The sequence below is a fragment of the Scardinius erythrophthalmus genome, assembly GCF_964197995.2.
Source record: "Scardinius erythrophthalmus genome assembly, chromosome: 22".
NCBI classification, from domain to species: domain Eukaryota; kingdom Metazoa; phylum Chordata; class Actinopteri; order Cypriniformes; family Leuciscidae; genus Scardinius; species Scardinius erythrophthalmus.
Genome location: NC_138242.1, coordinates 1,077,610 through 1,221,788, shown reverse-complemented (window position 1 = coordinate 1,221,788; position 144,179 = coordinate 1,077,610). Strand labels below are relative to the sequence as shown.

The 144,179-nt window shown below is 41.9% G+C and overlaps 3 protein-coding genes across 4 annotated transcripts; 2 read left to right on the top strand and 1 right to left on the bottom strand.

Annotated features, from left to right (window-relative positions):
- Positions 1 to 37,197: 37,197 nt before the first annotated feature.
- Positions 37,198 to 62,759, top strand: vopp1b (VOPP1 WW domain binding protein b; the record flags this gene model as incomplete). Its single annotated transcript, XM_081352117.1, has 4 exons — positions 37,198 to 37,295; positions 49,929 to 50,006; positions 50,586 to 50,719; positions 62,317 to 62,759. The coding sequence occupies 4 exons, from the start codon at positions 37,198 to 37,200 to the stop codon at positions 62,523 to 62,525; spliced, it is 519 nt and encodes a 172-aa protein (XP_081208243.1). The 3' UTR covers positions 62,526 to 62,759.
- A 4,082-nt stretch (positions 62,760 to 66,841) lies between these two features.
- Positions 66,842 to 131,759, bottom strand: lancl2 (LanC lantibiotic synthetase component C-like 2 (bacterial)). The gene is made up of 9 exons (XM_081352747.1): positions 131,520 to 131,759; positions 121,473 to 121,590; positions 120,472 to 120,679; positions 117,262 to 117,409; positions 114,072 to 114,218; positions 96,046 to 96,228; positions 87,824 to 88,000; positions 87,001 to 87,073; positions 66,842 to 67,490 (listed from the first exon to the last, which is right to left on the bottom strand). Exons 1-9 carry the CDS (start codon positions 131,688 to 131,690, stop codon positions 67,414 to 67,416), a joined length of 1,302 nt encoding a protein of 433 aa, XP_081208873.1. The 5' UTR covers positions 131,691 to 131,759; the 3' UTR covers positions 66,842 to 67,413.
- On the top strand, positions 76,038 to 86,046 carry LOC308682339 (uncharacterized protein). 2 transcript variants are annotated; one of them, XM_081352007.1, is made up of 7 exons: positions 76,038 to 76,212; positions 76,963 to 76,996; positions 78,839 to 78,891; positions 81,314 to 81,457; positions 82,057 to 82,101; positions 82,366 to 82,425; positions 84,959 to 85,826. In XM_081352007.1, exons 1-7 carry the CDS (start codon positions 76,177 to 76,179, stop codon positions 85,022 to 85,024), a joined length of 438 nt encoding a protein of 145 aa, XP_081208133.1. In that variant the 5' UTR covers positions 76,038 to 76,176; the 3' UTR covers positions 85,025 to 85,826. The 2 variants fall into 2 exon arrangements, with proteins under 2 accessions (XP_081208133.1, XP_081208134.1); XM_081352008.1 differs by lacking the exon at positions 81,314 to 81,457 and having other exon boundaries at positions 84,959 to 86,046.
- Positions 131,760 to 144,179: the final 12,420 nt, after the last annotated feature.

Sequence of the window (144,179 nt, the reverse complement as noted above, 5' to 3'; positions counted from 1 at the left end):
ATCTCCTCCTTGATGATTTCCTCTCCATCCCAGCATCGTCCATCACAATCTGTTGCCAGGCAGAGACATTATCACTGTCATTTATTTCAAAGCGGGTAAAATGTTCATTTAAGTTGTTGGCCAGAGCAAAGGATGCTGTGTCATCCATAAAGTCAATTGTTTTCCCTGTCTTAAAGGGAGCGTTGGCCATCAACTTTATACCAGTCCACGCAGCCCTTGAATTCCCCGCAGTCAGGGTACTCTGTACCTTGTCCTTGTACTGGCACCTGGCCTTATCGATCTCCTTATTGACCTTCCTTTGCATATTATTTTCTGTTCTTTAAGCTTCCTGAAGCAAAGACTTTCTTTATCTCATTTAGTATGTCCTTTAGTTCTTTCGTCACCCACGGTTTATTGTTTGGGTACACCTTGATGGTCTTAGTTGGAATGACAGCACTCACACAAAAGTCTATGTAGCGCGAGATAGCCTCTGTCTGTTCATGCAAGTCAGCTGAAGAGTCATCCTTTCAACGTCTCTACACTGTCCTCATCCCACACCTGGATCTGCTTTTCCACAGGCTTAACCCTTTTCAAAACCTGTTATAAGTGGGTCTTAGAAGGACTGTGTTGTGATCTGAGCCACCTTGGGGGGCCCTGGCACTGGATGAGTATGCCTTGGGGATGGAGCCGTAGCATAAGTTGATGATTTTATGTTTTCGTGTTGGACAGGTGACATACTGCGAATAGGTAGACAGTTTTTTTGAGGGTACAGTTATTAAAGTCCCCCATTATAAACTTGGGTGCATCTGGTGAAATTTCATCCAATTCTTGGGTGATCTTAAAAATAATGTCTGCTGCCTTGTTTATGTCTGCTCTTGGATGTATACAGACAACAGTCAGAAATATTTGTGGGGCGCATAGAAACTGATAAAAGTTCAATATCAGAAGTGCAGATCTTTTTACTTACCACAGTTGTTTTGCACCATCTGACGCACACGCCCCCTCCGTGTTCCTTGCCTGTAGCCTTGCTGCATCGGTCCAAGCGTACTATACTAAATACGTCAGGACAAACTTCGAAGTCTGGCACGGTATCATTAAGCCAAGTTTCAGAGAAGGCTAAAACACAGACTTCCCTATATTCATGCAGATAACGAGTGTTTGTTCGCAACTCGTCTTTTCTTTTTGTTTACATGTATGTTTACATCGGTATGATTCCAATCGCCCGCGTTTGCGCTCAGTTGTAAGAGAAAGTCTCTGTTGTTGCGTACACATGACTCCGCGTTGCTGGCCGGTTCACTTGCCATGCTGGTAACAAGCAGTATCGACCCGAAAAAAATTAAAGCCAGCTCACATACGCGACTCATAGTGACTTACGGTAACGGTCTGTAAGACAGTGCATCTAATAATGCTTTGTACCGAAATTGATCGCAACAAACGACTAAGCAAACAAACAAAAGGACGAGACAGACAGCCTGTACTGCTGGTCGCCACTGTGCAGCGCCCGGCAGCTGCTTTACGCCAGCTTTATGCCAGCTTTACACCAGCTTTACACCAGCTTTACACCAGCTTTACGCCAGCTTTACACCAGCTTTACGCCAGCTTTACACCAGCTTTACACCAGCTTTACGCCAGCTTTACACCAGCTTTATGCCAGCTTTACACCAGCTTTACACCAGCTTTACACCAGCTTTATGCCAGCTTTATGCCAGGTTTACACCAGCTTTACACCAGCTTTACGCCATTTACACCAGCTTTATGCCAGGTTTACACCCGCTTTACACCAGCTTTACGCCATTTACACCAGCTTTGCGCAAGTTTTGCGCCAACTTTACGCCATTTACACCAGCTTTACGACAGCTTTACATCAGCTTTACACCAGTATTACACCAGTATTACACCAGCTTTACACCAGCTTTAAACCATTTACACCAGCTTTACACCATTAACACCAGCTTTATGCCAGCTTTACGCCAGCTTTACACCAGCTTTACACCATTTACACCAGCTTTACACCATTAACACCAGCTTTATGCCAGCTTTACGCCAGCTTTACACCAGCTTTATACCAGCTTTACGCCATTTACACCAGCTTTACGCTATCTTTACGCCAGCCATAAGCCATCTTTACACCGATCTTTACACCATTTACACCATCTTTACGCCATTTACACCAGTATTACACCAGCTTTACACCAGCTTTACACCATTAACACCAGCTTTATGCCAGCTTTACGCCAGCTTTACGCCAGCTTTACGCCAGCTTTACGCCATTTACAACAGCTTTACGCCAGTTTTACGCCAGCTTTATGCCAGCTTTACACCAGCTTTATGCCAGTATTACACCAGTATTACACCAGCTTTACACCAGCTTTACACCAGCTTTATGCCAGTATTACACCAGTATTACACCAGCTTTACACCAGCTTTACACCATTTACACCAGCTTTACACCATTAACACCAGCTTTATGCCAGCTTTACGCCAGCTTTACACCAGCTTTATACCAGCTTTAGGCCATTTACACCAGCTTTACGCCAGCTTTATGCCAGCTTTACGCCAGCTTTACACCAGCTTTACGCCAGCTTTGTGCCAGCTTTACGCCAGCTTTACACCAGCTTTACGCCATTTATACCAGCTTTACACCAGCTTTACACCCACTGCAAAAGGACAATGGTGTTTAAGAGTTTCAGGCTAGAGAGGAGACTGACAAATGATGCAAAACTGACAGACGGACGGACGGACGGACGGACGGACGGACGGACGGACGGACGGACGGACGGACGGACGGACAGACAGATAGATAGATAGATGGATGTACTGCTGACTGTACTCCAGCAGGGGGCGTCAGTTCTCTTCTCTTCTATTATCTTCTCTCTCTTCTCTTCTAATATCTTCTCTTCTCTCTCTTTTCTCCTCTCTCTTTTCTTTTATTTTCTTCTCTTCTCTTCTGTTCTCTTCTCTCTCTTCTCTTTTTTCTCTTTTTAGCTGATGTTCTTTGACTTTTGTAGCTCAATTCCATATAGTATCATTTCATTCATACACTCGTATCAGTTCTGTGACACGAATGCTCTGTTTTATACAGAGCATAAAAGTGTTATTTTTTTAAATTTCATGAACACAATATTGGTTGATTTGCCATAATCAAATCATTGGCATGAAGAGGTGAATTGGCATGAAAGTGCACAGTAATGTTTTAGTTAACATGAAATGAACAATTAGATTTTTTACTAACATTAAAAATAATTAATGAATGCATATATTAGTAAAAGATCCTGTATTTACACGTTGTGGTGTTTTTCTAAGGGGTGAATGCTCGTACTCTTGACACAGTGGGCATTATAACATGAACATCCTCCTCATGTAAAGCCGGTAAAGTGAAGAGTTCAGGCTTTCATTCAAAACCCTCTGAAAACCCTGCGTTAGATCTCCATCATGCTGTGAAATTGACGGAGCCAAATTCATCTAATCCTAATGAATGTTTTAACAAGAAAATCTAATTATGGAATGCATCCTGAATCTCCTCATTCAATTGCCATGACAACCGGAACAACAGCATGACGGTAATACCTAGTGAAGGCTTTGTGTGTGTGTGTGTGTGTGTGTGTGTGTGTGTGTGTGTGTGTGTGTGTGTGTGTGTGTGTGTGTGTGTGTTACTGTTGAAGCAGAGATCTGGAGGAATCTGCCTTTCACATCACAAACACTGCTTTTGCATCAGTTTATCTCTCTATGCTTGAAATGTTCAGTCTAACCCCGCAATATTTATAATTAATAATACTAAAATTCTGTAAAAGTTTTTTTCTTAAAGGCCCCCTGTAGTCAATAATTGTATCCTTTAAAACTCATTTTTGATCACCAAAATGACATATTTAACTGTTTTTCATTGAAAAAATGTTCTTCATGCCTTAAAATATCTTGAATGTAACTCGACACCCTCGCCTCATTTAGTATGCGCGGTTCTATGAATATGCGAATGAGCCCCGCCTCCACTCACTCACTCAGCTCAGAGATCCACTGGTTGACGATCACACGTTGATCTGATTGGTTACAAGGCAGTTTGTGACGTCAGAAACACCAGCGATTTCAAAGCGTGTGTTTGAGACTGTCTTTGGTTCACTGCAGTTTTAAGGAGGAAATACTCAGCAATGCTGTCGACTTATGAATTTACACATGGTTTGTCTGAAAGCGTATTAAAAACACCACATAGACACATAAACAACATTAAAAGCTGGAGTTACACCACAGGGGAAATAATAATTTCATAATCAATTGAAATTTAAACATGGCTTGTCTTAAAGCACATTAAAAACACCCAAAAAAAGAACAAAGAAAGAAATACCTTCTCACTTTCAACTGCTCTTTCCCCCAGCAGATTTCATAACATATCTAAATATTTGTATGAACATAAAAAGACTCAACAACTGAGACAAAACTGGTACAAATTTGACATTTGATGAACAGAAAAGGAATAATGAGTCTCTGAAGAGCATCAGTGTTTCCAGCGGCTTTAGTTCACCGGTTAGGGTTAAAGCTTTTGTAACATTATGATTTTTATCATTGCATCATCCATTTCTCTGTAAGTATTAAAGATTTGCAGAACGTCTGTGAGGATCTCCAGGTTAAACTCTATTAGCATGCACTGGACCCTGATCTCTATTACATGATGAGCGGCGCAATCATTTAATGTGAATGTCAGTGGTGTGTTAAACGTGCTACACACACACACACACACACACACACACACAGGGCTGTCACTTCATTCATCGGCTGAAAAGTCATTTATAATGAAGGTGCACATTAGTTCTCGCTGTGACGCATTTCATGCATTATGAAATATGAAACATGTATAAATGAAGTGCATAATGTGGTGTGTTGTTGTTTAAAATCAAGTACTGAACAATTTCCTGTACATTTTGACAAAGAATGACATTTTTAATGTGTTGTCTGAATTAGAAACAGAGTAAAGTGCCTATAGTTTCTGCATCAGTTGCACTGTGTTTGACTACAGTAAACAACACCATTACGATCATCACAGGACATGATTCATCACGAGTCAGACTATATAACGCCTGGCGCTCACAGTGTTGGCAATGAAAGAAAATATAGACAGATTACTTGCAGTGGAAGCGGGGGAAATGGTTTAAAAGGGAGATTTAGAGTCATTTCAAAATGCTTTTGCTTCAAAGTGTAGAGTCAGCCTTTTCTGTGCGTATGGAAATAGGCCTTTCCATTCTACATGACAAGTCGAATGCCTAAGCTGTCAGATTATACAGAAATGATTGCTGAATCCAGTTGTTGTTTAAGCCACTGAAAACAGCCTTTCAGGAATCTGAAATCTTGCATGATCAGTGAACGTTCTTCCAGATCTGAGCATTATATTGTTTGGGATTTTACTTTGACTCACTGTCACTCAGCGTTCTGCAGTCAGAAATGTTTGTTTTATGGTATTATGAATATATGCTACATATAAATGTTTTCTGTAAGCACTTTAAATGGTTCTAAAAAAATATGACAGATGATATGGGATAATGAAGCCAACCAAATATCAAATAACCAACATTCAGTTCTCCCTGGATGGCATATTTAATTCAATTTAATTTAATTTGTTTTATTTAATTCATTATTTACAAAACAGCAAATGTTTAAAGTGATCTCTGAATGTATACTGCCAGTGAAACATTTTTTCCGCTTTAGGCCTACTGTATTTTAATATATAAATATATTATTTTTAATTATAAAAATTTAATAATAAAGTCATAAAAAATATTTAATTACACAAATGTAAGAATAGGAGTATTTTAGTGACGAAGAAATTGACAATTTTGTATCTATATACATAAGAGTAATTTATGCACAAAACTAATTTCAAGCATTTAAGCATAAACTTTTAGATTTTTTTTAAAGGAAACATTAATTTAAGTGTGTCCGAACGTTTGATTGATATTTCTATAAAAAAATCGAACAACGAGTGTTTGAATCATACTTTCATTACCGAACGAGTCATGAAAGGCGTGAATGTGCGGCTGGTTCCAGTGTTTTGAGCACATCTTCCCCGTGAGGAACACGAGCACCCACAGCTTACAGGACAGCTGGTTCTCTCCCAGCGGACGGGGATTGGAAATAGATTTCTGTTTCCACTAATGACTTTTTAGTTGTGGCAGGAGTGTGTGCGTCAGCTTCTCTGAGGAGCCTGAGTCAGCAAACATCGGGAAAAAGCTTCCGAGAGTGTCCGGCTCATTCCCTGTCCACAACAGAAGCGTGTGTGCGATTATACTGGCGGATATCAGAACAGTTTCTGGTGCTCGGCTTGTGTACTGTCCGACGGCACAAACACATTACTTACATATTATTAGATAATTCACTGAAGAGTAACACTAGATCATCTTGTGGATTGGGAATTAGTAGATTCATTGTATTATGTGCTTGTGAAGACATTAATAATGCTGTCATATTAAGTTAATGGTCATTTATTATGATAAATCAGCAGTAATGACATTCTCATGACCATTATTTGTATTCCCAGACCTCTCTGTTGGACTGTGTTTCCTCTCGTAAGGGATGAACTGGTCAATAACCGGTGTGTTAATGGTTCAAACATTGTGTTTCGTTGTGCTTCATTAGATTGGGCTTCTTTCATTGATGATTTTCACCCATTATGCACCTGTGCTTCTGGGCTAATGTCGTTCTGTTGTGTAATCATATGGCATCAGTTTTGGAGTGGTGTTATCATAATACGTTGCTGTATTGCAGTGCCGGGATGCAGAAATACCCATTTAGCCACTGCAGAGAACAGCTAATTTACTTGAACGTTAATAACATTACTAATTCAGCAAACATTAATCAGATTGTCTTTACAACCATTCAAGTTGAGGCTGTACTGTTGCTCTTTTCAGAGTGCGACTCCTTTTAAGGTTTACAGTGAATATATTCCTGTCCCATTTCTCAGTTGTTATGTTGTGAAGTGAATGATGTTTGACATTTAAAAGGATTTACTATTGACCAAAATAACGAGTGCTACAACTTATAGTAACTGACTCATTCTAAGGAGACACACATGACATACACTAAAATTGCTCAGGAAAGTACATACTTTCTCGTTGGGTCTAGGTCTGCTTTATCTAAAACTCAATCCTTTACCCTGCTTACTGAAAACTGTCTGGTTAATATTTCCACTCAGGTCAAAGGTCTTGGTGTTATATCATTCACACCAATACTCCACATTAACAGTACAGTATGTCATATGGGTTCACTGAGGCTGGTTGGTGTATTCATACGGCACAATTACATGTAAACCATAGAGTAATTATAAAGACTATAACTTTAATGTTTGCTCCTCACAGAAAGGTTGTCAACGACATCAGCCTGATGGCACTTCAGTGGCACCAGGTATGTATAGGTGCATTCACGCCATGTTGTAATTACCATAATTATGAGATTCCAGCTTGTAAAAAAACGCTCCCGTTCTCGTAGAACTCGTAAGTGCATCCTGTAAACTGGGAATTTTCTGAGAGCTCCTACTTGTACCACATGACCAGTGTACCACCCTTCTGCTGCTGATTCATAGTGTTGCCTTTAAAATGCATAATTCCCAGTTAAAGAACATGAACGGCTCCGCGTACAACGTCACATTTATTCATCTCAGAATTACAGTAATACGACACGGTGTGAATGCAGCATAAGACTGAGAGTATTTGACAACAGAATCATCTGACGTGATAATGTATTTGTCCATCTTTTTCTTCCTCTGTCAGACAAGGACTCATACAGACAGACTCCAGTGAGAATCCTCTGCGGTGATCAAGGAAGTCCTCAGCTAAACCCATCTAGAGTCAGGATCGATTCGAAAGGATGTTTGGTGATGGATGAACTGACCAACCTCAGGCCTTCTGTGTGCTTCTCTCGGACTGATTCACGCCCTGCCCTGGACTACCCTAACTGTATGGAAAACTATTGAAATTGAGCTGTTATTGTTTCACAAGAGTTGTTCCCCAGCGTTCCTCATCACAAGTGCGATTGTAACGCTGAATGCTCCCAGAGATGAGTGAAGGCAGGATCCATGTGCAGGAGAACTTTATTAAAATAATAACAATAACCAAAAATATAAAAAGTAAACTAAAACAAACATGAGAAAACCAGGGAGCAGAACTGAGAACACCAATGAAACATCCAACAAAGGACAACACCAGACAAAGAACATGAGAAACACCGAGGAGTAAATATCTCTTCTCTTCTCTGATGACGAGGGCGGGGCTATAACCTGTCACTCACATGAGATCAGCCAATAGCAAACCACAACCATCCAGCCATCTCCCCTCAGACACAATCAAGCCCTTTTTTATTCTTCCGTGGAACATAAAAGAAGATATTTTGAGGAATGCCTGAACTGTTTTCTTACATACAATGAAAGTCAATGGGGTCCAAAACAATACTGGATGCGGGTCCCTCTGGACTGAAAACACTGCAATCCGAGAAACACCGGTCTGTGTTGGGAATGCCTCATTTATCACCCTCTCGGATCAGTGTTGGGTTTAGGCCAGTCTTTGCTTGTCTATCTGGATCACTGCCTCAGTCCCGCTGTTTCCCAATGCTAGAACTTCCCAATGTCAAACACCTCTGTTTTTTTTCTAGAGTTTGTGAGAAATATCCTTACAGCTTGATATATACAGGCTGAATATTTCATGATTAAACCATATCACATGAAGAATTTGAGTATTTTGAAATTGAGTAGTGTTTTTTTTTTTTGGTAACACTTTACTATAAGGTCTTATTTATGAACATTAATTATTGCATTAACTAACATGAACTAGCAATGAGCAATATATTTGTTGCTGTATTTCTTAATCTTTGTTAATTTTAGTTAATAAAAATACAGCTGTTTATTGTGTGTTCATGTTAGTTCACAGTGCATGAAATTGACATCCACTAAGATTAATAAATGCTGTAGAAGTACTATTAATTTTAACATTAGTTAACTAAATTAGTTAACTAATGTTAACAAATGAAACCTTATTGTAAAATATTGCCTTTTTCTCTACAAATGACAAATCCATGTAATGTTCTAAAAACATTTTGATAAAATTCCCATTAAGTTATAAAAACACTATTTCTGAGTTTAAAAAAAAAACGTTTCTTGGTTCATTCTTGGTAACGTGAACGTTAAGGGAACATTTTATAATTTTGCAAACATTATAAAAACTCAACTTTTGAATATTCTCAAAAAAAAAAAAAAACGTTCCAGTGAAACATTGCGGAGAAAAAACAACATAGAAAAATGTTTTATTAACGTTACTGAACGTCGAGAGAGCCTTGCCAGAATGTGAGCTAATGTTATTACATAATTAGCTCTAATATTTGGGATAGAGACATTTTTGAATTTGTATTAATGTAAATAGATAATTAAAATCAAACACATGTAAATCAAATATAATTGTCACGGTCACATTCTTCAGCCTTCATCTGTGTGTGCACTTCATTCCCCAGAATCCTCCATGGCGCACACCTGCACTCACTCACCCAATCACCAATCATCATCACCTGCACTCCCTCATTAACCACCCTTTATATTCAGTACTCTCCCTTCACTCCTTGTCTGGTCTCGTCGATGTTCACCTTAACATGACCCACAGACTTCCGAACACTTACCTGGATTCCTACCTGTCATTTCATCCTCTCCAATCCGTCCTGCCTGCCATCCTGTTCTGCCTTCAGCCCGACATCATCTGCAAAGAGAAAGAAAGACAAGGACATTACCAACCAGCTAAGCATCCACTGTTATTCTGTGTTTCTGTTACTCACCATCTGTCTGCATCTCCACACTCCCTGAAAATAAACTATTAACCTTACCATCTTGTCTGCATCCTCTGTAAAACCCTGACAGAAGACCAGACCACACGAAGCATGGAAGTTGCTCACTTCACCCTAACCCCAGCTGATCATCTGATTCATTGTTTTCAAGATGGGTGCTCAATCGAGGAATATGTCGCCGGCTTTCTGGAGCTTTCTGTTGGGGTAAGCTGGACAGATGATGTCCTAAAAACAGTATTTTGGGGCGGACTGGATAACCATCTGTACCAGCAAGCTCCAGCGGAGGCAATCCCAGGCTCATTTGCCCAGTATCTAGATCATGTGTTGTGGTTGAGTGGCTCAAGGTTCACCGTAGGTGAGGTTGAGGACATCGCCACTCAACCACCATCTCCAGCCATCATCATCCGGAATTCAGTCACCAGCACTAGCGGGCCCGCACTTCACGCCAGTCCAGCCGAGCCCGCACTTCACGCCAGAGCTGCCGAGACCAAGGCAGTAGGCGTCGTGCCCGCCGCCCCTGAGTCTATGAGCGTCATGCCCGCCGCGCCTGTGACTGACAGCGTCGCCTGCCCGCCAGAGCCAGAGCCAGTCGCCTGCCCGCCAGAGCCAGAGCCAGTCGCCTGCCCGCCAGAGCCAGTCGCCTGCCCGCCAGAGCCAGAGCCAGTCGCCTGCCCGCCAGAGCCAGAGCCAGTCGCCTGCCCGCCAGAGCCAGTCGCCTGCCCGCCAGAGCCAGTCGCCTGCCCGCCAGAGCCAGAGCCAGTCGCCTGCCCGCCAGAGCCAGAGCCAGTCGCCTGCCCGCCAGAGCCAGAGCCAGTCGCCTGCCCGCCAGAGCCAGAGCCAGTCGCCTGCCCGCCAGAGCCAGAGCCAGTCGCCTGCCCGCCAGAGCCAGAGCCAGTCGCCTGCCCGCCAGAGCCAGAGCCAGTCGCCTGCCCGCCAGAGCCAGAGCCAGTCGCCTGCCCGCCAGAGCCAGAGCCAGTCGCCTGCCCGCCAGAGCCAGTCGCCTGCCGGCCAGAGCCAGTCGCCTGCCCGCCAGAGCCAGAGCCAGGGCCAGTCGCCTGCCCGCCAGGGCCAGTCGCCTGCCCGCCAGGGCCAGTCGCCTGCCCGCCAGGGCCAGTCGCCTGCCCGCCAGAGCCTGTGAGCGTCATTCTCCCCGAGCCAGAGCCAGAGTTTTCAAAGCCCTCATCGCTGGTTCCGTCCAGCTCAAATCCCTCTTCATCGCTGGTCCCGTCCAGCTCAAAGCCCTCATCGCTGGTCCCGTCCAGCTCAAAGCCCTCATCGCTGGTCCCGTCCAGCTCAAAGCCCTCATCGCTGGTCCCGTCCAGCTCAAAGCCCTCATCGCTGGTCCCGTCCAGCTCAAAGCCCTCATCGCTGGTCCCGTCCAGCTCAAAGCCCTCATCGCTGGTCCCGTCCAGCTCAAAGCCCTCATCGCTGGTCCCGTCCAGCTCAAAGCCCTCATCGCTGGTCCCGTCCAGCACAAAGCCCTCATCGCTGGTTCCGTCCAGCTCAAATCCCTCTTCATCGCTGGTCCCGTCCAGCTCAAAGCCCTCATCGCTGGTCCCGTCCAGCTCAAAGCCCTCATCGCTGGTCCCGTCCAGCTCAAAGCCCTCATCGCTGGTCCCGTCCAGCTCAAATCCCTCTTCATCGCTGGTCCCGTCCAGCTCAAATCCCTCTTCATCGCTGGTCCCGTCCAGCTCAAATCCCTCTTCATCGCTGGTCCCGTCCAGCTCAAAGCCCTCATCGCTGGTCCCGTCCAGCTCAAAGCCCTCATCGCTGGTCCCGTCCAGCTCAAAGCCCTCATCGCTGGTCCCGTCCAGCTCAAAGCCCTCATCGCTGGTCCCGTCCAGCTCAAAGCCCTCATCGCTGGTCCCGTCCAGCTCAAAGCCCTCATCGCTGCCCAGCACAGAGCCCTCATCGCTGCCCAGCACAGAGCCCTCATCGCTGCCCAGCACAGAGCCCTCATCGCTGCCCAGCACAGAGCCCTCATCGCTGCCCAGCACAGAGCCCTCATCGCTGCCCAGCACACAGCCCTCATCGCTGCCCAGCTCACAGCCCTCTTCGCCGCTGGTTCCGCCCAGCTCACAGCCCTCTTCGCCGCTGGTTCCGCCCAGCTCACAGCCCTCTTCGCCGCTGGTTCCGCCCAGCTCAGAGCCCTCTTCGCCGATGGTCCCGTACAGCTCCAAGCCCTCTTCGCCGCTGGTCCTGTCCAGTCCAGAGCCGCCTTCATCACTGGTCCAGTCCAGCCCAGAGCCGCTTTCGCCCCCTGCCTCTTCCAGTCCAGTGTTAAAGCCTGATATTTCCCCAAAGGAATTTTGGGGGGGGGGCTATCAGTCTTCTCCGCCATGGCCACCCGAAGGGTCTTCTCCACCATGGCCACCTGAAGGGTCCTCACCGCCGTGGCCACCCGAAGGGTCTTCTCCGCCATGGCCACCCGAAGGGTCTTCTCCGCCATGGCCACCCGAAGGGTCCTCACCGCCGTGGCCACCTGAAGGGTCCTCACCGCCGTGGCCACCCGAAGAGTCCTCTCCGCCATGGCCACCCGAAGGGTCCTCACCGCCGTGGCCACCTGAAGGGTCCTCACCGCCGTGGCCACCCGAAGGGTCCTCTCCGCCATGGCCACCCGAAGGGTCCTCTCCGCCATGGCCACCCGAAGGGTCCGCACCGCCATGGCCACCCGAAAGGTCCGCACCGCCATGGTCCCCTGCTCAGCCTGTATCACCATGGTCCCCTGATCAGTCTGCTTCACCTTGGTTCCCTGCTCAGCCTGCACCGTCCTGATCACCTCCTCTGTCTGTCCTGCCACCATCCTGGAGTCCGTACTCCTGAACCTGCTCCACCTTCCCGTCACGGACTCCAGGATGCCCACCCTCCCTCCCGTATGCTGCCTTCTTCGGCGCGGGACGCGCCTTACGGGAGGGGGGAGTAATGTCACGGTCACATTCTTCAGCCTTCATCTGTGTGTGCACTTCATTCCCCAGAATCCTCCATGGCGCACACCTGCACTCACTCACCCAATCACCAATCATCATCACCTGCACTCCCTCATTAACCACCCTTTATATTCAGTACTCTCCCTTCACTCCTTGTCTGGTCTCGTCGATGTTCACCTTAACATGACCCACAGACTTCCGAACACTTACCTGGATTCCTACCTGTCATTTCATCCTCTCCAATCCGTCCTGCCTGCCATCCTGTTCTGCCTTCAGCCCGACATCATCTGCAAAGAGAAAGAAAGACAAGGACATTACCAACCAGCTAAGCATCCACTGTTATTCTGTGTTTCTGTTACTCACCATCTGTCTGCATCTCCACACTCCCTGAAAATAAACTATTAACCTTACCATCTTGTCTGCATCCTCTGTAAAAGCCTGACAATAATAGCATTTAATTGCAGTTTTTAATCATATTTTCGACAGTTCAGGGCTCTCCTGGGCCTTTTCTGAAAGATAGAATTGCACAAACCCATCCATGGTGTTCCATCATCCCCTGTTCAGAGAACAACAGCAGGGAACTGAGATGGTGCTTCATGACACACTATGACAGACAGTGAGGACATTCATTCACACACAACTAATTGGATTCTCTCAGCTTCTCTTCAAAACTCATGGCAACAGAACAAGACAGTAGAGGTGGACTTCAGTTCATCAACTGATCTCAACTCATTAGAGTCTTATAGTCATTAGCCCAGCTCCCCAATTAGGAGAAAGAACAACACACCCACACACTCACACACACTCTCTTGCTCTCAGTCCTTATTGTTTTGATAAGATCGGTTGCCGTGGTAACGGACACAGGTAAACACACTGGGGAGGCGAGAGCCTTCATTCATGATCACTGTCACACATGACGAAAATAATAGCATGAAAACTGCAAAAGGTTGAATTGTGGCTAGAAACCAAAGCGGCAAAGTAGCGTAAGGCGCTGTAGGGATACAAAAGATATTAATAAAAACATAATATCTGTTATGCATACAATAAGATAAGACATAATCCAAAACACAATGCAATGTGTAGCACAGTACACTGCTTTTACAGACTGCTGTTGAATACTGTGTGTGTGTGTGTGTGTGTGTGTGTGTGTGTGTGTGTGTGTGTGTGTGTGTGTGTGTGTGTGAATTGCATTCTATTGCATAAAATTGTGCTAGATCTTAACTTTTCTAAAACCTTTTTTGTTGTTGTTGCATTGACTTCTAACCAACTGGTTCCCAGGTGATTTTTAGTGAATGTATGTCAGTTCCACTCAAGTTCACACATATGTCATTTATCAATAAGTTTAACTTTCGACAACTTTTAAAAATATATTCAGTAGGCTTTAATTACATCACAGTTTAATTACATACTTGTATAGTCAGATGCTGGTGGCATTACAGGTCATTCTCATCCTAGAATTTGATTGGACAGAAATCTGTGTAGTGTAGGATGAGTCATCAATACTTTTGTTCCCGAGAGAAAGGCTGTGAAAGCATTTAAGTGAATTTAGCCAGTATTTATGAGAACATTAGCATATCCTGAATGCATATAATCCCAAAGTTAAAATAGAAAATGCCTGAAGGAGGGAACGTTCGACATAACGTCAACGTGACAACGTAATTGGGATCACTTCAGGGTGTCTACAGAACGAGCCAATGACCGTTTGTGTGCGTGAATCGCGTCACGCGCGTTGTACGTGGCCCCCCAGCCGGTGGCAGAGGCGTCCGTGGTGACCACAGAATGCCTGGACACTTGTTCTAGGGGAACACCTGCCCGCAGGAACGAAGGGTCCGACCACAAGCTGAGAGTTTGGCGACAGTGCGGGGTCACTTGGACCCGGCACGTGCCGCTCTGCCACACCCATCTCGGGACTCGATCGTGGAGCCAGTGTTGGAGCGGCCTCATATGAAGCAATCTGAGCGGCGTTACAGCGGCTGCAGATGCCATATGCCCCAGGAGCTGTTCTGCGTCTGAGCGAGCTCACGCAGTTCAACACTGACTGGACACGGGCCTTTGGAGAGGCGTGCTGTCATGTTGATCGAGTCCAACTCCATACCGAGAAATAGAGTCCTGCACGGGTTTGGGTACCCGCAAGTTTTGCTCAAACGGGTGAAAAATATCCAACTGTGTCGGATACGGGTGCGGGTCGGGTCGGACAAGGGGGAAACACGGGTCTAAACACGGGTTTAAAATAATCACATGCAAACGTAAAAATATATGCATATTTTTAGGAACACAAAAATATTCCTGTATTTCAAGTTGATAAAATAATTTAAAATCCACATCAGTTTATTTGTGCCCACGCGCCACGCCCTCCCAGGATCTATAACGTTACCTAGGTTACTTTTTAAAAATTCCTCATAACCGATCTGCTTACAGTCGTCGAGATGGATGCTGAGGAGTTGAAGAAAAGAATAGCTAGTGGAGATTGTAAAGTTGTCGACAATACGTCATCAAAAATCAAGTCCAGTGTGTGGGAGAAATTTGGAGTTATCTGAAGAAAACAATATTGTGAAAGGCTTTGCTGCATGCATTTTCATGTTGGATAGCCGCAAATGTGGAACTTCATCGCCGAGGAAGCACACAGATAATTGGTAACAAACCAAGCAGTTCTGTCGAACAGTATTTTTCAAATTTAACACTGTTCAGTAACTTATGTGTGGTGTGCAGGGTGTGTTTGAACCATAGACTGTAAAAAATAGGTTTGAACCCAAAATTGTCAGATGTAGGCTAGACGAAATTGCGTGGCAGATATAGTGTTGTAGCCACGTCTGTTACTCAGCCATGTAACGTTAGCCATGTTCTTCATGTACCGGCCTTTTGACAGCTTCGGCTGAAGTTGTCCTTGTGTTAATTGTCATTTTAACTTCTGTATGACCTGGCAATAAACATTTTTGTAATTGTGTCTATAATGTGATTGGCTAAACTGATTTTATTTCGGGTGCGGGTGGGGTCGGGTGCGGATTTTAATTAGTGCTGATGACGGATAACTGGTCGGATGCGGTTTGAAGCACTGCGGGTACGGGCGGGTGCGTATTTACAAAATCGGACCCATGCACGGGTGAACTGAATGCCCCTGAAGGCTGGGGGACGGCGGGCGAACTGATTCGCATAGCCGAGTCTGATAGTACGGAGGAGTCAGTGAGATGGGCTGGGAAGCGCTAGCCCGGCTCCCAGACACTGTGCCTAGCGGGACCAACGGCACCACAGACGTACCCGGGCAGCACGGTGGAATTCAGGGACCCGACTCGGACGGCATAGCGGCCCGGAGTGGGGTCTGAGTGTATGGTGCAACACGTACCTGCTTCCGTCGAAGGGCAGAGTGAGTGTGCGGGGGCGTCAGGGACACAGCCACTGCTGCTTGCTGGCGATGAAAGAGGGGCCTGAGGGTGAACAAAAACAAAAGGAAATAAAAGATTCTCCGCCCGGCCCTCTATCGGGGGAAGGAGCGGCGCATTCACCATCTCCTGAAGAGCAGTCTGATCCACCTCTGGGTCGCCAGTCTTAGGGTCGTTTGCACCTTCGCTTGCCTCCTGGTTTGGCAGCGGCCTGGACAGGCGGGGTCGACTTCCTGCAGCTTGCTCCACACTGAGACCTAGGTGGTTGCTGCTGCTGAGGTTTCGCGGGGGCGGAGGATGCCGCAGAAGGTCGACCTCGGTAACGAGCAGACGGAGGGTCTGTGATCCACATACCCCTTTGCTGCTCCGCCGTCGAGGTTGGTGAGGAGGGAGGAGCCCATAGGCCGTAGTCTGGTACTATACGGTGCCGACCATGACCTAGTGAACTCCTGCACCTCCAGGAAGAAAGGCACGGAGAAACCAATCATCCAACCGAGAAGTTTCGGGACGTGGTGGAGGGTTCCACACAAGCCCGACCTTCTCAGCGACCCAGTAAAGCATAGACGCCCATTCTGGATCGGACTCGGTCAATGCTACACTCCCCGAAAGGGGTAACGCAGCCGAATCCTCATCTCCAGAGGACTGAAGCTCCCCCTCCGATGCTGCGACTGACATCTGATCGTCAGGAGGAGCCCCAAAAGACACGACTGGTCATTCATGAGAAGGACCAGCACTTTCTTTTGGAAGCTCCAGTGGTGGCCGCGTTTGTGAGGCGTGAGGGGCCCACGGAGATTGCCTCGGCGGGGAAGCCCTCACGGTAATTCTCAGATCACCCTGGCTAAGCGCCGAAGTAGGCCTATTCTGCGGTGCAGAATAGACACTAGATCAGGGCATAGGCGAGGGGACTGTCCCTCCCTTGAGGTGCACCGCCCACCGAACCGACACAAGCTCTCGCTGTAAAAACAGCAGTTGTTGAACAAAGAAATGTTCGCAGCCACTCGCTGCACGCGCCGTCACACCAACGCCGTTTAGAGTCTTTAACACACAGTAGCAGTCTGTAGAGTTCGGAGATGAACAGGAAGCTTGGCTCCGAAGTGAAAGACAATGTGTGCGTGCGCCCACTTCCTGTTTACGCTCTGTGGGGCGGGGCGCATGACGCGATTCACGCACGCCAACAGTCATTGGCTCATTCTGTAGACACTTGAAGATGATAGGGCTCCCTGAAGTGATCCCAATTACGTTGTCACGTCGACGTTATGTTGAACGTGAGCAACTGAAAGGGAACTTTTATTTTGATTGCAGAGAGTCAGTATAAATGGATTTATTATTTACGAAACAAGTGAGCTTCATGTATATTCTTGATAAGCTGCTTAAAATTAAAGCCATGTGGTTTTCACATGTTGTTATGGTGCAGTGACATTCAAACGTCCTTTTACTTTCTTTGCATCTTCCAGGTAACATTATCCTACTTTGTAAATCAATATATATTTTTTTTTTCAGTTAAAGTAAGCAGAGTGGACTATAGTATAATAAGGGATTCTCCCAATGAAGAGCTGTGTTAGTTTGAGGAGTATGAGGCAGAAGCCTGCAGTGCTAATATCGCGCGCGCGTGTGTGTGTGTGTTCAGCAGCGGACTCGGTTGCTTGTCGCTCGAGCCGCAGCGGTGATACTGGCGCTGTTCTCTCTCTCTCCTCCGCGACACACACACACACACACACACACACGGAGCGCGAGCGCGCATCATCACGCTCGTGCTTCTGCTGTGAACATCCACGGTTTACTGCTATGAATCCTCCGTCCTGACGGCATTAACACACACACACACACTCTCCGAAATGCAGGAGCGGGTGAAGAGCCTCGGAGCGGCCGCGCTTCTGACACTGTGCGCGATCCTCGAGGTGAGTCCAACACACACACACACACACACACACACAACACACACTGCTGATACTATGCGCGAACCTCGAGGTGAGTCGCGTCGCGTCCGACGCACAACACGCACAACAAACGCTTCGCCATTTCAAATCGTTCTATACGGATACACTTCATTATTTCTCTATTAGCCGTTGGCTGTTGCGTTGTTTACGGTGTTTTAACCCTTGTGCATCAATTTAAAAAAGTTACTCATAGGTCCAAAGAGGACAAAAATGTCCATGTCAAAAAACGGTCATAAAAAGTTGAAGCTTGGGAGCACAGACTTAACTTTGGTATCATTTTAAAGAATACCCTTGGCAGATTATTGCTGAAGTTAAATTTTTTTTATAAGTAAATCCAAAAAAAAGTTATATAGGTTTAAGTTTATGAAAATTATTTATGAATATTATTTTATATAAAATATATATTTTATGAAACAAGTTGAACTCTAAAACGGCTAGAAAATCAAAGCCATAAATCTAAATAAGTTGTGTTCCAAATTTGAGGTTGATATCTCAAAAAATGAGCTTTCAGTAAGATTTTGTTTGGGCGCAGTACCAAACTTTCCCCATTGGATCCCAGCAAAACTCCTCTGGTCACACAGTGATTGGCTTTGTTATTTGCAGTTGAGTTTTTCTCTATCAATACTACAAACACACAAACACATTTTTTTTTATATAACACACATACCAACCACACTCTGACATCCATACCAACACACCCACACAATTATCATTGCATAATTTATCCAGTTGGCTCTATAATAGCTCAAAATTCATGCAGTTAACAGTAACAAAAAACAAAAACTTAATCATAGGTCCAAAAGGGACAAAAATGTCCATGTCAAAAAACTCTCATAAAAATGTTATGCTTGGGAGCAAAAACTTAAGTTTGGTCTCATTTTAAAGAAGACCCTTTGCAGATTGTTGTTGAAGTGAAAAAAGTGAAAAACGTGCAACCATTTTTTTTTATAGAAGTTTAAGTTTATGAAAAATATTTATAAACATTAAAATTAATATTTTATATAAAATATATACAAGTATTTTGTATAACTGGTGCAACATTTTTTTTTTCAAATGAAATGGGGGTGAAATAGTACAATTACAATAAAAATAGACACCTGTGCCAAAATTTAATGCAGTTAACATAAAAAAAAAAAAAAACTTTCACATAGGTCCAAAAGGGACAAAAATGTCCAAGTCAAAAAACTCTCATAAAAATGTTATGCTTGGGAGCAAATACTTAAGTTTGGTCTCATTTTAAAGATGACCCTTGGCGGATTGTTGTTGAAGTGAAAAAATTGAAAAAAGTGCAACCAAAAAAATGTTATAGAAGTTTAAGTTTATGAAAAATATTTATGAACATTATAATCAATATTTTATATAAAAAATATATTTTATAAAACATTTGGAACTCTAAAACTGATATAAATTCAAAGCCATAAATCTAAACAGGTTGTGTTCCGAATTTGAGGATGATATCTCAAAAAATGAGCTTTCAGTAAGATTTTGTTTGGGCGCAGTACCAGACTTTCCCCATTGGATGCCAGCAAAACTCCACTGGTGAACACAGTGATTGGATTTTCGATTTGCAATTGAGTTTTTCTCTCTCAAATATTACAAGCACACAAACACACTTTTTATTTTATTACACACATACAAACCACACTTAGACATCCATACCAACAAACCCACACAATTATCGTAACATAATTTATCCAGTTGGCTCTATAATATGCCGAAGCAGAAAACAGGAATAAAGCGAGTATTTGCTTTATAGGCCTAACCTGAAAAAATGGCACCATCTGATAAAAAATGGTAAAAATGTCAATTTTGAAGCCTTGCCAACAGAATGAAAGCCTATTAAAAAAGATTGCATCATTTTATAGTTAAACGGCACAGGGATTAAAAAATGCAGTTTTAATGGGATTCAATGGGGACATTTTTGTCCAAAAGGCGCTGAGAGGAAGTTTTTTGTGTAACTAGTGCAAAATAGATTTTTTAAAGGAAATGGTGATGAAATAGTAAAATTCCAATAAAAATACACACCTGTGCCAAATTTTATGCAGTTAGCATTAACACAGGCAAAGTGATCAAAAAAACAAAACTGAAAAGGACAAAAATGTCCTCAAGGATGCACAAGGGTTAAACACACCAGTAACGTTGAGCCTTTGTCTGTGTCCGCTCCTCCTACAGTAACACACAGTGTGTGTGTGTGTGTGTGTGTGTCATCATCATCATCATTCACAGATGCAGGAAATACTGTAAACATCATTGAGTTTGATCAGTTCACAGTCAATGCAGATATCTGTGCTTTATACAACAACCCTGCAGTGTGTTAGAACTATTTTTGGGATTGTTTTAGTCTATGGCTTAGTTTTTTCAGAGGCTAGATGAAATTAAGAGTGTGTGTTATAATTGTATTCAGTTGATTACTATATTTGCGTTGGCCTCATATTCATTTTCACTGTTGGATCATCACATGCCTTTTACATAATACATTTGAGGGAAGTTATGGGTGGATGAGATGTATTTTTTTATGTTTTGTACTTTTTAAGACAGTTCAAACGTCCCAATGCAAGTTTATTATTATGTGTATGTATACAGTATACTGTATGTGTGTGTGTGTGGGTACCATTTTGCTATAGGTTGGGTGTTTTTTTCTTCAGATAACTTCCCCAACCTCTGATATGTACAGCATTTGCATTTCAAAGACTTGCGTAGCTGAGGCATTAAGCATCATCAGTCCTTCTTACTGTACAGCCGTACATGGCGTTTGCAGTTACAGTAATGGCATTTCACTTAATCTTTATACTGGCCTGTCAGAGAAGAGAGAGATACTTTGTCATTAGCACTTAGACGGGGATTAATCAATATGCCAGCTTATTCACTCATAAATTGTGTAACATCAGTTAAATGCAGAGAGGTTGATCATAAAGCTCTGATTCTTCATACTCATGCATGTAGTTTCTCAGTGCAATGATGTGTCTTTACAGCAGTATTGAGGGAACGACTCCAGAGATGAACACAACTTGAATATGCTGGTTTAATAGAGAGTTATGACACATCTGCACCTGCATCTGTTATGACTCATGTCCACTTGTGCCACAGATATATAATCAGTGGAAGGCATTATGGGTAGTGCTATTGAAGCATTTGTTGTTGTTTTAAAGGCGTATAATTGCAAAGTGAATTTTTTTTCACAAGATGTAATATAAATCTCTGGTGTCTCCAGAATGTGTCTGAATTTTCAGCTCAAAATACCAGATCATTTATTTGAGCTTGTCAAATTTGCCCCTTTTTGGGTGTGAGCAAAAACACACCATTTTTGTGTGTGTCCCTTTAAATGCGAATGAGCTTTAGCTCCGCCTCCGTTCAGAAGAGGGCGGAGTCTTTACACGAGCTTCAGAAACTCCGGCAATAACAGAACAGGCCAATCTCCCTCATCCAGAATCCCAGAATAACCAGTAGCGAGTGCAGCCTTACGGAGAGACTCAGGAAGAGCTTCTGAATGTTAGTGGAGACATTTCTGTAGTTGTTGTGGAGTTACACTGATCATCTCATCATCATGTTGAACTTCTCCACAAGTGTCCACAGTTCCTGAGGTGTTTATAAGACAGCGGTGACATGTTCTGGTCAATAGTGTTCAGTGCTCGTCTGTGCTCAACCACAGAACAGCTTCAGGCTCTGCTGGATCTTCATCATTGCGTTAGAACTGGTCTCTCTGTTGGCGCTAGTGGAACCAAATGTCGGCTGGTGTGTGTAAACGTGCAGATTAAGGGCTGGTAATATTATAATAAGATCCTCTAAAGATTTTCATGATATGAAAATGAGAACCAAGAAACCAAAGACAGTCTCAAAAACACGCTTTGAATCGCTGGTGTTTCTGACGTCACAAACTACCTTGTAACCAATCAGATCAACGTGTGATCGTCAGCCAGTGGATCTCTGAGCTGAGTGAGTGAGTGGAGGCGGGGCTCATTTGCATATTCATAGAACCGTGCATACTAAATGAGGCAAGGGTGTCGAGTTACATTCAAGATATTTTAAAGCATGAACATTTTTTTTCAAGGAAAAATGCTTAAATAGCCTATGTCATTTTGGTGATCAAAGATGAGTTTTAAGGGATAAAATGATTGACTACAGGGGGACTTTAACTTAGTTCATGTTGATTTCAACATAATACATATTTAAAATGATTTCATCAACTTGTATAGTTGAACTTTCGGTCAAAGATTTCAACCATCTGATAAAAGCATTGTTTTATACTGTAGTCACTGTCGTTTCGCTCAAGTATCCGCGTGCGGTTGTGGTTCCGGCTCTGTTGAGGTACATCGATTCCCAGACGCTTCCTGTGAGATTGAGGAAAGGCTTTTAGGTTGTGGGATCAGTCAAGAGTGGACGGACAGCAGGAGTTTGATTCAGGCTTGTTGCATTGAATCTATATTTACCAGAGACAGGTTTCAGCCTATAATGCTGGGGTTAAAGCTCAGTCCACACACATCTCCTCCCCCTCACTGAGGGTTCACTGAAGACTGTGTGTCTGAGAAGCTCTGCGGGAGTAAACAACTCCGTAAACAACCATTAACATTCAACCTGGAAAACTCTAGGATTTTCTGCTTACGTCTCTATAATTTTAGGTTTGTTTTTGAAAGCGATGACGTTACTGAAGGATGATGTTTGCATACAAACATAAACAGTTTCTTGAAAAGGTGTGGAATTTACAGTATAGTTTATCTGAATGTTTTTTACTATACAATAATACCCATTAGTTATCATCAGTTAATGCATTGGCTATGACTTACAATACATTTTTTAAGCATTTATTAATTTGTGTAAATATAAGTACAAATAGAATTGGTCATTTTTTGTTAATGTTAATTAACCAATGTTTACAAATGAAGAGTTCCAATGCAAAAACCTCTAAGTCCATCGACAGGTTTTCTTTTAAATGAGCATTTTCTATCAGGCTCCTTCGTTTAGGTTCAGTAATTTCACTTTAATGTCCATGAAAAGGTTATTATTCAGTTATTGAAATGCCTTATTTTCAAAAAATTGAATTTAAATCATTTATTGATTTTTGTTAATAGATTTGTTAATTTTTTGTTCATGTTAATTAATTAATGAATTAATTGTTTGCAAAAACAACTTTTGATTTTAAAAATGTATTAGTAAATGTTGAAATTAACATTGACATATTAAGGAATGCTGTTAATGTTAACCAATGAGACCTTATTTTGTAAAATGTTAGTGTTTTGTTTATTATCTTCTCTGTGCTTCATATCTAGGATGTAAAAACACGGTATTGTTTCCAGTTGGACTTACATGAGGGTCAATGACACTGTGTCCGCGATAAGAAAAGAAAACATTCATATTAGTTTCATGTGGCTTTGAACAATTTGAGAAAAGTTGAAATGTAATGCCCCTAGGACCGTCATGTGGTGTAACCATCAAGTAAAACGCAGTAAAATATTTTAATATACATCTAGAACACATGTGAACGTCCACAACTGAAACATTATTTTCAAAAGAAAAAGTTTAAAATATATTTTCCAGGGTAAAATGTGTTTTATTCAAATATCATGAATTATTAATGCATAAATATCATTATGACATTTTACAGCCTGAATTATCCTTGCCATATGAAAAGGTCAAATTATCCGATTATTACCTTATGTGACTTTGTTTGGTCGCACCACATGACCTCCTGTACACACACGCGCATATACAGCGAAATATACTCTCAGCTTGATTATTTATATCGTTGCAATCCCGGCTTTGAGATATTATAAAAAGTTAACATGATTTTCTGTCAAGCTGCTTTGAAACAATGTGAGTTGCAAGAAGTGCCATACAAATGTGTATTCGTAATTGATATTCAGTAATGTTATTAATTTGACTGACAGCATCGAATGAGAACAAAACTTGAGATGATGATGCGGCTTTAATTGAACCTGATTCACAACTGATGAACTCTACACAGTTATTGAACTGAACCAAATCAACACTGAATTGATATGAACTGAATAATGAGCAGAAATGTTTAATTTGTCTCTTATTTTATGAAGTTTGTATCATATCATTTTATTTTCCTGTAAATTTTTAAGAACCAGCTTTGAAACAATCTGTTGGCCAAAAGCGCTATAGACTTGACTTGACAAAAATGCCCAAATTAATTTTAATTCGGAATTTTAACGACGATAATCGTAGAAGAGCTGCATTCAAGTTATTGTGTGTATGAAATGTATGCATTTTTAATGATACATTAAATATATGGGAGCAAAAATGTGAGTTTTGCCATTGGCCAAAAAGTCAGCCAATCAGTGAACAGCTTGATTTCTCAGTAGAATATGCATGAGCCGCCGGTGAACAGACGTCCCTGTTCTGTGAGGAATTCCCAACCTCCACTTTAACTGGAACCATTACTAATGCTTTAATACAGCAGAGAGGAGTCGGCATTATGAGGTGCAGTGGGACTGGGACATAACCACCATTATCTCCTAAACCAGTAACCAAGATCCCATGGGATCCGCATCCCTGCTGGCCTCGCTCATGAATCTGCTGTTTCCCTCGCCAAGAGCAATTAGAGCATTTGCAATTCCTTGCATGTATTGTGTTTATTCCGCAGCAGTGAATGAGAAGCCTGGCATGAGTCCCTTTGACATTGTTTCTCTGAACAAAATACACGACTCCAGCTCTGAACACACACACTCGCTCGGGGAACACACACACTCGCTCGGGAAACACACCGAGACAATCATTCTGCTCTCCCGCCAGATTTCCCTGGTGAGACGGACTTGAGCTGTGATTGGATTTAGCCTTAAAGCTAGCATCATTATGTGGTCGTGCTAAAGGACATATCGCTTGATGGCGCCCTAAATAGTGAACTTTCAGATCTTGAACAGAAATTTCTCTGAATTACGGACAGTTGAGATCAGCCTTTTTTCATTCAGTTGAATAATGTGTAGCATTATTTTATTTTATTTTATTTTCTCTGAGAGAATCAGACGGTATACCAATACATACATACATATTTAAATACTGAAAGTAGCAATGGTACCAACTTAACCTTTATTCAGTAGCATTCCAGTATCTCAGATGCACTCCAACCAAATCAATCAAAACTCACAGCCAATCAGAAGAGAGTGTGGGCGGAGTCTCTCTGCAAGAGCACTCACAACCAAATCAATCAAAACTCACAGCCAATCAGAAGAGAGTGTGGGCGGAGTCTCTCTGCAAGAGCACTCACAACCAAATCAATCAAAACTCACAGCCAATCAGAAGAGAGTGTGGGCGGAGTCTCTCTGCAAGCGCACTACACTCAGATAAGCATATAGTCAAATTCATAAATATTACAACTGAAATAATATTTGTCATAGAATACACTTGTTTGTTGACAGTTTGAATGTTCTTCTTTCCTTTGTTTATTTTCTAAATCTGAGGTGATTATCCACTGTCGCTTTCAGTACAGCTATAAATGATAATCAAAACTGCATTAAATTATTTTAACATTAAATACAGCAGATAATCAGGACCTGAGGTTCTCATTGCCACAGTTTGTGTGTTGTGTTTCCAGCCACGACGTCACAGAAATAGAAACCGTCTGTATAATAGATCTGGTCAGGACGTAAACTCTGATTAGCATGCTAACGAAACCGTGTGGTGGCGTCGGGTTAAATCTGTCCTGCTGTATCAGTGTTATACTCCGTTTTTAAAATGTATTTCTAAGGTGTATGCAACATTTCACATCCATTATTCATCATTACGTAAGTTCCCAGTAAAGCGATGTTGTTGCTGAAGTGAAAGGTCTCGTCTGACCCTGGGTTAATTACCCGTCTGTGACCTTTCTCTCTCGCTTCACTAATGCAGAGACACACACACACACACACACACACACACACACACACACACACACACACACACGCATTGATCCCTCGGGCAAATCAAGCCATTACTCTGATTGGTAAATCTTTTGTCTTCCCTGAAACCGAAAGCAATCTTACGGTTGTATAAAACATCTGATCTATCAGCATGAAGTCTGGTCCACTGTGCAGTTCCTCTGGCCAGATCTGCTCTCGGAGACCTGAGGAGACATCCGGCCGCTCATATATTACGCCAGTGTGAAGCTAATGTCATCAACTGAGTGCTTATCAGGACAGAAACACCACAAATCAGTGGAGCGCAGCAATGCGGGGTTCAGGACTCGTATTTATTACGCTACTGTTGCAAACAGCCTGTTCTCAGAAGTGCATGAGCATTGATCCTGGGTCAGAGTGTAGAGGTCGTCATTAGCTGAGCTCCTTCTGAAGAGCGTAGGACTGAAGTAAAGCGTATGTTGATCGCGTCTCCAGGCTTCAGATATGGCATTCGTCACCGTTTGCTTGTCTAATGCATATTCATTAGGCACACACTCAGATCTGCACTGTAAACCGTCTGTAAACTTTGACTCCGCTACTCTCCACAGTGTTAGTCACTGCATAACTAATGCGAAAGTGTTCACGCCCACGAGGGAAACTCTTCCTGGTGTTCGTTTACGGGCACTGTCCACAGATAGAGTAAAACAGGCCTGGACTCTCTGCATCACTAGCGGAACAGGGCGTTTCCAGCGGCTGGCCCAACCAAAGATACCAGATGAGCTGCTTTATTTATTTTTATACACTCACCTAAAGGATTATTAGGAACACCATCCTAATACTGTGTTTGACCCCCTTTCGCCTTCAGAACTGCCTTAATTCTACGTGGCATTGATTCAACAAGGTGCTGAAAGCATTCTTTAGAAATGTTGGCCCATATTGATAGGAAAGCATCTTGCAGTTGATGGAGATTTGTGGGATGCACATCCAGGGCACAAAGCTCCCGTTCCACCACATCCCAAAGATGCTCTATTGGGTTGAGATCTGGTGACTGTGGGGGCCATTTTAGTACAGTGAACTCATTGTCATGTTCAAGAAACCAATTTGAAATGATTCGAGCTTTGTGACATGGTGCATTATCCTGCTGGAAGTAGCCATCAGAGGATGGGTACATGGTGGTCATAAAGGGATGGACATGGTCAGAAACAATGCTCAGGTAGGCCGTGGCATTTAAACGATGCCCAATTGGCACTAAGGGGCCTAAAGTGTGCCAAGAAAACATCCCCCACACCATTACACCACCACCACCAGCCTGCACAGTGGTAACAAGGCATGATGGATCCATGTTCTCGTTCTGTTTACGCCAAATTCTGACTCTACCATCTGAATGTCTCAACAGAAATCGAGACACATCAAACCAGGCAACATTTTTCCAGTCTTCAACTTGTAACACCTGATTTTAAAATAATGTTTTTGATGCTACATAATTAAGGGACCAGAGACTTTCTCATTTCAATGAGCCACGTGTATTACACCACAAATCAACACACAGTCAGTAACTTACAATGTACATATAGTTACACAGTTGCATGGGAAAAATCAAACAGTTCAGTTCAGACTTTTGTAGCAGTGTCTTTGATTACTCAAGGTTCAGTCTTAAGTGACATAGAAGCAAGATGAAATAGTACTTAAGTGCCTTGTTGATGAGGCCCCATCTGCCTGCATCCGAGCTTCCCAATAACTGTCAGTAATGTGAACTGTAGTTTATAAAATGAACCATAGATGGCAAAAAGATGTTGTGGACAAAACAAAGACAGTTAATCCCATTTTTTGATCAAGGTCCTATGAATAGTCCAGCTGCCAGCTCAGGCCTGCATGTTGAACCCTCTGCATCAAATAAACAGATAAACTTAGTGCCACCAGTAACACATTTACTCATCCCATATTTACATAAACATTACCCAACATCATATATACAAATAAAGTACTAACAAGATCACTTACATTTGAGTTAAAGAACCTCAGGTTCCTCAAACGAGGAAAAAAAGCAAGACCGCATTGGTGAGCAAGCCTCTCCATGTGGTTAACACATACTTCCTACTCCATACTTCTTCTCTTACCGTTTTATGCTACTAGGCATCTCACTGGCTAGAGCGCCCCTAGTGGCAGGATTAAATAACACACTCCCTGAAAGCTAATGGGACAAAATGTAACCGTAAAACTGTTACACACCCCTTCCCCCCCCCAAAAAAAAAAAAAATCAATTAGTCCCAAAAAATCTCTTTAGCTTTTCAACATGGTAAGTATCAATTTGGTTCGGGTTGTCAAGCATTACAACCTTGTAATTGACATTATTAACCCTTTTCACAATTTTTGCAGGACCTTGCCATTTTGGAGCTAACTTGGCCATAAAATAGTCAGCAGCACGAGACAGAGGGTGAGTAAGGATCCAAACTAGATCTCCTTCTTCGAAGGATTCGACCTTTCTACGTTTATTGTAGTATTTGCCTTGCCTCTCCTGGGCTTGACTAGTCTTCTCCCTCACTTGGTCAATAAGAGCTTTCTGTCTCTCAACAGTGCTATAGGCTACATGATCGGGATTAGGCGGCATACGGATTAACAGCTCAAGTGGACCTTTTAACTTGCGTCCTAGTGCAATCTCTGCCGGAGTGAGAGACGTGCTCTCTTGCCATGCTGAATTAATGGCATACCGGAATTCTGGTATCCACTTGTCCCAGTCACGGTGATTGTCATGGACGTAAGATGCTATCATCGTTTTCAAGGTCCTGTTGACCCTCTCAGTTAAGTTGGTCTGGGGATGATAAGCTGTAGTGAGTTTTTGAACTACACCCCATCGTTTGCAAGTATTGTTGAGTAGCTGGGCAGTGAACTGAGGCCCACGATCAGAAACTAAGTATGCCGGAGCTCCCCATCGTGTGAACATCTCTTTTGTCAGAATGTTGGTTATCAGGTGAGTTTTCGAAGACCGTAGAGCAAAGAGTTCTACCCACTTGCTGCAATAATCCACAAAGACTAATAAGAATTCATTGGATCGTGGGCTTCTTGGGAAAGGACCCATCAAAATCTACTCCAAGCATATAGCCAGGCTCTACCACAGGGGTTGACTGCAACAATCCAGATAGCTTAGAGATTCTTGGTTTGTAGGCTTGACACGTCTTACATTGGGTACAAAAACTCCAAACGTCTTTACGAATCTCAGGCCAATAAACATTGTCAAGTAGCCTCCGTAAGGTTTTCATTCTTCCCAAGTGTCTGCTCAATGGATTTGAATGAGCAAATTGCAAAAACGCTTCCCTCAGTGATGCAGGTATAATTAATTGACTAGTGCTCTCTTGTTGCTTGCCAGGTACCCTGCGAAACAAGTAGTCATTCTGTACAATGTAAGCAATACGGTTTGGATCTGTATTGGGTTGCTTGGCTGACTCCCATAAAGACTGTAAAGAAGAATCAAGCTTTTAAGCCTTCCCAATCTCATCCCAACTGACTGGTAAATTAGGATCTGGTTTTGTGGGTTGACATAGGGCAATGTGGCCTACCACTTCTTGCACAGGTATTCCTCTGGATAGGGCATCAGGTACAACGTTACATGATCCCTTACGGTACTTAACCGTAAAGTTAAAACTTTGTAGCCTTAAAGCCCACCTGGTCAAACGGGAGGATGGTTTAATCCTCTCTCAGAACGAAATACTCTCTCAGAACGTTGTTCATTAGTCTTTGAAAGGTTACAGCAGCGTTTTTGAGTCCGAAAGGAAGACGAACAAATTCAAACTGATTGTTTTTGGTGACAAAAGCAGTTTTTTGTATACTGTCTTCGTCCATTCCTACCTGCCAGTAACCAGACTTAAGGTCCAATGTGCTGAATACAGTCGCTCCATACAAGGACTCCAGGATATCTTGAATCTGTGGCATTGGGAATCCATCAAGAGGAGTCTTGGAATTTAATGCTCGGTAGTCAACACAGAAGCGGGTGCTACCATCCTTCTTTGGCACTAAGACTACTGGTGCTGCCCAAGGGGATACAGAAGGCCTTATAATGCCTTTGTTAAGCATATTTACTACTTCGTCTATGAACTTTTGCTTGGAGTCGGAAACAGAGTAAGCTTTCTTACGCACAGGTACCTCATCGAGGGTATGGATCCGGTGACGAATTAAAGTAGTCTGTCCCAAATTATCCATGCATACTGTTGGCCAATCAAGCATTAGACCTTCTAATTGACGTCTTTGCGCTTTAGAAGCATCAGCTCGATCTACTAACTCCTTTATGGTGGCAAGCGTAGGGGAAGTCATTGGCACTAAAGGTAATGCAAGGTGCAGACTAACTGTCGGCGAAGGTGAAGAAGTATTGAAGGTGTGGGTTGTATCGCATTCTTCAGGTAGTGTATATGTAGAGTTTTTAAAATCAAGGAGGATTCCTGAGGTCATCAGAAACTCAAGCCCCAATACAACTGAGAAAGTCAAGTCACAGTCTCTCATCGGCTCTTAGAGGATAGTTATGACCATGGATTGTACTTTGCCAAGATATCTTTCCTAAGGCTGACTGTACATAACCATTAGCAAGGGAAAACGACTGTCCTCTACTGGATTGCATGACTTCATGTTTCGATGTCAATTGTTGCCAGCATGACTCTTGTACTAATGAATAAGTGCTTCCAGTATCCAGTATTGCTTGATATTGGTGGCCTTTGATAGTTATGGGCAATGTTAAGGTTGTTATCGACTTTCCATAGTTCTCTGAAAAGACAGCAATATGTGGATTAGATTGTCGTCCTCTTGGGAATTTATTGGTTTCAGCAGGCTTAGAGGTGTTTTCTTGATGTCTTTGCCTCCAGAAGGCTCTCTCCTCACCCATATCTCTCTCTATGAGCGTTCCTACACGTACCAGCTCATCCACAGTAGTTGTAGTACCTCTCAAAATACTGGCTATCCTTCTATGGGATACGTTCCGTCATAGCTGGTTTCAACATCAAACATAATGCTCTGTACTGGTACGCAAACGTCCTGATGCTTTCATCAACTCTTTGTTTCCTTTCTCTTATTCTTCTCTCCACCTCAACTTCATGATCTTCAGATAAAAAGGATTGAAGGAAAGCAGACTTAAATTGTGACCATGTTCTTACTTTCTTCTTCTCTGCCAGCCACCAGTCTTTAGCTGTATACGTTAATACAGAAGGAAGCATGGATAAAATTTCAACATCATTCAGAGGCTGTATAGCCAGATACTCATCGCATCGCTCCAGATACGTAATGGGATCTTCTTCGTCTAAACTTCCGAACTTTGGAAACTCTAGTTTGATGGGGGTCTGGCAATGTACAGGTCGAAAAGAACTATGGGTTGCTACAGTGTGGTTGAAACCTGGAGTAGAAGTGGCTCCCCCAGAAGACTGAATTAGAGATCTCAGCTGGCCATCTCTCCGCTTCAGGCAATCCATAGTCACTTGTCCCAACTCCTGGACTTTAGTTTCCAAGGTGACTTTTACTTGGCCGCATCCAAACTGTCCAATTTTGGTGAGCTTGTGCAAATTGTAGCCTCTTTTTTCTATTTGTAGTGGAGATGAGTGGTACCCGGTGGGGTCTTCTGCTGTTGTAGCCCATTCGCCTCAAGGTTGTGCGTGTTGTGGCTTCACAAATGCTTTGCTGCATACCTCGGTTGTAACGAGTGGTTATTTTAGTCAAAGTTGCTCTTCTATCAGCTTGAGTCAGTCTGCCCATTCTCCTCTGACCTCTAGCATCAACAAGGCATTTTCGCCCACAGGACTGCTGCATACTGGATGTTTTTCCCTTTTCACACCATTCTTTGTAAACCCTAGAAATAGTTGTGCGTGAAAATCCCAGTAACTGAGCAGATTGTGAAATACTCAGACCGGCCCGTCTGGCACCAACAACCATGCCACGCTCAAAATTGCTTAAATCACCTTTCTTTCCCATTCTGACATTCAGTTTGGAGTTCAGGAGATTGTCTTGACCAGGACCACTCCCCTAAATGCATTGAAGCAACTGCCATGTGATTGGTTGATTAGATAATTGCATTAATGAGAAATTGAACAGATGTTCCTAATAATCCTTTAGGTGAGTGTATATTTTAGTCATTTTTTGGGCCCCTTTTTTTATAGAGTTTAACCTGAATTTGATTGTTCAATAAACATCAACATTATATGTTATTATTATAAATAAAATGTTTGTCATAATCACAGCTTTTATAATTTGTACATATAAAAAAAAAAGAAAAAAAAAAAAAACCTGAAGTAACAAATTTAGCCTAGTTACTGCTAGCTATTGACTAAATATAACTAATTATTAATAACTTATTTTCCATTAAAAAAAATAATATATATATATATATATATATATATATTAGGGATGGCCCGATACCGATACTGGCATCGGGTATCGGGTCGATACTGCCCTCATATACTCGTACTCGTACTCATAAAAATTCGCCGATACCACACACCGATACCACGTACATTTTGCAAAACGAAACTGGCCGCCGCAAGTGCTTTGTCGAGGTGAACTGAGTCAAAGATGCACGAGCTGGTCGAGCACATCCCTTAGTTTAAACAGACATCAGTGGAAAGTTTGTTCAGTCGGATGTCAATGGCAACGAAATTAAACGAGGCATGTAGCTTTAGCTTATTATTAACGTTAACTGACGAGAGAGAGAGAGAGAGAGAGAGAGAGAGAGAGCGCGAGAAAAGCGCACTTCTGTTGAATGCTCTTTGCTGATCGACTCAGCACATGTTATTTGGATGAAAACTAAATCGTATATGTAGCCTAAGTAAAGTAAAACATGAACTGTTACCTGACAGAAGTATAATGAGTGGTTCCCAATCCCTACATTATTACAGGACGTGTGAAGGGTAAGAAGTTTCATGAACGCAAACATCCGAAGCGCGCGCCCCGCAAACCAGCGTATCAGCGCGCGAATACTGAATTAAATTGTCTTTCAGGTCTTGCGCTTGTACGGACGAATTCACACACAACTATGTAATAACACGTCTTGGTGAGTATCCTATAGTAAACAAAGTCAGTCGGTTATATCTCAAATGAACGTAGCATGTTCACATGCGGTCCGTGCGCTCGGTCTTAAGGGGCAGCAGTTTGATAAACCTGCTTCTGTGTTTTAATGTTAATCAAACAAAGGACAAAGAAATACTGACTGCTCTTGACTAAATAGGCTACCCTTTTCAACTTTACAAAAATATCCATCTATATATAATTTATACAGTAATGAATATGCTTTTTTCACATTTGATTACTTTATTCAATTGTCTGTACCTGTTAGATCTACCTGTAGCCATTCTTTGTTGTATTGTATATATTTGTCCTATTTGTAATTCGATTGTTTGTTTTTATTTTGTTACTGACTGCTTACTTGTTTTAAATTCACATTAATTAGGCTGGTAGTTTTTGTTGTAGTATCACAATTGGATTAAATAATTATTTCACTGGTTTTGACAAACATCTGAACCACTGACCCAGTCCTCAGCACTGAGCCCTGCTGAAGCAGCTCTAAATATGTGCTGTGCTATTAAATGAAAGATAAAATATGATAGAGCAATAGCATGAACAGTGACAGTAGGCTTACAGAAGCTCATACAATGCATTTTAGCAGGCTTAATTAAGCATGAAAATAACTGAAAGAAATATATATATTTGATGAACGAATTAAGCCAACTAATATGATTTATAATCTTTTAAAAAATTCAGGTATCGGTTACGGTATCGGTATCGGTGAGTACCAAAAATTACAGTATCGGTATCGGACTCGTTCTGCAAAAAGTGGTATCGGGACATCCCTAATATATATATATATATATTATTTATTCTTTTATTATTACAATAACTTAAGTGCTTTACATTTACTCCTGACACTTTTTGTTAAAGTGAAGGCAGGTTTGTTTAATTATAACAGGATTGAATCATTGAATTTTATGAATACAGTCACTACAATTTATTATAAAATGCGATATTTTACTTGATGATTACCAAATGATGCTGAACATTTATTAGGTTATAATTAAAATAATTATGGTCAATATTATGGAATTTTGTATGATTTGAATTGTTGGATGCAGTTGAGAAAGTCAAGACTTTTTATAGGCCAAAATCACAATTTTAATGAGTTTAAAACTAGTTGATTATATATATTATATACTGTATGTTATGTATGTACACCAAAGTGTACCCTATTACTCCAGTCTTCAGTGTCACATGATCCTTCAGAAATCATTCTAATATGATGATTTGATGCTCAAGAAACATTTATTATCAATGTTGGAAACAGTTGCTATTTTTGTAGAAACGATGAGACATTTTACATGAATCCGATGGACAAAAAGTCCGAAAGAACAGCTTTTTTTTGTCACAAAGTGTTTATTTCTTTAAAAACAAAAAATGATGATCCCAAACTTTTAAATAGTGGTATATTATGGAGAGAGAATTGTGTCTTTATTACATGCAAGAAAATAAATGATCTGAGAGAGAGAAAGAGAAAAAGTTATCACACTGATAGCAAAAAAGCATTTTATAAGAGAAAAAAAAATATTTGAGAGAAAAAGTTTTCATACCAATAGCAAAAAATAATAATATTTGAGACTAAAAAAAATTTTGAGAGAAAGTATTTTCTCAGAACAAAAAAATATAAATTTAATTTTTTTTTAATTATTTCTGAGAGAAAAAATCTCTCTCAAAATACTTTGAAAAAAGCTCTCAAATATATATTTTTTGCTATCAGTGTGAAAAAATTTTCTCTAAAAAAAAAAAAGTGTTTCTCTCAAAACGCTTTTCTTTGCTCTCGATGCAATTTCTTGCTCTCGTGTCAGGATTCTGCTTTGACTGTGAGAATTGTGTCATGGGCGGGGCCACGTTCCTATTGGCCAGTCGGGTGAGCATCGTCTTGTCTTGGGAGTCGAACTGAATCATTATACCATGTTCGGTTCACCGGCATAGATGCCGCCTCTGCCTTAGTAGTTGAGCACGGACACTCCAATGTTTGGGTAAGATGATTCATGGTGATCTTACATCACGGACGTATTGCCTGCGATAATTAATGCGATATTGCTCAGCTTGTCAGTGAACTACGGCTCTGTGTTAATGCCGCTTCATCTGAAAGCAGGCGATGGCGATTTACTACTAATCAAGGAACCGGCTTTACTGACGAGATGCGCATAACAATGTCATCCGATATATCGCCCAGGCCCAGCCCTAGTTCATCATATACAACCTCCTGTACAGTTTTACTCGGACTCAGAATAAACTATTTTGTTTTAAGGTCAATATGATACATTTCCTGTTTGAACCTATAACTTAACTATAACCTAAAATGATTTTTATTCATGTGTTTAGCATCTGTATCTCAGATGCTATTGAGCACTATTGTTGTGCCTGAACGGTTCATATTTTGGGTGAACGTGAACTGAAAGTAGCATACTGTATTACTGCCTGATGAACGTTACTGTAAGCTCGTTCATTCTGGTGTCTGTGAACGTCACGCTCTCTCAGTTTAACTTCGTTCAACAGAGTGCCAGATTTCTATAGAGCTTTCCAGGCGAAACCCCGGCATAACGGTCCTTGCTCGTTTCCGGGCGACGGGTTCCACCAAGAGTGACTATGTGAGTCAGAGTGAGTGCAACAGCGAGTGTGTGTGTGTGTGTGTGTGTGTGTGTGTGTGTGTGTGCGCGAGTGAGCGACAGTGAGTGAGTGAGTGTGTGTGTGTGCGAGAGCAATTGTGTGTGTGCGAGTGAGCGATTGTGTGTGCGCGAGTGAGTGAGCGAGCTACAGTGTGTGTGCGCGAGTGAGTGAGCGAGCGAGCACAGTGAGTGTCTGTGTGTATTTGAGTGAGTGCGTGTGTGTGCGTGAGACGGCTCGCGGTGACTGGTCGGAAAGCAACGTGTAGTCTGACATATTTCTTGTCCATCCACGACATGACAAGATTTTTAGGAGTCAAAATCATGTAATCTGACATCGTGACTATCGTAACAGACACAAAATTCTTGTAATCTGAACCAGGCGTATGATCACCGTGAATCATCTTACCCAAACATTGGAGTGTCCGTGCTCAACTAGCACAGTGTTTTCACACTGATAGCAAAAAAATATATATTTGAGAGTTTTTTTCAAAGTATTTTGAGAGAGATTTTTTTTTCTCAGAAATAATTTAAAAAAATTCAAATGTATATTTTTTTGTTCTGAGAAAATACTTTCTCTCAAAACTTTTTTTAGTCTCAAATATTATTATTTTTTGCTATTGGTATGAAAACTTTTCTCTCAAATATTTTTTTTCTCATAAAATGCTTTTTTGCTATCAGTGTGATAACTTTTTCTCTCTCAGATCATTTATTTTCTTGCATGTAATAAAGACACAATTCTCTCTCCATAGGTATATAGTTTTTGTATTTTATATTATTATATATTTTTAATTTTATATTATTTATTTTTGTATTTATTTCATATTTTTGCCTTCATTATTTTATAACCATGTGGAAAGGATGGTGATGCTGATAGAAAAACATGTTTAGAAGGTGCTAATCATTTTCTGCCTGGATTATTTCCTTCAGTCCATAATGCAGTGTGTAATTAAACATACAGCTTTGAAAAACCGGCACAGGAAATGCATATTCTCCCGGCACACTGAGGCCTGTGTTTCTGGATGAGTGTAGGAGTGAGAGACGGCGTGAGAGCCAGAGCTGACCCGCGTCTGCTCAGTCTGTGGTGCTTTTCCTTCAGAAATATTATACATTTGTCCATTATACCTTTTAAATGCTGACATTCTGGTTATACATTTCAGGAAGGTTTGATCATCACAAGTTTTTGCAGTGTTGAACGCTTCTTCTAGACTTTCATATTGTCTTTGTAAAATGTCACTGATGGGAATCAGTGCACAAAAAAGTTGAAACCAGTGCAATATTCTACATTAATACGAATAGGAGTTGTTTATTCACACTTGGAGTTATTTTCCTGCTGTAATGTTGCTTATTCTCCTCATAATCTCCATTGTTGCGGCTCCTCTCTTCCCAGTCTGTCAGTAACGCTCTGTTTACTTCCTGTCTCTATGAAGCCCCTCCTTCTGAAAAGCACACTGTGCTCTGATTGGTCGGCTGGAGCAGTGTGTTGTGATTGGTCGAGTGTAATAATCAAATCGCATAATTCCCCACTATATAGCAGTATAGGCGAAAAACAGTATGTGACAAAATAAGTATGTCCAAATAATGAAAGTATGTACACAATTGAATTGATTTACCCAGGATGTGGTAGATTTTTAAAAATAATAATAATTTTGTAACATTTTCAGAACATCGTCTACATATAATTTATAATAGTCAATTATATGTATCTTAATTTTTATTATTTCTTGTCTTTTTTGCAGTGCATAGACGCAAAGAAGTATTGCTGGTATTTTGAAGGAGGATACCCCATTTATTTCATGTAAGTAAATCACTTTTATTCTCAAACTCTCTTACCTGTCATGTAACCAATCAGATCAACGTGTGATCGTAAACCAGTGGATCTCTGAGCTGAGTGAGTGAGTGGAGGTGGGGCTCATTTGCATATTCATAGAACCGCGCATACTAAATGAGGCAAGGGTGTCGAGTTACATTCAAGATATTTTAGCATGAACGTTTTTCTACAAGGAAAAATGTTTAAATATGTCATTTTGGTGAGTTTTAAGTGAGAAAATTATTGGTTATAAAAAAAAAAAACAGTGGTTTTGTTCATCTCTCGTATTTTATTAACATTCACTCAGCGCTCCACAATCACCATGCATCAGCTCCACAGATCTCATTATGCCAGAACATCTGACATTCGCTCCACTTAATCCTGCCATCTGTCAAGCGGAGTGCGCTAACACCACAGTCCCTGTCACTCGGCGGCCATCTTTGAGACGGCCGTTTCAGCCCTGCGTCAGAACAGCAGATTCTCCAAAGCTGTTCACCAAGATCACGATTCAACATTTGAAATCACCAATGAAATCCAACAGTGACTGTCTCATAAATGTTCTTTCTAAATCCTCAAAACAAGACGAAAACCTGCGTTTCTCAGGCTAGAGCAGCAGCTGATGTGATGCGATGACTTCAGCAGTCAGTGATTGGCTGTTTTATTTAGGAGGCGGGGCTTATTCCGCCATATTGGCGTTATGAACGTTCTCCCGTTCAGAGTAACACGAGTGCACCGTCTTGAAGTGTGTGTAAACCTGTACGTCTGCTGGCCTCAAATATATCCCTAATTTTAGTAATATTGATACATTAATATTTATCATAATATTTTAGCTTTTATTGTTTTAAGTTAAGTTCAAAAATGACAAAAAATAGTAAATATAACAAAAGCACATTTATTATATTTTTATAAAGCGATCCTAGAAACACAGACACGAACAGAACAGGAAAAACAGCAAAAACAAACTCAAGACGTGCTGTTCAAAACTTTCTTTCTCATGTCAAACACAAACGATACTTTGAAGAATGTTCATGCTGCACTTTCTGTGTAGTGTGTGTTTTGTTGTTGTGTAGTGTGTGTTGGTGTAGTTTTACACATTTCCTTTGGAAAACCTCTTGTTTTGCTAGTGTTGTTGGTCGACACAAAATGCTGACCTTTACATGTGACACTTTGATATTAGGTTTTACAGTGTGAGAAATGATCCTCGTTGAGCGTGACTGGTTTTGTGTGTGTGTGTGTGTGTGTGTGTCTGTGTGTGTGTGTGTGTGTGTGTGTGTGTGTGTGTGTGTGTGTGTGTGTGTCTGTATGTGTCTGTGTGTGTGTGATTAACTGTCATGGTTTCCATCAACTCTTTCAACACAAGAGCTCAGACTGACGCGATCGCTCGTATCTCGATATCATTGCCAGACTTCACAGACTGGAGCCCTCTCTGGACGCTAACTGTTTCTCATGGGGTCGTACGGTATTATCATCGTTTACAGGGTTAGTCTGTGATTTTATTCCCGTCCGAATCCAGAATGTCAGTGTTTTTCTCCCACCACCCGTGTAAAAATCCCCGGCCGAATCACCGACTGTTTTTGACGAACACCAGCGTCTGAATCCACATCTCTGAGTTTACAAGAAGAGATCTCTTCAAAATTCACTGTTTAAATCAGTTTTGATGCACTAATGCTACGTTTTTCTAAATGTCATAATCATTTGTTAATAAACAAGTATTCATTAGCTCAATGAGCTCATTGTTTCTGCACTAAATTATTACATTGTTTAAATTAATAAATTTTTAGCTAACTGTGATTTCTGTAATGCATAACTCAGACAGTCTCCTGTATCACTGTAAACTGTAATGTGGACTCATGTATTTTCTGTAAATCTGCTTTGAAACGATGTGTATTATGAAAAGCGCTATTCAAATAAATGTCTATTGAATTGAATTGAATTTGATCCCTGCCGAGCACCGTACGTGCGATAACTATTGTGCTTCACTGTAATTTACATGCATTATTTTAAAGATGTACACTTTTATCACTGAAATGCTGGAAAGTGTTTACAAGAACAATATTTGATCAGCGCTTCACCTCAGTGACTCTATCTCTAAGGGATCGCCCAGCCACCCTGCGGAGAAAGCTCATTTCGGCTGCCTGTATCCGGGATCTTGTCCTTTCGGTCATGACCCACAGCTCATGACCATAGGTGAGAGTAGGAACATAGATTGACCGGTAAATCGAGAGCTTTGCCTGACAGCTCCTTCTTCACCACGACAGACCGGTACAGCGACCGCATTACTGCAGAAGCTGCACCGATCCGCCTGTCAATCTCCCGTTCCATCCTTCCATCACCTGTGAACAAAACCCCAAGATACTTGAACTCCTCCACTTGAGGCAGGAACTCTCCACCAACCTGAAGCGGGCAAACCACCCTTTTCCGACTGAGGACCATGGCCTCGGATTTGGAGGTGCTAATTCTCATCCCAGCCGCTTCACACTCGGCTGCAAACCGTCCCAGTGCATGCTGAAGGTCCTGGTCTGATGGGGACAGCATGACAACATCATCCGCAAAGAGCAGAGACGAAATCGTGTGGTCCCCAAACCTGACCCCCTCCGGCCCCTGGCTGCGCCTAGAAATTCTGTCCATAAAAATTATGAACAGAACCGGTGACAAAGGGCAGCCCTGCCGGGGTCCAACATGCACCGGGACAAGTCTGACTTACTGCCGGCAATGCGAACCAAGCTCCTGCTCCGCTCGTACAGGGACCGGGCAGCCCTTAGCCTCGAGCCTCTGCTTCCTCAATGGAAGATGTGACGGCGGGATTGAGGAGATCCTCGAAGTATTCCTTCCACCGTCCGACAATATCCCCAGTCGAGGTCAACAGCTGCCCACCTCCACTGTAAACAGTGTTGGTAGGGCTCTGCTTCCCCCTCCTTCCCCAATATCTCCAGACTCCCTCAGGATCCGGTTGAAGCTGGAGGTGGGAGTTGAAGATCTCTCTGACAGGGGACTCGGCCAAACGTTCCCAACAGACCCTCACAGTACGTTTGGGTCTGCCGAGTTTGTCCAGCTTCCTCCCCCGCCATCGGATCCAACTCACCACCAGGTGGTGATCAGTTGACAGCTCCGCCCCTCTCTTCACCCGAGTGTCCAAGACATACGGCCGGAGGTCGGATGAAACGACCACAAAGTCGATCATCTACCTCCGGCCTAGGATGTCCTGGTGCCATGTGCACTGATGGACACCCTTATGCTTGAACATGGTGTTCGTTATGGACAAGCTGTAACTAGCACAGAAGTCCAATAACAGAACACCGCTCGGGTTCAGATCAGGGGGGCCGTTCCTCCCAATCACGCCCCTCCAGGTGTCACTGTCATTGCCCACGTGGGCGTTGAAGTCCCCCAGTAGAGCGACGGAGTCCCCAGTCGGAGCACTTTCCAGCACCCCTCCCAGAGACCCCAAGAAGGCCGGGTACTCTACACTGCCGTTCAGCCCATAGGCGCACACGACAGTGAGAGACCTATCCCCGACCCGAAGGTGCAGGGAAGCGACCCTCTCGTTCACCAGGGTGAACTCCAACACATGGCGGCTGAGCTGGGGGGCTATAAGCAAACCCACATCAGCCCGCCGCCTCTCACCATGGGCAACTCCAGAGTGGTGAAGAGTCCATCCTCTCTCAATGAGTGTGGTTCCAGAGCCCAAGCCGTGCGTGGAGGTGATCTCTAGTCGCAATCTCTGAACCTCACGCACATTCTCAGGCTCCTTCCCCGCCAGAGAGGTGACGTTCCCTGTCCCTAGAGTTAGTTTCTGTGTCCAGGGATCGGGTCGTCGGGCCCCCGCCTTCGACTGCCGCCCGATCCACTTTGCACTGGCCCCTTACGGTCCCTCCTGCAGGTGGTGAGCCCACGGGAGGGCGGCCCCACGTCGCTCCTTCGGGCTGAGCCCCGCATACGAGCCCCGACCCCGGGCCTGGCTCCACGGTCCTCAAATTTATAGGCATCATAAGGGTTTTTGAACCACTCTTAGTCTGACCCGTCACCTAGGACCTGTTTGCCTTGGGAGACCCTACCAGGGGCATATAGCCCCAGACAACATAGCTCCTAGGGTCGTTCGGGTACTCAAACCCTTCCACCACGGTAAGGTGGCAGTTCAAGGAGGGGTTGTTTCTGATAATTTCCATATTTTTAAAATTACATCCTTTTGAGATGAAATGCAACCATTTCGAATACAGCGTACACACGTCTAGCTTCCTATTTAATTTTTTTAAATTTAAATAATGAATAGAGCATTTCCTATTATAAAATTAAATACAAATGTATTCGTATTATTCCAAGCATATGACATTTTATTCACAGCAGACATGAGTTTCATCACTGAGGTGCCATGCTGATTTATTTTTACAGACGTCCACATGAGAATAGGGTTTAGGATCTGGTTATATTTCATACTCATCTGAATCATTCAAAATGCAATTCATACAATACAATGACTTGAATGCACCCTTTCCATATTTCCGGGTTTCTCCGAGTCATTGTTTGGCGTTCAGTGTGGATTCCTGTTCTCTGTGCTCCCTGTTTTCCTGGCTGTAGTTTTGTCTGGATTATTAATAAACCCCTGAACATAGATCCTCATCTTCTCCAGCATTCCCACGTTACAGAACCAAAGAAAACACAAGTGTAACACACCCGGGAACAATCAGTGACATGGAAAAATTACAAAAGGACTACAAAGATGTCCGACAGAACAGGAAACAGGAAGTATACGTAAAGTCCAGGGACAAACACAGAGAAGATGAAGCGTTCTGGAGATTTGTGCTCTGTGTTTTCCTCCAGAGAGTTTGTCTCGTCTTCATGCTGGTAAAGAGCTTTATTCAGCGCTGTTCGTGTTCGATTGGTCAGATCTAGGCTTTGACCCAGGATTCTAGATCTAAACTAAACTGAGAACTAAACTGAGAGCTATGAAGTCATTGGCTGAAACTATTTTTAAAGTAGTAACTTCATGAATGACAGATGTTCCAGTTCAGCAGAAATCTGCGGTGCGTGTGAATGACTGATGAATACGGAGAGATCGCAGAGATTAATCTTTACTGCGCTCCAGCTTATGCTCCTGCTGGGGTTTCTCTGATGAAGAGAAGTGTCAGAACAGAGAAAGATGAGAGATGAGAGAAACATACATCTGAGAAACTGCAGCGTCCCGCTTTCCAGTAAATATACATGAGTGAATAAATGAATTGATGGCAACAAATAAATCAAGATTATCAAGATACACTTTAGCTGGATCAACCTTGAAATATTGCAGACGATTTAGATTTGAGAGAATGGATTATTGTTCCAGTCTTCAGTGTCACATGATCCTTCAGAAATCATTCTAATATGAAGATTTGATGCTCAAGAAACATTTATGATTATTGTCAGTGTTAATAACAGCTTCATGTTTTTGTGGAAACCGTCATACATTTTATTTTCCAGGATTCTCTGATGAGTAGAAAGTTCAAAAGAGCAGCATTTATTTGAAATATAAACATAAATGTCTTTGCTGATCAATTTAATGTATCCTTAAAGAATAAAAGTATTAATAAAAAAAAAAATCTGCATAATTCATAATCATGAATAATCATAATCATGGTTGATCTCTCTGGTGTTTGATATGACGTCATTTAAATCAGTGAATATATTAACTTTGTTGACATTGAAATTTTGTCTTGCTACTGATTGTTTTTATTTTTTTAATGTTTTTTATTTTATTTTACACATTTCTGATGTACGCCTGTTTGTTGCCACTGGAGGTGTGGTTGTGATTGTTGTACATCACTGGTGTAATGGTGATGATCATGCGCTCTAGCCTCTGGTTCTCTCATCAACGGCCCATTAGTTATGCTAATATAATGAAGCCGCTCTAATGGGGCTCATTCATTTCCTGCGACCTCGCGGCTCGACTCAATATGTGGCACAGCTTGCTCTCAGTCTGCGTTACTGGAGAAAATAAAGAAAGCTAGCAGTCTGATGCTGTTCCCCATGAGACAGAGCTTTCTCAGGGCACACAGTATAAGGTTGAATACATGATTTGCTCTCCGGTTTGACTCTACATGAGCTGGGCTTTTAGGCACTGTCGAGCGAGCTTTCTTTCGGTCGTATCAGCACTTTGATTAGCGAGTCTCGGTCATTAGCAGATGCTGTTGAGCTGAAGCTCTTGGCAAAATGTCCTTTGGTTCGTACAGTCTTCTTATTCTGTCACGTTGAAGAGCTTTCATCATTAATCCCTGTTGGAGCTCTCCTCGCCCGTCACGGGACTCAATACACACTCATCAAACCTTCATTACATATCCCAGACAGGACACTATCGTTCTTTCAGCGCCCTGTCACACACTCGACGCAATGCAGCCCCGGGCGCCACGCAAGTGTGTTTTGCTAAGTATGCAGTTTTCATTTTCTCGTTCTGCGCTGCGTTGTTTAAATAGTGAATGCATTAGCGCTCATCTGTGCCCATGGGCTGCTGGGGGAAGCAGTTGCTCATTATCATGTAAAGAGACATGCACCGAAACGGGTCGCTGTGAACAGAGCTGGTTTTGAGGAGGTAAAAAGGGTGTTGTTTTACACAACCATTGAGGAATTTTAACCAAAGTATGTTACAAACTTTACATGAACACCCTAAAGAATCATTCCAACTTGTGGACAATAGGCATCCGATGACCCCTTTGAAGGGCGCATTAGTAATATGAGCCTATAGGCGGATCCACAACGCACTACACTTTGTCCCGTAGATGGTTTGCTTGAGCTTTAACCTCGCACACACACACACACACACACACACATACACATACACACACACACACACACACACACACACACACACACAGCTTTAACCTCGCATACGGGCAGATCCATTTCCTCGCTAGAGAAGCGTTCAGTTTTTACACTTGCTAATTCTGGCATGTAAATAGCGAATCCGCCATGGCGGACGAGACTCTGAATGGTTTATTACATGTTACGCCCATAACACACCCATTAATCATTAAGATAACAGAGACAAAACACACCCATTACTCATTACGAGAAGAGACGACCCTTTTAGTTCATGCGCCGGGAGCGCCGTCATGCGCTCAGATCGTTAAAATAGGGCCCTCAGTCACTTCACATGCACAGTTTCAGATTGCTCTGATACTCAGCCAGAAGGTGTGTGTTGTGCTCTTTAGAAAAGCTCAGCCGGACAACAAAAGAAATAGGCTCATTAAAGTTGATGTCACAGATCGACTGGTCTAAATTTGCGTTGGGTAAAACATGAGAACTGATCATATATTTTCAGGAGGAGACTGAAAATGAAAGTAAACTACAGTAAAATATACAGTAAACGACCGCCGTCAGCAGCAGTGCTCATTGTGTAGATCCTCATGAGTTAATCCACCGTTCTTACTAGAGTAACCCAGCGACAGTCACTATATCTCATTGTGTTAGAGATTCACATTCCTCTATTTCTACAGGCTGTACCGGTGTTGGGTTTGTTCCCGATCACAGATGCTCAAGGCAGTTTGGACAGGAGTTAATTGAGAGAATCTGAATAATTAATGCTTCTTGGCCTATTTCATATTTCAGGTAATATCTGCATGCAACGGCAGCACATTCTTGAATAAATAATGCTCTGGTACGTCGAGAAGACAACAGAAAACAGAACATCATTCAGATTAGCATTCAGTTAACATGAAGGAATAACAGAGCAGTGGCAAGGGGGAAAATAGCCTTAGCCGGTCAGTCTTGATTGTTAATTGGTTGTTGGTTTCATCACCTAGCTAGTCAAATTTGGTAGGACTGGGGGATATGACGATATAAATATGTTGGTATTGATTTTTGTGTGTGTGTCCCTTTAAATGCAAATGAGCTTTAGCTCCGCCTCCGTTCAGAAGAGGGCGGAGTCTTTACACGAGCTTCAGAAACTCCGGCAATAACAGAACAGGCCAATCTCCCTCATCCAGAATCCCAGAATAACCAGTAGCGAGTGCAGCCTTACGGAGAGACTCAGGAAGAGCTTCTGAATGTTAGTGGAGACATTTCTGTAGTTGTTGTGGAGTTACACTGATCATCTCATCATCATGTTGAACTTCTCCACAAGTGTCCACAGTTCCTGAGGTGTTTATAAGACAGCGGTGACATGTTCTGGTCAATAGTGTTCAGTGCTCGTCTGTGCTCAACCACAGAACAGCTTCAGGCTCTGCTGGATCTTCATCATTGCGTTAGAACTGGTCTCTGTTGGCACGTGTGGAACCAAATGTCGGCTGGTGTGTGTAAACGTGCAGATTAAGGGCCGGTAAAATTATAATAAGATCCTCTTCATACGTCAGAAGGAGAGCGAAATCTGATCGGCTTATTTTTAGACATGCTTGCAGAGAAAGGCTCGCCAGAACACAGTTACTGGGTTTCACTTTTCACGTTTTCTGTGTTGGTAGAAGCACTGGACCCGATTATAGCACTTACACACGGGAAAGTCAGATTTTCATGATATGCCCCCTTTAAGTCTTTCTATATGGTTTATATATCGCTGTATGTAAATATATCCATGCAGGTTTTAGTAGGCAGGAGTTATTGACACATTAGAGTGATAAAGAAACCTGGATGAATGAGGAATAAAGAGTGCTTGATGCTGAGAGTTGTTTAAAGCGCAGTACGCCACAGAAAATAACTCATATTCACTGTTCAAACTCTGACAAGCAGCTTTCTTTGCACGACTAGACGAATCTGAGTATTCATGTAAAGATCTATGTCTTGAGTAAAGATAAACAGATGGAAGCATCAGTAAAATAACAGCAGCCTAATAAACCTGTCTGTCATTAATGTTAATCTAACAACAAAAGACAGAAAATCACTCGCTGCTCTCGACTGAGTCACTTTTGTAGCTTTAATATATACCACTGTGTATTTAATTCATACAACGAAGACTATGCAGTGTTTTATTTTACATCTGATTACTTTATTCAATTTCTGTATTATTTCTTACTTCAGTTAGATAGACCTTAGCACTCTTTTTTTAATTTCAATCTTTGTCCTCTTGTATTTATTCTATTCTTTGTTCTCTTGTATTTATTTGTCATTTGTTAGTATTTTAGTACTAACTGTTTTCTTGTCTTCAATAATTGCTTGAGAACTTTTTACTTGCATTAGTTAATAGTTAGCCTAGTATTAGTTTTTGCTGTGCTATTAAACCTGGTATTGAGAATAGTGTAATTTCACTTTCCAGGAAAAACAAAAACAAAAAACATGATAAATATTGTTACTGTGAAAATGACTCATATTGTGATATTAGATTTTGGTCATATCGTCCATCCCGACTCCTTGCTATAGCAGGAAAGTTCCCACAGTTCGCTCGCAAGAACCCTTCTGAAACCTAACATTTCAATTATTTTTTCCACACAGTATTTGCTATTTTATTTTTATCCATTTCAGCTGAGGTATCTGCCACTAATAACATTCGCTCAGCAAAACATGAACTGATTAACATAAACTCATTTTAACACATTTACAAAATGAGAATCCCTGTTCAACACTTGGGATTCAACACGAGTCTCTTCATCTGTCATTCCTTCACCTCCCAGTGCATATCCATGCTTTTATTAACCCTCAGGGGTCTAAGGTGTTTTTGGGGCCCTTGGGATGTTTTGACATGCCCTGACATTTGTGCTTTTTTCAGTTATTCATAAACATATTAATGGCAAAGGTGTAAATTCACTCTATATAGCACAAACAGGGCTACCATAATATGTGAGCAACATGTATGTAGATGTTTGTATTTTTAAGAGAATAATGTTTATGCGTGGTTATTGAAAAAAATAAAAATGAAAGTTGCTGAAATAAGATCACAAAACTCATACTAAATATGTGTCAACATATTTATATGTTGTCGCTTCGAGTTCTGGCTTCAAAATTATGTGAAAATAGTCTTGCTTTATCGTTCACAAAAAACAATACATTGATTTAAACTGTGTAAGACAGGTTTTGCTTGGAAAGCCAATATGCGAGGGGGGCGTGAACGAGGAGTGGTTTACACCTGAGAATACAATGTCCCACCCATGCGTAATGACTTGCATAATGAGCCATTCATTCAGGTGTGACACTGACTGAGCCACAATGCAAGGACAAAATATATATTTAGAAGAAGACTTATATTGGCCATTTTAGATTTTGCTTATATCTATGTATAGATATATATATATATGAAGAGTTCAGATGCAAAAGCCTCTAAGTGCCATCTGAAATTTTCTTCTAGAATGATCATTTTTATCAAGCTTGTATATTTAAGTTCAATAATTTCACTTAAATGGCAATGCAAAATACCTATTAATTATTATTATAATTATTATTATTAATAATTATCATTTAAGTGAAATTACTTAACTTAAATATACAAGCTTTATAACATATGAGCAGAAATTGCTAAACAAAAGCTTATTTGATGTGGCAGTATATTCTACAGTAAAAACTGTACCCAAATCTAGTCAACAAAATGTTGTCTTTCATATTTCGCCTGACTGTAACGTTGTTTTTATGAAATATTAGGGCATATAAATGTTAATTTGCAGTTTAATACGTTGCTTATACAAATAGCCTACATTTTATTTCAACATATTTCAGTCGATTTTTACTCATCTCAGTACAGCAATACAGTTTGCTAAAACATCATCATTCATTCACACACAGAAAGTGATTTAAAGCAGCACTAGGTAACTTTTCAACCTTCATAATATATTTCCAAGACTCTTGTGATGGTACATCGACTTACAATAGGTTGAATGACATGTCTGCCATAGCCTGGCGGGGTCTGTATAGTTTTTAATCGTACTTTTAAACTTCGGGGTTCGTGTAGTAACCCCCGCGCACAAAAAGAACTACAAAATTCGATTGCTTTACAGCATAGGCTACCTCACTTCCCCCAACACGTCCTCACATGCTGTTGGACTTGTAAGTATGCTTATATTGTATATCACTCGGAGAAGCTTTCACTCGTTGGTGTGAGCTAAAAAGCACCTGGCGTTCTTGTTGATGGATTAGTAACTTAGACATCTTCGGAGGCTAGCTCGATGTTCGATGTCCAACGATTTGAAACGCGTTGTGTTTATTACCAAAGTTCTTTTATATAAATTGTCTCTGTTATTACCCAATCGAACTCGTGTAACTGTCTGTCACACGTTTTACCGTCCACAGCATTACTTGATAGACAAAAATAGGACACGAATGAGCATCAAACAGAAACAATCCGCTTACAGAATGTTCGAGGCGCACATACAATACAGACTGCCGACAGTTAAACAGGGCGCGCGCAGCTCTTAAAGGGGACACACCTTATTTCCACTCGTTACAGCTTCCATCCGACTGAACAGGGACCGTTATAGAGGGGGGAGGGGATCAGGCCGTGAGTGAAGAGACTACTCTGCGTGAGCGGTATTTACGACAGTAACGTTAAATACAAGTAGTCCACAGCGACCCTAGGGGTCGTTGTTTGACCAAAACGGAATTCTTACCTAGTGTGGCTTTAAATGTAAACGGTCTTTTTGCGAGCTGTGGTAAACAGCGCGCATCTCTGCCGTTCATTCATCATAAACAGAAACGCGATTCACTTTAGAAGGAATTATCATTATTATCATTCACACACAGAAACGTACGGCGATTCACTTGAGAATGAAAAAACAACTTACTACAGTATTCCATAGCTCAGGATCTGTTGTTCTCGAAATACCAGCACTTCTGAGGTACATTTTCCATTATTATTATTAAGATAGTATTATTCCTCACAGCGCCGCGAGACGGTGTAAACAAGTACAATGATCTGAATAAGCTTGATGTGTTTTCTCGAGCTGATATGGGGGCGTTTGCAGGATTGCCTCAGTCATTTGCGTTTGAATAGCGCGCGCTCTCCGTGGGCGGGGTCAAATTAAAACATAATGAGCTGAGATGAGAACGACTTACATCTCTCTTTTTTCATACAGATTGCATAAACTGAGAATATTTGTTTTTTATAAAAAATACTTCATTTAAAAGAAGAGAATTCAAGCTTCATGCCTGTGTGTCTGTATGCCTGTTTGACTGAGTATTCGCTGAGTTATGGTTCATTTTCGGACGCGTTTCAGAATTGACTTCACTGACAGAGAGAAGGCAGAACTCGCATCATGTTTATTTTTCTTTATTTGGCAAAAAGCACAACACTTCGTTTTTATTGTGAGTATACACAAAAATAATACACACTTAACAGGATCGATTGATGTATGAAACTCCTATGGAAAATCAAAGTCAACAGAGTATTTATGAGTCTCTTTTACACCGATAAAAAAAAAAGCGAGCTGGTATCACCGGCGATACCGTCGACCCCAGGAAGAATTGTGATGTCAATCAGGAGACTGAACCTCATCATGTATGTAATACAGCAGGAGATGTTGTGGAAGAGAAACTTAACACGAATGCTAAAATCCCACAAGCACATCTGATGTTGTTTGATGGTTCATCTCGCAAAATATTAGTATTCTGTGTATCAGTGGATGTATTTTCATTCCAGTTTCCCACTGCTTCGTTCATCACTGTTCATGTTTTCCGTGAGGAAGATCACTAGTGAAGTGAAATGATCCGATGTGTGTTTTGACGTGTGGATGTTCTGGTCCACAGATGCCGCTCGTATGAAGACTGCTGTGGGACTCGCTGTTGCGTTCGGGCTCTGTCCATACAGAGGCTCTGGTACTTTTGGTGAGAACGCCCTTTTACTCTGCTTTTCTACAGTTTAAATTTTGTTTAATATCTCTCTTTAAAATAAAGGTTATATATCGGCATCAATAGTTCCACGAAGAACCTTTAACATCCATGGAATCTTTCCATTCCACAAAAGATTCTTCAGATTATTCAAATGTTCTTCACACTAAGAAAAATAAAGCCTTTTAAACACTGTTCACCGAAAGGTTCTTTGGAGAATAAAAACATTAAAAAAGTAATTAGTCACAATTTATCTCACAATGACATTTATTCTCACAGTTGCGAGTTTATATCACAATTTGGACTTTATAACTCACAATTGAAAGTTTATATCTCACAATATTGAGAAAAAATTCAGTGACGAAAACGAGCGTTAAAAATATAATTCATAAAATTATAAAATGATAAAAGTCAGAATTGTGAGATAAAAAGTCGCAATTACCTTTTTATTTTTTATTTTGTGGTGGAAACAAGCTTCCACAGTTATCTGTTGCAACATGAAGCGAATTATTGTTGTCACACGTTTGCTTGATGAGGGCTGTGATTGGCAGATCGTGTTGTTCTCGTCTCTGATAGGCTGCTGCTGATGATGGGCGTGCTCTTCTGCTGCGGCGCCGGATTCTTCGTTCGCCGGCGGATGTATCCGTCTCCGCTCAGCGAAGATCCGGCCTTTAACGTGTCCTTCACCAGACAGCCGGTCAGCACTCCAGGTGAGGACTCAGCTCATGCCAAACATCTCAACACCTGAAGGTTTCAGACATCAACTGAGCAGAAATCAGCATGAGACCCTGGACCACAAAACCAGTCACAAGGGTCCATTTTTTTTCAAATTGAGAGTTATACATCATCTGGAAGCTGAATAAATAAGCTTTCCATTGATGTATGGTTTGTTAGAATAGGACAATATTTGGTCGAGATACAACTATTACATAATCTGGAATCTGAGGGTGCAAAAAAATTTAAACATTGAGAAAATCTCCTTTAAAGTTGTGCATTTATGTTGGCGATTGTGCTGCATTCACTCACAGAAATACATGTTTTATATATTTACGGTGGTAAATTTACAAAATATATTCATGGAACATGATCTTTACTTAATATCCTAATGATTTTTGGCATAGAAGAAAAATCGATAATTTTGACCCATACAATGTATTGTTGTGTACAAATATACTGGTGCGACTCGAGACTGGTGTTGTGGTCCTGGGTCACATATCTTCCCCAAACTCTGTCTAAGGCATCAGTCACTGATCGACAGCTCCTAAATCTCCTGAGATGACTACCTAGACAAAACTTCTGTGTATTTTGGTGCAGTTTTTTGTGTTTATGTGTAGTTTCACCTCAGTCTCTGTGAGGTTAGGACGCTGCCTATGTGAACAGCTCAGTAGGGTTTGGAACAGAGCCGGAGTGTGTTATATTCGGAAACTACAACAGGACAAATCTCGTCCTTATTGATTATGATTATGATGCTGCTGCTAAAAAATATGTCCCTCATTTCACAATTTGGCCTTTTTCTGAGCCAAACCCGGTTTGTAAACGCAGCTCCCGAATCCTCCCTCTCTATTAGTGTTGGTAAAGGCAGATATTACGAGTCGGCTCCTGCTTACAGCCAAGGCTGGCACTTCAACACACACTTGATTTATTTCCTCATCTCTGAGCCAAACCAGCAGAAAACTGCAAATGAGTCATTCTGTGTGTGAGCAGATCCGAGCCAACATACGCCACACACACCACACACACCACACACACACACCACATACACCACACACACTGTCCTCATGTGCGGGAGACAGGACTTCTGGACTGGCTGTTTCGTCAGCGAGTGCTTTGTTAGTCTCTAGCTGTTTTCATGTGTTCACTGTCATATCAAATGTTGCTTCATTTGGCAGCGAATCAAGGGTGTAATTTGGGTCTTTAAAGGAATATTCAAAGTTATTTTCTCTTTCTGTTCTCTGCGTCTGTGTCATGTTGGCATGAAAGCTTGTTTCTGCCACGGAATACAAAAAGGTTTATATCTCACAATTCTGACTTTATTTTTCGGAATTGTGATGGAAAAAAAGTCAAAATTGTGAGTTATAAATTTAGAATTGTGAGGGAAAAAGTCAGAATTGTGAAGGAAAAAGTCAGAATTGTGAGTTATAAATTTAGAATTGTGAGGGAAAAAACGTCAAAATTGTGAGTTATAAATTTAGAATTGTGAGGGAAAAAACGTCAAAATTGTGAGTTATAAATTTAGAATTGTGAGGGGAAAAAGTCAGAATTGTGAGTTATAAATGTAGAATTGTGAGGGAAAAAGTCAGAATTGTGAGTTATAAATGTAGAATTGTGAGGGAAAAAAAGTCAAAATTGTGAGTTATAAATTTAGAATTGTGAAGGAAAAAGTCAGAATTGTGAGTTATAAATTTAGAATTGTGAGGGAAAAAAAGTCAAAATTGTGAGTTATAAATTTAGAATTGTCAGGGAAAATAAGTCAAAATTGTGAGGGAAAATAAGTCAAAATTGTAAGTTATAAATTTAGAATTGTGAGGGAAAAAAAGTCACAATTGTGAGTTATAAATTTAGAATTGTGAGGGGAAAAGTCAGAATTGTGAGTTATAAATTTAGAATTGTGAGGGAAAAAGTCAGACTTGTGAGTTATAAATTTAGAATTGTGAGGGAAAAAAAGTCAAAATTGTGAGTTATAAATTTAGAATTGTGAGGGAAAAAAAGTCACAATTGTGAGTTATAAATTTAGAATTGTGAGGGGAAAAGTCAGAATTGTGAGTCATAAATTTAGAATTGTGAGGGGAAAAAAAGTCAAAATTGTGAGTTATAAATTTAGAATTGTGAGGGAAAAAAAGTCAAAATTGTGAGTTATAAATTTAGAATTGTGAGGGAAAATAAGTCAAAATTGTGAGTTATAAATTTAGAATTGTGAGGGGAAAAAGTCACAATTGTGAGTTATAAATTTAGAATTGTGAGGGGAAAAGTCAGAATTGTGAGTCATAAATTTAGAATTGTAAGGGGAAAAAAGTCAGAATTGTGAGTTATAAATTTAGAATTGTGAGGGAAAAAAGTCACAATTGTGAGTTATAAATTTAGAATTGTGAGGGGAAAAGTCAGAATTGTGAGTTATAAATTTAGAATTGTGAGGGGGAAAAAAGTCAAAATTGTGAGTTATAAATTTAGAATTGTGAGGGGAAAAGTCAGAATTGTGAGTTATAAATGTAGAATTGTGAGGGAAAAAGTCAGACTTGTGAGTCAAATTTAGAATTATGAGGGAAAAAAAGTCAAAATTGTGAGTTATAAATTTAGAATTGTGAGAGAAAAGTCAGAATTGTGAGTTATAAATTTAGAATTGTGAGGAAAAAAAAGTCAGAATTGTGAGTTATAAATTTAGAATTGTGAGGGGAAAAAGTCTAAATTGTGAGTTATAAATTTAGAATTGTGAGAGAAAAGTCAGAATTGTGAGTTATAAATTTAGAATTGTGAGGAAAAAAAAGTCAGAATTGTGAGTTATAAATTTTGAATTGTGACTAAAAAAAAGTCAGAATTGTGAGTTATAAGTTTAGAATTGTGAGGGAAAAAGTCAGAATTGTGAGTTATAAATTTAGAATTGTGAGAGAAAAGTCAGAATTGTGAGTTATAAATTTAGAATTGTGACTAAAAAAAAGTCAGAATTGTGAGTTATAAATTTAGAATTGTGAGGGGAAAAAAATCAAAATTGTGAGTTATAAATTTAGAATTGTGAGAGAAAAGTCAGAATTGTGAGTTATAAATTTAAAATAGTGAGGAGAAAAAAAAGTCAGAATTGTGAGTTATAAATTTAGAATTGTGATGGAAAAAGTCAGAATAGTGAGTTATAAATTTAGAATTGTGAGTAAAAAAAATCAAAATTGTGAGTTATAAATTTAGAATTGTGAGAGAAAAGTCAGAATTGTGAGTTATAAATTTAAAATAGTGAGGAGAAAAAAAAGTCAGAATTGTGAGTTATAAATTTAGAATTGTGATGGAAAAAGTCAGAATAGTGAGTTATAAATTTAGAATTGTGAGTAAAAAAAGTCAGAATTGTGAGTTATACATTTAGAATTGTGAGGGAAAAAGTCAGAATTGTGAGTTATAAATTTAGAATTGTGAGGGAAAAAGTCAGAATTGTGAGTTATAAATCTAGAATTGTGAGGGAAAAAGAGTCAAAATTGTGAGTTATAAATCTAGAATTGTGAGGGGGAAAGTCAGAATTGTGAGTTATAAATTTAGAATTGTGAGGGAAAAAGAGTCAAAATTGTGAGTTATAAATTTAGAATTGTGAGGAAAAAAGTCAGAATTGTGAATTATAAATTTAGAATTGTGAGGAAAAAAGAGTCAAAATTGTGAGTTATAAATTTAGAATTGTGAGAGAAAAGTCAGAATTGTGAGTTATAAATTTAGAATTGTGAGGGAAAAAGTCAGAATTGTGAGTTATAAATTTAGAATTGTGAGAGAAAAGTCAGAATTGTGAGTCATAAATTTAGAATTGTGAGGGAAAAAGAGTCAAAATTGTGAGTTATAAATTTAGAATTGTGAGGAAAAAAGTCAGAATTGTGAATTATAAATTTAGAATTGTGAGGAAAAAAGAGTCAAAATTGTGAGTTATAAATTTAGAATTGTGAGAGAAAAGTCAGAATTGTGAGTTATAAATTTAGAATTGTGAGGAAAAAAAAGTCAGAATTGTGAGTTATAAATTTAGAATTGTGAGGGGAAAAAGTCTAAATTGTGAGTTATAAATTTAGAATTGTGAGAGAAAAGTCAGAATTGTGAGTTATAAATTTAGAATTGTGAGGAAAAAAAAGTCAGAATTGTGAGTTATAAATTTTGAATTGTGACTAAAAAAAAGTCAGAATTGTGAGTTATAAGTTTAGAATTGTGAGGGAAAAAGTCAGAATTGTGAGTTATAAATTTAGAATTGTGAGAGAAAAGTCAGAATTGTGAGTTATAAATTTAGAATTGTGACTAAAAAAAAGTCAGAATTGTGAGTTATAAATTTAGAATTGTGAGGGGAAAAAAATCAAAATTGTGAGTTATAAATTTAGAATTGTGAGAGAAAAGTCAGAATTGTGAGTTATAAATTTAAAATAGTGAGGAGAAAAAAAAGTCAGAATTGTGAGTTATAAATTTAGAATTGTGATGGAAAAAGTCAGAATAGTGAGTTATAAATTTAGAATTGTGAGTAAAAAAAATCAAAATTGTGAGTTATAAATTTAGAATTGTGAGAGAAAAGTCAGAATTGTGAGTTATAAATTTAAAATAGTGAGGAGAAAAAAAAGTCAGAATTGTGAGTTATAAATTTAGAATTGTGATGGAAAAAGTCAGAATAGTGAGTTATAAATTTAGAATTGTGAGTAAAAAAAGTCAGAATTGTGAGTTATACATTTAGAATTGTGAGGGAAAAAGTCAGAATTGTGAGTTATAAATTTAGAATTGTGAGGGAAAAAGTCAGAATTGTGAGTTATAAATCTAGAATTGTGAGGGAAAAAGAGTCAAAATTGTGAGTTATAAATCTAGAATTGTGAGGGGGAAAGTCAGAATTGTGAGTTATAAATTTAGAATTGTGAGGGAAAAAGAGTCAAAATTGTGAGTTATAAATTTAGAATTGTGAGGAAAAAAGTCAGAATTGTGAATTATAAATTTAGAATTGTGAGGAAAAAAGAGTCAAAATTGTGAGTTATAAATTTAGAATTGTGAGAGAAAAGTCAGAATTGTGAGTTATAAATTTAGAATTGTGAGGGAAAAAGTCAGAATTGTGAGTTATAAATTTAGAATTGTGAGAGAAAAGTCAGAATTGTGAGTCATAAATTTAGAATTGTGAGGGAAAAAGAGTCAAAATTGTGAGTTATAAATTTAGAATTGTGAGGAAAAAAGTCAGAATTGTGAATTATAAATTTAGAATTGTGAGGAAAAAAGAGTCAAAATTGTGAGTTATAAATTTAGAATTGTGAGAGAAAAGTCAGAATTGTGAGTCATAAATTTAGAATTGTGAGGAAAAAAGAGTCAAAATTGTGAGTTATAAATTTAGAATTGTGAGGAAAAAAGTCAGAATTGTGAGTTATAAATTTAGAATTGTGAGGAAAAAAGAGTCAAAATTGTGAGTTATAAATTTAGAATTGTGAGAGAAAAGTCAGAATTGTGAGTTATAAATTTAGAATTGTGAGGGAAAAAGTCAGAATTATGAGTCATAAATTTAGAATTGTGAGGGGAAAAAAGTCAAAATTGTGAGTTATAAATTCAGAATTGTGAGGGAAAAAGTCAATTGTGAGTTATAAATTTAGAATTGTGAGGAAAAAAAGTCAAAATTGTGAGTTATAAATTTAGAATTGTGAGGGAAAAAGTCAGAATTGTGAGTTATACATTTAGAATTGTGAGTTATAAATTTAGAATTGTGAGGGGAAAAGTCAGAATTGTGAGTTATAAATTTAGAATTGTGAGGGAAAAAGTAAAAATTGTGAGTTATAAATTTAGAATTGTGAGGGAAAAAGTCAGAATTGTGAGTTAGAAATTTAGAATTGTGATGGAAAAAAGTCAGAATTGCGAGTTAAAGGGATAGTTCAGCCAAAAATTGAAAAATTCTTTCATTAATTGCTCACCACTAACATCTAGAAATTCAGATTTTTCTCAGAATTGCGAGGAAAAAGTCTAAATTGTGAGATATAAAGTCGTAATTACTTTTTTTTTTACTCTATGGTAAAAACAAGATTCCTGGAATTGGTGAAGTTATTGAAATGTTTCAGCTCATCCCTCAGTTCACAGTAACGCACTCATAATGAAGCCCTAGAAGCAAAGGGGCTGAGAGCAGGAATGCTGAGCTCAGATTTCTGTGGAAGGACTTACAGAAGAAAAAGAGGTTTGGTACTTGAGCTGAAAGTGGCCTAAATTGTCTGTTTTGGGTGGATTTTGATCATTTTTTTCTCAGCTCAATGTAAAGAGAGCTAAAAAAGAGCGTGTCTGTTCCTGGTGAAAGTAAGCAGGTTTTATCTGGTTAAGACACGAGTTGATAGTCAAATCAAATCAAATTTGGTTTATAAAGCACCTTTAAAATCATCCTTGGTTGGCCAAAGTGCTGTACAGGAAAGAGGAAAACAAAACAGGGCCAGAAACATGAAAGTTACGGTAGATTAAAAGCACAAGAGAAAACATTTGTTTTTAGCAAGGATTTATATCCAGCTAATGTGGAAGCTGTTTAGACATGTAGGGGTCGGTTGCTCCACCACTGCGAAATCTCGATCACCCCTGCATTTTAAGCGAGATCGTGGGACAGACAAGACATGTTGATCTCTTGATCTACGTGATCTGGATGGATTGTGAAGGACAATTAAGTCAGAAAGGTATTTGGGGGCTTGGTTGCTGAGAGATTTATAAACAAATAATTACATTTTAAAATCAATTCTGTATCGGACTGGTAACCAATGCAGAGAACGTAGGATTGGGGTGATGTGTTCTCGCTCTCGGCTGGCAGTGAGCAGACGGGCAGACGCGTTCTGGACCATCTGGAGACGAGAGAGATAAACTGACATATAATGAGTTACAGTAGTCGAGTCGTGTTGAATAAAACCTTTCCTGGAGCTCAAACAGCAGAGCGTTGGCGCTTGCAACCCCAAGGTCATGGGTTCGATTCCCAAGGAAAGCAAGAATTGATAAGAATGTAAAAAAGTGTAGCTTGAAATCCAATAAGTCGCTTTGGCTAACCGGCATAGGTGGTAAAAACTGGCGCTGACTGTGGCATTGATTTGTTTGTTCAGTTTAAGTCTACTGTCGAGATCAACGTTTTTAACTTCGGAAGTAAGGTGTGGTGTGAGGGTGTCCAAGATCGGTACACTTTCTATCAGAGAGCTCATTTGGACCAAATTGGATAATTTGGGTTTTATCATCAAGCAAAATGAAATTGGTAATGAGCCACAGCTTGAGTTTGTGAAGACAGTCTTGTAATCTCTAATGTGTAGAGTTATCTTTATGTTTTATAGGAATGTAGAATTTTGGTGTCATCCACATAACAGTTGTGCAACACACCGAATCTACTCATACAGTAATTGATCCTGAGTTAGCATGTACAGTGAGAATAGTAGAGGTGCCAGAATCGAACCCTGGGGTACCCCACAACTGAGGTGAGTCGCAGATGATGAATGAGTACCGAATCTAACAGAAAAACTTCTGTTTGATAGGAGACTGTAAGACTGGAACCATTTGAGTACCGTACCTGAGATACCAATCGTTGAACGTTCCAGCCAAGATAGGAGAATCTTATGATCTACAAAGTCAAACGCTGAACTCAAGTCAAATAGCACTAAAGCCATGGTGTCGCCAGGGTGTCGTTATTAAAATGTTTTTAAAAGAGCAGACTCAGTGCTGTGAAGGGGTTTGAAGCCAGACTGAAATATATCAGGAATAGAATGAGTGTGCAGTTCTGCGGCCGTATAAAGATTTTCCAAGAATTCGAGTGACGGTTTCTTGAGGATGGGAGTCGCAGTGGCGAGTTTAAAACAAGCAAGGACAGTCCCAGTCAAGAGACCGAAATTACTGATACGCAAAATATCCGAACCAACAGTGTCAAATACCTGTTTTATAAAATGAGAAGAAAGAATATCTGGAGGAGAAAAGGTGGATTTTAGTTTTAAAGTGATTTCCTTCCATGTCTGAAGGGAGACAGTTCAGATTGGCTCCGCTGTGAGCAGGAGAAGGTCGGATCAGGCACAGGCTGTCCTGAGGTAAGAACTTGTGCTCGAGTAGTATTCATTCTGTCAGAGAAGAAATGAAGGAAGTTTTCACACTCAGTGGAGGAGATCATAGAAAAGGACTTAACAGAGTTAAGGAACAGTTCTGGAACAGTGCGGATTTTTTACGATGTTGTCGGATATGAATTTATTCTTAGCTGCCCTGGCGGTCTTTTAGAAATTATTTAGTGAAACAGTCCGCATCTCGAAGGAAATTTGGAGCCTGTCTTTCTTCCATTTTCATTCGAGCCGTCGACATTGTTGACGTAATAGGCGAATATCGCTATTTATCCATGCCTGGGGCTTGTTTTGTGGATAGATAAGCTTTCGAAGGTGCAGTGGAGTCTAAGATGTTGGAGCATCTGTTATTAAAAGCTTGTATCTGCTCATCGACATCAAGATGAGAGTAAAGGAGTCAGAGATGAGAGAATTATCGGCCTCCGAGTACATTTCAGAAAACACATCATGAGAATGCGAAAGTTAAGGAGCGAGACCAACGAGCGTGGAGTGGTACAGTTGTGGGTGGTGCTGGAGGGAATGTTGAAAAGAGCAATGGTTTGTGGTCAGAGAGTGGAGTATCACCAATTTCAATATCAGCCACAGACAGACCATATGACAGTATTAAATCTAATGTATGACCATGGCAATGATCGGGACCATTCACCCACTGAACAATATTTAAAGAAGTTTAAAAAGTCCTTGGCTAAAGCTTTAGCAGAAGCAGATGTTAAAATCACCAACTATTAAAATATGGTCATATCTAGTCAAGACAATCCCCAAGAGATCTGCAAACTCATTTATGAAGTTACTGGATGAAGGTGGACGGTAGATTAGTGAAAGTAAAACTGGATAGGAAGAGTTCAAAACTAGTGATAGTGGAAGTGGACAGTTGGCGACACCGTACTCTGCTTTTAAACATAGTCACAAGTCCAGTTATCCGGCAGTGTTAACGAAGTCAAACTCCGGGGGAACCAATTCAGGAAAAGCACTGAGATCACCTGTTTTTATCCATGTTTCAGACACGAAGAAATAATCCAAATTGTTAGACGAGATGAAGTCATTTTTGTACAAGCTGTAGTGGATCCTGTAGGAAGTCGAAAGCTCTACGAAGTGATTGCAGATCATGATGGTTGACAGACCTGTGCCGGAACCGTGGAGAGGTCTATTATATAGACTGAGAATAAAACAATGCTTTACAATTGGCAATGTTCATAGTTTCCTGATAAACTGTTTTCCCAACCACTAAAACACATATTGGGAAAATAGGTCACTTTTGTATGACTTTAATAAGTTTGTATCTGTTCTGAGGGAAAATGAACCGAGTCATTATATTTGCTACTTGAGTGGAAAAATGAATTGAAAATCTGAATAAGGCTGCAATTCCTTGGGTTTTATTGCTAAGGCTTTTATTTTTTAAAGGACAAATGACATGAAAAAGGAAAAGCACTCTCTGCTTTATCTAGTTAAATGGACAAACTTAATAAAAGGGTTGCTTGAGCTCCAGTTTAAGCAAACGAAGCTTGACACGCATCAATGAGTCTGAAGCTAAATCAATACAACTGCTAGAAGTCCAGTTTCTTGCAGTAAATCTGAAGGATATCTTGCATTCGGAAACAAATATAGCTCTAAAAAAATATTTAGGCTTCATAAAACACCATAATTATTCATCAGCCTACAGCACTTTAACTCTTTTACAGCACACAAGATTGATGCGGTTCAGCTCTGATGTGTCCCTCCTCTGCACTTCTACGTTCCCTTCAGCTCATTCATATCTGACGGAGCTGTCAACAATATTCATATTTTGCATGTCAGGTACATAAACAGGAGTTTGTGCATTCACTGATAATGGTAAGTGCTTGCTGAAGTGCTGCTTCTTGAATGCTTTGATGGTTTCAGCAGAGCTGGAAGAGGTTGGCAGATCATTTCACCAGAGAGGAACAGAGAGAGTGAAGGTTTTGGAAAAAAAACACAATTATATATATATATATATTTATACAGTGCTGCTTGAAAGTTTGTGAACCCCTTGCAGAATCTGTGAAAATGTGAATTTTAAAAAAAAAAAAATAAGAGGGATCATACAGCATACATGTTATGTTTTATGTACTACTGTCCTGAATAAGATGTTTTACATAAAAGATGTTTGCATTTAGTCCACAAGAAAAAAAAAAAAAAAAAAAAAATGTACCCTTGATTCTTAATACTGTGTCGTTACCTGGATGATCCATGGCTGTTTTTGTGTTAAAAATCTCCAGGGCCCGAAAAATCTTCAGTTTTCCAGCATCTTTTTCATATTTTAACTCTTTCCAGCAGTGACTGTATGATTTTGAGATCCATCTTTTCACACTGAGGACGATTGAGGGACTCAAACACAACTATTAAAGCAGGTTAAGACATTCACTGGTGCTCCAGAAGGAAACATAATGCATTAAAGGGGTGGTTGATTATGATTTCACTTTTCTAACTTTAGTTAGAAAAGTTTTTGAAATGTTCAGTGCATGTTTGTGTGAGGCAATCGAAGCTGCTAAGAACTAGCTGTTGAAGCTCCGCCCCCTGTGCCGGGAGCAGCAGCTCATTTGCATTTAAAGGGACAGAGACAAAAACGGTGTGTTTTTGCTCACCCCCAAAAAATGACAATTTAAACATGCTATATAAAAATATCTGTGGGGTATTTTGAGCTAAAACTTCACACACACACACTCTGGGGACATCAGAGAGTTATTTTACATCTTGTGAAAAGGGCATTACACCACCCCTTTAAGAGTCGGGGGGTGAAAACTTTTGATGTCATGGCATAAAGCGCACCCAAACCAAACATCAGCTTCTGTTTCTTCAGCAAGCGCTCTGTGTGAAACTGTCTCTGTCTACTTATTGTTGTTTGTCCACAAGCATATTATATATCTAGACACGAGTATAATGGCGAGCAAATAGCATTTTGGATCGTGTGTTCCTCCCTGCCCTCGCTTCATTACGAGTGGGGATACACATGATTTGAGTTGGCACAGCAGTTTATTTCAAATCCAAAATGCACTAAAACTAGCGAAACACTTCATGTCTCAGATCAGCTCATTCTTACAGGACACTAGCAGAGGATTCACTCAACAAACACACTTTATCACTCATAAAACACAGACCTGAAAACACTAACAGGAGCATTATACAATCACATCTTTTGTAAAAATGTATTTTATAATTCACTTCAGTTTGTTACGTGATCCATGTTTATTTTACGATACAAAGATTATTCCTAAGTTTTTTATTCGCCCTTTTGAATGGATGGTAATAAAACTGAAAGACTAACAATTTGTGTAGATCTAATTGTGTTGAATTTATTTTCTGTAGAAATGTAGCAAACTGCTTTCTTATTCAGTGTTGAATCGTGTTTGGTTTCGAACCTAAGTTTTATAAGGAGTATGCAAAAATGTGTGGAACATAAATTAGATTGAATTATCACACTATGAGAGCAACTTGTATTATTTTTAGTCCCCAGTATGACGGCAGCTTTATATCAGAGACAGTTTCCACAGATGTTGCCACTCTTATAGCGCCAGTAAACCTTGACGTTAATTCAATTCATGTTTCTCCAACAGTCTCTCAGCAGCCGGGCATGCAAGGCTACGTTGACCCCTGTGTCGCCATGACGCCGACCCTGGCCCCCGCCTACCCCGGGCCGACCCCGGCGACGCACGTGATGAGCTCCTTCCCTCCGCCGCCGTCCTACTGTAACCAGCCGCCGCCCTCGTACGAGCAGGTGTTCAGCGGCGCCGAGAAGAAGAGCCACACACAGCCCTCGCAGTGACACACACACACACACTCTTCCTTTCGTTTGCTTGTTTTCAGGACGCCTCTTTCTTGCCCGTCCCCAGTCGCGTCGTCTGATCGGAGGGGCAACAAAGAGAACAGAGTCCTGATGGGATGAAGAAGAAGTGGACTTCTCTACCCGACAGAGATTTGAGGAACCTGTCAGGATGGGAAGCGCAGAAGATAGTGGGAGTTTCAGATGTGTTTGCGAGTGCGCGCGCGGTCACGATGATCCGAGATGGAAGCGACCCTTGACCTTCAGGAGAACAGATGCTCCCGAACCATCCCGACGCCCAACCGTACTCAAGAACCCTAAAAGCAGGGAGCTTCGTACTGTAGACATTCTGATCCACATCATGCGTTTGCTTTGTTCCAATCTACACGCTTTCATGGGTCTAGAAACGCTTTAATGGGCAGAAATCTGAAAAAGACGATGAACATGGAGTGAGTCTACTGAAGCCATGCTCACTGAGCGAAAGGGAATCTGTTCACATCTGTGCTGGTTCACTTCCCCCATAATGCCCTGCTTCTGTGGACGGGCTAAGGCTCGTTTCAGGTTAAACGTCTCCTTTCGTTAGAGTTCCTTCTCTGGCCCTCTGCTGATTCCTTATTATCACTGAAACATGTGCAGAAGAACCAGAAGGCTTGACCCCCAGTGAGAAATATAGCTGACGTTTATAGTGTTATTTGGAGGGAGTGATGCATTTACTGCTTGAAAACATTCTAGCCTCTTCCTTAGCATGAACACGGATAACACGACACCGTACTTTAACATCACATTCGTGCATTTACCAGACACTTTTATTCAAAGCGACTTACAAGAGAAGAACAAGCCATTTTTTGGAGCCAACAATATTTGTAATATCCAGTGCCCGATTTATTTCACTGATCAAGCTTTCTATATTCTCCAGTAGTTATTTTACATGCAGACAGATGAATCACTTGAAAACTCTCACATTTAAACACCTCAGTTAAATTAAATAGAATTAAAAACAAGAAATGATAGTTTGCATGAATAAATGAAGCCTATTTTTAGGACAATTTAGGAACTTTTATTTGTTGATGACAGTTAAGCGCATTAACACTCTGCTGCTGTTCGCTCATTTTTGACAGATACATTTTACTCAAGTTTTTTTAGAATTTTGGTAAAGGTTTTGGCACTGTTGTGAACTCACAAAAACATCATGGACACGATTGGAAAAGGTTAAATGGTCCTGGAAAAAATGGTCAAACTTTTTCTTTTTGCAGTCAAAAAATGGCCAATTAGAAACGAATGGGAGATGAATTTCCTCCAGTGGAAGCGTTTGGTACTGCGGCCAAACAAAATCTTACTGAAAGCTCTTTTTTGAGATATCAACCTCAAATTAATTTTTTTTTTAAACTTAAACCAACCCCCCACCAAATTCCCCCATTTTCAAATATAATTTCTTAATTTTTTTGGCGTGAATTACGACCCAGACATGTTCCTGGTAAGATTCACCTGCATATACTTATAAGAAAAGTTTGGAGGCTATTTCCAGAACCCTAGAAGTGAAACGTCAATGTGGTTTTTATTTAAAATGTACTCAATATTAATTCAAAATGTGAGTTATTTGACAGAGCACATGTGGAAAAAAAAAACTGACTGTAAAGTTGCACATTCTGCATACTTATGATTAATATTTTGAATGCCGGCTGGTTAATATTCTCGATGTTGTGACCGTGAACAGAACAGGAATGCCGACGTTATGGAAACACAAGTACCCGAGAATGACCACCGGTTGGTCTATTCACCTGAACATATTTTCAGTGCATAAATTGCATTATTTATCACTTTTCTCCCTATTATTGACTGGAAAACTGCCCATCATTAATAGGTCCTGGTGTATTTCAAGATATGTTTGGAAAGTGTTGTTTTCCTGTAGTCGTGGTTTCATTGTTAATGTTTTATTTTTCATATGCTTGAAGTTTTAACTATGCAAAGGAGGGATGTTTGTAAGAGTTTGTGTTGTTTAAATCTCATGAACTCGTGACTGAGGAGATGTTCAAGGACAGCGGTGATATGTGAGTGTCCTCAGTGGATGAATCTGTGACGAAGCGGAGTGTTTTCTTCAGGAATGCCTCTGTTTCCCACAGTCGTCCACACACCAGCAACCATCAGTCAACCCTCTCAGTGTCAGATGAGCTGCTGTAATAAAGTTCCCTCTCTTTGAGACGTTTGCTACACCTTTCACACATGTCGGGTCGCTTTAATGTGTTAAACACACTCATCTCATGTTGAAATGTAAACACAATATCATAATATACTCACAAAGGGAAGTTACTTCGTGAGAAAATGACCACAACTGGCAATCTATGTTGTCCTGCTTCATTCAGTTTAATTCAGAAAGACATAAACGTTCAGAGTTTTACTGATTATCAAATATTAATCTTCATCTCTGATCGGTTTGGTTCAAGGTTTAGAACTTCCAACCACAAAACCAAGACTTATGTAAAAGTGGGCGGAGGATGATGCGCTGTAAGCCACACCCACACTTCTGATTGGCTCAGATCGGCCAAACAAATCAGGTTGTGTGTGTGTGTGTGTGTGTGTTGGATCCAAGGACTGGGATGTGTTAGAAAAAAGGTTTTGTAGATTATGGATGTACTAGATGCCACTGTGTGTGTGTGTGTGTGTGTGTGTGTGTTAGTACCTAACACACAACTATGGAAGCTTACTTCTGCCAAGGAATATATAAAGAAAAAAGGTAATTGCGACTCACAATTGTGAAATAAAGTTGTGATGACGTGGCGTAAACAAGCTTCACTAGCTGTGTGTGTGTGTGTGTGTGTGTGTGTGTGTGTGTGTGTGTGTGTGTGTGAATAACCCTTCAAACACTCTCTCACAGCGAACGATCATGTGACGCACTGACCGGTCAGTCCCTCGCCCACTCGACTCGAGCACTGAAGGGCCGGTGGGAAATATCACATAACAGTGTGTGACCCTCGTTCATAGAGGATAAAGCTGCGTTCATGGCACGCCACAATTACCATAATTATGAGATTCCAACTTGTAAAATATGTTCATATCCTTGTAGAGAGAGAGAGGGAGAGAGAGTGAGTTAGAGAGAGAGAGAGAGGGAGAGAGTGAGTGAGTGAGTTAGAGAGAGAGAGAGAGGGAGAGAGAGTGAGTTAGAGAGAGAGAGAGAGAGTGAGTTAGAGAGAGAGAGAGAGGGAGAGAGAGTGAGTTAGAGAGAGAGAGAGAGTGAGTTAGAGAGAGAGAGAGAGAGTGAGTTAGAGAGAGAGAGAGAGAGAGTGAGTTAGAGAGAGAGAGAGACCTTTACACCAAACACCTTTTTCATGAAACCTTAAAGCTGCAGTCTGTAGTGTTTCCTCTTTGTCTCCATCTCTGTTCGAAATCTGCAATTGCAGTTATTGGCGGAATGATCAGCTTTACGAGGGTTGAGCCTCGGCACGGCACAGCGCCGCCGGTGTGGATCCTGGCGTTCGCAATCACAGATTCTGCTTTTTGGAAGTATGAGCAACATAAGAATCTTCACTGGGAAATGTTCTGACCAACTAGGGGGAAAAATGCAGTGCAGTAAATCACGCGGATTAAATCTAACGATCGCTTATATCACGTCAAACTGTGCAAATTATACTTTGTTCTCAAATTGTTAATGTTAACAACATCAGCACTGCGTGACTACGTTTAATGCGCATCCGATATTATCCTTGTTTCCGCACGGCCGGTGTCAGTCTCTCCGAAGCCCGAACTCTCGTGTTTTACAGCGGGTGAAACTCCAGGTGATCGTCGTTTGAACCTTTCTGGATCCGCCTTCAAATTAATGTTTAATTATATCCAGTGCTGTGAGAAAAGGCTACACATCTCCAGCATCCTCACACTCATGCAAACACCGACTAGCCGAGACTCTTCTCCATGTGGACAGATGTGATGTGATGACGCAAACACACGCTCGAATGTCCCGCAGAAATCCACCAGTTAAACACACTATTACGAGCTCACCGTTCTGAACCGAGCGATGGCAAGCAGAGAGTTCTGGCTGGTTATGAACTTGCTCAAACATTTATTTTGGATCATTTTTAACCCAAAAAAGTTACAGACTGCAGCTTTAAGATATTCCTTCTAACTGTTGTCTTTCATTATTGATTAAAAGTCTTCATAGCATCTGCCCTCTGGAACGGTATCTGATGAAAGTGTTGTTTCTCTCCTGATGTGGGGAGATCTGTCCATCATGTGAATGAATCTGGAAGAGAGGCGTGTGTGTACACACATGTGAGAAATGACCTTTTGACCTTGTCTGCAGTGTCCATCAGAAGCACACACGTGACCGGTTCAGAAAAGGCTGATTTATTGAGACATGGTTTCCTCAGGCAGAACGTGATATGAATATTTACATTCATCAGGTATGATGGACTCGTTCTTTCATCGAGACGACGACACTGACACAGCACACACTTGACAAACACACAAGTCGGATTCGGGTTAGACTGGCCTAAAGACACACAAACACACTCCGACATGAGACCGGGTTTCCATCCTCATGCAAAGACCGAGACGACACCGACGAACGAACAAAACGAACGAACGAACGAAAGCTCCAGTGCGCGAATCCAGGCACTGCGATTCACCAACACACATGCAGACGCGAGAGACATGATGTGCTGTACGCCACACACATCGACTAACACTCACACATGTATTAGCTTCAGATATAGTCCACGGACTGGCGGAGAGCACGAGCCTCCAGCAGAGCTCCAGACGGCTGAGGTTAAGGGCTGAAGGCTGAGTTTCTGAGTCCGCTTTAAAGGGTCCGCCGGCGATGCTGTAGCCGTACCATCAAACGCTGTCAGAGCGGGACAACTCCGGATGAAGGAGCAAGAGTCTAGGAGTCCAGGCGCACAGGTCAAAGTTCAAAAGCAGGGAAGCCGGATCGCTCGGGCTGGAGGACGTCTGAGAGATAGTGGACGGCTCCGGCCATTCCTGCAGACAAACAGCCACGTTAGGAGAGATGTTCATAATATCATGAGATCATACGGTTTAATGTGCTTAAACTGGTGATGAGAGGGAAGTCGTGCTGGTCTTCTCTTCTCTATTGTGTCGTATATCGAGTGAAACGCTTCTGGAACGAGAACAAATGTGGGCGGGGCTTGATTGTGTCTGTGGGGAGTTGATTGGATGGTTGTGGTTTGCTATTGGCTGATCTCATGTGAGTGACAGGTTAAAGCCCCGCCCTCGTCATCAGAGAAGAGAAGAGATGCTGCAAGAGGAACTGATTCTCATTCAACATTATTAACACAATTATGATGATGTGCTCCTATAACTCATTTACAATAAACACTGTGAAATTCCATAAAAAATAAAGATTTGTCCATTTTGATTTAATGATGACTTTAAGTACAAATGCCTAATTGAATTAGACTAGAATTATATATGTATATGTGTGTGTGTGTGTGTGTGGTGAGGCTGAGGGACAGTGTGTGTGTGTGTGTGTGTGTGTGTGTGTGTGTGTGTGTGTGTGGTGAGGCTGAGGGACAGTATCTGTGTGTGTGTGTGTGTGTGTGTGTGTGTGTGTGTGTGTGTGTGTGTGTGTGTGTGTGTGTGTGTGTGGTGAGGCTGAGGGCCAGTATCTGTGTGTGTGTGTGTGTGTGTGTGTGTGTGTGTGTGTGTGTGTGTGTGTAGTGAGGCTGAGGGACAGTGTGTGTGTGTGTGTGTGTGTGTGTGTGTAGTGAGGCTGAGGGACAGTGTGTGTGTGTGTGTGTGTGTGTGTGTGTGTGTGTGTGTGTGTGTGTGTAGTGAGGCTGAGGGACAGTATCAGTGTGTGTGTGTGTGTGTGTAGTGAGGCTGAGGGACAGTGTGTGTGTGTGTGTGTGTGTGTGTGTGTGTGTGTGTGTGTGTGTGTGTGTGTGTGTGTGTGTGTGTGTGTGTGTAGTGAGGCTGAGGGACAGTATCAGTGTGTGTGTGTGTGTGTGTGTGTGTGTGTGTGTGTAGTGAGGCTGAGGGACAGTGTGTGTGTGTGTGTGTGTGTGTGTGTGTGTGTGTGTGTGTGTGTGTGTGTGTGTGTGTAGTGAGGCTGAGGGACAGTATCAGTGTGTGTGTGTGTGTGTGTGTGTGTGTGTGTGTGTAGTGAGGCTGAGGGACAGTGTGTGTGTGTGTGTGTGTGTGTGTGTGTGTGTGTGTGTGTGTGTGTGTGTGTGTGTGTGTGTGTAGTGAGGCTGAGGGACAGTATCAGTGTGTGTGTGTGTGTGTGTAGTGAGGCTGAGGGACAGTGTGTGTGTGTGTGTGTGTGTGTGTGTGTGTGTGTGTAGTGAGGCTGAGGGACAGTATCAGTGTGTGTGCAGGGGCGGACCTTACCATTAGGCAAGGCAAGGCAAGTTTATTTATATAGCACATTTCATACACAATGGCAATTCAAAGTGCTTTACATAGAAGAAATTAAAATAATAAAAAGAAATAAGAATAATTAAAACAGTTAAGAAAAATAAAAAATAAAATACAGTACAGTACAAACAGTCGGACGAACATTGGCACAGTGCTCATTCAGTAAATGCACAGCTAAACAGAAGTGTTCTGAGTCTGGATGTGGATGTGACAGTAGGAGCACGTCTGATCTCCTCTGGAAGCTGGTCCAGTGTAATAGCTAAAGCGGACTCGCCATGCTTAGAGGGAACCCTTGGTGTTTCTAGCTGATATGATCCTAGTGATCTGAGTGATCTGTTGGGTTATATTCAGTGAGCATATCTGCAATGTATTGAGGTCCTAGGCCATTGAATGATTTAAATACCAGTAATAATACTTTAAAATCAATCCTAAATCTAACTGGGAGCCAGTGTAAAGACCTGAGGACTGGTGTGATGTGTTCATATGTTCTGGTTCTGCTCAGCGTTCTGTATGAGCTGCAACTGTCTTATGGTGTTTTTGGGAAGGCCAGTGAGGAGTCCATTACAATAATCCACCCTGCTGGTGATGAAAGCATGCACACGTTTCTATAAGTCTTGTCTGGAAACAAAGCATCTAATTCTTGCAAAAATTTTCAGATGATAGTATGCTGATTTAGTTATTGCTTTGACATGACTACTGAAACTAAGGTCTGACTCTAGTGTCACACCAAGATTCCTGACTTGATGTTTAGTTGTTTGACCCCTAGAGTGAAGGTATGCGTTCACCTTGAGAACTTCATCTTTGTTTCCAAACGCAATGACTTCAGTTTTGTCTTTGTTTAACTGAAGAAAGGTTTGACACATCCAACTGTTGACTTCATCAATGCATTGGCACAGGGAGTCAATGGGGCTGTAATCGTTAGGCGAACGTCGGCAATTGCCTTGGGCCCCGAGCTACCTAGGGGCCCCCAAAATGCCCTATTAACTTATGCTTAAGTTTTTTTTTATTTTTTTATTATATATTTCTAAAACTCCATTTGCGAAAAATGGCATCAATCATTAGTGTCGCAGACAGGAGGGGGCCCCCCCGCCTCACTACATTGGACTATTCCATTATCTCACTTTTACTGCGCATTTGTGAAAGTGACAAGGCTGTGCCAAAACACTGACGGAGGAAAAGAAGTGATTGACAGACAGAGTGTACAGAGTAGACAGAGACAGAGTAAAAATGAAGCGAAGCTAGCAACCCAAGCGGTGCTGAAAAAAGGAGGAAGCGGGAGGAAAGCAAAATGTCCGTAAAGGTGCGCGGCGCGAAAGATAAACAACATGCAGTAACAGGAGGACTGGGAAATACACAAACAGAGCAAGACGAGTCTAAACGCGAAAATTTAAAGTTTCGAAGTTACCCAAGCGGCTCAAATAAAAGAAAAAAGTGAAAAGACGCTGATAAGTATTTGGGAACGCTGCCAAAGATGCCAAACCTTTTTACGGCTACTGTTGGGGATAGGCTACAGATCAGGAACAACGTCCAACGCACAGAAAAGTCGTGAAGCAAAGAGGACACGGAGATCGACGGACAAAACTGAGCAGTTTACTTATGAATCATGATATTTAAAAAAATCTCAGCTCTCAGATTCAGCTCTGTCAATTGTATTACGAAATTCAAACAATAAATACCGTTTTGCCGTTTTAATGTGGCGTGACAGATTCCTATAGCGGCACGTGAACTGATCATCTCTAGCTAATAGTAAATAAACACGAATTAACAATGTTGAAAGATAAAGTATAACTTGCCGAAATGTATATTCCTCCTATTCATAATATCTATCAATAAGTGTTTTTCAACCGCGGAAAGAGATAAAACAGCTGGAGAACAATCGTCACATAACATTTACCTCAGGAAAGCCATTTAATTGGCTAGAAAAAAAGAGCTATAGAGAGTATTTGGCTAAATATGTGTACTATATTACTTATTTTAACCTTAAACTATACCGCAGGGGTCGGCAAGTAACTTTGGCCGAGGGCCAATATTTTTTTTTGCCAGTAGGTGGCGGGCCAGCTACACAGAGTAGGCCTATGGATACAAATTAAATACTCTTATATAGGCCTATAATCGCAGAATATGATGGGTCCGTCACTGTCCGTGGATCATTCGTTCAATCGTTTTTTCAAATTAAAACCAAAAATAAAAAGATGAAAAACTACTTGTTTTTCCATTATTTATTTCCTGAACTAAAATGAAAAAACAAATAACGACGGGTTTTCTGATTGTACTCAGATCAAAAATAGAAAAAATTTATTACTGGATTAGACTAATTTTAATTTTGATTTTTTATTTTGAATTTAACACCTTAAGCATATATCAAGGAAATAATTTAAAACAGATCAAGTACTATTGTGGTAACAGATTACAGCCATTTTAATAAAGGTGTGAATCATGCCTCATTCGCTTACAGTCCGACTTTGGAACTTTATTCCTTTTTTATTATTATTATTTATTCGGGACACACACATACACACCTAAGGTTTAAGGAGGTCTGTCAATATAAATATTACGCTATTTTAACATTGTAGGCCTACTGTCAGCAGAGAAAAAAATGCCAAAGAAAAAAATTATGAAATATAAATAACATAAATTAAATAGGACAAAAGCAGCCTATCACTCAAATTTCTAAGCAACCTAAACGAAAATCATATTGCCCTACTGACAAATGAAGTAGGCTATTTTCTGCCGAACTATTTCAAACATCCTTGCAAAAAAAGAATGTTGTTGGCTGACAATGGTTTCAGTACCAAACAGCTCCTCAGAGCTAGGTGTAGCCTACAGGTGGTCCGAATTAAGTGCGGATACGCTGTCAAAAGGTGTTGGAATGGGCTATTGTCAGTCAGACCGCCCGCTCCGTCCAAAGTACACCAGAGTTCTGACCGCTACAGTCTTTTGACGCGCGAATGGACACAAAGTGGTCAAGCGTAACTAGACGTGGCAGGCGCGAATTTGACGCGCTATTCGCGTCCAGTTTGAACGTACAGTTATACTTTAAAATGTAATCCCGCGCCGCATGATTCCCTATGTGTGTTTCACACAGTATGCGGCGGTGAAATCGCCGCGCGACTACGGCTTTTCTCAAGTATTGGAAGAGTTTTGTGCAGCATTTAGGACTTCCATAATAATCCGGCGGGCCAGAAAATATTGCTGGCGGGCCAGTTTTGGCCCGCGGGCCGCCAGTTGCCGTTCCCTGCTATACCGGCTGATAGGGCTTTTTTTCTTGAGAAAAAGTAACGCCTGTCTTGTGAAACGTTACCTAATATTTATCCAAATGAGTCAATATTGAATCAAATCACAAGAATTGAATCGAAATTTGTCAAGCAAAAAAAAAAAAAAAAAAACATAGCTTACCAGAAATTGTACCATGTAAACATTGTAACATGTTTCTGTTTAGGAGTAAAGAAAAGGGGACGTTTTTTTCTCCTCTCTAACCTTTACTTCCCCGTAGATTAGCTTTACCTGCCTATCCACCATCAGTCCGTACATGTTTTTTTCGTTTTCTTTTAAAGATTGGATGGGGAGGGGCCCATAGCCTACCTACCTCGCCTTGGGCCCCCGATTTGCTAAATCCGCCACTGTGTGTGTGTGTGTGTGTGTAGTGAGGCTGAGGGACAGTGTGTGTGTGTGTAGTGAGGCTGAGGGACAGTGTGTGTGTGTGCGTGTGTGTGTGTGTGTGTGTGTAGTGAGGCTGAGGGACAGTGTGTGTGTGTAGTGAGGCTGAGGGACAGTGTGTGTGTGCGTGTGTGTGTGTGTGTGTGTGTGTGTGTGTGTGTGTGTGTAGTGAGGCTGAGGGACAGTGTGTGTGTGAAGTGAGGCTGAGGGACAGTGTGTGTGTGCGTGTGTGTGTGTGTGTGTGTGTGTGTGTGTGTGTGTGTGTGTGTGTGTGTGTGTGTGTGTAGTGAGGCTGAGGGACAGTGTGTGTGTGCGTGTGTGTGCGTGTGTGTGTGTGTGTGTGTGTGTGTTCTTGTTCTTCTATCCCGGTGGGGACTTCAACCTGAATGCACACAGACTCGTGGGGACTCGTGTCACCGTGGGGACCTAAATTGAGGTCCCCACCGGCAAAGCCCCCTAGGCACCTCCCAGACAGTGTCTAGACCCGCCCCATGCAGTTTTTTCTGAAGTCCTCATGAGGACCGTTTTCAAGACAAAAATCTGTGTGAGTGTGTATCTATGCGCCCCTGGTGGTCACACAGAGAATTGCTGTCCCCACGAGTCACATTGTTCTTGAAAAGTGTGTCACTCTCTAGCGCCCTATTGGGGGTATTGGTCAATAATGAAATTAAAGTATTTAATAATAGTAATAGTAAGATATGAGTTAATAGGGTATATATATATATATATTTATACTGGATATTAGTATACTATTTAGTTATTTATATTACTTTATAAAATAAACATAATTAAATAAATTTACTGTTGATACACTAGAATGAAGATTCTGGATAGACTGAGCCACAAACTAAATATTATTTTTTTAATTTAGCAAATTCTTCAAATGATTAGAATATAACAGATCTCTTAAAAATGCCATTCATGTAATTAATCAGGGATCTACAGTATCTATATTCATATACTCATTATTGATGACAATAGGAAAGAAATCAAATGAGGTTTGCCAACTCCAGGGTTTCAGTCTCGCCTCTCCGTGGACTGTTGTATTGGGGGGGGGGGATTATATACTAAATCTAAATCAATTAATTAAATTAATTAATAATTAATTAATTAATTAATTAATTAATTAATTAATTAATTAATTAGTTAAAAACACTCCAAAGTGATTTTGTTAATGTAATTATAATACATTATTATATCATTACTATAATATGTAATTATCATTTAATTCTAAACTAATTAAATCATGATCAGTAAATGATAATAGTTTTTCCACTCTGGGATACCCTTCTGACAGAGCCTTTCTGCATACATTACACAGAATCAAAGAGGAGCATATATATATTAATAAATGAACAGGCCCTGACAATATACAATCTTTGTTTCTAAAATTGTCAGCTGCTGTTATTTCTAATCTTCTGGCTTTTTTAATTAAGTATATCACAAATGGGATTCAACATATTTTGGTCTGTTTTTGTAATTCCTTTGCACAAATGGTGTGATATTTGATACACACATTCTCTGTGCTCTCTCAAAAGCCTTAAAAGTGAACTACTAACACACTATTTATAAAAATGTTTCATGCCTTTATTATCTGGTAAATGCTAGCCGCTAGGCTAACAGAGCAGCACATGACACCCTTATCATACCTCATATCTCACAGTATATCAGTAGTCTTCAACACCCTGTGCCTTACCTCTCCCTAACCCTAACCCTAGCAGCACATGACACCCTCATACCTCATATCTCACAGTTTATATAGTCTTCAACCCCGTGTGCCTTACTAGATGCTGTGAGCTAGCAGAGAGAGACTGACACTGCTTTAGCAGAACTCTCAGCAGAAGAGTGCTCAGTGTGAGAGAACGGGCCAGACACAGCTCTTCTCATGAAGCTAACGGAAGTGAACAGCACAGCGTGAGAGATAAACAGATGTAGAAATAATCTACTGATCCAGCATCCAGATGTGCTGCTGTAAAGCAGAAGAGGGGCAATGATGGCTAGCTAAGAACATGGCTAATGCCCCTGTGCTGCTGAGGTAAGCATGTGCCAGCGTCTGCGCTCCCGTTCCCAGTGTCACAGCAGGAGCAGCCACAGGCCACAGTGGAGGACTGACCATCACCAGCAGTCCTGTTAGCAGAGCAGATAATAGAGCCAGCAGGGCATGAAGCAGAGGTGCTGTCAGCATCTGGATGTGGTGGACCAGTACCCTGACCCTAACCTGACCCGACCCCACCCTAACCCTAATGCTGTCAGCATCTGGATGTGGTGGACCAGTACCTCTCCCTGACCTTAACCCTAACCCTAACCCTAACCCTAGCTGCACATTGACCTCTGGGTCCAGATGTTGGTGAGAGCAGGTGCTAAATCATTATGGCTAATCTGACCGGGTGAACTCAGATCCTGGACATGATGAGCACTGTGTCATAATCACTAGTCTAACACACACCAGTGTATGGATGTATGCAGTACACATGCAAACGTAAATGTCTACAACACACTCTTATTTCTGTTTAAGTTAGGTGTTACTCTAAGTAGTTTCATGTCATTGTGGGAGAATCTGCTCCAGTGCTGAGCCGGAAGGGTTCCCAGTGTGGAGAAACTGCTTCAGCGTTTGTTGAATTATTTTTACTATGTGTTATTCTTACCATAAATGAAATCACGTGATAGTGTTTTTAACTTGAATTGACAGTTAATTTATGTAGTTTGCAAATAAAGTCTTTCTCCATTCTCCTCTACCTGGCGAACTGCTGTTTAGGTGAGCGCATTTACATGTACATTTATTAATTTAGCAGACGCTTTTATCCAGAGCGACTAATGAGGAATACAACAAGCAGTGTGTCTGGAGAGAAAGCAGTAGCAGGAGAAGTGCTAGCAATACATGGTGTCAGTCATTATCTTGAACAGCAAGGAGAGCACTTTCTGTGAAGATGTTTGTTGTTATTTTAACAGTAGTGAGGAGGAGAATGCAGTTAAAGAGTTTCAGAATCAGTATACACAGTTTCTAAAGGACGTTATCGTGTGCGGAGGCCTCGTATCCATAATAAGCCTCACTGCTTTCAAACCTATTTTATTTATTTGATCTCCTCTCAGAGGGTAAAAATAATATCTGTTCTGGTGAGTACAAGGTCTACTAATATTTTTTTTATTTTTTTTTATTTTTATGAATGTCAATCTTTTTGTGAGTTGTTTTAAAAGTTCCAAATTGGTTCCATTCATTAATGTGTTTTTTTTAAATATCACATTTAATATGTATTTTAACATCTACATTCTGAAATTTTATTTGTACTTAAAAAAAAACATATCTGAATTTGAGCAGAAAATGTATTTCTTTTATAACATAATATATCCTATACACTATATTATCAGAGCATATGTGCATACATCATTTTTTAAAATAATACAAAAACTGCACAAGAATTTTTTTTTTCGCGGGTAATAAACATAGCTATATATATAGTGCGCCGAGTGAATGTCAGTAATGGCGGACCCAGATCACACAGAACCTGAGGTTCGAGTCCCCACCGCGACCGTCCCCTCCCCCACTCTCCCGGGTCTCACACACACACCCCCCGCGTCTCACACCTGCGACACTCAGATGCTCGAGAGGCAGGGATGAGACGGACACGGCGAGATGGAGACGAGAGGAGACGAGACATCCGACGAAAAAGTAAGTTTTTGACTTTTTGTACAAGGTTCTCAAAATAATATGGTGCTGTTTATTTAACTTATTGTTTGCACATATATCGTAACGTAAATGTCACGTCATTTTATTTTCCATAGCGCTTTTCACATTAATCATAATCTCAAAGCAGCTTTGCATAAAGTATAGATTAATCTACCAAAATGAAAATAATGATAGTCTAACAATAATATATTAATTAGGGCTTTAGATTCCTAAGAGTCTTAAGCTCATGTTTTAAGGCCACAGTTAGGATTGCATAGGTGACTGCATTTTTAGCGGTAATCCGCTTTTAAACTTCGCCTAATTTAATATGTTGTTGTCTTTGTTACTTCTGAAAGACATATTTTGCGTCCCTGTTACTTCACCTAGATGTTTAGCTCACTTTTGGTAACATTAATCTAAGATGGCCAGGAGTTGGATCTTTTGCGGCCTACACGTGCAGCCATGAGGAGTCTGAGGCCAGGCCTGAGATTCATGCGTTTTATCACTATAAACACTAATAATGGGTTTCAAAAAAGCAAGAGGGAAGTTAAATTCAGAACAATTTTTTCTACTTCTGTAATGCAGTTTTCAAGATCAGACAATAAATGGCATTTATTTTCAGTATTGTATTGGCTTATGTTACAGTGTCAATTACTTTAATACATTGCCAAATTTTATCATTGCAGTTTTAAATACAGTGTAATGTGATGTTTGACCATGATGTCTGACTGTCTATGACACATGTGCTTGCAGACTAACGTTACGAATGGCAGCTCTGGATGCACAGGTGAGATAATGCAACGCATTCTCACTCTAGGGCGTCAGTTGCTTTTGACGTCGCGTCTACATCGAACGCACATGGCATCCTAGGGCGTCATATACTGACGCGCCTTCTGGCCCATATATATCTGCGTCTCATATTGACGCTAAAGGGTGCCATGTGCGTTCGATATAGAGGCGATGTCAAAAGCGTCAGTATATGACGCCTTGGGCATTCTCATCCTAGGGCGTCATATACTGACGCGCCTTCTGGCCCATATCTATCTGCGTCTCATACTGACGCTAAAGGGTGCCATGTGCGTTCGATATAGAGGCGATGTCAAAAGCGTCAGTATATGACGCCTTGGGCATTCTAATCCTAGGGCGTCATATACTGACGCTTTTGACATCGCCTCTATATCGAACGCACATAGTAGGTTACAAAACACATTTTACTCATTTGTGGTACGCTATGTCAAATTGTAGTGCGTCATTTATTACTTAAAATAGCCTAATTCTTAAAGCTTATATATGTAGCTTAATGAGCCAGAGTAACCAAGGTTTTTAAAAGCACAATCTTGGAGAAAAAGAAATATCCATCATAGCCCCCCATGCGCCCTCCTTTCATTCTCTTGCAACACCATGCCAAGTTCATGGATGTGCATGAAATTCAATTTTTTAATCTGCTATCTTTTGTTTAGGTAAATAATGTTTTAATTAATAACCGGTCAGTTTAAATAGAAGTTTAGAGGCCACTACATTATCACAAAGTAATTAAGGGATGATTGTAGTAATTAATATAATCTAAGGTTGATTTTTGTAAACTTACATTTTTTTTTGTTATAACTTGATCTGTACATTTTCTTTACGGTTTGATAAAAAAATAAAACAGATCATCTGTTAGAAATTAAAGTCAAGTAGGTGATTATATCTGCTTATTTTAGTGAAAAAGTTCATTTAAAAAAACATTTCAGTATTTTTACTTTTTTGTTAAACATTTGAGACGCTTTCAAAGGACAGAAGATTTGGTATTGTGGCATTAAACGAGATAAATATGTCTAGCCATATGATCATGTTATTGTGAAACCAAGTGTACTTTTCTTCATGTTCAATATAAAGATAAAAAAATACCTCGCTGATATCTAAAAAATGTATTTTACATGCATTCATCGTTGGTGAAAATGAATTTCTAATGGCTAAATAAATTTGGCCAATTATCCCTAAACTTGACATGTTAGTAATGTCCAGTTACTGAACCACTGATATAATTAACTTCGTGCTGAGGAAATACAACATGTTGTCCTGTGTACTGTCAATTTCAGCCGATACGATAGTTAAGTTTTTGTTGTAATTTTTTATCATTGTATGAAATTAAAAGTCACAGTTCACATTAAATTTGTGGTAAATACAGGTTTTGCTAAATTGGTGTCATTGATATCAGCCTTATTTTGATATACTTATTTTAAATGTATTAGTTTGTTATTCGATACTGATGATTCTCTTGTTTAAGCCTAATCCTATAGACCTTATGTAGCTCGTTGTCTTTTGTCTTCCGGTCTGTATTTTCACAGCGATCTTGTCTATTTATGAATGAACGGCTCGTTTTAAAATCTTCCCGTTCTACTGACATTTGTTAAGACATCTTCGTTAACTTTACATTAAGAAAATCCACTTCAAAAGCTAATTACTCCTGGAGAGCGAATGCCAGAGAGATATACAGAGCGTCCGCAAAAACGGAAGTTCAAAGACAATATTCTAAAGATGCAGCGCGCTTGTTTCTCTGGTGCATAAGGGCTATAGTAGGAGGAAGTAAAATGGAAAAATATTTAAAATAACAATACTTTTTTTGTCTTTGTGATTTACATTGCAGTGAATGATGTGACAGATGATGTGACAGATGATGTGACAGAAGAGAAAACAAAGGTAGGCTATATCCACAGATAAACATATATATATCTGCCATCTGAAATTTTCTTATAGAATGATCATTTTTATCAAGCTTGTATATTTAAGTTCTGTAATTTCACTTAAATTACAATTAATAGGTAATCTTCATTGTCATTTAAGTGAAATTATTGAATTTAAATATACAAGCTTGATAAAAATGATCATTCTAGAAGAATCTGCCATCTGCCATCAGGGTTATATAAATAAAACTGTTGGTTGAGGTAAGGGACAAAACAGTTTTAGAAGTTAGTTTTTAGTTTTTATTATTTAATACTACATTATTATAAATTGATATATTTCTAGATTAAGGTCTCAGCTAATGACCCATATAAGGGAACAGGTTTTTCTGAAAATGAAATAACTTCGTTAGACGCATTAAAAAGCATGCTATTTTAATTTGATTCATCCAACAGCAGTGTAAAGTATGTTATAATGTAATTATTGTGTTCAGTAAAGGAGCTGACTGACTAACTGATTGACAAGACAACAAATTTATCAACTAACTAACTATATAGTTGGCAACCAACTGAACCTATACCGGACAAACACAATTGTGACGCTGGATCACAAAACCAGTCTTAAGTTGCACGGGTATATTTGTGGCAATAGCCAACAATACACTGTATGGGTCAAAATTATCGATTTTTCTTATGCGAAAAATCATTAGGATATTAAGTAAAGATTATGATCCATGAAGATATTTTGTAAATTTCCTACCTCAAATATATGGTTAATGAGGATAGGAGCAGGCTTCACTCAATTTTTGATAATACACTTTTTAGAGTGCTGGCCTAAAAATATAATACATAAGAATAGGACAGAGGCCGCACTATGCATAAACGTTGTGCAACGAATAAAAAACGTTTATGCATAGTGCGGCCTCTGTCCTATTCTTATCTACCTCAAATATATAAAACATTTATTTTTGTGAGTGGATGCAGCACAATCGCCAATAGAAATGGACAACTTTAAAGGCGATTTTCTCAATATTCAGATTTTTCTGGACCCTCAGATTCCAGATTTTCAAATAGTTGTATCTCAGCCAAATATTGTCCTGTCCTGGCAAACCATACATCAATGGAAAGATTATGTATTCAGATTTTTGTGGTTTTGTGGTCCAGGGTCACAATTGTGTTACAGGACACTGTATCCATAACTAAGACATTTCTAATTTGAGAAATTCTATTTGAATTCTATTTTATCCTTTTATTTTGCTGCTCTTTATGAGTTGTTCCGTGGAATATAGGGGATCCCCTGTGGCTCACATGGTAGAGTGTTTGCTGTCAACTAGGGCTGTCAATCTTCCTCTATAATGCTATTCGAATTCCATTCCTTATTTTATTCAATATTCGAATAATATTCGAATATTAAATGCTCAAATGTATCCTATTATTAATATTTACGACATTACACAGTCTTATGGATCGCCAATGCGTGATGTTGATCGGTCTCATATCTTCACAGATAAACCGTGTCAGTTTGTCTGTTATTGCCTTTTATTACATGGCTTGGTTGAATTCTAATGTAGAATGCTGTCAAAGAGTATAGAAGTACTTCTATACTCTTTGATGCGGTCTGTTATTTCTTGATAACAGACCGCTGCGAGTGCGAAGTATAACACGCATTGCCATGAAAAACAGCGTTGCTATGGACGCGGAACGGTCTATGTTCTTTAGCGGAAGCAGTACAATCGTTTTTAAATCAATAAACTCCTTTTTAAATCAATATTTTGTGTCAAATTGTTTATTTATTTTGTATAGCCATGTAATAAGTTCAGCCTGTCGGGGTTGTTATTCGCTATAACAACCGCCTCGCTATAATCCCTTAACGTGCGGACAGCTCGTAACCGTGATGAGGAGAGAGGTAGAAAAGAATAATTCTTGCCTGTTTTAGCGGCGGTTCCTCGGACAGATCGCCTAGCTTGTCAGGGTGTAACGTTGTCAGTTTTTCCATTAAGGGTTTGAAATCCAAACACCTTCAACACATCGCTTCTCAAATTGTCAGGAGTGGTGATCTCCGTTTTCGTGCAGACATTGCTCTCCGCGATTTTTGACAGTATTGTTATGATACTGCGTGCGTGGATAACGTGCACAATTGTGTTACGATTCAAAAACGTTATTGTTCATCTGACGAAACAAAAGCATTTCATTTTCACATGCGCACAAGAAAGGCAAGATTGCATTTTTTTTTTTAATGTACAAAAGCAATATTCGAATAGGAACTTCAGCATTCGAATAGTATTGATTTTTTAAATATTCGAATTATATTCGAATTTCGGAATTCGTTCCAACAGCCCTACTGTCAACAATAAATCCTTATTTGAAGGTTCAGTTCTGGAGGTAGCATAAATGGCAAAAGAAAAGCTTCCAAAAACCTTTTTTGTTTGTTTGTTTTGTAGGTTCAAAGCTGTCACTTGGGTCACCTCCAGAAACTTAGAGCACATCACAATGCTTGTGAATACCGATACATGAAGGCGCACACAAAAACTGTAAATGATGAACGGGAGAAGACCATGTTTTTATATCAGAGCATGAAAACAAAGGTTAGTTGTATTAAATGCTTTCGTTTATATACCTTCGGTTGCTAGGTCATTCTTATGTTCGTAAAACAAGTGAACGTTGGGGCATTTTTCAACATCATAACATTGAGCTTGCCGTTTTCAGTCAGCAGGCCCTTCTAGTCAGCAGTTGGCCCACACATTGGTAATTTGTTGGCATGCAGTAGAGGGCCTGGGTTAGATTTGAGCCCAGGTCACAGTGCTCAGTCTGCACCCTAGACAGTGAGCCACAGGGTTCCCCAAAATAAAGCCACAGATCCGCCCATTGCAAGGCCTCTTCAGAAGCCTCATGAATGTTCTTGATAGCTCTTCTTCCCTTTAAAACCGAGAAGTTTTAGAGTCTGCTGAACTAATTTCCCAGCAAAGCTCTGACATCCAACTTCAACTGGCTCGCACAGAGATCTCCCGCCATTGCTCCAACACATTGAGACGAGCTCTTCATATTTTGCTGTATTATCCTGTCAATCCTGTCTTTAGAGCACAGTTAGTTAGAATATTACTGGAAGAACAGTTTGAGTGTGCTTACTGATATTTAGGATTGCTTGTTTAATATTCTTTTACTAAGAGAGCTATTATTTGTCCAGACAAATCAGTGGAGTCCACTAATGAAGTTGAACAACCATCCAAAGGTAATACGATTTAAATTAAACAGGAGGATTATGAAGACTTCTGATATTGTTTTCCTTTTAAAGAACCAGTACTTTATGATTTGCATGGTTTCACTTGCTTTTATTTTTTTTCATATCATTTCATATCAAAATAAACCCCAATATATTTGGTAAATTAGATGTATGGCACAATTACTGGTATCCATTTAGTCAGCATTTTGTGCCATTACTGTATATTATCTGTATTTAAAGTCTCCTCTGTTGTACTCATATGTTTTATAACAGGCAAGGATAAAGAACTGCAGCCAATTGGCAAGCACTTGGACAAACCACACACAACAAAGGGTAAGCTGTTTTTCAAATGTCTTATGAAATGTCACACTTTCCATTTTTTTGTGAAAGTCAGAATTAAGTCATTTTAATTGGAATCTACAAAGAGACCCATTTATATTGACAACAGGGTTCCCTTAAAGGGTTAGTTCACCCAAAAATGAAAGAATTCTGTCATTAATTACTCCCCATAATGTTGTTCCAAACCCGTAAGACATTTGTTCATCTTTGAAACACAAATGAAGTTATTTTTGACGCAATCTAAGAGGATTCTGATCCATTCATATGCAACAATGCCATTGCAACTTTCAAGGCCCAGAAAGTTAATAAAGACATTATTAAAATATGTGCACAAAAGGTTTTCTCATCGCTTCATAACTTGGACTATTTAACAATGTCTTTACTTCCTTTCTGGGCCTTGAAAGTTGTAGTGACGTTGCTGCCTATGTAAGGACCGAATCCTCTCGTATTTCATCAAAAATATCTTCATTTGTGTTTTGCAGATAAACTAGGGTCTAACAGGTTTGGAACGACATGAGGGAGAGTAATTAATGACAGAAGTTTCATTTTTGGGTGAACTAACCCTTTAAATTTAATGTGGAGGTCAAATTTGGTGAAAAGTGGAAAACGTCTTTGTTTCAGTGATCTGTGCTGATGGAGCTTTGTAACAGCAGCATGGCAGATCCAAAGTGGAGGAAGTGCTTATTTTACTGGCTACTTCTCTCCATACAGCGACTGTGTACGGACCATTTCTTAATCTACAAGTGTTGTATTGGACAGAACTGTCTGAGAATTCAGGCTCGCGACTAGATACCCTTACGGAATGAAAATATATTTCCAATATTTATGATCAATATATTATGATAAGTATATGGTGTAAATATACTTATTGGAGAAATGTATTCACAATATATTTACACTGTAAAATGTCATTAGTTGAGTGTACTTCGAAAACGTGGAAAACATTTATGGATTTGCTTAAATTTCAAGGGCGTTTTAATCAAATTTGAAAGTTTCTAATAGAATGACATACAAAAGAGTGTCGGGACAATGACTGTGAATTTATTTGTATTTATTCACTGAACTTTACTGAATAAATACAAAAAAACATCAACTTAACATAGAAGTTAATAGAAATCACTTCAATAGATTTCTACATTTTAAATAAAGCAACATGCAGCATATTCTCAATGTTTCTTGTTCTTCTGCTGATGTTATAATGTTATAAAGTCGAGAGCCCAACTAAAATCAAACACTGATCACAATCTGGTGACTAATATTATGTTATTTTCAATAAATCATCAACATCTAAATCTCAATCTAAATCTAAATGTTAATTCTCTGTAAGAACTTGTGTAGACGTCTGACAGAAATAAAGTCAGTCTGGTTAGTAATAAGTGAAGTTGGTAATGCTGTTTGTGGAGCTGTTTAACCCTCCTCTGCTGAGATCTTCACAGACCTGTTAGTGTTTAATGTTCTGTTGGGGTTTAAAGGGTTTGTGCTGAAGAACAGAGCCTGTGCTTCAGTCCAGCAGAAGATCAAGAAACATTGAGAATATGCTACATGTTGCTTTATCTAAATTGTATTGGAGTTATTCTTTTTTAAATGCATATATTCAGTGAAGTTTCAGACATGCACAAAGTATTTACAGTTTAATAAATAGAAATAAATACAAAGTCTATCATTGTCCCAACACCCTTAAGTCTTTGTACTAGTAACTTACAACTTTGATTAAAACACCCCCTTAAGAAATGTAAGGAAATCTTGTTCCTCGTGTTTTTGAAGTACACTCAATTAATGACATTTTACAGTGTAAATATATTTTAAATATATATTTTTCATAAATGAAAAGTGGCAATTCCTTGTGTATTATTCAATATATTGTATTTCATATATTTTTCAGTATATTTACACCATATAATAAATTGATCATAAATATGTAATTATATTTTCATTTCCAAGCAAAATCCTTATAATTGTGTTTTTTTTAGATCTGTTGCCGTTGGTCACCGTGGGCCAATATAATTTAAGCTTGGGTAAACCCCTCCCATTATGTGCAGCTTTAATTAGGTCCTATATCGTAAATGTTTCATTTCTAAAGGCTTAAACATGTAAAGAAAAGAAAAGGGAAAGGTCCTACAAATTTACTTCTTCAATTTCCCAAGCAGTCATTTATGGTTATGACCAATAAAACCTAAATATTTTGTCATGTTTGGCTTGGTCCATTTTCAGCCCAGATCCAATACACATCTTAGATAGTGACTAAATTACCAGCGATATTTTTGTCAAAATAGTCCTTATTAATACAGTATCACTGTTTATATTGTTACTAGGTATCATGCTTGCAAACATGTGCCAGAATTTACAGATTTTCAACCATGCGAACTAGATTTTAGCAAAAAAGTATGTATAAAACTGTGAGACAATGAGAGAAAAACTGAATACCATGTATTTATTTGATGTTATTCACGTTCATGTCGTGTGGGTTAACAATTACTTTTATCCCAATCACAATTACTAATAGCCTATTTATTTTTCTTTTATTCAGTATCTACACAAAACCCACGGAGAAAGTGGTCTAAAGAAGAGATCCAGGCTGTGGAAAAAACTCTGATGGACTACATCCACTCTGGGAAGGTTCCTGGTAAAGCCCAGTGCATGGACTGCATTGAAAGGTCACCAGCGGCACTTCGGGGGAGAAGTTGGGAGGGGGTGAAATTTTATGTTAAGAATCGTATTGATGCCTTAAAGCGAAAAATGTAGAAGAAAAGGAAGATGTTTGTTGAAGGCAACAAGATGTTCAAAATGTGTTTCAAAACACAAGTTAAATAAATGTTCAAGAGCATTAAGAAATTGTAGATTCTTATTTTTGTTGTAATTACCCAAATTTCCAAACTTTTCTTGGGGAGGTTTATGGGGGGTTGTACATCAAATGTCTTCTACTCAAAAGAATTCAGTGTGGTCCAAAACTGTGGCACGTTTGCATACATTTTTTTAAAAAAAAACTAAATATTGCGAATTATTCCACAACGCATTAATACACATCGCACTCATTGGGTTTCATAGGTTTCTGTGCGTGAAATATTTTTAGGATGACGAATAAGAAAAAACACAAATAGCAAATAGCAATATATCTTGCAACCCTGTTGAATGCCAGCATGTGCTCTTGTTTTAATTCAGAGTTGATTCCAGTATGCACAAATAATTATTCAGCAAACACAATGATACCCGTGAACATTTCCTGCTTGCCATACAACATGACTGTCTTATTTATCCAAATGTAAACCTTTTCAGATTCTCAGTTGAAGAATAATAGATTCCTGTTAAACAGGAAGTGAGGTGAGGCTGTTGTCACTGTTTACATCCATACAAATGCTCTATTCAAATACAAGAGTTTATGGGAATTTGTAAATTGTAAAATAAAGTAAAAATCCATAAAAATATAAATATAGACAATTCTCCCTTTTAAACAACTCTTTAATGATGATGTAAACTTAATATTTATTGTTTATCTGGTACAAGTTTAAATTTGTATTAAAATTAGATAACCAAAAGCTAACTCATAATAGCGCCCCTCGGTGGTGGTTTGGGGTAAGACACAATAGGCAGGTCCCCACCGGAATAGAAAAACCAGACAAATATTCACCTTTTTAAAATTAAGAATTTCTGAAAAAAAAGTTGATTTTTGGGATTCAAAAATTCCCCCAGACACTTCTGACTAAAAATTATGGCTTTATTGTATTTAGAAATTGGTGTCCCCACGTGTCACCTTCTAGTCAGGAGTCCCCACGACGTAGCAAAAACAAGTATGTGTGTGTGTGTGTGTGTAGTGAGGCTGAGGGACAGTGTGTGTGTGAAGTGAGGCTGAGGGACAGTGTGTGTGTGCGTGTGTGTGTGCGTGTGTGTGTGTGTGTGTGTGTGTGTGTGTGTAGTGAGGTTGAGGGACAGTGTGTGTGTGTAGTGAGGCTGAGGGACAGTGTGTGTGTGTGCGTGCGTGTGTGTGTGTGTGTGTGTAGTGAGGCTGAGGGACAGTGTGTGTGTGTAGTGAGGCTGAGGGACAGTGTGTGTGTGCGTGTGTGTGTGTGTGTGTGTGTGTGTGTGTGTGTGTGTGTGCGTGTCACCAACGACTGAGGAAGAGACTTGAGTCTCCGAGCGACCAATCAGAGTGTGGCAGGAAGTGTGTTGCCATGACAACAGCAGGTGAAGCGGCATGAGCATGAGTGTCTCCAGCACAACACTTCAACACCATCACACTGGACATCAGTGGATTTGGGCTCTGATATTTCATTGAGGATAAACAGCAGACGAGACATTAAGAGGAGAGAGGAATCAGGACATGTTGCGAGGGGGATCAGAACCTAATGCTGAGCTCATGAGCGCAATGCTTCTGGCCTTTAGCCTCGTTTACTAGAGACATGATGGAGAGAGACGGCAGCATCAGGACACGTCGAGTCAACACGGCTCAACGCTTTAATGAATAAATGTTTTTAAAAATGGCTGAAATAAACTACAGCTCCAAAAGTTTGGGGCTAGAAAGATATATATATATTTTTTTTATATATATATATGGAGACGTGATTATTAATTTACCTTCAAACAGGGAATATGGCCGGTCCGGGATGCGGCAGCCGTGCGTCCCGTAGTCTAGACACCACTCCGCAAACTAGACACACACACACACACACACACACACACACACACACACGAGTCGTCAGAAAAACATACTCTGGAACACCAAACACACGGTTTATAAGAAAACATTGATCTGCCTGAAGTGTGTGTGTAAACACGAGTCTAAAACACGAGTGATGAAGGCCGAGAATCATGGGACATTTCTGCTTCACCTTTTCATTCTCTGAAGCCACTGAGTGTTGAGTCCCTGAGCAGGAGTTATTCGCTGTTGCAGACGAGAGCTGGTTAATCTGCGTGTGTGTGTGTGAGTGTGTGAGTGTGTGTCATGAGAACAGCGGGTTCGACAGACTGAGCCCATTATCAGCAGGTTGACGATATTAACAAACATCAATCTTTCAGACCGAGCTGGTGTTCATGAGCTGATCTGGGATCAGAATATGAGAAGTAAGCTGTACTAACACTTTAGAATAGACAGTTTTTAAAAAGTAAAACATGACACTTATAATATATATATTTGATGTTATATATAAGGACTGTCAAAGTTAATGTGTTAACAAACAGAATTAATTTTTTCAGTTTAACACGTTCAAAATATTCAACGTAATGACGGCAGTGTCTGTTTCTCCAGCATCGTTTGGCTAGAGCTACATTAGTTACATTACAATGCTTTTATACCGTTCAAGCATAACGAATACAAAGAAGAGAATAAAGTGCAGTGCTGAATCTCCTGTCTGTGTGACACACACACACACACACACACACACACACTCACACACTCTACCTTGCAGGCCCGATACAGGTACTTCTTGTCGTGTGTGAGCTGGTAGAGGGAGAGGAAGGCGTATCCGTTTCCCGCGGTGCCGTGACAGATCCCGTAACCTTTCCTCAGCAGACCTTTCTGCCAGATCAGCTCTCCACAGTCCACAGCGTCACGCAGGTACTTCTCATCCTTGAACACCTGAGACACACAACACACAGACTACAGCGTCACACAGGCACTTCTCATCCTTGAACACCTGAGACACACAACACACAGACTACAGCGTCACGCAGGTACTTCTCATCCTTGAACACCTGAGACACACAACACACAGACTACAGCGTCACACAGGCACTTCTCATCCCTGAACACCTGAGACACACAACACACAGACTACAGCGTCACACAGGCACTTCTCATCCTTGAACACCTGAGACACACAACACACAGACTACAGCGTCACACAGGCACTTCTCATCCCTGAACACCTGAGACACACAACACACAGACTACAGCGTCACGCAGGTACTTCTCATCCTTGAACACCTGAGACACACAACACACAGACTACAGCGTCACGCAGGTACTTCTCATCCTTGAACACCTGAGACACACAACACACAGACTACAGCGTCACGCAGGTACTTCTCATCCTTGAACACCTGAGACACACAACACACAGACTACAGCGTCACACAGGCACTTCTCATCCCTGAACACCTGAGACACACAACACACAGACTACAGCGTCACACAGGCACTTCTCATCCTTGAACACCTGAGACACACAACAACACACAGACTACAGCGTCACACAGGCACTTCTCATCCCTGAACACCTGAGACACACAACAACACACAGATTACAGCGTCACACAGGCACTTCTCATCCCCGAACACCTGAGACACACAACAACACACAGACTACAGCGTCACACAGGCACTTCTCATCCCTGAACACCTGAGACACACAACAACACACAGACTACAGCGTCACAGGCACTTCTCATCCCTGAACACCTGAGACACACAACACACAGACTACAGCGTCACGCAGGTACTTCTCATCCCTGAACACCTGAGACACACAACACACAGACTACAGCGTCACACAGGCACTTCTCATCCTTGAACACCTGAGACACACAACACACAGACTACAGCGTCACACAGGCACTTCTCATCCCTGAACACCTGAGACACACAACAACACACAGACTACAGCGTCACACAGGCACTTCTCATCCTTGAACACCTGAGACACACAACACACAGACTACAGCGTCACACAGGCACTTCTCATCCCTGAACACCTGAGACACACAACACACAGACTACAGCGTCACACAGGCACTTCTCATCCCTGAACACCTGAGACACACAACACACAGACTACAGCGTCACACAGGCACTTCTCATCCTTGAACACCTGAGACACACAACAACACACAGACTACAGCGTCACACAGGCACTTCTCATCCCTGAACACCTGAGACACACAACAACACACAGATTACAGCGTCACACAGGCACTTCTCATCCCCGAACACCTGAGACACACAACAACACACAGACTACAGCGTCACACAGGCACTTCTCATCCCTGAACACCTGAGACACACAACAACACACAGACTACAGCGTCACACAGGCACTTCTCATCCTTGAACACCTGAGACACACAACACACAGACTACAGCGTCACGCAGGTACTTCTCATCCTTGAACACCTGAGACACACAACAACACACAGACTACAGCGTCACACAGGCACTTCTCATCCTTGAACACCTGAGACACACAACACACAGATTACAGCGTCACACAGGCACTTCTCATCCTTGAACACCTGAGACACACAACAACACACAGATTACAGCGTCACACAGGCACTTCTCATCCCTGAACACCTGAGACACACAACAACACACAGATTACAGCGTCACACAGGCACTTCTCATCCCTGAACACCTGAGACACACAACAACACACAGACTACAGCGTCACACAGGCACTTCTCATCCCCGAACACCTGAGACACACAACACACAGACTACAGCGTCACACAGGCACTTCTCATCCTTGAACACCTGAGACACACAACACACAGACTACAGCGTCACGCAGGTACTTCTCATCCTTGAACACCTGAGACACACAACAACACACAGACTACAGCGTCACGCAGGTACTTCTCATCCTTGAACACCTGAGACACACAACACACAGACTACAGCGTCACACAGGCACTTCTCATCCCCGAACACCTGAGGCACACAACACACAGATTACAGCGTCACACAGGCACTTCTCATCCCCGAACACCTGAGACACACAACACACAGACTACAGCGTCACACAGGCACTTCTCATCCTTGAACACCTGAGACACACAACACACAGACTACAGCGTCACGCAGGTACTTCTCATCCTTGAACACCTGAGACACACAACAACACACAGACTACAGCGTCACACAGGCACTTCTCATCCCCGAACAACTGAGACACACAACACACAGACTACAGCGTCACACAGGCACTTCTCATCCCCGAACACCTGAGACACACAACACACAGATTACAGCGTCACACAGGCACTTCTCATCCCTGAACACCTGAGACACACAACAACACACAGATTACAGCGTCACACAGGCACTTCTCATCCCTGAACACCTGAGACACACAACAACACACAGATTACAGCGTCACACAGGCACTTCTCATCCCCGAACACCTGAGACACACAACAACACACAGACTACAGCGTCACACAGGCACTTCTCATCCCCGAACACCTGAGACACACAACACACAGACTACAGCGTCACACAGGCACTTCTCATCCTTGAACACCTGAGACACACAACACACAGACTACAGCGTCACGCAGGTACTTCTCATCCTTGAACACCTGAGACACACAACAACACACAGACTACAGCGTCACACAGGCACTTCTCATCCCCGAACACCTGAGACACACAACACACAGATTACAGCGTCACACAGGCACTTCTCATCCCTGAACACCTGAGACACACAACACACAGACTACAGCGTCACACAGGCACTTCTCATCCCTGAACACCTGAGACACACAACAACACACAGATTACAGCGTCACACAGGCACTTCTCATCCCCGAACACCTGAGACACACAACAACACACAGATTACAGCGTCACACAGGCACTTCTCATCCCTGAACACCTGAGACACACAACAACACACAGATTACAGCGTCACACAGGCACTTCTCATCCCTGAACACCTGAGACACACAACAACACACAGATTACAGCGTCACACAGGCACTTCTCATCCCCGAACACCTGAGACACACAACACACAGATTACAGCGTCACACAGGCACTTCTCATCCTTGAACACCTGAGACACACAACACACAGACTACAGCGTCACACAGGAACTTCTCATCCCTGAACACCTGAGACACACAACAACACACAGATTACAGCGTCACACAGGCACTTCTCATCCCTGAACACCTGAGACACACAACAACACACAGATTACAGCGTCACACAGGCACTTCTCATCCCTGAACACCTGAGACACACAACACACAGACTACAGCGTCACACAGGCACTTCTCATCCCCGAACACCTGAGACACACAACACACAGATTACAGCGTCACACAGGCACTTCTCATCCTTGAACACCTGAGACACACAACACACAGACTACAGCGTCACACAGGCACTTCTCATCCCTGAACACCTGAGACACACAACAACACACAGATTACAGCGTCACACAGGCACTTCTCATCCCTGAACACCTGAGACACACAACACACAGATTACAGCGTCACACAGGCACTTCTCATCCCTGAACACCTGAGACACACAACACACAGATTACAGCGTCACACAGGCACTTCTCATCCCTGAACACCTGAGACACACAACACACAGATTACAGCGTCACACAGGCACTTCTCATCCCTGAACACCTGAGACACACAACACACAGACTACAGCGTCACACAGGCACTTCTCATCCCTGAACACCTGAGACACACAACACACAGATTACAGCGTCACACAGGCACTTCTCATCCCTGAACACCTGAGACACACAACACACAGACTACAGCGTCACACAGGCACTTCTCATCCCTGAACACCTGAGACACACAACACACAGACTACAGCGTCACACAGGCACTTCTCATCCCCGAACACCTGAGACACACAACACACAGATTACAGCGTCACACAGGCACTTCTCATCCCTGAACACCTGAGACACACAACACACAGACTACAGCGTCACACAGGCACTTCTCATCCCCGAACACCTGAGACACACAACACACAGACTACAGCGTCACACAGGCACTTCTCATCCCTGAACACCTGAGACACACAACACACAGACTACAGCGTCACACAGGCACTTCTCATCCCTGAACACCTGAGACACACAACACACAGATTACAGCGTCACACAGGCACTTCTCATCCTTGAACACCTGAGACACACAACACACAGATTACAGCGTCACAAGCACCAGGGGTCTCATTTATAAAACTGTGCGTAGGATCCTTGCTAAAAGTGTACGTGCGGCTGAAAGCTAAAAATGGCGTACGGCAAAAAATATTCAGACTTATAAAAGCATTTGTACGGCAGAACCTGCGCAAAGTTCTCTTTATAAACCCAGTTAGCGCAAGATTGTGTTCACATGGGTCTCCGAAATAACCATATATGAGCTTACAACGCCTCATTTTACTATGCATGTCCTCATCTACATATCATTTGCATATGCATATTCATCCACGTGATGCCATGTTTAACGGTGCAAGACATTAGGAGAATATGAGATACGGGTGTGCGTCACATTACATTGTTAAAAATCATTTAGTAGCCGATCCTTGCCTTGTTTTTGGTTAATTAAATCAAATAGTACAAAATACATTTCAGAGAAAGTTTTTCTCAATCTTTTCCACTTGCCAAATAGTATTTTTAATTGCTTTATATTTTTAATGGAAACCATTATTTGCACGAAAATATTTTCTGCTATTATTATGCGCTAAGCAAACATTAACAGGAAAAGTCTTCAAAAGCAGCGCATCCACTACAAATATTTCTATTTATTAGAATATAATAAATGTTGTAACTTCTCTGTAATAACAAAGTAATTTAAGTGCTGAACTCCATTAATGAGAATGGCATATTTAATCTAAATGTGTATATCAGATGTAAAAGATAGTTTAAATCAGTCTTTAATGAAGAGATTTACAGTGGTTTTCCTTCATCAGTCCCTCAGATCTCCATCGGTGTCGTTAAACTGTCGTCTCTAACATTCGTACGGTTTAGGTTATTTACAGGAGCACATTCACATGCGTGTGAAGTGGCGTTCGGCTCTGTCAGGGCCGGTTCTGTGCGACGCACCGGTTATAACTGAGACCCGGATCTGTTCGGCAGACTCCTGTGATGACGCTGATAAATCACACTTATTATGTTTTAATTACAGTAATTACATCATTGCAGTCAAATCCAGTAATGACGGGTCTGCAGACTGTATTTACTGTCATAACCCTTCCTGCATATAATCACACACTCACTGTCTATTCATGATCAGAACTCAGAACAACTGCATTCACACTGCATTTAGAAGTTTCAAAGTTTGAGGTCAGTAAGATTTTTTTTAAAGAAATTAATACTTTTACTCATCAAAGTTACATTGAACCGCGGCTCATGTGTGTGTGTGTGTGTGTGTGTGTGTGTGTATGTGTGTGTGTATAATTGCATCATTTGTCAGAGCTCTGGTGTAAAAGTTGGTGGAAGAAAACTTTCCAAATATAACACATGCTCAATTTTCCATTTCAGCCCTCAGGCGACTCAGTCAGACAGACAGAGAGAGAGAGAGAGAGAGACTGGGCCCTGGCAGTCAACCTCACCAAGACCAACATTATGGTCTTTCAGAAGAAGCCCAGATGTCAGGAACACAGATACCAGTTCAGCCTAGGCAGCACCGCCCTAGAGCACACGATGCAGTACACTTACCTCGGCCTGGTCATCACTGCATCGGGGAGTTTCAGTGTGGCAGTGAATGCTCTCAAAGATAAAGCTCGAAGAGCTCTATACGCAATCAAGAAAAAATTCCAAAACATTGAATTACCGATTCCAATCTGGTGTAAAATCTTCGATAGTGTGATTCAGCCCATTGCGCTGTATGGAAGTGAGGTCTGGGGTCCACTCAGTGATCAGAGCTACACTAGATGGGACAGGCATCCAACAGAAGCCCTACACACTGAATTCTGTAAAATGATTCTGAAACTACAAAGGAAAACACCCAATAATGCATGTAGGGCAGAATTAGGCCGATTCCCATTGATTATTAATATGCAAAAAAGATCCCTCAAATTCTGGATGCATCTAAAATCAAGTCCCACAGAATCGCTACATTTTAAAGCACTACAAACCCAAGAACTGAACCCCGAAAAGAGTCTCCTCAGTCAGCTGGTCCTGAGACTCACTAACCCGACTAACCCTACTAGTCTCAGACCAGCACTGCTTCTCACACTAACATCAGAATAAACCAAATTACCAAACAGTCTAAAAGTACATATCTGGAACATTGGGATCAGGAAACTAAAACACAAAGTAAATTACAATTCTATCGAAATCTGAAATCAAATTATGAACTGGAAGAATATCTCCAGAGTGTGAGAGACACAAAGCAGAGACGGATCCTGAGCCGGTACAGGCTGAGTGTGAGTGTGTGTGTGTGTGAGAGATCCTGAGCCGGTACAGGCTGAGTGAACACAGTCTCGCCATCGAGACGGGCAGACACCGAAAGAGCTGGTTACCCCGAGAGCAGAGGGTGTGTGTTCACTGCAGGACAGGAGAGATCGAGACAGAGACGCACTTCCTCCTTCACTGTCACAAATACACTTCAGTCAGAGAACTCTACTTTACCAAACTCACTAACGCAATACAGAACTTCACAGCCATGACTGAAGTAGATCAGATGAAGATCCTGCTAGGAGAGGGCCAGACAGCAGCACTCGCTGCCAGATACGTGTGTGTGTGCCACAGCCTGAGAGACAGCAGGTGAATGTGTGTGTGATGTGTGTGTCTGACCTCAGTGTGTTTCCCTACTGTCCACCAGAGTGACCTTCAGTGACGTGTGTGTGTGTATATGTTAAAACACTGTGGTGTAAAACGTTCACAGATATTATAATTTGTTTCACTGTTAATTTGTACAATTAATTTAAGTTGTTCATTTAGATTTAAGTTATGTTATAATATGCTATTTTTTTGTACTTTATAATTTTATACTGTATAATTATTCTATGTGTTCCAAGCTTTGGCAATATTGTAACATGTACAGTCATGCCAATAAAGCAATTTTGAATTGAATTGAAAATTGAGAGAGAGAGAGAGAGAGAGAGAGAGAGTGTTAGTGAGAGAGAGAGAGAGAGAGAGAGAGAGAGAGAGAGAGAGAGAGAGAGAGAGAGAGACATGGAGAAAGAGAGAGAGAGAGAGACATGGAGAAAGAGAGTGTGTTAGTGAGAGAGAGAGAGAGTGTGTGTGTGTGTGTGTGTGTGTGTGTGTGTGTGTGTGTTAGTGAGAGAGAGAGAGAGAGAGAGAGAGAGAGAGAGAGAGAGAGAGAGAGAGAGAGAGAGAGAGAGAGAGAAAGAGAGAGAGGGGAAAAAATATCAACTCATTAAAACTATAGTGATATTTAACTATACACACGACTTTTTTCAGATTTTAGTTGACACTATACTATTTAATTACGTAAATAAACTTTTAGTACTTTTAAAACTTTTAATACATTAAATGGTAATTGTATAACATGCTTTAAACATCACAATAAAGCCAATTTCACTGATAAACGTGACCACTAGATGTCACTGTCGGCTGCTGTATTTCGAGAGAGAGAGAAAAGACTGTACAGAACTAAGAAATAAACTCAATGACTTTTAAAACAAGAACAGAAGAAGCATGACCTTGAGACTGATGACAGCGTGACAGACGGACGCCGCTGATGTCATATCATACAGTAGCGTAACATGATACAGTATTTATGAAACATAAAGCCCAGAGAGAGCATGTACAGAGATGTAAGACCAACTCCTGCTGTAATTATATATATTGTACTGTACATATATATATATATTGGAAGAATGAATGCAAACTGAGCATGTTCATGTCTTCTCGTGTGTACTGAGCTGATGAGTGTGTGTCTGAGACTCACTTTATGAGCCATGATGAGCATATGCAGGACTCCCGGCGCCCCGTGACACCAGTGCACGAGTCTGTCGCTCTCGTTGCTGAGGGATGATGGGTAATTGCCGGACCGGAACCTCTTGTGCCGCAGGTAATCCACACTGGGCCGAAGCAGCTCGTTCAGGACCTCCTGGCTCACTTTAGCACTCGGCTGCGGGCAAAGAGACGGATAATTAACCCTTCAGTGCCACTAATGACCCTTCATGGCAGAAACACCAGCGTTTGACAATTCAACACTGTTAATGTATGGATATGTACAAGATGATTCACTGTAAAACATTAGCAATGCTTTAGCAATACATCGAAACAATTGTCATGCCAATAAAGCCCATTTTGAATTGAATTGAGTGATATTACTGTACATTTGTTCAGACGGCTTGTTTCGTTTCAGCACATTAAACAAACCAGACGAATCATCATCATCATCATCATCACGCCTACATGAACGTTTGCATCCTTTAGTTGGAGAGCAGCGACGCTGGACCATTGTGATGCTGCGTCGCCATGACGACACTCATGTTACCGTGCCGACCGCAAGCCAATCAGCTCGCAGGAGCCTTTTCCATCTCTAAACACACACTTCTGACACTGGAACAGAAGAAGAGCTCATTAATAGCCTTTATAGTGCTGTTATATCATCCATTCCCTGCTAACCAGCTGATCAGACCGGCTCAGTTACTGATGTCATCATCACCAGTGATGCTCTAGAATGATGTCATATATCATCCTCATACGAGATCGAAGAAGGAACTGGTGTGACGTCATTAAGAACAGAATCAGTTGTTTGCTCCGGCTGATAAAAGCCTCTTAGCTCCCATTGGTCCGTGTGGTGATGATGTAATAGATGGGTGTGGCTCTGAGGCTCCGCCTTCTTTGATATGTTCAGTCGGTTCCTTGAATTTAATTCAATTCCACTGAATTACAGAACAAAAAAGAATATTCTCTCACTGCACCAAAACAACCCTTCTTCTCTCCATTATTCATCTACAGAATATGCAGTATATAGAGTATAAAGAGTATATAGAGTCTATACAGTATATAGAGTTTATAGAGTATATAGTGTATATGCAGTATATAGAGTATAAAGAGTATATAGAGTATAAAGAGTATATAGAGTATATACAGTATATAGAGTATATAGAATATGAGAGTATATACAGTATATAGAGTATATACAGTATATAGAGTATATAGAGTATATACAGTATATAGAGTATATAGAGTATATACAGTATATAGTATATAGAGTATAAGAGTATATAGTTTATAGCGTATATACAGTATATAGAGTATAGAGTATATACAGTATATAGAGTATATAGAGTATAAAAGTATATAGAGTTTATAGAGTATATACAGTATATACAGTATAAGAGTATATAGAGTTTATAGAGTATATAGAATATAAGAGTATATACAGTATATAGAGTATATACAGTATATAGAGTATAAGAGTATATACAGTATATAGAGTATAAGAGTATATAGATTTTATAGAGTATATAGAGTATATACAGTATATAGAGTTTATAGAGTATATAGAGTATATACAGTATATAGAGTATATACAGTATATAGAGTATAAGAGTATATACAGTATATAGAGTTTATAGAGTATATAGAGTATATACAGTATATAGATTATATAGAGTATATACAGTACATAGAGTATATAGAGTATATACAGTATATAGAGTTTATAGAGTATATACAGTATATAGAGTATATAGAGTATAAGAGTATATACAGTACATAGAGTATATAGAGTATAAGAGTATATAGAGTTTATAGAGTATATAGAGAATATAGAGTATATACAGTATATAGAGTATAAGAGTATATACAGTACATAGAGTATATAGAGTATATAGAGTATAAGAGTATATAGAGTTTATAGAGTATATACAGTATATAGAGTATATAGAGTATATACAGTACATAGAGTATATACAGTGTAAGAGTATATAGAGTATATAGTTTATAGAGTATATACAGTATAAGAGTATATAGAGTATATACAGTATATAAAGTATATAGAGTTTATAGAGAATATACAGTATAAGAGTAGAGTATATAGAGTTTATAGAGTGTATAAGAGTATATACAGTATATAGAGTATAAGAGTATATAGAGTATATACAGTATATAGAGTATATAGAGTTTATAGAGTATATACAGTATATAGAGTATAAGAGTATATAGAGTATATACAGTATATAGAGTTTATAGAGTATATACAGTATATAGAGTATAAGAGTATATAGAGTATATACAGTATATAGAGTATATAGAGTTTATAGAGAATATACAGTATAAGAGTAGAGTATATAGAGTTTATAGAGTATATAGAGTATATAGAGTTTATAGAGTATATACAGTATATAGAGTATAAGAGTATATAGAGTATATAGAGTGTATAGAGTTTATAGAGTATATACAGTATATAGAGTATAAGAGTATATAGAGTATATACAGTATATAGAGTATATAGAGTTTATAGAGTATATACAGTATATAGAGTATAAGAGTATATACAGTATATACAGTATATAGAGTATATACAGTATATAGAGTATATACAGTATATAGAGTATAAGAGTATATAGAGTTTATAGCGTATATACAGTATATAGAGTATATACAGTATATAGAGTATATAGAGTATAAAAGTATATAAAGTTTATAGAGTATATACAGTATATACAGTATAAGAGTATATAGAGTTTATAGAGTATATAGAATATAAGAGTATATACAGTATATAGAGTATATACAGTATATAGAGTATAAGAGTATATACAGTATATAGAGTATATAGAGTATAAGAGTATATAGATTTTATAGAGTATATAGAGTATATACAGTATATAGAGTTTATAGAGTATATAGAGTATATACAGTATATAGAGTATATAGAGTATATACAGTACATAGAGTATATAGAGTATATACAGTATATAGAGTTTATAGAGTATATAGAGTATATAGAGTATATACAGTATAGAGTATATAGAGTATAAGAGTATATACAGTACATAGAGTATATAGAGTATATAGAGTATAAGAGTATATAGAGTTTATAGAGTATATACAGTATATAGAGTATATAGAGTATATACAGTACATAGAGTATATACAGTATAAGAGTATATAGAGTATATAGTTTATAGAGTATATACAGTATAAGAGTATATAGAGTATATACAGTATATAAAGTATATAGAGTTTATAGAGAATATACAGTATAAGAGTAGAGTATATAGAGTTTCTAGAGTGTATAAGAGTATATAGAGTTTATAGCGTATATACAGTATATAGAGTATATACAGTATATAGAGTATATAGAGTATAAAAGTATATAAAGTTTATAGAGTATATACAGTATATACAGTATAAGAGTATATAGAGTTTATAGAGTATATAGAATATAAGAGTATATACAGTATATAGAGTATATACAGTATATAGAGTATAAGAGTATATACAGTATATAGAGTATATAGAGTATAAGAGTATATAGATTTTATAGAGTATATAGAGTATATACAGTATATAGAGTTTATAGAGTATATAGAGTATATACAGTATATAGAGTATATAGAGTATATACAGTACATAGAGTATATAGAGTATATACAGTATATAGAGTTTATAGAGTATATAGAGTATATAGAGTATATACAGTATAGAGTATATAGAGTATAAGAGTATATACAGTACATAGAGTATATAGAGTATATAGAGTATAAGAGTATATAGAGTTTATAGAGTATATACAGTATATAGAGTATATAGAGTATATAGAGTATATACAGTACATAGAGTATATACAGTATAAGAGTATATAGAGTATATAGTTTATAGAGTATATACAGTATAAGAGTATATAGAGTATATACAGTATATAAAGTATATAGAGTTTATAGAGAATATACAGTATAAGAGTAGAGTATATAGAGTTTATAGAGTGTATAGAGTATATACAGTATATAGAGTATATACAGTATATAGAGTATAAGAGTATATAGAGTATATACAGTATATAGAGTATATAGAGTATATACAGTATATAGAGTATATAGAGTTTATAGAGTATATAGAGTTTATAGAGTATATACAGTATATAGAGTATAAGAGTATATAGAGTATATACAGTATATAGAGTATATAGAGTATATACAGTATATAGAGTATATAGAGTATAAGAGTATATAGAGTATATACAGTATATAGAGTATATAGAGTTTATAGAGAATATACAGTATAAGAGTAGAGTATATAGAGTTTATAGTGTATAAGAGTATATAGAGTATATAGAGTTTATAGAGTATATACAGTATATAGAGTATAAGAGTATATAGAGTATATAGAGTTTATAGAGTATATACAGTATATAGAGTATAAGAGTATATAGAGTATATACAGTATATAGAGTATAAGAGTATATAGAGTATATACAGTATATAGAGTATATAGAGTTTATAGAGTATATACAGTATATAGAGTATAAGAGTATATACAGTATAGAGCTGGTAAGTCCCGCCCCTTCCGCTAACCCCACTGGACCTCTAGATTGAAAAATCGTCAATGCAAGTGAATGGGAGAAAATAATTATTTTCTGGTCCCATTTGAATTGTGCCATGAATGTGAACATATGTTGTCTGTGAATTTTTTATATAATTTTTCGTGTAAAGAATGCTACAATTTAGCGGGTAGAAGTTTGATATGGGTAGACTTTGTGTGAGAGCACTTTGTGGACTACAACTCTTCGCTGCTTTCGACGCGTTTGAAACGTCACCAGCACTCGCACACGGACACTAGCTCACGGATCCCGCTAAACATGGCTGTGTCTTTGGTGCACTTCACCGCCTTCTTTCAGGGAGAGGACACAATCGTTGAGGTTGGCGAAAACCACGGGTAAGTCAACTTTATGGGGTGATGTCACATAGGCGACATGTAGTCTTTCTCGTTATGTCTTTTCCACAACTGCTAGCCGAAGAATCATACCGTATACTGTCAAACTCGTAACATGAAAAATTATATAAAAAATTCACAGACGTATACATATTTTCTCCCATTCACTTGCATTGACGATTTTTCAACCTAGAGGTCCACTTGGGGTTTTACGGATGGGCGGGACTTACCAGCTCTATACAGAGTATAAGAGTATATACAGTATATAGAGTACATACAGTATATAGAGTATAAGAGTACATACAGTATATAGAGTATAAGAGTATATACAGTATATAGAGTACATACAGTATATAGAGTATATACAGTATATAGAGTACATACAGTATATAGAGTATATACAGTATATAGAGTATATAGAGTATAAGAGTATATACAGTATATAGAGTACATACAGTATATAGAGTATATACAGTATATAGAGTATATAGAGTATAAGAGTATATACAGTATATAGAGTACATACAGTATATAGAGTATATACAGTATATAGAGTATATAGAGTATAAGAGTATATACAGTATATAGAGTATATACAGTATATAGAGTACATACAGTATATAGAGTATATACAGTATATAGAGTATATAGAGTATAAGAGTATATACAGTATATAGAGTATATACAGTATATAGAGTACATACAGTATATAGAGTATATAGAGTATAAGAGTATATACAGTATATAGAGTATAAGAGTATATACAGTATATAGAGTACATACAGTATATAGAGTATATACAGTATATAGAGTATATAGAGTATAAGAGTATATACAGTATATAGAGTATATACAGTATATAGAGTACATACAGTATATAGAGTATAAAGGCCTGTTCACACCGGGACGAATTTCGCGCGCGATATTATTGGTCGGACAAAACTATCCGACCAATGAGATTGGTGATTTTGCTCACGTGTCTGGAGCTTCTGAAGTTACAGTAAAACACAACTTGGGGGCGCTCAAACACAAAACGGTCTTGCCGAGCCCACATACGTAACGGCGAAGAAGATATATGCCGAGTAGCGTCTAAACACTGCCGAGAAGAAATAAGACGAGGAAGATGCAAGGCAAGATGAATGTAGAGCTGCTGGTCTCGTTGGTGTCGGAACATAAAGAACTGTGACAAACGCGACAGCGACTACAAAAATCTTGATAAAAGAGAACTGTTATGGAGTGATATTGAGCGCCATCTAATGTCAGGGAATGAATTTGCATGTTCACTCGGCTCATCGTCAGCGAAAATCGCTTGGGTGTGAACACAAAAAACACGTTGAAAAACGCTGGCGAATAACGCGCGCCGATATTCGTCCCGGTGTGTACGGGCCTTAAGAGTATATACAGTATATAGAGTACATACAGTATATAGAGTATAAGAGTATATACAGTATATAGAGTTTATAGAGTATATACAGTATATAGAGTATATAGAGTATAGAGGCGTATGTTCCTGCACTGTTTAACCCTCTGAGGTCGACAAACGCGCCGGCGCGTTTTGCTGGATTTTCTCCACATTGTAGCACTTTAAACTTAAATTTCTCCGTCATTTATGGTCATACAGAAAAAAGAAATATAAAAAAAGAATCTGTGGTATTTCTACTTTTGTATGTGTCCACTTCCAATCAAATCAAAACATTGTGCTTTTGTAAAATAAAGAAAATAAACAGTGTGTGCGTTCTGCCTCTCCGTCGCGGTGAACTTTTTTTTCTTGAGCACGTCTATAAACTGAAACAAAACTCAGCGAATACTTGTCACACATTTATGAGCCATACACCTTTATAAACATTTAAGTGTGTACTTTTAAATGATCGGATTCAAAACGAAAACAAATATTCTCTGTTTAAGTAATTTGTATAAAACCAACAAGATTTCCAGCTTCTCAAACGCTTCCTAATTATTTTTAATTCAGCCACGCCCACTCGCGCAAAAGATATTCACATGCAAATCTCCACATGGAACGCGATCGCCCTCATTACCTCAACAACAAAACACTTCACTTCACTTTTCGTCGAGTTTGAAAGACGTGCCTGAGCTTACATTGGATTTACATCAGAAGAAGAAGAACGATATTTGAAGACAAGAAAGATAAGGTAAGTAATTCTTACATATTAGTTTGCTATTGTTGCATAAATTTCACATTGCAGTTGAACTGTTGCTAGATATATGGTGAATATTATAATATTTAGACCCGTGTTTACTGTTACTGTGTTTGTGGATATCTGCTCAAACGTAGATAGGCTATGTATATGGTAGGCCTAACCATAATGTTTTATATTTGATCGCAATCGCGTTTTAATGTATCATATTTTTGATCGCGATCGCGTTTGAATGTATCATATTTTGGAAAAGCAAAACGCTCCAAACGGCTTCATGTTTTTACTATTATCTCATTTCATATCATCATAACGAATGGAAACATTTGAAGTAACATGATAATCAATATATTTTTCTCTAGCTTAGTTGTTACTGAAATCTTTTTGAAAATATATATAGGCTGCTATATTGTTATTATTTTATGCAGCACTGCGCATAGCCTATACCTACAAGGTACAACAAACCTGGTGTTCATTATATATTGTTGGAAACATTTGTGTGAGTGTGTGTGTGTATTCTGTGAATTTTAAAAAGCAATTTTAACAAGAAAAATCTAAAATGTATTCCCAAAATCGTGCAGGCCTTTCTCTTGATATCAGTATGTTCACTTTTTTTTTTTTCAGGGCCCAGGTGCCACTGAGTCCTGCTGACTTCAACATTCACAGTACATGTCTCTGTGAAAAAGTGAAAATCAAACACCTTAGAAAATGAAAGGTATGTACAATGTTTTTAGGAATGGCACAAAGGTCTCTTTCTTCAATAAGTGCTTTTTTGTTGTGTATCTTTGGATTATGTTGTGTTGTAAATAAATCCAAACAATTTTAAAAGCCATTCTTTTTTAAATCTCCTCATTCTTTGTGCAAGGTTGGTCAGAATGATGGGCCCTGATAAGCTCCTAATAGGGCCATTAGGGAGGTTCTTTGTCTTTCTCAGGTGTGGAAAGCTTTCATATTAATGAGGTGATCCGCCCCTTCGCATATTGCTTTATCACACAAAACACGTCGTAAAATTTTTAAATCAATATATTGTCTTATCTGAATGAGCAGTCAGGGTGATTCTCACATAGTTTTAGAGCAAATATTCTAGGCTACGTGATACAATTTTCAAAAGTCTTGTGAAGAAATAATCAGTATGGGTTTCATGACCTTATTTCAGTGAGAATTTATTTTTGTATTTTCACAAACCACGCATAAATGTCATTATCTCAAAACTACAAACTTTTACATACATGCTACTGATATATTATTGTAGCAGAGTTTGTGCTGAATACAGTGTAATTAGACTTTAGCCATGAAAATGTCACAAGTAACAGAAATAACCACAAATGTCAGAGCATGTCAGAACACCTCCAGGGCCCAGAAAACAGCTCAGACCTCAGAGGGTTAACATCAGAGCTCATAAAGCTGGCTATAATAACCTGAACCGCAGCACTGCTACTATTACCTCAGATTACATCACAATCCTCCAGGGTTGGACTCTAAACATCTGTCAGTCAGAAACCACAGCGCTACGTCTCTGTTAGCGCTGTTAGTAGATCATTTACTAGCGGTGCATTCGCCCTCACACACGGCTTTATTACAGGGGATGAAAAACGAGGCATTTTAGTGCCTCTCGCCTCCGCTTTTCAGTGTAAAGCATGGAAACGGCCCATAAAGACGTGGGTTACACAGGAGCCAACTGCATATGATGCTCAGGGGACACGGCAGTGGTGGAAGAACAGATGTACGCTAATGCTACGAGACATGATGGTGCATCTTGGGATGCTTTTTGAAGGAGTATAAACAGATTTCACATGCAGCATTCAGTCAAGTGTGTCCAAACATCTCAGCAATGGCTTACAAGGGAGATCTTTTCAGTCAAAGAAACCATCATTTACACCACACGTTTTAAATCTGACAGATTTAATGCAATAACAAAATAAATCTATCTTGGCGCAGACGGTTCAACTAATTCAAGGAAATGAATCAGACTTTAAAGAGATTAAAGATGCACCAATATTAAAATCAACATCAAAAAGCTGATGATTACTTTTATGCTATGGTCAATAACACTGATGTTAGAATATAGAATTCTATACTGTTTTGCCTAAATCAATTTAAAATAAAACACTAATGGCTAAAATTAATTCCTTTAAAATTATACAACTGAATTTAGGCTTTACAGAATGAAAAAAGTATTTTTCTAAAGATTCCAAGTGTTATTAAATTATTAGTGTTTATAAAGATTAACTAAAGTAAGTGAATGGTAGATGATTGCAATAGATGATGGTGGAAATGAGCATACACTTTATTAAACATCCAAATTAACTAACTAATATTGAGTTAATAATGACAAATACAAAAAAAAAACATCTAATTTGGTGCAATATTGGTGTTATACATCATGCATCTCTAGAAAAGAATTAACTTAAAGCGGCCCTATTATGCTTTTCCACTTTTTCAGCTTTAGTGAGTGTGTAATGTTGCTGTCTCCGCATAAACGACGTCTGTAAGGTTACAAAGCTCAAAGTCCACTGCAAAGGGAGATATTTTAACATAATCCCCTTTTCAAGAACTACATGAACGACTCGTTTGGACTACAGCGCGATGTGTCCTTCCTGAGCCTGACGAACTTAGAGTGGTTAAAACTTATTGAAACACTGTTCCTGCACATTATAACACCAGCGTTTGCTGCACGTTAGATGGAGAACAGCTTGTGTTCTGTAGCTTCTGTAAGCTCTCGCTTCTGGAAGACGGTTCACCGCTACTTAGGAAAATTAGCCATGGTTTTGTGAACGATTACCGTTTGTATTACCAGTTTTCCAACAAATATTAATTAAATGGTGGATAACATCGTATCTGAACTGTATTAAAAACATTACAAAAAACATTCCACCCTGAAACGTCCTGTGAAATCTGTGCTTGAAATCCGTTCTGCACGACCCTCGTTCGTTAACATTGTCAGGGTCTGAATCAAGCTCGAACTGGTTTGAAATTGACGCCATCCTTATTCATATTTACACTAGGGCAAGGGCCTCACGATACATGGGTCATGATACGATATATCACGATACGATACAATACAATACTGCGACTCTCTCGCGCACAGACGCACTCGGTCTGTCAGTCGGCCTTCTCTAAAATTTCCAAACCCATATACTCCCGGAGAAAACATATATTAACCTGCTAATATGAATGATTTTAAAGTTTGAACGTGCAATACAGATACAGATTTAACTACTGTAACTTAAAAAATATCTTAAAATTAAATAAAACCACTTTTCCTAAAGTAGAACACAGTCTTTTTTTCAATGAATGATATATGAATTTTTGATAACTACTTGCATACATCATTCTCTATTCTTTCAAGCAGACATATTTATTTGTATGATTTAAATATAATTAATCCTTATTAAAGCTATTAACGAGCAGTGAATGCTTTTCTCTTTTTCTTTTGTTGCTTGATCAATATTAAGGATACAGACCACATTATGTGTATTACCCACTGTCACTTTAAGACATCGGATCATGTCCAATGACATGCGGATCCAATGCACTGATGCACATACGATACACTCAGAACTGTTTAAGACATAACCGACATAATTTACATGAATACTCTCCAAAACGAACATTTAGACAATGTTGTGTGTATTTCCATTCAGACACGAAAGAGAGCTCAAATCTGTACTCGCGCGCTGTATGGGTGTCTATGTGAATGGCTGCACGCTTTGGGTCGATTGTGTGCGCACAGAAAACCGTACCGAATATAGTCACTATATTCTCAAATCGTCACTATCTAACATTTTCGTCTAGTTTTTATTTGTTGACAAAAATGTCAATAGATTTTCGTCATAGTTTTTGTCATTCAAAACTATTTTTTATTTAGTTATCGTCTCGTTTTCGTCTGTGAAAAAATGTCGTTGACGAATAATTTCCGTCATTATTTTCGTCAACGACATTTTTTCACAGACGAAAACGAGACAATAACTAAATAAAAACTAGTTAACGAAATTAACACTGGCGCGCAGACGCACTCGGTCTCTCTCGCGCGCTCACACCCTCGGTCTCTCTCTAGCGCGCTCACACCCTCGGCCTCTCTCGCGCGCTCACACCCTCGGCCTCTCTCGCGCGCTCACACCCTCGGCCTCTCTCGCGCGCTCACACCCTCGGCCTCTCTCGCGCGCTCACACCCTCGGCCTCTCTCGCGCGCTCACACCCTCGGTCTCTCTCGCGCGCTCACACCCTCGGTCTCTCTCGCGCGCTCACACCCTCGGTCTCTCTCTCGCGCGCTCACACCCTCGGTCTCTCTCGCGCGCTCACACCCTCAGTCTCTCTCTCGCGCGCTCACACCCTCGGTCTCTCTCGCGCGCTCACACCCTCGGTCTCTCTCGCGCGCTCACACCCTCGGTCTCTCTCGCGCGCTCACACCCTCGGTCTCTCTCGCGCGCTCACACCCTCGGTCTCTCTCGCGCGCTCACACCCTCGGTCTCTCTCGCGCGCTCACACCCTCGGTCTCTCTCGCGCGCTCACACCCTCGGTCTCGCGCGCTCACACCCTCGGTCTCTCTCTCGCGCGCTCACACCCTCGGTCCCTCTCTCGCGCGCTCACACCCTCGGCCTCTCTCGCGCGCTCACACCCTCGGCCTCTCTCGCGCGCTCACACCCTCGGTCTCTCTCTCGCGCGCTCACACCCTCGGTCTCTCTCTCGCGCGCTCACACCCTCGGCCTCTCTCGCGCGCTCACACCCTCGGCCTCTCTCGCGCGCTCACACCCTCGGCCTCTCTCGCGCGCTCACACCCTCGGCCTCTCTCGCGCGCTCACACCCTCGGCCTCTCTCGCGCGCTCACACCCTCGGCCTCTCTCGCGCGCTCACACCCTCGGTCTCTCTCGCGCGCTCACACCCTCGGCCTCTCTCGCGCGCTCACACCCTCGGCCTCTCTCGCGCGCTCACACCCTCGGCCTCTCTCGCGCGCTCACACCCTCGGCCTCTCTCGCGCGCTCACACCCTCGGCCTCTCTCGCGCGCTCACACCCTCGGACTCTCTCGCGCGCTCACACCCTCGGTCTCTCTCGCGCGCTCACACCCTCGGTCTCTCTCGCGCGCTCACACCCTCGGTCTCTCTCTCGCGCGCTCACACCCTCGGTCTCTCTCTCGCGCGCTCACACCCTCGGCCTCTCTCGCGCGCTCACACCCTCGGCCTCTCTCGCGCGCTCACACCCTCGGCCTCTCTCGCGCGCTCACACCCTCGGCCTCTCTCGCGCGCTCACACCCTCGGCCTCTCTCGCGCGCTCACACCCTCGGTCTCTCTCGCGCGCTCACACCCTCGGTCTCTCTCGCGCGCTCACACCCTCGGTCTCTCTCGCGCGCTCACACCCTCGGTCTCGCGCGCTCACACCCTCGGTCTCTCTCTCGCGCGCTCACACCCTCGGTCCCTCTCTCGCGCGCTCACACCCTCGGCCTCTCTCGCGCGCTCACACCCTCGGTCTCTCTCGCGCGCTCACACCCTCGGTCTCTCTCGCGCGCTCACACCCTCGGTCTCTCTCGCGCGCTCACACCCTCGGTCTCTCTCGCGCGCTCACACCCTCGGTCTCTCTCGCGCGCTCACACCCTCGGTCTCTCTCGCGCGCTCACACCCTCGGTCTCGCGCGCTCACACCCTCGGTCTCTCTCTCGCGCGCTCACACCCTCGGTCCCTCTCTCGCGCGCTCACACCCTCGGCCTCTCTCGCGCGCTCACACCCTCGGCCTCTCTCGCGCGCTCACACCCTCGGTCTCTCTCTCGCGCGCTCACACCCTCGGTCTCTCTCTCGCGCGCTCACACCCTCGGCCTCTCTCGCGCGCTCACACCCTCGGCCTCTCTCGCGCGCTCACACCCTCGGCCTCTCTCGCGCGCTCACACCCTCGGCCTCTCTCGCGCGCTCACACCCTCGGCCTCTCTCGCGCGCTCACACCCTCGGCCTCTCTCGCGCGCTCACACCCTCGGTCTCTCTCGCGCGCTCACACCCTCGGCCTCTCTCGCGCGCTCACACCCTCGGCCTCTCTCGCGCGCTCACACCCTCGGCCTCTCTCGCGCGCTCACACCCTCGGCCTCTCTCGCGCGCTCACACCCTCGGCCTCTCTCGCGCGCTCACACCCTCGGTCTCTCTCGCGCGCTCACACCCTCGGTCTCTCTCGCGCGCTCACACCCTCGGTCTCTCTCGCGCGCTCACACACTCGGTCTCTCTCGCGCGCTCACACCCTCGGTCTCTCTCGCGCGCTCACACCCTCGGTCTCTCTCTCGCGCGCGCTCACACCCTCGGCCTCTCTCGCGCGCTCACACCCTCGGCCTCTCTCGCGCGCTCACACCCTCGGCCTCTCTCGCGCGCTCACACCCTCGGCCTCTCTCGCGCGCTCACACCCTCGGCCTCTCTCGCGCGCTCACACCCTCGGTCTCTCTCTCGCGCGCTCACACCCTCGGTCTCTCTCTCGCGCGCTCACACCCTCGGTCTCTCTCTCGCGCGCTCACACCCTCGGCCTCTCTCGCGCGCTCACACCCTCGGCCTCTCTCGCGCGCTCACACCCTCGGCCTCTCTCGCGCGCTCACACCCTCGGCCTCTCTCGCGCGCTCACACCCTCGGCCTCTCTCGCGCGCTCACACCCTCGGTCTCTCTCGCGCGCTCACACCCTCGGCCTCTCTCGCGCGCTCACACCCTCGGCCTCTCTCGCGCGCTCACACCCTCGGCCTCTCTCGCGCGCTCACACCCTCGGCCTCTCTCGCGCGCTCACACCCTCGGTCTCTCTCGCGCGCTCACACCCTCGGTCTCTCTCGCGCGCTCACACCCTCGGTCTCTCTCGCGCGCTCACACACTCGGTCTCTCTCGCGCGCTCACACCCTCGGTCTCTCTCGCGCGCTCACACCCTCGGTCTCTCTCTCGCGCGCTCACACCCTCGGCCTCTCTCGCGCGCTCACACCCTCGGCCTCTCTCGCGCGCTCACACCCTCGGCCTCTCTCGCGCGCTCACACCCTCGGCCTCTCTCGCGCGCTCACACCCTCGGCCTCTCTCGCGCGCTCACACCCTCGGTCTCTCTCTCGCGCGCTCACACCCTCGGTCTCTCTCTCGCGCGCTCACACCCTCGGTCTCTCTCTCGCGCGCTCACACCCTCGGCCTCTCTCGCGCGCTCACACCCTCGGCCTCTCTCGCGCGCTCACACCCTCGGCCTCTCTCGCGCGCTCACACCCTCGGCCTCTCTCGCGCGCTCACACCCTCGGCCTCTCTCGCGCGCTCACACCCTCGGCCTCTCTCGCGCGCTCACACCCTTGGCCTCTCTCGCGCGCTCACACCCTCGTCGGTCTCTCTCGCGCGCTCACACCCTCGGCCTCTCTCGCGCGCTCACACCCTCGGCCTCTCTCGCGCGCTCACACCCTCGGCCTCTCTCGCGCGCTCACACCCTCGGCCTCTCTCGCGCGCTCACACCCTCGGCCTCTCTCGCGCGCTCACACCCTCGGCCTCTCTCGCGCGCTCACACCCTCGGTCTCTCTCGCGCGCTCACACCCTCGGCCTCTCTCGCGCGCTCACACCCTCGGCCTCTCTCGCGCGCTCACACCCTCGGCCTCTCTCGCGCGCTCACACCCTCGGCCTCTCTCGCGCGCTCACACCCTCGGCCTCTCTCGCGCGCTCACACCCTCGGCCTCTCTCGCGCGCTCACACCCTCGGCCTCTCTCGCGCGCTCACACCCTCGGTCTCTCTCTCGCGCGCTCACACCCTCGGTCTCTCTCTCGCGCGCTCACACCCTCGGCCTCTCTCGCGCGCTCACACCCTCGGCCTCTCTCGCGCGCTCACACCCTCGGCCTCTCTCGCGCGCTCACACCCTCGGCCTCTCTCGCGCGCTCACACCCTCGGCCTCTCTCGCGCGCTCACACCCTCGGCCTCTCTCGCGCGCTCACACCCTCGGCCTCTCTCGCGCGCTCACACCCTCGGTCTCTCTCTCGCGCGCTCACACCCTCGGTCTCTCTCTCGCGCGCTCACACCCTCGGTCTCTCTCTCGCGCGCTCACACCCTCGGCCTCTCTCGCGCGCTCACACCCTCGGCCTCTCTCGCGCGCTCACACCCTCGGCCTCTCTCGCGCGCTCACACCCTCGGCCTCTCTCGCGCGCTCACACCCTCGACCTCTCTCGCGCGCTCACACCCTCGGCCTCTCTCGCGCGCTCACACCCTCGGTCTCTCTCGCGCGCTCACACCCTCGGTCTCTCTCGCGCGCTCACACCCTCGGTCTCTCTCGCGCGCTCACACCCTCGGTCTCTCTCGCGCGCTCACACCCTCGGTCTCTCTCGCGCGCTCACACACTCGGTCTCTCTCTCGCGCGCTCACACCCTCTGTCTCTCTCGCGCGCTCACACCCTCGGTCTCTCTCGCGCGTGCAGTTCGCTTCGCTTTTGTCCAGTCCGGTATGGGATTAATATCCTGCCATGATTCAAAACTGAAAATAAAGTTCTGAAAGGTTGAAACTAAGTGTTCGAAAACTCAAAATCTTACAAAAAACAGTTTTGCAAGATCGAAAAATAAGATTTGCAAGCTTGCAAAATGTAAAAAAATAAAAATATCTCTGCAAACATTGTTGTTTTTGAGATTTCCTTCTTCAGAACTGCGAAAAAAATTTTTACGATGTTGCGCAAACAATTTTTCAGAGTTTCAAATTTGTCAGTGTTCTCCCACTGTATTAGTTTGTTTTCCAGGGTTGAAACCTTGTAAATGGTGATCTGAAAACTGGTGTGCGAATGTGTGAAAAAAAAGTTTTGAAACTCTGAAAACTGGTGTGCGAATAGGTGAAAAAAAGTTTTGAAACTCTGAAAACTGAGGTTCGAAAGGGCGAAACTTATTACATTACATTACATTTGCACTCCTATTGCATACTATTTTTTCAGAGCTGAGTTTACAACACCCACTTTGCGGAGATACGGCCACACAGTTGCGAGCTTGCGACTCACGTGATTTGTGGCAGCGTTGTCACGCAGCTCTGCTCTGAAACTCTGAAACTCAGACTGAGCGAAAATGAAGCTTCGCAATTTCGCAACTTCAGAAAAAGCCTGGAGGGAGGGCCGTCTGCTCTTGGCCAATGCTTTGCTGTCTGCTGACGTACAGTCCAGTCACAAGTCGTATTTACTGGAAAGGTGGGATTGACCGACTGCTCCGCCAATGACGAAAGCCAAAGTATTCATAAACTGATTGCACACTGGCACGTCAAAAGCGTGCGTTTCAGCCAACGCGCGATTTGCCAAAAGCGCGCGTTCTTAATGTGCGTGGCCACGGAAACGTGTGATCTGCTATTTAAAACGATCTGCTATTTTATGATTAATAAAAATGTTTTTAACCACTATTTTTAAGACTGCTCCTCCCTGACACCCGTGGGACACTTGCCATTCTACATTTATAACAATAATATCTTAGTCTAAACCTAAAGTAATCTTGAAAAACTACATATAATTTAAAAGCTTTCAGACTCTATTATTCATATTTGAAGACTAATTATCAAAAGAAATGACAGCAGTAGTAACCAAAAATACAGTAAACCAGTGAAATATTATTCCAGTGTAAATCAGCTGTTTTTTCTGTGAATATACAGTAAAGTGTAATTTATTCCTGTGACCAAAGCTGAATGTTCAGCATCATTACTCCAGTCTTCAGTGTCACATGATCCTTCAGAAATCACTCTAATATGAGGATTTGATGATCAAGAAACATTTATGATTATTATCAGTGTTGGAAACAGCTTCATATTTTGTGGAAACCGTCTTTTTTTCAGGATTCTTTGATGAACACAAAGTTCAAAAGAACAGCATTTATTTAAAACAGAATCGTTGTAACATTATAAATGTCTTTACTGTCACTTTTGATCATTTAATGCATCCTTAAAGAATAAAAGTATTTCTTTTTTAAATCGTCCCTACTGAAAGCTTTTTAAACATGACTCTTTGTTCGGGGTTTCATTTTATTACAGGCTTGCTTCTTTTAAACGCTTATGTGATTTAGATTTCCCTAAAGCAGTTTAATATTAAAATTGAATTAACTTCCATCACGCAGTGCTGTTAGTCTCAGAGAGGGCAGAAGCCGCCGACTCGGCAATAAGACCCTCATTCGTGATTCCTGTCAGATCTGGGCTAGATGCCCTCAGTCTGTCCGGCTCGTCGTCACTAATGTGGTTTACAGATCAACATCTTAAAGTTCAGGATACATTATTCATCACCTCTGCAGAGCTCTAATCAATCCCTCAGCTGACTGCTGCGAACTTCAGCTCGTGTATAAGTGTAGGCAGATGTTTTAAAGAAATAAAAGCACAAATGCACAGACTGCACTCGGTTATGCTTGAATAGATGATTTATCATTGCATTATTTGAAGATTTGTTGTATACACACATTTGTGTGCACTGTAGCCTACAGCTGCACATCAGCTATTTTAATAAATTAATGGAAGTAATGGTGTTCAGACAAAAAGCCAACATTAGCATGTTTTCTGGAAAGGTCAGATGGTTTGAGAAGGTCAAATCCTGACTGAAAGAATTCCTCATTTGAATAATTAATGCGCAGAATAAAGGGGCGGGGCCTGGTTGAGTTAGTTAGTAGTGTGTTAAACTGGCGGTTATGGTAAGGGGCGGGACATTTCCCAAACACACTCGAAGCGCTCGACTAATCACAACACCCTGATCCAGCCGACCAATCAGAGCACAGTGTGCTTTTCAGAAGGAGGGGCTTCATACAGACAGGAAGTAAACAGAGCGTTACTGACAGACTGGGAAGAGAGGAGCCGCAACAATGGAGAATATGAGGAGAATAATCAACATTACAGCAGGAAAACCTGTTCTAGTAGAGCCTGAAACAACAGCAAGACTGCATAACAGATCCTGCTTTCTTCACACACACACACACACGCGAACACACACACATGCACACACACACACACACACACACACTCACCTGCATGAGCATGTAGTAAATGCCTGCCAGACCGTGAGCGGCTCCTACGTACTGCTTCTTGTGCCACTCGTACAGCAGCGGACATCGCTCGCTCTTCTTCTCCTCTTTAGACAAGTTCTTCCCAGACTCCAGAATAGCCGTCACCACCTTGGAACAACCGAGAGCACAGTGGGATGAGACGATAGTCTTGTTATGGATCAAAGTATCGGTCACTTTTCAGCAGATTTATTCACAGTGGTTCAGCAAAGGTTAAAGAACGGGTTAAAATACTCTGTCAGCAACGCCACAGTGAAGTACAACAGAGGACTATTACAAAGCAGCAAACGCTACATTAGTAGGGATGCACCGATATGAACATTTTATCGATAACCGATAATTCTTTATATTTGAAAGTCGATAACCGATATATTGGCTGATAAATCTAAATCCAAGTTTTTATATAGTTTTTAAGAGCCTGATTACAAAAACAACAGTCTCATCATTAAAAGCCATGACCTAAACACACAATTATACTGATGTTCTCATGATCATGTTATGTAGCCGATATGACAGATTTGCGCTGTTCATGTTTCACTTCACTGTATTTTCCCTTTTGAAGTGATTCCGATCATATTTCAAGCAATTCTAAAACCATCATGTTGAACAGTGCGCATCTGAAGCGTCTCAGCTCAAGGAGATAATACATTATTTATCAGCTTTAATATATCGGCCAAATTTTCTTATCGGGCCGATAACGATAACATTAAAACGGTGGCCCATCCCTGTACATTAGGTCTATAAAAGGTCTATCACTGTGGTGAAAACAATGAGCAACAGATTCTTCAGTTCTCAGACTAAATAACAAAAAACACTGGTTTGGAACGACATGAGGGCAAGTAGATAATGAGATACATTCACTTTTGGGTGAACTATTACTTTAAAAACTGAAGAACACACAGAAAGTGACAGTAAGCAGAGCACTGACGGGATTAGACGTGACACGCTTCTCTCCAGAGTCTAGATGAGCAGTGAGATGTTAGCCGGAAGAGCGCCGTGTCATCGGGACAGATGAACCGAACATGTGCCTCGTCATAAAGCAGGAGAACACTAGGAAGTGATGGATAGAGGGATAAGACTGCAATAGAGAGGATAAATGAAAGCGGTTACGAGTAGTAAAATAAACCTGACTCGAGGTTAATGACGCTGAGGCTATTTCAGGCGATGGAGCAGAGCACTGGACGAGTATAGATCTGTCCCGGGGTAAGGAGGACCTCTGGTCAGCAAGGATGTCTCTCTCCGTCTCTGAAACTGCCCCATCGCCGAAACCAGCCGGGATTCTCTGGAGATCCTGAAGCCGATAGTGCAGATTCAGATCTCTGTCCTAATCACGAGCGCTACTGGAAACTCAGCTCTGCACTCAGTGTCCAAACTGCAGCATCACGTCCGAGTCACCAGGAAGAATAACATACGCCCAAACTCCAGATTGAGGCCCGCAACTGGAACGAGCGCAATGGACAATGAATATTGGCGACGTGTAGCATCACAGACCACAACAAAGACAAACATTCCAGCCTGGAAACGCACATCTCAAAGTAAAATAACTTCTGTTTTTCAGAGAAACGAGTATGTGAACTTTGCATGTTTCCTCAATATATGCAAATATTATGGTATTTCTATGCTTTAGTAAAGTGAAAAAGTTCCATACAGCACCTTTAAACTGCAGTTCATCCCCTGGCCACTAGAGACTCGTGTTAAAATGCCCAACTTTACAGCAGGAAAACACATGTTTACAGTCTGGTGCTAAAACTGGTTTTGGTCTATAAAGCTGATGTTGCCCTTCATGACGACTGTGAGGGGGGGGATTATTTTATAACTCATCCGTTTAAATTATTCTAAACCTTAAAGTTCTGCATAATTAAAGGGATGGTTTGGAGTAAAATCCACCTAGGGTCCTTTGCACCGTGACCTCGAGCCAAACACTCACTCACACATTAACACTAACTCCTGTGATCAAAGCTGAATTTTCAGCATCATTACTCCAGTGATCCTTCAGAAATCATATATATATAATTATAAATATGATGATTTGATGCTCAAGAAAGATTTCTGATTATTATAAATGTTGAAAACAGTTGTGTACATTTTTTTTTTTTTTTAGGATTCTTTGATGAAGAATTTTCAAAAGAACAGTATTTATTTGTAAAAGAATCATTTGTAACATTATAAATATGTGTATACTGTCACTTATGTATTGCTTCCGCTAAAGAAAATAGTCCGTTCCGTCTCTACGGTTAGAATCCTGCATCCATAGCAACGCTCTGTTTTCCATGGCAACGGTGTGTTATACTTAGCAACGGTCTGTTAACAAGAAATAATACACCGCATTCTACATTAGAATTCAACCAAGCCGTGCAATAATGATACATAATTACTGTGGCAAACATGCCACACACAATATACGGCGTGCCAACAAACACATTCCTCTCCGTCATCTTTCTTCACCTCTTCATCCTCATCAGCTCTGCCCACACACGCTGCAGAACTGGACGGTGGCCAGCGCACAGGACTCTAATGCATGACGTACAGTGAAGCTGCCCACGAGAAGCTGAACATGTACAGTCAGGTCAGCGGGTTTAATGCATCTGTGAGAAACAGACGTTCAGATGCTCTCTAGAGACAGAAAACTGCGGCTTGATCAATGGATGTATTGTAATGCATTTTATCAATGCAAGTTAAAAGTCGCCCTGAGGTGTAACTCCAGCTTTTAATGTAGTTTATGTGTCTATGTGGTGTTTTTAATCTGCTTTAAGACAAAGCATGTGTAACTTCATAAGTCGACAGCATTGCTGAGTATTTCCTCCTTAAAACTGCAGTGAACCAAAGACAGTCTCAAAAACACGCTTTGAAATCGCTGGTGTTTCTGACGTCACAAACTACCTTGTAACCAATCAGATCAACGTGTGATCGTCAACCAGTGGATCTCTGAGCTGAGTGAGGGAGTGGAGGCGGGGCTCATTTGAACCACGCATACTAAATGAGGCAAGAGTGTCGAGTTACATTCAAGATATTTTAGGCTTGAAGGATTGTTTTTTCAGAGAAAATATGTTATTTTGGTGACCAAAGATTAGTTTGTACTTTTGCGTGGACTTTATGCTCCACGTTTATGCATGAATATATTTTGATTATGAATAGCGTGAAAGATGACAATCACCTTGGCGATGGTGGTCTCATCCACCACATCCGGCCCGATTTCTTTGTTGACATAAAGCAGGGCGTAAAGATAGCCGGCGCGTCCGTACAGAAGCTCATCGGGAACGTCAGAGTCTGGGCTGAGGACGGAGCGCTGGAGCGCGAGCAGTCTGGAGGAACACAGGAGGAGACGCGGAAGAAACAAGAGAGAAATTAGTTCAATCTCTCTTATCTTTGTACAACAACATGACACACATCAGTTTAATATTACAACATCGTGTAGAATGTCTCCTTGGGGTGATTGATTATGATTTGACTTTTCTAGCTTTAGTTAGTGTGTAATGTTGCTGTTTGAGCATAAACAACATCTGCAAAGTTACAGCGCTCAAAGTTCAGAGCAAAGGGAGATATTTGCTTTTACAGAAATCACTTTTTAAGGACTACAACAAACGGCTGGTAGAGACTACACCTAGTGACTAGTGACATCACCAACCCTAGAATTTACATAAACCCCGCCCCCGGGAACGCGATTTATAGATTATCATGACAAAATATGCAAATCAATGACTAGAAGATAACTACACATAAGATACATAACCATCAACTAACCATTCTGTTGCTTCTACATGTTGTCACTTCTTCTTGAGTCTCTCCATCATTGTCTGACTCCAGTTCGAACATAAAAGGCTAAACGTTTTTGAGATGCTAACACACACACACACACACACACACAAGCTCCGCCCCCTGTGCCGGGAGCAGCAGCTCTTTTGCATTTAAAGGGACAGACACAAAAACTGCACATTTTTGCTAACCCTCAAAAAGGGACAATTTTAACATACTATAAAAAACATCTGTGGGGAATTTAGAGCTGAAACTTCACACACACTCTGGAGACATCAGAGACTTATTTTACATCTTGTGGAAAGGGCATTATTATACCACCCCTTTAACTGAAACCTGTGTATGAAAAACAATCTATTGAGAGCAAAATAAGATATTTAATCAGACTCATGCTGAGATCTGCAGTCTAGAGAGAGAGAGAGAGAGAGAGAGAAGGAGGGAGAGAGAGAGAGAGAGAGAGAGAGAGAGAGAGAGAGAGAGAGAGAGAGAGAGAGAGAGAGAGAGAGAGAGAGAGAGAGAGAGAGAGAAGGAGGGAGAGAGAGAGAGAGAGAAGGAGGGAGAGAGAGAGAGAGAGAGAGAGAGAGAGAGAGAGAGAGAGAGAGAGAGAGAGAGAGAGAGAGAGAGAGAGAGAGAGAGAGAGAGAGAAGGAGGGAGAGAGAGAAGGAGGGAGAGAGAGGGAGAGAGAGAGAGAGAGAAGGAGGGAGAGAGAGAGAGAGAGAGAGAGAGAGAGAGAGAGAGAGAGAGAGAAGGAGGGAGAGAGAGAAGGAGGGAGAGAGAGAGAGAGAGAGAGAGAGAGAAGGAGGGAGAGAGAGAGAGAGAGAGAGAGAGAGAGAGAGAGAGAGAAGGAGGGAGAGAGAGAAGAGGGAGAGAGAGAGAGAGAGAGAGAGAGAGAGAGAAGGAGGGAGAGAGAGAGAGAGAGAGAGAGAGAGAGAGAGAAGGAGGAGAGAGAGAGAGAGAGAGAGAGAGAGAGAAGGAGGGAGAGAGAGAGAGAGAGAGAGAGAGAGAAGGAGGGAGAGAGAGAGAGAGAGAGAGAGAGAGAGAGAGAGAAGGAGGGAGAGAGAGAGAGAGACAGTGCAAGAGGGGGAGAAGGAGAGAGAGAGAGAGCAACAGAGAGAGCGAGCGAGGGAGAGAGAGAGTGCGAGAGAGAGAGAGAGAGAGAGAGTGCGAGAGAGAGAGAGAGAGAGAGAGAGAGAGAGAGAGAGAGAGAGAGAGAGAGAGAGAGAGAGAAGGATGGAGAGAGAGAGTGAGAGAGAGAGAGAGAGAGAGAGAGAGAGAGAGAGAGAGAGAGAAGGATGGAGAGAGGGAGAGAGAGAGAGAGAGGGAGAGAGAGAGAGAGAGAGAGAGAGTGCGAGAGGGAGAGAGAGAGAGAGAGAGAGAGAGAGAGAGAGAGCACCGCATACAGTTGCTGAATAACACACTCCACACAGACGGATGAGCGAGAGACTTCACTACAGCACCAGCATCTGTTTCTCACACACTGAAACGCCTCACAGGAGTGAAAGCAGCTCTTCAATCAAATCCAATCAATGCTTTCCTCTCCGCTATTCTGCAAACAGATGAAGTGTGTATCTGAGTGCCGAACAAACTCTAGTGCTCAACATCCGGCTGTTTCAGTGGCCGATGACAATGTCTGGAAATCCTAGTGGCTAATATAATACAAATTAATGACAGCTAATCAATTTGGTAAAGTGCCCCAATTATGCTTTTTAAAATATTCCCAGTCATGTAGTGTGTGTAGTGTGTGTAGTGTGTGTAGTGTGTGTAGTGTGTAATAAAGCTGCTGGTGAATGTAAAAGCTCTGTAAAGTCTCACAGTTCAAAGTGCAGATAAATTGAATTTTTCTCTGCTAAAAGAAAGAAGTGATTCTGAACTGAAACGAGTCGTCAGTAATTCAGTCTCTCGTCCTGCGGAACCTACACAGTTTTATATCTAATTTGCATAATGCCAGCCTGTGGTCTTGATTGGCTGAGCAGCGTCTCTTAGCCCCGCCCTCAAACACTGTAGTGTATCTGAGACTGGAAGAGTTTGGTTCGTGTTGTTCGTGTCGAGAAGACGCTGTTTTCTGAGATTGATACGGTAAAACCCACGCCATCGTTACTGTTCGTATCACTGTGATCAAGAGCTGAGACTCAGATATGATAATGAGCGTTTGCTTTCTGACCAATCAGAACAGAGCAGCTCTAAGAGAGGCGGGGTTTAGAGACACTGAATCTTCGAACAAACCGTTTCAGACTCTTTGATAAATGAAATGATGTTCAATGTGTATCATGAGAAAATTAAAGTGTTTGTTGACCTTGTATGCGTGTAAACTTGTGATAAGAGACTCCGAAAACAAAACTAGGAACCTTTAAAATAATATAATAGGCACTTAATAGCATAATAGCACTTATGATTAAATAAAGTTGATTAATTTAATGTAATTAATTATTTTTCTAAATAACACATTTAGATAACACACCCCCTGACTTAACTCTGTAATAGGTATGTTCCCCACCTTTACGCACACCCTCTTTGCAAAATCTCAGCTAGCTCCTCCAAACCACACGTACTCAGAGCAAGCAGAGAGAGCTAAAGAGAAAACAGACAAACGAAAGTGTGAAGAGGTTCTGACTTGGTGAGGCAGTCGAGTGACTCGGCCTGGTTCTTCAGCTGGTGGTGGACGACAGCGCCGACGGCTAGAGGCCCGGCGTCTCCGCACAGGAAGGACACGCGCCGGCCGCTCAGGCTCCTCAGGGTGCGCTTCACGTAATCCAGCGCGCGCTGCAAGTGCTGGCCCTCCTGCGTGGCGCGGTGCAGCTGCAGGTACAGCAGGGCGATGCCTGCCGGTCACAGCACTCACTCAGGACACGCAACTCCTGCATTCACTGCATGGGGCCGAGGCGCACAGCCCAGGCTCAGAGAGTAAAGTCCTCCTCAGTTTCTGCTAATTAGCAGTGTCTCAGCCAGGACTTTTACTCTCTGACCCCTGGACTTTACACCTCTGATATTCGGCATATGAGGAAAAACGGATTGGAAACTATCCAAATACAGTCTAAAATCCTGATTTGTGCCGTTTCACAATTTTGTAGAAATTAATATCATCATAAACAAAGCATTAACAATAATAAAAAAAAAATATTTTTATTCCTAATAAATAATGTAAAATATAGAGCATAACATTAAAAAGTAAATAAAATGAAAATATAAAAAATGATGATACAAATATTTTTATTACATTCAACTGGATAAAAATGACATAAGAACGGGCAACAGTTAAGCCTAATTAAAGTATCAGTCGGGAATTGAAGGTTTTTCTTTTTTAACGAGGAAATCGCGCAGTAACAGCATTTTATGAGCAACGCTGGGATTTGTGCCTTTTTTTAAGTAATGGGACACCAACTTTACTCTATAATTTACTCTTTACTCTATATACATATTACTCTCCATCCGTTTTTCGGATGAGACGTTAAACCGAGGTCCCCTTGACCTCTGCCCATCATGGCTGCACATTGGTGGTGGTAATGTAAAGCGCTTTGAGGTCTCAGAAAAAACGCTATATAAATGTAACAAATTATTATTATTATTATTCTAAACTGGAAGTGCCGTAGAGTGTGATGAGCGGAGCGTTCTCACCCGTCCAGCCGGTGTAGGCGGAGGAGTCGTGCGGATCTGCCGTCTTCAGGCCCTCCTCCATTTGTTGAAGAAGATCTTTGATTTTGCTTTGCACTTTCTTCTGAAATGCATCACTGATCTATTTCCAGAGAAGGAAAAAAATATGTAAGTAAGCTTCCAAGATTAATTTGGCAAACATAATTAGTTTTATAATTAGTTGGCATAAAGGCACACTGGCACTGAGTATTGTAACGCAATAGACCAAGCAGTGTTCGAAACTTTTGCGGACCAAATACAGAGCCCTGTGGAATATCCATCAAATTTAAAAAAAAAATCACTAATTAAAATATGTGCATATCCATGTCATACACACACTTCTAAAACATAAACTGTACTTCAGAGAGACTTCATGAGCTTGCGATGCAACATCTGGGTTCAGCCTCGAGCCACTGCTCGGAGAAGCTTGATGATAACAGAGTCGTTTCATGAATATCTGCAAGCGTTTGACACTGAATAAAGTCGGAAAGAGAATGGGCTGATTGGTGGAGCTGCATGAGATTCTGGATAAATTAAGAATCACGGTTTTTATTTGTAAATGGAAATTATCCCCCGATTCTAAACAGACCACAAAATAACGTAATTTACTAGAGGTTTGGACAAAATGATAATTGCGGCAGCCTATTTAAAAAATATATAATTAATTTGAATTATTTTTAAAAAATCAGTTTGAATGAATGACTCGCATTTCTGAACGAATCTCTTGAATGAATGATTCAATGACAAACACATTTTTAACAGTCACTTGTCGCCACCTACTGGTCTAATAAAATATTCAGGTTATTTTCAAAAGGTGATTTACTCTATTTTGATCTCTACTGTAGACATCAGTGTTTATATCTGAACTATAATATATTATTCCAGTACTGCTGTGATAATATGAATGAGTGTAAGACAGAAATAATGATCCTGTGCGGTTGAAAAGAAGCCGTTTCATATCTATACATGACAACGGCTCTCTCTGGATCAGAACACAGATCTGAGTGTTCGCTGTGATCGCACTCGTCAAAGCTTTAATAGACACAGGAGAATCATTGTAATTAAGGAATAAGATTGCATGGGTGTTTTAATCGAGATCACGATCTTTTAACGAGTAATCGTGCAGCTCTACTAATGGTATATTGAACTAACTGTCATCTGTGATATGCTGAAAATGGCACAAAAAAAGAAAATCATAATGTGTATTGCTATTTCTGAAAGTCTGAGTCCAAGCGCTGGGAAGCCGCGGTCACGGAAGAGTGAAGGCGGATCGAATCCGTGGCTCTTTGGTTCTGCTGCAGCAGTGAGTGTGTGAGCCGAATCCTAATGAGGAGCAAACCTGGCCTGTAACACACTCACCTGCGGACAGAAACTACAACAACACACTGACACGCGCAAACTTACATTAGCCCGAAGTAAACACGGTAGTGCCTAAGGAACTGTGGGGGAAATAATCCCAGTAATGTCCACTAATGTCCACTAGGGGCAGATATTTCAAGCCCACATCTGTATGTTCGCCTATGTTGCAGAACATGTTTGTAATGTATATTTCCCAGGGTTGAATGGTTGAGCTTGACGGATGCAGTCAATATATTTAAAAAATAAATGCACAAAAACAAGATGTAGTTGAAATTGTTGGTTGAATGAGAAAATGTTCTTCCCACTATGCCATTATGGTATAAGAATACCGCAATAGAGAGGGAGCGATGCGGCAACTTTGCTGCTGCAGTCTCTGAACCAAATCTAATAATGAACATGTTTTCCTGCAGAGAGATGATTGACAGCTGAGGGACGGAAACAAGAGACCCCGCTGAACCGCGAAGCACTGCGGAGAATACAAAAATCAGGCATACTGAGATAAAAAACCTTCTGATCTTTCCTCTACAATGGGGAAAACACAGATGTAGATATAAAGATGGTTAGATGTAGATGCACAGTAACAGTATCTGAGAGTAATACCATGATTATCTGATATATTATTGCATGGCACTCCAAGGTAGTATGACACTGTCAAAGAGTATGTCCAAAATAACATCAGATCTAGTAAGTGAAACAGTGAAATCTTATAATAATGTAAATCATCTGTTGTCTATGTGAATATACAGTAAAGTGTAATTTATTCCTGTGATCAAAGCTGAATGTTCAGCATCATTACTCCAGTCTTCAGTGTCACATGATCCTTCAGAAATCACTCTAATATGATGATTTGATGATCAAGAGACATTTATGATTATTATCAGTGTTAAAAGCAGTTGTGCTGCTTCATATGTAAGTATATTACTATTGCACAATATTTGCTGACAAAGCCTTTAAAAACATGTGAATTAATGACTTCCTCCAATGGTTTATGATGAGTATTTTCTTTTAATTTTCACCCTCCAATCTAGAACGTCACACTTGTCATGATCTAAGAAATGAGGGCATCAAACACAGATATCGACAGCGTAAACAGTCGTGTGTGAAGCTGCAGTCGAAGCTGATAACGGCTCAGCTCATCTGAGGGATTAACCAGCACATATCCTGATGCTGTTATGGGTGTTACACTACGCTGCACAAACACACAAGTGTTGACTCTGGGGTCGGTGAGATGCGTCTCATTAAGAGTCTCTTCTGGTCACTGAGGTTGCATTTATCTGATCAAAAATACAGTAAAAACAGTGAAATTTTATTCCACTGTAAAACAGCTGTTTTCTATGTATATAGTAAAGTGTAATTAGGGAGCAAGCACTGACGGTACGTAAGCACAGGTTGTTTCTGCTGCCGTCTTATTATTATTCTTCCACTCTTGAGTCTACGGTAGCCCATAGAACCGCTCGCGGGAGAGTTATGAAATCTGGCACACCGATAGAGGACAGGCTGAACGGTCACCATACCAAATTTGGAGTCTCTAACTCAATCCCTCTAGCGCCACCAACTGTCCAAATTTGCTCTCAAGTTTATGTTAATAACTTTTGAACCACAGGAGCTAGAAGCAAAATTATTGTTGAACCAGATCATCTTCAGATCATGTCGACAAAAAGTTATGGAATTCAAATTGATTAGTCAAACCGTTCTCTAATTACCAACGTGCAAATGATTTCGACGAAGAGCGCGCCAAAATGACCGCAAGGGTATATCTACACAACGCTTTAGCATATTCTGACCCAACTTGGTGAGTGTTATGACAGCCATTACCTGAGGACACCTGTACAGTTTCAGCGCAGTGCCACCTAGTGGTCAGGAGATATGAAAATAAATAAATAAATAAATAAAAACCGCAAAACTCTTTAGATTCGGTGCAGCACGCAGAGTCGAACGATACCCAACTTTCCCATAACGGCCATTTTTGGCAACGCCCATTTTGAATTTTGTCATAAAATGCTATATTTTATGAATGCATTGACAAAATACATTTCGGGACAGCGCCACGTTTAGGTCGAAAGTTATGACTTTCCAAAAATGCTAACAGCTTTTGATTAAATTATAGCTTATTGTAATGTAACTGGTCTTAACCCTCAGAGGTCGGAGATCACGCCGGCGTGATCTGCTCGCTTTTTTCCTTATGAGTTGAATTGAGACCCCAAATACTCTTTTGACTTTGATTTTATAAAACAAGTTTCATACATCAATCGATTCTGTTAAATGTGTATTATTTTTGTGTATACTCACAATAAAAACAAAATGTTGTGCTTTTTGCCAAATAAAGAAAAATAATCACGAAGCGAGTTCTGCCTTCTCTCTGTCCGTGTAGTCCATTCTGAAACGCGTCCGAAAATGAATCATAACTCAGCGAATACTTCTCACACAGGCACGTGAGATATGTCTTTATGAAGCTTGAAATCTCCTCTTTTAAATGAAGTAATTTATATAAAAAACAAATGTTTTTAACTCATGTAATCCCTTTGAAAGCAAGGAGAGGTACCGTTTTTCCTTCTCCCTTCATTATCTCTAAATGAGCTGCAGCCGCCCCGCCCCCGGCGCGATTCACATGTAAATAGTTTACCTGATCTAGTATGCATCGCATACGCCCCCCGATCAATGCCATAAAAACACAGTTTGTTCATCAGACTTCAGACTGATAGTTCATCGCGTTTTGAGTATGACAGGCTTCTCCAGTAATAAAGACTCCCTTCAGATGATTCTGGACAGCGAGGAAGAATGCACCTTTTCCTCAGAGGACGAACGACAGCATTTTGAAGAGCGAATTCCGCCGAGAACACAATTTCAGAGTAAGTTTTATTTAAAAGTCTTTTGTCTTTTATTTTTCGTGTTCGCATTTATGAGGAAAAAACAATATTACGTGACAGTTCTCCATTATGGACGCGAGCGCTCTAAAAAAAGCACTAAAAGACTTTCAAACTTTCACAGAGACCTCAAAACAGAAAGTACAAATCCTTTCTTTAAAACGAATTTCGTTTTGTATCAATTGTATCTTAATTTTAATAATTTTTTCATTAACAAATTTCCTGGATTTAAAGTAAATATAGGCTAGCAATCACAACATAAGGTGCTTGAACTGGAGATCATCATGAACCAGACCGTAGCCTATACTCGCCTCACATGTCTAAAAAATGTGAAATATATTTACAGAAAGCTGGTTCTAAACAAACCATCCAAAACACTAGCCTACTGCGAAGATCGCGAGTCAATAGCCTATCGTCAACTTCATCTTTGCCAGAAGTTAAATTTAAATCGCGTGTGTGAATGAATGATGATGTTTTAGCAAACTGAATTGCTACTGAGATGAGTAAAAATCGACTGAAATATGAATACATAGATAAAATGTAGGCCTATAATCTTTTTTTTTTTTTACAAAGAAAGAGTACACTTGAAATATTGTTGAAATTGTAATTATTGTTGTAATTGTAACCTTTTTAATAAAATAGCAAAACATATTTACAAGATAGATGTAAGCAAAATCTTAAATGGTCAATATAAGTCTTCTAAATATATCTGTTGTCCTTGTATTGTGGCTCAGTCAGTGTCACACCTGTGTGAATGGCTCATCATTATGCAAAGTGGGTGGGACACTGTAATCTAAGGTGTAAACTACTCCTCCCCCTCGCATATTGGCTTTCCAAGCAAAACCTGTTTTACATCAATTTAAATCAATGTATGGTTTTATGTGAACGATAAAGCAAGACTATTTTCACATAATTTTGAAGAAAAAACACTAGGCGAGGACATCCATTTGTCAAAAGTCTTATTGACACATATTTACTATGTGTTTTGTGGCCTTATTTCAGAATTTTTATTTTTTATTTTTTTCAATAACCACGCATAAACATTATTCTCTCAAAAATGAAAACATGTACATACACATGGCTCACATATTATGGTAGCCCTGTTTGTGCTTTATAAAGTGAATTTACACCTTTGCCATTAATATGTTTATAAGCAACTGAAAAAAGCACAAATGTCAGGGCATGTCAGAACATCTCAAGGGCCCCAAAAACAGCCCAGACCCCAGAGGGTTAATAGATTCCTTGGGTCATGCCGAGGACATAGATACCAATTTGCAATATTTGGCCAAACTTCCTGTCTGCCATTTTGATTTTCTTTAAAAACCTACTTTTTCGAACTCCACTCCGGATTTCGCGTCAATAGACGAAACGGTTTTCGTATTCTGCATTAACAAATGTAAGGCATGATGCCAGAACGACTCTGCACTGCTTTGCCATATTGACACCAAACTGTGCGCGTCACTGGCCCGGTCCCACAATGGCACACTTCATGCGCTGTCGGTCTAGTGGACTTACAATGGCTGCCGTGTGTCCGTTCAGTCCGTGAGACCGTAGATCAGGGGTCGGCAAGTTTGGCATCAGGCCAAAAAAAAATTTGCCACTAGACGGCGGGCCAGAACATAGTCAAAGGATAATTTAAGAAATGCATTGAAGAAAAATGCAACTAGAATTGCCTGTGACAGACTGTCAGTGTGTTTTGTGACTGGTAGTGAGCTGTTACTCTGCTAAATCCTGTAGTAGGACAGTCTTTAACAAAAAGACACATTTGTGTGGCGGTGTCAGGGTTTTACACTGGATGAATTAATAAAGCAGTAGTGACACGTAACCTGACAAGTGTCTTCATCCACCAACTTGCCACACAGACCGCCCTGCTAAAACACACACTTCCCCGGGCGCCGCCACTGATTAGCAGACCATCACCTGCTGTTAGCATTCCACTGACTCCCATTCATTTTGGCGTCACTTTGGCCGCGATTAACTTTACATCTGAGGCGTTTAAAGACTCCATTTGTCCATTATTTATTTCTAAAGAAACACGACAATGTATAAAAGGCTCCATTACCTTGTATCTTACGTTATGGCCCCGTAGAAGCAGTTTTTGTGAAAATAGGCTAACGATGGCATCATAACCACGCGACTCTCTGTCACACAGTAGAGAGATTACCGTATGGACAGGAGGAGAAGCTCGCGGGCGATCGGGGGGACATGGAGGCAAAATGACAAAATAATTCATCAGAATACTTAGCAAAAGCTTCTCCTGCTCCTGCTCATGGACAGCTCATACTCACACTCTCCGTCTCTGAGGGATTCGGAAGGGAATGATTCAGATTTCTCTCGGCACAGCCGCTAGAAGACAGACGGGTTGCTCACGTCACATCTACGCCGTCGAGCTCAGTGTGAGTCTGCGCAGTCGCTCCGCCATCAGGAAGAAGTGCTTCTAATTTACTTCACTTCTCTCCGTTGAATCCAATGGGGTCGCTGTGTCCATTTCTTTTACTGTCTATGGTCTCTACCCGTCCTTTCCCGAGCTCACCGCATTAACCCTGGGACTGCCGGCGCACAACCAAACAGCAGTTACAGAGTCTGTGCGCTATTACAGCATACGAAGAGGTGGACTCGTTCAGGTGGGACACCACTGAAGTGCACCGCCCGCCACTGTTCAAAGGTGATAAACCACTATATAATATTACTAGTGACTATATTTATGATTTTTTTCAGCCATTTCGCCTAAAATCATCCTAAAATGTCTTTAATTGCTCATTGTTTGAGTTGGTCTGCCATTAGGGGGAACACCATCAAACAAACCAAATGTGGGACGATTATAGGTTTGAGTAGGACATGTTACCAACACTAAACATAACCTGAAACTGTTATATAACGTCTATCTAACCTAATAAAAACATTTGTATTCTGCCTTTCAGCTGATAGAAGTTATTTGTTCTTTAGTCCCTTCCAGAAAACACCATCACATCAGAACATTTAACATGTCATTTACAGGCAGCGGCATCATGAACAACTATTTCTGAAACTGTTCTGACCAAGTCCAACTAAAATCCAACAGAATAAACAATGAACAAATAAAATATAAAACAACATGAAATTAGTCCATTGACAGTCTTATATATTAAAAATGAAACCAAAAACGTTCCTATTTTTAGAAAGGATGTGAATTAAAACAACCAGAGCAGGCAACAAGCTGATCAATTCTGTTTAATTTTAATGCAGCGAATTATCCGCTTGTTTTCTGACAGGGAACACATGGAGCAATCACCGCTCCACATTTAGCCCAGTTTAAAGGGGACATATCATGCTAAATGCACTTTTTTAGCCCTTAAATGCATTTTGTTGTATATTTGGAGTGTTTAGAAGTGCAGAAAAGATGAAATTATTCTCTTCAGGTGCTTCGTTGATATCTTTATATTCTGTTTTGGTCATATTTTTCAACCTGTTCCGATTTTTCTGTTATCTATGACGTTTTTTGAACTATAACGTCACAGTATTTGCAGCGGAACTGCCAAATAAGGACATTGACTTCCGGCCCAACACTTCGAGCAATCCGCCATTTCTATTTCTCACTGCAATTTTGTAGTCCAAGCTAAAGGATGCAGAAGTTACGAAGAGGGTAAGTTAAAATGTTCGGTTGGATGTAGTAACCCACACACTTCATTACACCGTCTAATGTAGATGAACTGCCGCGCTTGTGGCGCATGTTTGACTGAAAGAACGAGCAGAGAGAGAGAGAGACCCGGTCGCGCGCGCTCACTCTCTCTCTTCAGAGCCAGGCGAAAGTGTAAACAAGACATCACCGTCTCCAAACTAGACGCTGTCTTGCTCTCTCTCCCTCGCACATACTAATCAAAATAAATCGACACGGTGGTAAAAGGTCGGAAGACCAAAGTTTCATGTGTAACAGTTAAATACAGTGACACACCATTGCGATACATCCATATGAAGACGTTGTTCTGCAGGTTCGTCGTCTTCATTTTTATCTCGCTCCGGCTCGAACATGTAAGGCTGGCTGGACAAGTCTTCCGTTGTTGACATTTTAGTTAATAACGTGTGAATAAAAAGTTTATGTGCCGCTAGATAATTCTATCTCTGCTATCAGACTACAAAAATGGCCGAACGGGGTGGAGTTGAACCTCTGCAACCTGGAGAGGGGCGGGGTATGAAGTGTCTCAGTTGTATTTAAAGAGACCGCACCAAAACGAGTTGCTCTCAGACGCACGTCAGAAAAGGGGTAGAAAGGGGGCTTGTGGAGCTATAATAATGACGAATTCAGACCCAAGCATTGCAGTTTCGCTTTATATAGACTACAAATGTATGATTTATATGAAAAAAGGAACAATTTAAAAGCATGATATGTCTCCTTTAACTCGCTCACTGTAGCGGCCACCGCCGTTCCACTGGTGTTCATCCAGAGCCGTCTCACAAGAGATTTGATGATCAAGAAACATTCATGATTATCATCAGTTGAAAACAGTTCATATTTTTGTGTAAACCGTCATACATTTTATTGTTCAGATTATTTGATGAATACAAAGTTCAAAAGAACAGCATTTATTTGAAATAAAAATCTTTTGTAACATTATAAATATCTTTATTGTCACTTTTGATCAATTTAATGTGCCCTTGATAAATAAAAGTATTAATTTCTATATTATTTAATTATATTTCTATTTTGACGAAAGGCTGTTGAAATGGTCTATTAAATAGATCTGACTGACCCCACACTTAGCATTAGCGTTAGCGTTAGCACAGGTGAAGTGAGTCGACGCTTCGACGGCCGATTAAATGCGGTCACTGACTCTCAACAACAGACGAACTAAACCCACGAAGAGTCTCAAGCGCTGGAGATGTGAAGGACACTGATCATACTGATCACTGGTCAATATCATCACAAACAGAAGATTGTTTTCATTGTATTTGAGTCAAAGTATGAAAAAAGTGTGAAATATGATTTAATTGTTCATTTAGGATGCAGTTATGAAACTAGCTATGGAAATCTCCTGTGAGGTCTCCAGTGTTGGACTAATTAAAGACATTGATGAGAGTGTGTGTATTTAGATGATTTACAGTTATTTAGATAACCGTTAGATGGTTTGGCAACACTTTACAATAATATTCAGTAGTTAACATAAACTGAGAATGAAAAATACTTCTACAGCATTTATTAATCTTAGTTTATATTAATTTCAACATTTACTAATACATTATTAAAATATTATTATTATACATTATTAAAATCAAAGGTTGTATTTGTTAACGTTAGTTAATGCTCTGTGAACAAACAATGAACTGCTGGATTTTTATTAACTAACATTAACAAAGATGAACTAATATAGTAATAAATGTATTGCTCATGGTTAGTTCATGTTAGTTAAATAATGTTAACTAATGCTTATTGTAAAGTGTGGTTACACTTTATTTTAAGGTGTCAGTGTTACAGTGTAATTACATATTTAAGTACTGAGTAATATTAATTAACTAGGATTAGGGTTTGGTTGAGGGTTAGCTGCATGTAATTATGCATAATTTACTGTTGTTCCTATGGTAAGTACATGTAACATATGTAACAAAGACACTAAAATAAAGTGTTACCGATTGTTTTTAGCTAACTTAAACGTGTAAGGCCAGACTTGAATTGTCAATTAATAACAGACATCTGAATCTGAACTTGTCCATGGTGAACATCGAGCATGTCCTGAGTTGGTAAACAAACCCGCTCTCACACACACACGTGACACGCCTGCACTAACACTCCTGACACACACTGCGTTAAAGCTGCGGATAAAGCGCTCACACACACCTTCCCGCTGGCGTCGAACAGCTCTGCGGGCTCGGGCTCGAGTTCTCCGGCGTGTGGGGACAGCAGGAGCCCCGGGTCCCAGTCCGGGAACGGGTTCGGGAAGCTGCGCTCCTCCATCGCGGACTCCGAGCCCGACACGAGCTTCAGGCGCTTAGACATGTTCTCGCCCATCGCGACGGCGGCCCGCCAGGGACACGCGCGTACGGGAGGCCGAAACGCGTTCGGGTTTCTGATGCTGGTGCTGATGCTGCAACTGCTGATGATGAAGCTCAGAAGTCTCGATTCCTTTAGCATGAAAAATGTGGAGTATGTTATAAACACCAGATCCAACAGGTATGAACTGGTTTTAATTGCATAGGAAACCATGTTATAGCTATTTGAATAGGCAATATAATGTTTAAAACTAATACATATCGAAAATATAGTTCAATATAGTTAAAAATGTATATTATATAAAGGGACATTCACATATGTGAACCATATTTGTTTAGATTTATTAGTTAATTATAAGTGATGTGACTTATTATCAGTTCTAAACCATGTGTCATGCAGTTTATGTTCATGTCTATGTGTGTGTTCTCTCTCTTTGCAACTGTTCTTTGTTATTATTGATCACAGTTGCTGAAGAGACCAATTTGAAGGTATCATATGGGCTCTATGAAAATGTAAATTAAAATTAAAATAAGCCTTTACTAAACGAGCAGTGATACTGTAAGTACATTGCACTTTTCATTTAATAACTCATAATATGTAGACAAAAAAATAACAGAAAGCATTGTTACAAGGAAAATGGATGGAAACAAATAACTAGTCTATCTTATGACATAGCAAACGATAAAAACATTATTATTATTATTTTTTTTTTTACAGTCTGTAGTGTAGGCTACTTTTTGGGTCAAATAGTCATTAAATGCATAAGTATGCGCATGCTCAGTCCGTTGTACACATATTGATAGCTGCAATTGGTTGGTAGTACAGTTAACATTATACGATTTCATGACATAAGCTCCAGTTATTATGAGATGTAAAGCATATCAAACCTTGTAACATCACCAGTTCCGGCACGCGCACGCACATGATGCGTCAACAGCAGTAAATGCTCGTGCATTCATTATTCTGTGTTCATTCATGAGATCCGGACACGTTTCACTTACATTCTCACATCCTCGTCCAGTGCAGCATCATGCAGTCCTGCTTCAGTCCTGAAGAAGATCTTCCTCTGTCTCAGCTTCAGACCAGTGTGATCTGATCAGTTAAAGCCGGTCTCCCATCGATATTCCCAGATGACATTACCAGTCCTTTCCTTTCTCATTTCCGGGCTTTGACTTTCTCTTCTCTCTCACACACACACACAGAGAGAGAGAGAGAGAGAGTGGACGGGAGATCCGGCGGGTGACACCAGAGCAGATGATGATGATGATGATGATGATGATGATGTCCTGCCTCTAGCTTGAGCACATTTGATCCAAGAGGAACAGATGGCGATCCCGCTCAACCATCCAGGATTATACAGCAAACAAATCCATAAAGCCCTTCTGCCTCGTGCACTCTCTCTCTCTCTCTCTCTCTCTCTCTCTCTCTCTCTCTCTCTCTCTCTCTCTCTCTCTCTCTCACACACACACACACACACACACAGTCGTTAACATCGGGTGAGAAGTGAAGTAGATTTGCGATTAAACATTGATAAAATGTTAATACGGTACTATTAGTCTTTTTACTCATTTTGTCATGTATAATTCTCTCTATTAGAGGCTTAAATAAATCCATATACGAGATCGGCGCTGCACTGTAAAAATATTATTGTTTTAACTTAAAAAAGTAAGTTACTGTTGTTTGCCTTAAAATATTGAGTCATTTTAATGCAACGAAGGAGACTGATTTAATCAACAGAAACTCAACATATAATGTTATCTGAACTACATTAATTATCTAAGTTGACTTTGACAAAAAAAAAAAAAAAATTGATAAATCATGATAATATTATTTTACAGTGTGGTCAACCGTGTTGGGGAAGTTACTTTTAAAAAGTAGTGTTTGCTCGTTACTCGTTACTTTTTAAAAAAGTAATCCGTTACTTTACTTAGTTACCCCATTTGGAAAGTAACTTTTTACGGTACTCGTTACTATTACGTTACTTTTATGTTGCTTGACTTTGGGCAGAACCCAATATCTGTTCCTAAATATGTAGACATAAAGTTATACAATGGAGGACATAACAGGTAATTATTTTGTGCTCTTTATTATAAAAAATAGTATCAATTTCGAAAGAAAAAAAGTCCTTCTCATTGGCGCTGCTGTGTGCGGCAACTTTTATTCTCAGCCGGCTCTGCACAGGGCTGGACTGGTAATCTGGCATACCGGGCAAATGCCCGGTGGGCCGACGTGCTTTTGGGCCGATACATCTCATACTTTTTTTTTTTTTTTTTTTTGACGGCCCATAAAACTCGTACATCGGCGGCCCATTCGTTTTGTTTTGACAGCGCTGGGTTAGTGCCGGTGTAATGCATTGGTCAAAAAAAAAGTAAGCGTTAGTTTTTTTTTCCACTGACAGACCGGCCCATGAAACGCGTAGATCAGCGGCCCATTGGTTGTTATCTTGATTGACACTGGGCTGGCCCAATCACATCATTAAACACCTCCCCCTCTGGGCTCTGAGCGAGCGTGCAGTGTCAAGTGTGTATCTGTCAAAATAGTCTGAGAGATGGAGAAGAAACGCAAGGAATGTGCAGAGAAATAGCGTGAAAAATAGATACAGGCCCTTCAAGCAGACGCTGTAAAATGTGTCAAGATATATATGTTTTCTGCAGCAGCAGGACCTTCATCAGCTCCAGCGGCTGATGAGGAGGATAGTGAGGAGGATCAGGAGAGAGAGATGAGAAAGTGTAACGTAGAGTCCGCGGTAAGCAGAACTACTTTCAAAACACTTTGGCTATGAGTGTAGGAACCCATAACCCGGTTACAGATTATTTCCACATCTGCATAGTTGACAATTACAGCAATTTACTAGAAGTTTAATGAGACGCGTTTGTATCCATGTTTTCCGCCAAAATAAAAGCTCGATGCAGTTTCCGTCAAAATAAAAGATCATGTGCTTATCTCTTTCAAGTTTAGAAATTAGTACAAAACTAATTATGAAAGTTTTCTTTATTTTTCGGTGCATTATTTTTTACAATATATAGGCTACTATCATGAGATTAATATTATAACTATTATTATGTAGTAGTGTAATATAGACAGACACTGTTACTAAAAGCGGTTTGATTTGTTTTCTTTGTTATACTTGCACACTGAATATGGGTTGGAGCTTTTAATTTTGAACCCTCAAACTGCACCAGATTGATGAATTTAACATTAAAATGCAAAAAAAATTCTTAGGGGGACCATGCCCCCAAACCCCCATAGAGGTCCACCCACCACAGTTTTACCAAAATTCCTTTGAGAAACACTGTCAATGCAGCTTATAGCTTGTTTTTTGGATTCATCACTGTGGAGTATAGTTCGACTGTATTAATAAATTACAATTTTGTACTTATTTCATCTGTTAACTCTCACTCGTTTATACTCACTCATTACATGGCATTAGCGGTTTTAATGAATAGGAGTTAAACAAAAACATATTCAAAGGCGTGCAAAGATGGGTGGTGTTTATGATCATATGTAGTGGGCCAGTCTGGGCCAAAATGCCAGGGCCGATTTTCTGTCCCAGTCCAGCCCTGGCTCTGCATCATGGGGTAGAGTGCGACACTCCGCGATGAGCAGCGCGCCCGCACCACTTCTCTCCGCTCCGCTCCCCCTATCCACCGAACTTTAAATTTCGGCAACAGCCAATAAAGCGCTCCTGCTCTCTAACACCGGTGCGAATCGCGTCTTGATAGCATAGGACAAAATGATATAGAAGACATAAGCTTAGTTTTCAGACATACGACTCACTCTAAGGGAGTAGGAGAAAAAAAAAGAGATTTTGAGAGAAAAAAATATATTTTGTTTAAAAGTACACATATTCAAGCTTTCTATATATTTCTCAGGTCTTTGAGACAAGTATAGCTTATCTGAGTTTCGGTTCATTTACAGTATGGAGACGAGCTCCAGTTCACGCGCTGGTGCCGTCATGATTATTTTGCATGCCATATTTACTTATTTATTAAATTCAGGCAATTAATTGGTTGGTAAAACATTGATTAAAATTAAGATACAATTAATACTCAACGAAATTCGTTTTAAAGAAAGTCTTTCTACAAAAACAAACTTAATAAAGTGGTCTAAATCATGTCTGCCCACTCCATTTATCTCCCGATATATTGCACAAAATTATGATCTTACTCATGCTTTTCACTTTTCATATAATCAACATAGATTAAATTATTTATTTATTTATTTCATTTAAACATAAATATGAAACTAAATAGTTTTCTTTAATTTACTTCTTATTAAATTCAGGCAATTGATTGATAAAACATTTATTAAAATTAAGATACAATTAATACAAAACGAAATTCACTTTAAATACAGCTTTTCTACAAAAACAAACTTAATAAAGTGGTCAAAATCATGTCTCCACACAAAATTGTTATTTAATTTAATTTAAACATAAATATGAAACTAAATCGTTCTCTTCAGATCTCAACCGTTCTCTTCTCTCAAGCGCGCAGCGGAGGCAGTGTCGCTGTCAAATATATCCATGGGAAAAGTAACGTTGCGCCGAATTGAAAAAGGAACTACGTTTCGTTACCAAATTTTTTGTAGTAACGCGTTACACTACTTTTTACCCGAAAAAGTAGTTACGTTACTGTAACGCGTTACACACAACACTGGTGGTCAATATCATTAAATGCCTTGGGGTGGATAATATTGTAATATACACTACACTTGAAGCGAAAGTGAATATTTCAAGCCTCTCATTCTGCTGTCAAACTCCATCATCAGGACATCCTCGAGCTGTAGTCTTCTGAACAGATGCGAGCGTTTGCGTTGAGATCTTACAGACTGCTTCTGTTTCGGCCAAATCAACAGTGAATATCGGCTCCTAAATATAGACTCCATCTGTGCTTCACTTCTTCACAGCGAGAAGTCCTAAGCTTCTGCTGTTTATTTCCTTATTTCTGCAAGATTAGTAATGTTGTGGGAAAAGCTTCCTATAAGTACAAATCTAAAAATGTATTAGACAAAATCTGCAGCACTGGGGAATGACCTTATCTCAAAGGCCAATGTCCGTCTTCACAAAACATGAATTCTTGACATTCCCATGTGATGTGTTGGGGAATGCGGGACAGTGAACGCCTGGGTTCTGGACGGATGACTGGACCTGCAGTCTGTGACATCAAACCATGTTTAATAATCATGACGGGAAGAACATGACAGATGCATGAGGAGAGATCATGGACAACACACACATATGCATCATGTCATCATCAGCACACGGACCACATGCGTGTGTGTGTGTGTGTGTAACAGAGATGCGAATGCCAGTGTTCCACATGACTGGACCTCACACCTTAAAGAAACTCCTCATCCCGCTGAATATGATGAGATATGATCTTTGAAGCTGCGCTGTGTCAGGTCAGATCAGTGAGAATAACCCCTTCAGACTGAAAGGCATCGTAACATGAGAAATCAGATTTGCCCTGATCTTTTGAAATCTAAGAGGCCTTTGTACCATTAAAACATCCTGCAAGTTTCAGAGCTTAAAACCTCCTCATTATAAACAAGACATTTGTTCATTCAAGCTCCAAAAACGGCTCGTTTTGATATTGCGAGATCTGTGATATCTATGATATTTATATTTCTATAATAAGAACATATATCTTACCTTTCAAGCAATATGGAAGAAAAATGACTAAATATAAAAAAAAAACATTATCTTTGTAAGGACAGACTGTTATTGGCTTAACCAGTCTTTCTTTTTATTATATAATTAGAATCAAACTATTTTTTTAAATCAATATTACCTGATTTCAAATGATGTTTTATTAACAAAGTTCGGGAGGAGCACGATCAAATAATCAAGCAATCAATCAATCAACTCATCAAACAATTACCATGTCTACCCTATCAGCATGAGAGGAAGCATATATATATATTCACTCTGTCAACTCACCTAACTTCCTTGACAGTTTTCAGCATCCCTCCACCACCCCGACTCCTCACTCTTGGCTTGTTCTTTCACAGCCAGGAATACGGGGGGAGTACTCTGGGTTCGGGCCAAATACCGAGCCCGGAGCCCTCTCCTCGGACAGCACGCCAAATACGCATTTATTCTATCTGACTTATTTGTAAGTGTGAACTCGTGAATTGAATTTTAAACAGTACATTTTACTGTAAGCCAAAAAATGTACCGTTTTACAGTGCTGCAAATCATGTGTATGTAGTAAAGAGATTTTAAATATTATTTCATTTTAATTAAATTTTAAACGGTAAATTTGAGATATTTTACAGTAAAACCCCAGTTTTTTTTTTTTTTACAGTCTTCGCTGATGTCCTCCATCGCTCGCCGCTAGCGCTGACGTCTCCGCTGATGTGCTCCATCGCTCGCCGCTAGCGCTGACGTCTCCGCTGATGTCCTCCATCGCTCGCCGCTAGCGCTGACGTCTCCGCTGATGTGCTCCATCGCTCGCCGCTAGCGCTGACGTCTCCGCTGATGTCCTCCATCGCTCGCCGCTAGCGCTGACGTCTCCGCTGATGTGCTCCATCGCTCGCCGCTAGCGCTGACGTCTCCGCTGATGTCCTCCATCGCTCGCCGCTAGCGCTGACGTCTCCGCTGATGTCCTCCATCGCTCGCCGCTAGCGCTGACGTCTCCGCTGATGTTCTCCATCGCTCGCCGCTAGCGCTGATGTCTCCGCTGATGTCCTCCATCGCTCGCCGCTAGCGCTGATGTCTCCGCTGATGTCCTCCATCGCTCGCCGCTAGCGCTGACGTCTCCGCTGATGTTCTCCATCGCTCGCCGCTAGCGCTGACGTCTCCGCTGATGTCCTCCATCGCTCGCCGCTAGCGCTGACGTCTCCGCTGATGTTCTCCATCGCTCGCCGCTAGCGCTGATGTCTCCGCTGATGTCCTCCATCGCTCGCCGCTAGCACTGATGTCTCCGCTGATGTCCTCCATCGCTCGCCGCTAGCGCTGACGTCTCCGCTGATGTCCTCCATCGCTCGCCGCTAGCGCTGATGTCTCCGCTGATGTTCTCCATCGCTCGCCGCTAGCACTGATGTCTCCGCTGATGTCCTCCATCGCTCGCCGCTAGCGCTGATGTCTCCGCTGATGTTCTCCATCGCTCGCCGCTAGCACTGATGTCTCCGCTGATGTGCTCCATCGCTCGCCGCTAGCGCTGACGTCTCCGCTGATGTTCTCCATCGCTCGCCGCTAGCACTGACGTCTCCGCTGATGTTCTCCATCGCTCGCCGCTAGCGCTGACGTCTCCGCTGATGTTCTCCATCGCTCGCCGCTAGCGCTGATGTCTCCGCTGATGTCCTCCATCGCTCGCCGCTAGCGCTGATGTCTCCGCTGATGTCCTCCATCGCTCGCCGCTAGCACTGACGTCTCCGCTGATGTTCTCCATCGCTCGCCGCTAGCGCTGACGTCTCCGCTGATGTCCTCCATCGCTCGCCGCTAGCGCTGACGTCTCCGCTGATGTTCTCCATCGCTCGCCGCTAGCACTGATGTCTCCGCTGATGTCCTCCATCGCTCGCCGCTAGCACTGATGTCTCCGCTGATGTCCTCCATCGCTCGCCGCTAGCGCTGACGTCTCCGCTGATGTCTCCGCTGACGTCCTCCATCGCTCGCCGCTAGCACTGATGTCTCCGCTGATGTCCTCCATCGCTCGCCGCTAGTGCTGACGTCTCCGCTGATGTTCTCCATCGCTCGCCGCTAGCGCTGATGTCTCCGCTGATGTCCTCCATCGCTCGCCGCTAGCACTGATGTCTCCGCTGATGTCCTCCATCGCTCGCCGCTAGCACTGACGTCTCCGCTGATGTCCTCCATCGCTCGCCGCTAGCGCTGACGTCTCCGCTGATGTCCTCCATCGCTCGCCGCTAGCGCTGACGTCTCCGCTGATGTTCTCCATCGCTCGCCGCTAGCACTGATGTCTCCGCTGATGTCCTCCATCGCTCGCCGCTAGCGCTGACGTCTCCGCTGATGTTCTCCATCGCTCGCCGCTAGCACTGATGTCTCCGCTGACGTCTCCGCTGATGTCTCCGCTGATGTCCTCCATCGCTCGCCGCTAGCGCTGACGTCTCCGCTGACGTCTCCGCTGATGTCTCCGCTGATGTCCTTCATCGCTCGCCGCTAGCGCTGACGTCTCCACTGATGTTCTCCATCGCTCGCCGCTAGCGCTGACGTCTCCGCTGATGTCCTCCATCGCTCGCCGCTAGCGCTGACGTCTCCGCTGATGTTCTCCATCGCTCGCCGCTAGCACTGATGTCTCCGCTGATGTCCTCCATCGCTCGCCGCTAGCACTGATGTCTCCGCTGATGTCTCCGCTGATGTCCTCCATCGCTCGCCGCTAGCGCTGACGTCTCCACTGACGTCTCCGCTGATGTCCTCCATCGCTCGCCGCTAGCGCTGACGTCTCCGCTGATGTTCTCCATCGCTCGCCGCTAGCGCTGACGTCTCCGCTGATGTTCTCCATCGCTCGCCGCTAGCACTGATGTCTCCGCTGATGTCCTCCATCGCTCGCCGCTAGCGCTGACGTCTCCGCTGATGTCTCCGCTGATGTCCTCCATCGCTCGCCGCTAGCGCTAACGTCTCCGCTGATGTCCTCCATCGCTCGCCGCTAGCGCTGACGTCTCCGCTGATGTTCTCCATCGCTCGCCGCTAGCACTGATGTCTCCGCTGATGTCCTCCATCGCTCGCCGCTAGCGCTGACGTCTCCGCTGATGTTCTCCATCGCTTGCCGCTAGCGCTGACGTCTCCGCTGATGTCCTCCATCGCTCGCCGCTAGCGCTGACGTCTCCGCTGATGTCTCCGCTGATGTTCTCCATCGCTCGCCGCTAGCGCTGTTGTCTCCGCTGATGTCCTCCATCGCTCGCCGCTAGCACTGATGTCTCCGCTGACGTCTCCGCTGATGTCTCCGCTGATGTCCTCCATCGCTCGCCGCTAGCGCTGACGTCTCCGCTGACGTCTCCGCTGATGTCTCCGCTGATGTCCTTCATCGCTCGCCGCTAGCGCTGACGTCTCCACTGATGTTCTCCATCGCTCGCCGCTAGCGCTGACGTCTCCGCTGATGTCCTCCATCGCTCGCCGCTAGCGCTGACGTCTCCGCTGATGTTCTCCATCGCTCGCCGCTAGCACTGATGTCTCCGCTGATGTCCTCCATCGCTCGCCGCTAGCACTGATGTCTCCGCTGATGTCTCCGCTGATGTCCTCCATCGCTCGCCGCTAGCGCTGACGTCTCCACTGACGTCTCCGCTGATGTCCTCCATCGCTCGCCGCTAGCGCTGACGTCTCCGCTGATGTTCTCCATCGCTCGCCGCTAGCGCTGACGTCTCCGCTGATGTTCTCCATCGCTCGCCGCTAGCACTGATGTCTCCGCTGATGTCCTCCATCGCTCGCCGCTAGCGCTGACGTCTCCGCTGATGTCTCCGCTGATGTCCTCCATCGCTCGCCGCTAGCGCTAACGTCTCCGCTGATGTCCTCCATCGCTCGCCGCTAGCGCTGACGTCTCCGCTGATGTTCTCCATCGCTCGCCGCTAGCACTGATGTCTCCGCTGATGTCCTCCATCGCTCGCCGCTAGCGCTGACGTCTCCGCTGATGTTCTCCATCGCTTGCCGCTAGCGCTGACGTCTCCGCTGATGTCCTCCATCGCTCGCCGCTAGCGCTGACGTCTCCGCTGATGTCTCCGCTGATGTTCTCCATCGCTCGCCGCTAGCGCTGTTGTCTCCGCTGATGTCCTCCATCGCTCGCCGCTAGCGCTGACGTCTCCGCTGATGTTCTCCATCGCTCGCCGCTAGCGCTGATGTCTCCGCTGATGTCCTCCATCGCTCGCCGCTAGCGCTGACGTCTCCGCTGATGTTCTCCATCGCTCGCCGCTAGCGCTGATGTCTCCGCTGATGTCCTCCATCGCTCGCCGCTAGCGCTGATGTCTCCGCTGATGTCCTCCATCGCTCGCCGCTAGCGCTGACGTCTCCGCTGATGTTCTCCATCGCTCGCCGCTAGCGCTGATGTCTCCGCTGATGTCCTCCATCGCTCGCCGCTAGCGCTGACGTCTCCGCTGATGTTCTCCATCGCTCGCCGCTACCGCTGATGTCTCCGCTGATGTCCTCCATCGCTCGCCGCTAGCGCTGACGTCTCCGCTGATGTTGTCCATCGCTCGCCGCTAGCGCTGACGTCTCCGCTGATGTCCTCCATCGCTCGCCGCTAGCGCTGATGTCTCCGCTGATGTCCTCCATCGCTCGCCGCTAGCGCTGACGTCTCCGCTGATGTTCTCCATCGCTCGCCGCTAGCGCTGATGTCTCCGCTGATGTCCTCCATCGCTCGCCGCTAGCGCTGATGTCTCCGCTGATGTTCTCCATCGCTCGCCGCTAGCACTGACGTCTCCGCTGATGTCTTTGCTGATGTCCTCCATCGCTCGCCGCTAGCGCTGACGTCTCCGCTGATGTGCTCCATCGCTCGCCGTTAGCACTGACGTCTCCGCTGATGTTCTCCATCGCTCGCCGCTAGCGCTGACGTCTCCGCTGATGTTCTCCATCGCTCGCCGCTAGCGCCGATGTCTCCGCTGATGTGCTCCATCGCTCGCCGCTAGCACTGACGTCTCCGCTGATGTCTTCGCTGATGTCCTCCATCGCTAGCCGCTAGCGCTGACGTCTCCGCTGATGTGCTCCATCGCTCGCCGCTAGCACTGACGTCTCCGCTGATGTTCTCCATCGCTTGCCGCTAGCGCTGACGTCTCCGCTGATGTCCTCCATCGCTCGCCGCTAGCGCTGATGTCTCCGCTGATGTTCTCCATCGCTCGCCGCTAGCACTGACGTCTCCGCTGATGTCTTCGCTGATGTCCTCCATCGCTAGCCGCTAGCGCTGACGTCTCCGCTGATGTGCTCCATCGCTCGCCGCTAGCACTGACGTCTCCGCTGATGTTCTCCATCGCTCGCCGCTAGCGCTGACGTCTCCGCTGATGTTCTCCATCGCTCGCCGCTAGCGCTGATGTCTCCGCTGATGTGCTCCATCGCTCGCCGCTAGCGCTGACGTCTCCGCTGATGTCTTCGCTGATGTCCTCCATCGCTCGCCGCTAGCGCTGATGTCTCCGCTGATGTTCTCCATCGCTCGCCGCTAGCACTGACGTCTCCGCTGATGTCTTCGCTGATGTCCTCCATCGCTAGCCGCTAGCGCTGACGTCTCCGCTGATGTGCTCCATCGCTCGCCGCTAGCACTGACGTCTCCGCTGATGTTCTCCATCGCTCGCCGCTAGCGCTGACGTCTCCGCTGATGTTCTCCATCGCTCGCCGCTAGCGCTGATGTCTCCGCTGATGTGCTCCATCGCTCGCCGCTAGCGCTGACGTCTCCGCTGATGTCTTCGCTGATGTCCTCCATCGCTCGCAGCTAGCGCTGACGTCTCCGCTGATGTGCTCCATCGCTCGCCGCTAGCACTGACGTCTCCGCTGATGTTCTCCATCGCTTGCCGCTAGCGCTGACGTCTCCGCTGATGTCCTCCATCGCTCGCCGCTAGCGCTGATGTCTCCGCTGATGTTCTCCATCGCTCGCCGCTAGCACTGACGTCTCCGCTGATGTCTTCGCTGATGTCCTCCATCGCTAGCCGCTAGCGCTGACGTCTCCGCTGATGTGCTCCATCGCTCGCCGCTAGCACTGACGTCTCCGCTGATGTTCTCCATCGCTCGCCGCTAGCGCTGACGTCTCCGCTGATGTTCTCCATCGCTCGCCGCTAGCGCTGATGTCTCCGCTGATGTGCTCCATCGCTCGCCGCTAGCGCTGACGTCTCCGCTGATGTCTTCGCTGATGTCCTCCATCGCTCGCCGCTAGCGCTGACGTCTCCGCTGATGTGCTCCATCGCTCGCCGCTAGCACTGAAGTCTCCGCGGATGTTCTCCATCGCTTGCCGCTAGCGCTGATGTCTCCGCTGATGTCCTCCATCGCTCGCCGCTAGCGCTGACGTCTCCGCTGATGTCCTCCATCGCTCGCCGCTAGCGCTGACGTCTCCGCTGATGTCCTCCATCGCTCGCCGCTAGCACTGATGTCTCCGCTGATGTGCTCCATCGCTCGCCGCTAGCGCTGATGTCTCCGCTGATGTGCTCCATCGCTCGCCGCTAGCGCTGATGTCTCCGCTGATGTCCTCCATCGCTCGCCGCTAGCGCTGACGTCTCCGCTGATGTCCTCCATCGCTCGCCGCTAGCGCTGACGTCTCCGCTGATGTCCTCCATCGCTCGCCGCTAGCGCTGACGTCTCCGCTGATGTCCTCCATCGCTCGCCGCTAGCGCTGACGTCTCCGCTGATGTCTCCGCTGATGTCCTCCATCGCTCGCCGCTAGCGCTGACGTCTCCGCTGATGTCTCCGCTGATGTCTCCGCTGATGTCCTCCATCGCTCGCCGCTAGCGCTGACGTCTCCGCTGATGTCTCCGCTGATGTCCTCCATCGCTCGCCGCTAGCGCTGATGTCTCCGCTGATGTCCTCCATCGCTCGCCGCTAGCGCTGACGTCTCCGCTGATGTTCTCCATCGCTCGCCG

What these genes read in the sequence shown, in the direction of transcription:
- LOC308682339 (XM_081352007.1), top strand. Translation starts at nt 76,177, where the DNA reads ATGGAGACGAGAGGAGACGAGACATCCGACGAAAAA. An exon ending in ACGAGACATCCGACGAAAAA is followed by an intron (nt 76,213 to 76,962) that starts GTAAGTTTTTGA and finishes ATGTGCTTGCAG; the next exon opens with ACTAACGTTACGAATGGCAG. An exon ending in TGACAGAAGAGAAAACAAAG is followed by an intron (nt 78,892 to 81,313) that starts GTAGGCTATATC and finishes TTTGTTTTGTAG; the next exon opens with GTTCAAAGCTGTCACTTGGG.
- lancl2 (XM_081352747.1), bottom strand. Translation starts at nt 131,690, where the DNA reads ATGGGCGAGAACATGTCTAAGCGCCTGAAGCTCGTGTCGGGCTCGGAG. An exon ending in CGCCTACACCGGCTGGACGG is followed by an intron (nt 120,680 to 121,472) that starts GTGAGAACGCTC and finishes TGTGACCGGCAG; the next exon opens with GCATCGCCCTGCTGTACCTG. An exon ending in ACCTGTATCGGGCCTGCAAG is followed by an intron (nt 87,074 to 87,823) that starts GTAGAGTGTGTG and finishes GTGTGTGTCTAG; the next exon opens with TTTGCGGAGTGGTGTCTAGA.